The sequence below is a fragment of the Oncorhynchus nerka genome, linkage group LG28 (genome assembly GCF_034236695.1).
Source record: "Oncorhynchus nerka isolate Pitt River linkage group LG28, Oner_Uvic_2.0, whole genome shotgun sequence".
In the NCBI taxonomy this organism is placed as follows: Eukaryota; Metazoa; Chordata; class Actinopteri; order Salmoniformes; family Salmonidae; genus Oncorhynchus; species Oncorhynchus nerka.
Window position 1 is genome coordinate 39039014 of NC_088423.1, and position 104802 is coordinate 39143815.

The 104802-nt window shown below is 40.8% G+C and overlaps 1 protein-coding gene and 1 long non-coding RNA gene across 2 annotated transcripts; both read left to right on the forward strand.

Moving 5' to 3' along the window:
* The first annotated feature begins 5666 nt into the window (after positions 1-5666).
* On the forward strand, positions 5667-95825 carry LOC115113865 (VPS10 domain-containing receptor SorCS1-like). The gene is made up of 27 exons (XM_065012582.1): positions 5667-6434; positions 35289-35356; positions 40996-41095; positions 42526-42684; positions 45284-45357; positions 49443-49507; positions 51787-51905; positions 52124-52213; positions 52879-53058; positions 56107-56253; positions 56351-56453; positions 58352-58428; positions 58810-58901; positions 59108-59215; positions 59531-59648; positions 60406-60539; positions 72723-72836; positions 73026-73197; positions 74895-75081; positions 75250-75383; positions 75571-75694; positions 75932-76044; positions 77661-77795; positions 92845-92944; positions 93509-93617; positions 94763-94914; positions 95767-95825. The coding sequence occupies exons 1-27, from the start codon at positions 5667-5669 to the stop codon at positions 95823-95825; spliced, it is 3801 nt and encodes a 1266-aa protein (XP_064868654.1).
* Positions 62693-64404, forward strand: LOC135565525 (uncharacterized). The gene is made up of 3 exons (XR_010461639.1): positions 62693-63610; positions 63765-63837; positions 64034-64404. It is a non-coding gene; the product is annotated as an uncharacterized LOC135565525 (long non-coding RNA).
* Positions 95826-104802: the final 8977 nt, after the last annotated feature.

Genomic DNA, 104802 nt, shown 5'->3' on the forward strand with positions numbered 1-104802 from the left:
GATCTATTGATTCTGTTGCTTTGAGTCTGCACAGGGATGATCATTCAATGCCCCATATATTGAGCATTATTTTTGTCTAGAACATTTGATAAAATAGTTTAAATTGAAAATAATGGATTGATGCATCAAATATATATTTTTAAATATCAGTTCATAAACCCGACGGTATTGGGAAATCAAAAATCTGTTCCCAACTAACTTGAATATTCTGTTGTCAATAGTTGTCAAACCTCTCAAACTTAAGTGGAACTGATACATTTTACGATTAATACTACTCATTTTAAGCCGTGCATGTTATAATTGGCGGCAGACGAATTAATTCCTTTCTCTTCTAAGTAATTACATCTTCCATTTTTGTGACAGGGCCTCGATGAGTTGATTATACTTTTGTATTGAGCATACATTGACATACACCTTTATTAAAACCTCTTAAGGATCCGCCCCTTTTTTCAACTTTCGCCTAAAATGACATACCCAAATTTAACTGCCTGTAGCTCAAGATGCGAAGAAAGGATTTTCATATTCTTGATACCATTTTATTATTTTTTTATTTAACCTTTTATTTAACCAGGTAAGCCAGCTGAGAACAAGTTCACATATACAACTGCGACCTGGCCAATATAGAGCAAAGCAGTGCGACACAAACAACACAAAGTTACACATGGGATAAACAAACGTACAGTCAGTAACACAATAGAAAAGTCTATATACAGTGTGTGCAAATGTAATAAGATTAGGGAGGTAAGGCAATAAATAGGCCATAGTGGCGAAATAATTACAATTCAGCAATTAAACACTGGAGTGATAGATGTGCAGAAGATGAATGTACAAGTAGAGATACTGGGGTGCAAAGGAGAAAAAAAAATAACAACATGAGGATGAGGTAGTTGGGTGGGTATTTACAGATGGGCTATGTACAGGTGCAATGATCGGTAAGCTGTTCTGACAGCTGATGCTTAAAGTTCATTCAATGCAATTCATTCCAGTCATTGACAACAGAGAACTGGAAGGAAAGGCAAACAAAGGAGGAGTTGACTTTGGGGGTGACCAGTGAAATATACCTGCTGGAACGCGTGCTACGGGTGGGTGCTGCTATGGTGACCAGTGAGCTGAGATAAGGCAGGGCTTTACCTAGCAAGACTTATAGATGACCTGGAGCCAGTGGGTTTGGTGACGTATTTGAAGCGAGGGCCAGCCTACGAGAGCATTCAGGTCGCAGTGGTGGGTAGTATATGGGGCTTTGGTGACAAAACGGATGGCACTGTGATAGACTACATCCAATTTGCTGAGTAGAGTGTTGGAGGCTATTTTGTAAATGACATCGCCGAAGTCTAGGTTCGGCAGGATAGTCAGTTTTATGAGGGTATGTTTGGCAGCATGAGTGAAGGATGCTTTGTTGTGAAATAGGAAGCCAATTCTAGATTTAATTTTGGATTGGAGATGCTTAATGTGAGTCTGGAAGGAGAGTTTACAGTCTAACCAGACACCTAGGTATTTGGTGTTGTCCACGAATTCTAAGTCAGAACCGTACAGAGTAATGATGCTAGACGGGAGGGCGGGTGGGGGCAGCGATGGGTTGAAGAGCATGCATTTGGTTTTGCTTGCGTTTAAGAGCAGTTGGAGGCCACGGAAGGAGTGTTGTATGGCATTGAAGCTCGTCTGGAGGTTTGTTAATACCGTGTCCAAAGATGTCTATTCAAACAATAGAATGGTATTATTTCACTGTAATAGCTACTGTAAATTGGACAGTGCAGTTAAATTAACAAGATTGTAAGGTTTGTCCTGGGAAATGTTCTTGTTACTTACAACCTCATGCTAATCACATTAGCACACATTAGCTCAACCATCCCGTGGGTGGGATACCGATCTGTAGAGATCCTTAAGAAGGTTTAACCCCATTGAAACCCTATTATCTAAAAGTTTGAGGAGCTAACACAAAAGCATGCTTATTGTGTTCATTTTCAAAATTGGCCCATGACCTGTTGTCATCTTTGGAAATTACCATTTGCCAATCTGACTGAGTGTCCAGCACAGCTAACATAATGAGTAGGTCAAACTCTAAGATACTATTCTGTAAAAGTAATACAACAATCATTCACTTTATTAGCATAATAGTTGTGCATGAAGTTGCTGAAAATATGCAGAATTATGGCAATACATTGGCCAGAGAATATAATATATGAAATCCTTCATACTGTGCAATGACTACTTGGACTGAATCAAACATTGGGGCTCTATTAGATGTGGAAGCCATCCTCACCATGCCAACTCTTTCATTCTAGTCCTGAGTAACAGTTAATCAATAGGATGAGGTTGGACTTGACTGATGCTTTAGAGCGTCTCTATATTGAACTGTCCTCCCCATCTCTTTGCTTGAGCTGGGACATGTTCCTGTTACATGGAGGGGTCAGCAGCACAGAGACATATTTCATTTGCAGCCATTAGCAATGCAGTGTGCACTAGATGTCTCAATCTGTTTTGGTTATGCTGCATCAGACATCAGCCTAATGCAGATGGATGGGTGATTGGGAATTTCAATCATGATTATAGGCCTATGTGTGTAGACCAGCATTTTCCAAACTCGGTCCTCACATTTTGCTTTCTTCCCTAACACTACACAGCTAATTCAAATTAGCAAAGCTTGGTGATTAGTTGATCATTTTAATCAGATGTGTAGTGCTAGGGCAAAAACACAATTGAATAAATATGGGTTTTGACACTCTTATGTTGGTGTCATAATGTGTTATGACGTTGGGTGTCACGTGTTACCGAAAACAAACATAAGATCCCTGTTGCATAAAGAAGTATTGTATTGGCATCCCAAGTGGCACAGCGGTCTAAGGCAATTCCCGGGTTAGGGGATGGTTTGGCCAGGGGGGCTTTACTTGGCTCATCGTGCTCTAGTGACTTCTTGTGGCGGTCCGGGCGCCTGCAGGCTGACCTCGGTCGTCAGTTGAACAATGTTTCTTCCGGCACATTTGTGCGACTGGGCGGGTGTTAAAACGTCTTATGGCTAGGGGAACCCCTCGAAAACATTCAGCTGAAAAGGCAGAGCGCGAAATTCAAAAATATTTTTTTGAAATATGTAACTTTCATACATTCACAAGTGCAAAACACCAAATTAAAGCTTAACTTCTTGTTAATCTACCCATCGTGTCCGATTTCGAAAATACTTTACAGCAAAAGCACACAATATGATTATGTAAGGTCAGAGCCAAGTCACAAAAACACACAGCCATTTTCCAGCCAAAGAGAGGAGTCACAAAAAGCAGAAATAGAGATAAAATGAATCACTAACCTTTGATGATCTTCATCAGATGTCACTCATAGGACTTCATGTTACACAATACATGTATGTTTCGTTCGATAAAGTTAATATTTATATCCAAAAATCTCAGTTTACATTGACGCTTTATGGTCAGTAATGTTGTGCCTCGAAAACATCAGGCAAATTTTCAGAGAGCCACATCAATTTACAGAAATACTCATAATAAACATTGATAAAAGATACAACTATTATGCACAGAATTATAGATATACTTCTCATTAATGCAGCCGCTGTCATATTTCAAAAATGCTTTACGGAAAAAGCAAACCATGTAATAATCTGAGTACGGCTCTCAGACACAAAAACAAGCCATGCATATACCCGCCATGTTGTGGAGTCAGTAAAAGTCAGAAATAACGTTATAAATATTCACTTACCTTCGATGATCTTCATCAGAATGCACTCCCAGGAATCCCAGATCCACAATAAATGTTTGTTTTGTTCGATAAAGTCCATCATTTATGTCCAAATACCTCCTTTTGTTAGCGTGTTTGGTAAACAAATCCAAACTCACGAGTCGCGGGCAAGTCCAGGCGAAAGTTCAGACGAAAAGTTCAAAAAGTCATATTACAGTTCGTAGAAACATGTCAAACGATGTATAGAATCAATCTATAGGATGTTTTTAACATAAATCTTCAATAATGTTCCAACCGGAGAATTCCATTGTCTTTAGAATTGCAATGGAATGCAGGTCACTCTCACATGTGCACGCGTGATCAGCTCATGCCACTCTGGCAAACCCCTGACTCAATCAGCTCTCATTCCCCCCTCCTTCACAGTAGACGCCTCAAACAACGTTCTAAAGACTGTTTACATCCAGTGGAAGCCTTAGGACACTTCATAGTGTATATAGTGTATACACACTGTATATTCGATAGGCGATGAGTTGAAAAACTACAAACCTCAGGTTTTTGCCTGCCATATGAGTTATGTTATACTCACAGACATCATTCAAACAGTTTTAGAAACATCCGAGTGTTTTCTATCCAATACTACTAATAATATGCATATATTAGCTTCTGGGCCAGAGTAGCAGGAAGTTTACTCGTGGCACGCTTTTCATCCAAACGTGAAAATGCTGCCCCCTATCCCAAACAGGTTTTATTGGGCTGTCTCCTTAGGAACACCATTTTTGCTTGCAGATAGAAACGTTTTTGGTTCCAGGTAGAACCCTTTTGGGTTCCATGTGGAAAGGGTTCTACATTGAACACAATATTGTTTTACCCGGAACCAAAAACGGTTATTTAAATGGGACAGCTGAAGAACCCAGTTAGGTTCTAGATAACTCTTTTTTTTTACAAGAGTGCACTGTATTTCACATTATTATTTCAACACTTGTAATTCCATGGCATTAACTAAGGTGAAAGTCCGGAGCAAATGACACGGTGATGGGCAGGATAATATCCTTGAGTCACTACATATTGCTGTCTGAAGGAATGTTACTGCTGAATATCTGATGCTCTTTGCTCAGTTAACCGTCCATTCTGATAGAAAATGAAAAGATATCAAGGGAGGGTTATTTTTTAGTAATGATTTATAAATGAGTTTGTAAGAATGACATTGACAAGATAAATTATTTTGAACAGGGGTATTAAAATGTTATATGAATATAATTATGATTTATTGATTTACTATTCATTAAGAAATGCCTTATAAGTGATCTATCATAACTCTTACCCATGTTACTTGCGTTTGAAAATGTAATATACTAATAAGGAATTGCAAATTATGAACACATGTCTTATAATTGGTCTATTAATGACATATTAATGACAATACAAAGTGTGGACATAGTTAAGGTCCCCAAAGACTGCTCTGAGCAAAAATAAATACATAGGCTAAGTTGATTTGAAAGTGTACCCAAAATATCTTGACAAAAATTAAACAGCCTATATGCATCAATTGGTCCAATGGAGTACATCATTAACAATGCATCAGTATGTTTTAAGGGTTGTTCCTTGTTAAAATATGACTAAAATCATTTCTAATTTTCTATGTTATCCAGAGACTAAATTCCACTAAACAGTAAGTCACCTCAAATGGAAATGTAATCATGGTAAATATGTTCCAATCATTATTTTTCTATCGTGGTTGAGATCATGTGGAAGAAAGCACATGGGAAATATAGCCCCTCTCTTTTCTCTCCTATCATGACTGAATCTAACCGCCAGCTCCTCCTCAGTGCATCGTTCGCATCACTACTTGTTTGAGCACTTCTTCGCGCACCGTATCAACCTACGTTCCCGAAACGAACGATTCAACAGATAATAAATCAAACCCTCAAAAGTATTATATTATCTACAAGACACAATTCAAAGCGGACTAACTTTAACCAAGGATGGAGGCAACCGTACCCGGCTGCTGCTCTTATTGTTACATTGCTATGTGGATGTGGCTCTTTACCTTAACTTCCACCCTGGACTTGATCAAAACGGAGATAAGGTGCATTCCATCATGCCAACTCCCCGTTATCAAGCCGGCTCCCCGTGAACTCTCTGAAGTGGTATTTGACCCATTTGGAAAAGTATCAGAGGATGAAATTGTGGGGTTAGCAGAGAAGTCACCACGTTGTCACCCGTTCAATGGCAGATGTAAAGAAGTCAAAGTTGCGGAATATTTAGCGCGCGTCTCCGGTGATGGGGAGGTCATTTCGGTGCGTAAATCCGAGCAGCACTTTGCAAATAAATCATACAGCCGTGGATTTAAAACACGTCAGAGCAGGGAGAAACTTTCCAGTTCTGAGGAGCTTTATCAGCATCAAAGTGGCTCGGGCATTTATATTCCATCTGCCACCCTCAATAAAGTATCCGTCAAAATCACTAGACATAATAAGATTAATTGTTTTGGAAGAGAAAATATACTTAAACTACGTGAATTATCAAAAAACAAGGTTGGAGCAAGTTTTAGGAGCCGTGGAAGGAGACGAAAGCGTAGCTTCCAGACGGCGGAGAGCAGAGCAACTTGGTCCGGATTCGGATGGAACGGTGAAGATGCCTCAACCCCGGGGCAACATGATGAGTTGAAACTCATTAGTTCTACGTTCGCACTCACCGGGGATTCAGCTCATAACCAAGCCATGGTGCATTCGTCCGGACAAAATAGCAGTGTAAGTCAAACTTGGCAATGATGATTGCACCCTTGCATTAGCCTATAGCACATTGCATAATCGTTTTGAACGTATAACAAATAGCCTATATGTTCTGTATTTAAAATTACAATTTAGGTGGTGGACTTGGTCTTCTGAAGGGTCTATAATATGTAGTTAAGTTGTATTGTGTAGGCATCTAGTTAAAATCCTGGAGCTTGGTTTAAATTGTGAGGCATTGGAAGACCATGGGCACTGATAATGCCCTGGCAGTGCAGACCAGTGCAGCAGGCCGTTTAATGAGAGGATGCTGAAGAGCTGGATTGTGGAAATTGGAAACACACAAAAACACAGGACTGCCCTGTTCAATTAAAACCACATGCTTTCAATGGGTTTCAAGTCCACAGACTCAAATGGCCTAAAAACATGTTGATTTTGTGGCCAATATTTTCTTTGTTTACAAAAAGAGATTGCAATTTTGTAACTGCAGTAAAAGTGCAGTAACTGCAGCGGTGAGTGAAGGAGGCTTTGTTGTGAAATAGGAAGCCGATTCTAGATTTGCTTTCGGATTGGAGATGTTTGATGTGAGTCCGGAAGGAGAGTTTACAGTTTCACCAGACACCTAGGTATTTGTAGTAATTTGTAATAATACTAGATCAGAACCGTCCAGAGTAGTGATCCTTGTCGGGTGGGCGGGTGGGGGCAGCGGACGGTTGAAAAGCATGCATTTGGTTTTACTAGCATTTAAGAGCAGTTGGAGGCCAAAGAAGGAGTGTTGTATGGAAGCTTGTCTGGAGGTTAGTTAACACAGTGTCCAAAGAAGGGCCAAATGTATACAGAATGGTGTCTTCTGCGTAGAGGTGGATCAGGGAATCACCAGCAGCAAGAGCGACATCGTTGATATATACAGAGAAAAGAGTCCGCCCGAGAATTTAACCCTGTGGTACCCCCATAGAGACTGCCAAAGGTCCGGACAACAGGCCCTCCGATTTGACACACTGAACTCTGTCTGCGAAGTAGTTGGTGAACCAGGCGAGGCAGTCATTTGAGAAACCAAGGCTATTGAGTCTGCCCATAAGAATACGTTGATTGACAGAGTCGACAGCCTAGGCCACGATGAAGACGGCTGCACAGTATTGTCTTTTATCGATGGTGGTTATGATATCGTTTAGTACCTTGAGCGTGGCAATCCAGATCGGAAACCGGATTGCATTAGGGAGAAGGTACTGTGGGATTCGAAATGGTAGGTGATCTGTTTATTAAATTGGCTTTTGAAGACTTTAGAAAGGCAGGGCAGGATGGATATAGGTCTATAACAGTTTGGATCTAGAGTTTTTCCCCCTTTGAAGAGGGGGATGACCGCTGCAGCTTTCCAATCTTTAGGGATCTCGGACGATACGAAAGAAAGGTTGAACAGACTGGTAATAGGGGTTGCAACAATGGTGGCAGTTTTAGTTTTAGAAAGAGAGAGTCCAGATTGTCTAGCCCAGCTGATTTGTACGGGTCCAGGTTTTGCAGCTCTTTCAGAACATCTGCTATCTGGATTTGGGTGAAGGAGAAGCTGGTGAGGCTCGGGCGAGTAGCTGCGGGGGGTGCGGAGCTGTTGGCCGGGGTTGAGGTAGCCAGGTGGAAAGCATGGCTAGCCGTAGAGAAATGCTTATTGAAATTTTCGATTATCATGGATTTATCGGTGGTGACTGTGTTACTAAGTCTCAGTGCAGTGGGCAGCTGGGAGGAGGTGCTCTTGTTCTCCATGGACTTTACAGTGTCCCAAAACCTTTGGGAGTTAGAGCTACAGGATGCAAATTCCTGTTTGAAAAAGCTAGCCTTTGCTTTCCTGGCTGACTGCGTGTATTGGTTCCTGAATTCCTTGAACAGTTGCATATCGCGGGGACTATTCGATGCTATTGCAGTCCGCCACAGGATGTTTTTGTGCTGGTCAAGGGCAGTCAGGTCTGAAGTGAACCAAGGGCTATATCTGTTCTTAGTTCTACATTTCTTTGAAAGGGGCATGCTTATTTAAGATGGTGAGGAAATTACTTTTAAAGAACGACCAGGCATCCTTGACTGACGGGATGAGGTCAATATCCATCCAGGATACCCGGGCCAGGTCGATTAGAAAGGCCTGCTCACAGAAGTGTTTTAGTGAGCGTTTGACAGTGATGATGGGTGGCCGTTTGACCCCGGACCCATAGCGGATGCAAGCAATGAGGCAGTGATCGCTGAGATCCTGATTGAAAACAGCAGAGGTGTATTTAGAGGGCAAGTTGGTCAGGATAATATCTATGAGGGTGCCCATGTTTACGGATTTAGGGTTGTACCTGGTGGTTTCCTTGATCATTTGTGTGAGATTGAGGGAATCTAGCTTAAATTGTAGGACTGCTGGAGAGTTAAGCATATCCCAGTTTAGGTCACCTAACAGAACAAACTCTGAAGATAGACGGGGGGGCAATCAATTCACATATGGTGTCCAGGGCACAGCTGGGAGCTGAGGGGGGTCTATAACAGGCGGCAACAGTGAGAGACTTATTTCTGGAGAGATTCATTTTTTTTTATAAGAAGCACGAACTGTTTGGGCATAGACCTGGAAAGTATGACATAACTTTGCAAGCTATCTCTGCAGTAGATTGCAACTCCTCCCCGTTTGGCAGTTCCATCTTGACGGAAAATGTTTAGACATAGCAAGGACATCAGGGTTGGCGGAGTGTGCTAAAGCAGTGAGGAAAACAAACTTAGCGAGGATGCTTCTGATGTTAACATGCGTGAAATCAAGTTTTTTTTTAATTAGAGAAGTCAACAAATGAGAGTGTCTGGGGACACGCAGGGCCTGGGTTAACCTCCACATCACCCGGGGAACAGAGGTGGAGTAGGATGAGGGTAAGGCTAAAGGCTAGCAAAACTGGCTAGTGCGTTGGGGACAGAGAATAAAAGGAACAGATTTCTGGGCGTGGTAGAAAAAATTCAGGGAATAATGTGCAGACAGGGGTATGGTGGGGTGCAGGTACAGTGGAGGTAAGCCCAGGCACTGAGTGATGATAAGAGAGGTCGCATCTCTGGACATGCTGGTTATACTGGGTGAGGTCACCGCATATGTGGAAGGTGGGACTAAAGAGGTATCTGAGGCATATAGAGTGGGACTAGGGGCTCCGCAGTAAACTAAAACAATGATAACTATCTTAAACAACAGTATACAAGCCATATTGACATTTGAGAGAAACATAACGCGAGGCATAAAGCAATCACAGGTGTTGAATGGGAGAGCTAGCTAACAACAGCTAATCAACAGCTAATCAGCTAAGACAACAACAACAGGTAAAATGGTGATGAATGGGCAGAGAGGGTCGTTTAACTACCCACAGGGCCTGAGTTCGGGGCCTGAGTTCGGGGCTAGGGCTGACAGATAAACATAAGTAAACAAAGTGGAGTACCGTGATAAATGAACAGTCCAGCAGGCATCAGCTATGTAGTCAAGTGATCGTAAGGTCCAGTGAACAGCAATAGCTGGAACAGGGAAGCCGTGGGGTAGTCGTTGCTACTCTAGCAAGCGGGAGACACGCCGTTTAAAGTTAACAGGCCGGGGCTAGTAGAAGCGTCTGCTCCGACGTCGGATGGAATTACGTCTGCGGACCAGTCGTGGTGGTCTGGCAGGTCGTCGTGTCGACAAAGGGACCGGGCCAGATGGTGAAAGAGGTATTGTAGTTGTAGTAATTTTGTTTGATAGCCGGGAGATCAGCCTGGTTCAGGGCTAGCTTCGGGGCTGGATCACTAGGTGGTCGTTAGCTAGCTGTGATAATCAGGAGTAATGGTCCAGGGTTTACGGCAGGAATCCGGCGTTGTATTGGAGAAAAACAGTCCGAGGCTGGTAGGTATTATCCAGGCTAAAAAACAGCTGGTGCCTGTGCAGAGGGTAAAGGCCGCTAGCAGTGGCTAACAATGACTAAATAGCTAGTAGCTATTCAAGGTCAGTTTTTGACCATCTTGGTGCTTCTGGGCAGTGGCAGACATCTTGGCACAGATGCCATGCTGGGTCGTGGCAGAAGGAGCAGACCTTGCAACCCTAGCAGAAGGCCCTGCTCCCTATTAATTTACTGTGGCAACAGTGCTCCTAAATGGCTTGATCAATACTGTTGCTGAAGTCCCCAAACCCGGGTATCAGAATGGCGGTACCAAGGTTCCTCTGTGTTCAGGGGTATTGAAAGTGTGGTATTGTCCAGGTTTGAGCATAATAAACATAATTCCTTCCTCACATTCAGACACACAATTGTCAAGAGTGGTGGATATTAAAAAGAGCATGACACCCAATTTTCTTTTGCACAGTCCTCAAGGTGGTGCACTGTCCCTTCAGGAGATAATGTATGGTCATTCACCATGGGTGATGAGGATGGTGACAAGGGGGTACAGTCTGCAGTTCGCTCTGCATCCTCCTCCTTGTCAAATCAAATATCAGTAACATCTCACAAGTAGTCTAACAATTCCCCAACAACTACCTAATACACACAAATCTAAAGGGGTGCATGAGAATATGTACATGTAAGTATATGGATGAGCGATGGCCGAGCGGCATAGGCAAGGTGCAATAGATGGTATAAAATACAGTATATACATGTGATATGAGTAATGTAAGATATGTAAACAATATTAAAGTGGCATTATTTAGAGTGCATTGTATAAAGTGATTAGTGATCCATTTATTAACTTCTCTGGGATATGCTAGCGTCCCACCTCAACAACAGCCAGTGAAATTGCAGGGCGCCAAATTCAAAACAACAGAAATCTCATAATTAAAATTTCTCAAAGATACAAGTATTATACACTATTTTAAAGATAAACTTCTCGTTAATCAAGCCACAGTGTCTGATTTCAAAAAGGCTTTACAACGAAAGCATACCTTGCGATTATGTTAGGTCAGCACCAATTCACAGAAAAACATACAGTGGGGAGAACAAGTTTTTGATACACTGCAGATTTAGCAGGTTTTCCTACTTATAAAGCATGTAGAGGTCTGTAATTTTTATCATATGTACACTTCAACTGTGAGAGACGGAATGTAAAACAAAAATCCAGAAAATCACATTGTATGATTAAGTAATTAATTTGCATGAAAAGGAACAGGGCCGCGCGCCTGACTGAGCTCATGGCATTCTGCCAGACCCCTGACTCAAACAGCTCATATCTGCTCCCCCTTCACAGTAGAAGCCTGAAACAAGGTTCTAAAGACTGTTGACATCTAGTGGAAGCCTAATGAAGTGCAATATAAACTCATAGACACTGTATATTGGATAGGCAATGACTTGAAAAACTACAAACCTGTCAATCGACCCCCCTTCACATTAGTCATCAGACAAGGTTCTATTGATTGCTGACATCTAGTGGAAGGCGTAGGAAGTGAAAACTCATCCACATCTCGTTGTAATTTCAATGAGACCTTGGTTGAAAATCTGCCACCTCCAGAAAAAAGAAAACAGGAAGTGGATTTTTTTTCTCAGATATTTGCCTGCCATATGAGTTCTGTTATACTCACAGACATCATTCAAACAGTTTTAGAAACTTCTGGGCCTGAGTAGCAGGCAGTTTACTCTCGGCACCTTATTCATCCAAGCTACTCAATACTGCCCTCCAGTCCCAAAGAGGTTTTAAAGTGGCCAGTGATTGGGTCTAAATGTAGACAGCAGCCTCTCTGAGTTAGGGATTGCTGTTTAGTAGTGAGAAACATGAGATAGAAGCTGTTTTTCAGTCTCTAGAAGCTGTTTTTCTAGAAGCTGTCTCTCGGTCCTGCTTTGATGCACCTGTACTGACTTCGCCTTCTGGATGGTAACGGTGTGAACAGGCAGTGGCTCGGGTGGTTGATGTCCTTGATGATCTTTTTGGCCTTCCTGTGACATCGGGTGCTGTAGGTGTCATGGAGGGCAGGTAGTTTGCCCCCGGTGATGCATTGTGCAGACCGCAACACCCTCTGGAGAGCCTTGCGGTTGAGGGCAGTGCATTTGCTGTACCAGGCGGTGATAGGATGCTCTCGATTGTGCATCCGTAAAAGTTTGTCAGGGTTTTGGGTGACAAGCCAAACTTCTTCAGCCTCCTGAGGTTGAAGAGGCACTATTGCGCCTTCTTCACCACACTGTCTGTGTGAGTGGACCGTTTCAGTTTGTCTGTGATGTGTACGCCGAGGAACTTAAAACTTTCCACCTTCTCCAGTGCTGTCCCTTCGATGTGGATAGGGGGTTCTCCCTCTGCATTTTCCTGAAGTCCACGATCATCTCTTTTGTTTTGTTGACGTTGAGTGAGAGGTTGTTTTCCTGACAGCACACTCCGAGTGCTGTCACCTCCTCCCTGTAGGCTGTCTCGTCGCTGTTGGTAATCAAGCCCACTACTGTTGTGTCGACTGCAAACTTGATAATTGAGTTGGAGGCGTGCATGGCCACACAGTCGTGGGTGAATAGGGAGTACGGGAGGGGGCTGAGCACGCACCCTTGTGGGGCCCCAGTGTTGAGGATCAGCGAAGTGGAGATGTTTCCTACCTTCAAAACCTGGGGGCGGCCTGTCAGAAAGCCCAGGACCCAATTGCACAGTTGATACCCAGGAACTCCAGCTTTATGAGGAGCTTGGAGGGTACTATGGTGTTGAATGCTGAGCTATAGTCAATGAACACCATTTCACTTGTTTGATTACCTTGCGGATGGAAAAGCTACTCTGTTTATAGGGTAGCCTAGTGGTTAGAGTGTTGGACTAGTAACCAAAAGTTGCAAGTTCAAATCCCTGAGCGGACAAGGTACAAATCTGTCATTCTTCCCCTAAACAGGCAGTTAACCCACTGTTCCTAGGCTGTCATTGAAAATAAGAATTTGTTTCTTAACTGTCTTGTCTAGTAAAATAAAGGTAAAAAAAAAAATATTCAGACATTTTCCCAGACCTCTTTCCATGGTTAAACGCGGTGGATCGCGTTTTCAGTTTTGCGCGAATGCCACCGTCCAGCCACGGTTTCTGGTTAGGGTAGGTTTTAATAGTCACAGTGGGTACAACGTCTCCAATGCACCTCTTTATAAATGCACTCACGAGTCAGCGTATAGGTCAATGTTGTTCTCGGAGGCTGTCCGCGAGATCAAAACAATCTTGAAGCGTGGCTTCTGATTGGTCGGACCAGCGTTGACTGTTTCTCGTCACTAGTACATCCTGTTTGAGTTTTTGCCTATAAGTCGGAAGGAGCAGGATGGCGTCATGGCCGGATTTGCCGATGCGATAGCGGGTGAGGGCTTTGTATGTGTCACGGAAGTTAGAGTAGCAGTGGTCGAGTGTGTTGCATGTGGGTGTAGCGCAATCAATATGCTGTAGGAATTTAGGTAGACTTGTTCTCAAATTTGCTTTGTTAAAATCCCCAGCTTCAATAAATTCAACCTCAGGATGTATGGTTTCCAGTTTGCATATGGTTTCAAGTGAAGTTCCTTGATGGCCGTCTTGGTGTCTGCTTGAGGGGGAATGTTCACAGCTGTGACTATAACTGACGAGAATTCTCCAGGTAGTTAAAATGGCTGGCACTTGATTGTAATGAATTCTAGATCCGGTGAGCAGAAGGACTTGAGTTCCTGGATGTTGTTATGATTACACCATGAGTCGTTAATCATAAAGCATACACCCACGCCCTTCCTTTTCCTTTTTGTTTATCTCTGTCGGCGTGATGCATGGAGAAGCGCGGTGGCTGAACCGTTTCCGAAAACATATTCCGAGAGAGCCATCTTTCTGAGAAACAGAGAATGTTACAATCTCTGATGTCTCTCTGGAAGTCAACCCTTGCTCAAATGTAATCTACCTTGATGTCAAGCGACTGAACATTGGCTAGTAGTGTACTCGGGAGTGGTGTGCAATGTGTAAGTCTACGGAGCCTGGCCAGGTGGCAGCTTTGTCTGCCCCTTCTGCGGCGTCATTGTTTTGGATTGCCTACTGGAATTAGCTCCATTATCCTGGGTGGTGGTCCAAACAGAGGATCCGCTTCGGGAAAGTCATATTCCTGATCGTAATGTTGGTAAGTTGACGTTGCTCTTATATCCAATAGTTCTTCCCGGCATATGTAATAAGACTTAAGATTTCCAGAGGTAACGATGTGGGAAATAATACATAAAAAACTAAAAACGGCATAGTTTCCTAAGAATTCGAAGTGAGTCGACCATCTTTGTTGACGCCATACTGATTGTTGTGGTGTCATTATGTCAATATTCCCCGAGGTCCTAATGCCTGTCTGCTTCAAAAGCTGGCTATTTGTGTGGTCCCGCCTTAACCCGGAAGCCAGCCGCGCCAATGTGTCAGAGGAAACACTAATGACCAAGGTCAGCTTGCAGGGGCCCGGCCCACCACAGGGAGTCACTAGAGCGCGATGAGTTAAGTAAAGCCCCCCCGGCCAATCCCTCCCTTAAACCTGGCCCGTTATCTGCTCATATGGAGCTGTGTGCAATTCCTGTCACTCAGGTTAAAGTATCTTGGTAGATATTTCCAGGGGAGATCCTATCTCTACAGAGTGGAGACTGCACCCTTCGGTGTTAACCCAGATATAGGATCGGTTCGGCAGGGCTAACGTAGATCTTTGTTCTTCTCAATGAGGGATCTGGGCACTCCGCTGGGAACGGATTCTTTGGTGTATTAGTTCCCAGAGATCATCCGCCTGTTGGAATCTGTTGTTCTAGGCTCACGTGAGTGTAAATAACGATTGTCAGAATGGCCAAACACATTATTTAAATTAGTTTATTATGATCAAGTTTGATCCACGTGGTGAATTATTTTGAAGTTCGCTACAAATCGAGATATTTAATGAAATAGTGATGTCACACCCTGATTGGTTTCACCTGTGCTTGCCTTCACCCCCTCCAGGTGTCACCCATCTTCCCCATTATCCCCAGAGTTTTCAGTCTGTCTGTGCCAGTTTGTCTTGTATGTTCCAAGTCAACCAGTGTGTTTTTCCCGTGCGCCTGCCTTTTCTATTCTCTTTTGCTAGTCCTCCCGGTTTTGACCCTTTTCTGGACTCTGTACCCATCGGCCTCACCATTCTGCCTGCCCTGACCTCGAGCCATCCTACCACACTGTACCTCCTGGACTGTGAACCGGTTTTTACCTTTTGTCTGTCCACGACCATTCTCTTGCCTACCCCTTTTGGATGATTAATAAATATAAAATCAAATCAAATTTATTTATATAGCCCTTCGTACATCAGCTGATATCTCAAAGTGCTGTACAGAAACCAAGCCTAAAACCCCAAACAGCAAGCAATGCAGGTGTAGAAGCACGGTGGCTAGGAAAAACTCCCTAGAAAGGCCAAAACCTAGGAAGAAACCTAGAGAGGAACCAGGCTATGAGTGGTGGCCAGGCCTCTTCTGCCTGTGCCGGGTGGAGATTATAACAGAACATGGCCAAGATGTTCAAATGTTCATAAATGACCAGCATGGTCCAATAATAATAAGGCAGAACAGTTGAAACTGGAGCAGCAGCACTGCCAGGTGGACTGGGGACAGCAAGGAGTCATCATGTCAGGTAGTCCTGAGGCATGGTCCTAGGGCTCAGGTCCTCCGAGAGAGAGAAAGAAAGAGAGAAAGAGAGAATTAGAGAGAGACCACTTAAATTCACACAGGACACCGAATAGGACAGGAGAAGTACTCCAGTTATAACAAACTGACCCTAGCCCCCCGACACATAAACTACTGCAGCATAAATACTGGAGGCTGAGACAGGAGGGGTCAGGAGACACTGTGGCCCCATCCGAGGACACCCCCGGACAGGGCCAAACAGGAAGGATATAACCCCACCCACTTTGCCAAAGCACAGCCCCCACACCACTAGAGGGATATCTTCAACCACCAACTTACTATCCTGAGACAAGGCTGAGTATAGCCCACAAAGATCTCCGCCACGGCACAACCCAAGGAGGGGGGGGGGGGGCAACCCAGACAGGATGATCACGTCAGTGACTCAACCCACTCAGGTGACGCACCCCTCCCAGGGACGGTATGAGAGAGCCCCAGTAAGCCAGTGACTCAGCCCCTGTAATAGGGTTAGAGGCAGAGAATCCCAGTGGAAAAAGGGGAACCGGCCAGGCAGAGACAGCAAGGGCGGTTCGTTGCTCCAGAGCCTTTCCGTTCACCTTCCCACTCCTGGGCCAGACTACACTCAATCATATGACCCACTGAAGAGATGAGTCTTCAGTAAAGACTTAAAGGTTGAGACCGAGTTTGCGTCTCTGACATGGGTAGGCAGACCGTTCCATAAAAATGGAGCTCTATAGGAGAAAGCCCTGCCTCCAGCTGTTTGTTTAGAAATTCTCGGGACAATTAGGAGGCCTGCGTCTTGTGACCGTAGCGTACGTGTAGGTATGTACGGCAGGACCAAATCAGAGAGATAGGTAGGAGCAAGCCCATGTAATGCTTTGTAGGTTAGCAGTAAAACCTTGAAATCAGCCCTTGCTTTGACAGGAAGCCAGTGTAGGGAGGCTAGCACTGGAGTAATATGATCAATTTTTTTGGTTCTAGTCAGGATTCTAGCAGCCGTATTTAGCACCAACTGAAGTTTATTTGGTGCTTTATCCGGGTAGCCGGAAAGTAGAGCATTGCAGTAGTCTAACCTAGAAGGGACAAAAGCATGGATTAATTTTTCTGCATCATTTTTGGACAGAAAGTTTCTGATTTTTGCAATGCTACGTAGATGGAAAAAAGCTGTCCTTGAAATGGTCTTGATATGTTCTTCAAAAGAGAGATCAGGGTCCAGAGTAACGCCGAGGTCCTTCGCAGTTTTATTTGAGACGACTGTACAACCATTAAGATTGTCAGATTCAATAGCAGATATCAAAGACTCAAACCATCTGCCTTCTGTGTCTGCATCTGGGTCTCAACTTGTGCCCTTATAAGTGATCCATTCTGACTACTTCATTTGTCATCACACCAATCACAGTCCCTGTGGCTGAAAAACATCCCCACATCATGATGCTGCCACCACCATGCTTCACCGTAGGGATGGAGCCAGGTTTCCTCCAGACGTGACACTTGGTATTCAGGCCAATGAGTTCAATCTTGGTTTCATCAGACCAGAGAAACTTGTTTCTCATGGTCTGAGAGTCTTTAGGTGCCTTTTGGCAAACTCCAAGCAGGCTGTATTTTACTGAGGAGTGGCTTCCATCTGGCCACTCTACCATAAAGGCCTGGTTGATGGAGTGCTTGCAGAGATGGTTGTCCTTCTAGAAGGTTCTCCAATCTCCACAGAGGAGCTCTGTCAGAGTGACCATCAGGTTCTTGGTCACCTACCTGACCAAGGCCCTTCTCCCCAGATTGCTCAGTTTGGTCAGGCGGCCATCTCTAGGAAGAGTCTTGGTGGTTCCAAACTTCTTTGCATTTAAGAATGATGGAGCCCACTGTGTTCTTGGGGACCTTCAATGCTGCAGAAATGTTTTGGTACCCTTCCCCAGATCTGTGCCTAGACAATTCCTTCGACCTCATGGCTTGGTTTTTGCTCTGACATGGGCTGTCAACTGTGGGGCCTTATATAGACAGGTGTGTACCTTTCCAAATCATGTCCAGTGAATTGAATTTACCACAGGTGGACTCGGATCAAGTTGTAGAAACATCTCAAGGATGATCAATGGAAACAGAATGAGATGTTTGTTTATTTAATCAATTTTAGAATAATGCTGTGAGTTAACAAAATGTGGAAAAAGTCAAGGGGTCTGAATACTTTCCAAAGGCACAGTATTTTCATAACTGTACATTATATTGACAGTAGCGAGAGCAACATCAGCACAATGATTTTGATTTTGCCTTTGCATTACATAAATCAGACCCTCATACTTAACATTAGCTATAATAAATCATTATTATTATTATTATTATTATTATTATTATTACTCTTATGGTTAGCTCCGTCAACTTGCATCAGCACTCATTCTTGCCTTGACTCTTGCAGCATCAATCTACCTTTCACATCTTTACAGTAGCAGCACCAGCGTTTGTCATTTACCTTTACAACCATGACATAGTGGCTTGGTACTCATGGCTCTATTGTCCCTCTAACCACTCCGACATCAATGCAAATTCAATCAGAAATTACTTCAAAAAAGTAGGTGCTTTTAAAACTCACCTCGCTGTGATTGATCAATTTGATGAAAGAAGTTGAACAACAGGTTGAAACTGAGTGAAAAACATGGCCATTGTGGATGTTGTTTCAAAGACTAACACAACAAAATTGACTGCACTTTCTAAGGTGATGATTAATTAAAAACTCCATATGCATCTTAGAGCCTAGTGGTTAGAGCGTTGGACTAGTAACCGGAAGGTTGCGAGTTCAAACCCCCGAGCTGACAAGGTACAAATCTGTCGTTCTGCCCCTGAACAGGCAGTTAACCCACTGTTCCCAGGCCGTCATTGAAAATAAGAATGTGTTCTTAACTGACTTGCCTGGTTAAATAAAGGTAAAAAATATATATATATATATATATATATATGACCCCCCCCAAAAATAACTGAATTAAAATAAAGTTTGCGCCATTGTACAATATATAGCCTACTGCATATTATGTGCAGCAGGAAACATAAAGAAAAACTGATTTAAGATGTCTTTAAGTAATCACCTTTGAGTGTGGACTGTATTGTTATGCATACTGGATGGACTGTTTACCTACTTTATGCAACTGCTCCAAACTTTCTATCCACGAGTCTGGGAGGGAACGTATAGGCCTAGGCGATGCTTGTTGGTTCATTGATTGTTTATTGATTGTGCAGGGAGGTTTACAGTGAATTTGTATTTGATTTTTAATAACCTAGTAATAGGGAATGTTTTCAATTTTCATAATTATTAGGCAAACATATTTCCTTTAGCTACAGAATATCTCCCCACCATGCGTTTCCATCTCCTCCCCTCTCTCCTTCATTCCTTTCTTGAGAGTGCAGAGTTTAGTGAAATATGTTTCGTTGCTCTCGATGTTCCCGAAAAGATTTCACTTGGTTTCTCAAATTGGATGGAGAGCCCATGGCATACAGAGTTTGGGCAGAATGCTCCTCAAACAGTGGTTGATGTGTGGAGTGAAATAACCGGAGTAGCCTACCCTGCATGAGTGAAAAACGAAACAGCAGGGAAGTAGCATCCTTTCACTATTCCAGTGCATACAGATGACATGTATTTCTCCCCTACCCCTCCTCCTGCCCATTTGACAATGGGACATTCTAAATTTAAGAAAAGTTATTATTAAATTGAGAATAGTATGATGAGTGAAAATATGATCATATGATGTTGAGAGAACAGCCTTATGCAAGGAACAGAGCAAAATCTTTTTTGATATCTTTTTCAAATAATCAATAGCCTATAGTGGCATCATGCAGCCCATATACAGTAAGTTTAGATTTCTAAGACATATTCTGTTCTTCTGAAATACATTTTCTTCATATCATAATGTTTCTTTAGACCAACCTAAAATAAATAATGGATGGATTGTGATGGTGTATATTAAATTGATGCATTCTACTTTTTAAAATGTAGATGTTCCAAAAGCGTGCATCAGCAGCTTGTATGCGTGCAGGTCTGGAGAATCTAAACGTGTTTATTTTAATCTACGGTGAATTACCATGAGACCGGCAGTCTTTTGCATGTTTATAACTGGCTGACAAAATGTCATGACCACCACAGCCTTAACTGTGACTCAAAGTTTGGATACTTCTGTTGGACCTCAGCCCCCCACTGAGTGTGCTGCAAGGGCAAGAGAGGGCAAGCAGGATTTTAGACCAAGGACATTGTACAAGGGTCATGACGTATGCCAACCCCAAAGCAAATTACAGAAGTAGATTAACTAGTGAAACCCCATCCCGGATCCGGGAGCGTAATCATCGACTGACACTAATTAGCATAACGCAACGGACATAAATATTACTAGAAAATATTCCTATTCATGAAAATCACAAGTGAAATATCTTGAGACACAGCTTAGCCTTTTGTTAATCACCCTGTCATCTCAGATTTTCAAAGTATGCTTTACAGCCAAAGCAAGACAAGCATTTGTGTAAGTTTATCGATAGCCTAGCATAGCATTATGTCCAGCTAGCAGCAAAGCAATCAAATTAAATCGTTTACCTTTGATGAGCTTTGGATGTTTTCACTCACGAGACTCCCAGTTAGATAGCCAATGTTCCTTTTTTCCCCAAAAATTATTTTTATAGGCGAAATAGCTCCGTTTGTTCTTCACGTTTGGCTGAGAAATCGACCGGAAATTGCGATCACGAAAACGCCGAAAAATATTCAAAATTAGCTCCATAATATCGACAGAAACATGGCAAACGTTGTTTATAATCAATCCTCAAGGTGTTTTTCAAATATCTATTCGATAATATATCCACCGGGACAATTGGTTTTTCGGTAGGCCCGATTGGAAAAATGGCTACCTCTGTATTTTACGCGAGAATCACTCTGAGAGCCATCAGGTGACCACTTACACAATGTAGCTGCTTCGGGTATTCTTCAACATAAATGCTTAAAACTACGTCACAATGCTGTAGACACCTTGGGGAATACGTAGAAAAAGTAATCTGGTTGATAGCCCATTCACTGCTCAATAGGGACGCATTGGAACGCAGAGCTTTCAAAACATGAGGCACTTCCGGATTGGATTTTTCTCAGGCTTTCACCTGCAATATCAGTTCTGTTATACTCACAGACAATATTTTTACAGTTGTAGAAACTTTAGTGTTTTCTATCCTAAGCTGTCAATTATATGCATATTCTAGCATCTTGTTGCTGTGGGAATTAAATTCCTCTATGTTTTAACACCCAATTAAAATTAAACACTCTGTCAATTCATAAGGATTTGTATGACCCTTATTTTATAGAAATGGACAGAGTCCAGTCTTAAAGTCAAACAGCAGCTTTTATTCACGAGAGTACTGCTCCTTACACATTTTACCACAGGTTATAAACTTAAAATGACGTCATTAGTTTCAGTACCCACCCGTGCCATCTCCGCTCTAATACAAGGCTGTATGGTTCTCACATCGTCTTTCCCTATTAAGATGATATATGACTTGAGCTAGGACAGCTGGTGTAGATAAGCTTTCTAGCCAGTTCATTCATTTCTACCATGGTACAGACAGTCATTGTTCTAATTCTTGATTATATTTGCACACATTATATTCAGTACTAAGATTAAAAAGAAAAGTCATACATATACAGTAACATAATAGTATTCTGATTAGTCAGTCCTGATTGAAATGTATACATAATTAGTCATAATTGATAAAAATTCCCTTAACACTCGTCCTGACAAAATATCCCGTTTACTTTGGGTACGTTATTTTTCCAAAAATGAAAGTAATGCCCCCTAGTCACAACAGGTTTTAACACTTGCTTTGGTTCCAGTTCTTACAATATGTGCATTCATGTATCATCCATTGTATCAGATTTAGACAAATCTCATTGCAGGTAAGGTACATTAGCTTTGAGTTTGTCAACAGAACACACAACCCTGCACCTTTATCTCTGAGCACCCACATTTCAGAAGGCAAATCAATGAGTTGAAAGTGTTTTTTGAAAGCATCCTCAGCTCAGCAGGTGCTACTTTTGGGTGGGTAGGAAACAAACCCACTCGATTTACTTATCTTGCCAGCATTGATCAGACCCCCCTCATGCACGATGAAGCTTCGAGGCTCAGCAAGCTGCCATTGTCTGGCTGGAGACAGTCGTTAGAGAAAAAGCATACATGCAAAGAAGAAGGGGCTTCTGATGATTTCTCACTTCAACAATTGAAAACAGAGAAATGTCTGCCACAGGGGTGTCTGTAATGCATCTTACATTTCATATTTTCCTAATAGTATGATAGCATCAGGATATCCCTAGCCAGAGTCCTTTCTGCATGTTGGATAGCTACTGTACATTCTCTGGTTAACCAGTTAAAAGCATATGGTTCAGAGGTTCAGGGAAACATAGATCAAAATGGATATTCAATTAGGGGTTGAAAATGTGATGACATGCCAAGATATAGGCTTTTGTGGATTTTGGTTGTGCAACATTTTGTTACATGTAATAAATGCTTTAGGATGGATGTTTTATTTTTGAACTTAAGGCTAGTTTGAGGAGTTTGTGCTGAATAAATATGTTAATGACAGAGATCTAGAGAGTCATAATGCACTGTAAAACATTTCCTGTAGAATTACAGTAGTGATTTATTTTACGGTAATCCAATTTACATTATATTACTGGAATTACCCACGCAGCGAAATATTACCCCCAGTGTTCTTTGCGATTTTTATATTTACATTTTGGCCATTTAGCGGGCACTCTTATCCTTAGCAGTTTACAGTCAAACAAGGTTCAAACAAGGTTGATAAAAAAAACATCACAGTCAAAGCAAGTAAAATGTTTATTTAAGTGTTACTGAAAATGTTGTAGGTAAGGATACATTGGTCTTCAAAATAATAGCAATTACAACAAGATATCTTATGATATACAGTGCCTTCGGAAAATATTCAGACCTCTTGACTTGTTCCAAATTTTGTTACATTACAGCCTTATTGTAAAATATTTAAATTAAATGTTTTCTTCATCAATCTACACACAATACCCCATAATGACAAAGCGAAAACAGGTTTTTAGACAGTTTTGTCAATTTAAAAATAAATGAAAATAAATACCTTATTTACATAAGTATTCACACCGTTTGCTATGCGACTCAAAATTGAGTTCAGGTGTTTCCTGTTTCCATTGATCATCCTTGAGATGTTTCTATAACTTGGAGACCACTTGTGGTAAATTCATTTGATTCGACATGATTTGGAAAGTCACACAACTGTTTATATAAGGTCCCACAGTTGACATTGCATGTCAGAGCAAAAACCAAGCCATGAAGTCAAAGGAATTATCCGTAGAGTTCAGAGACAGGATTGTGTCGAGGCACAGATCTGGGGAAGGGTACCAAAAAATGTCTGCAGCATTGAAGGTCCCCAAGAACACAGTGGCCATCATTCTTAAATGGAAGAAGTTTGAAACCACCAAGAATCTTCCTAGAGCTGGCCGCCCGGCCAAACTGAGCAATCGAGGGAGAAGGGCCTTGGTCAGGGAGATGACCAAAAACCTGATGGTCACTCTGACAGAGCTCCAGAGTTCCTCTGTGGAGATGGGAGAACCTTCTAGAAGGACAACCATCTCTGCAGCACTCCATCAACCGGCCTTTATGGTAGAGTGGCCAGATTTACATTTACATTTACATTTAAGTCATTTAGCAGACGCTCTTATCCAGAGCGACTTACAAATTGGTGCGTTCACCTTAAGACATCCAGTGGAACAGCCACTTTACAATAGTGCATCTAAATCTTTTAAGGGGGGTGAGAAGGATTACTTTATCCTATCCTAGGTATTCCTGAAAGAGGTGGGGTTTCAGGTGTCTCCGGAAGGTGGTGATTGACTCCGCTGTCCTGGCGTCGTGAGGGAGTTTGTTCCACCATTGGGGGGCCAGAGCAGCGAACAGTTTTGACTGGGCTGCGCGGGAACTGTACTTCCTTAGTGCTAGGGAGGCGAGCAGGCCAGAGGTGGATGAACGCAGTGCCCTTGTTTGGGTGTAGGGCCTGATCAGAGCCTGGAGGTACTGAGGTGCCGTTCCCCTCACAGCTCCGTAGGCAAGCACCATGGTCTTGTAGCGGATGCGAGCTTCAACTGGAAGCCAGTGGAGAGAGCGGAGGAGCGGGGTGACGTGAGAGAACTTGGGAAGGTTGAACACCAGACGGGCTGCGGCGTTCTGGATGAGTTGTAGGGGTTTAATGGCACAGGCAGGCAGCCCAGCCAACAGCGAGTTGCAGTAATCCAGACGGGAGATGACAAGTGCCTGGATTAGGACCTGCGCTGCTTCCTGTGTGAGGCAGGGTCGTACTCTGTGGATGTTGTAGAGCATGAACCTACAAGAACGGGCCACCGCCTTGATGTTAGTTAGATGTCAGATGTAAGCCACTCCTCAGTAAAAGACACATGACAGCCTGCTTGGAGTTTGCCAAAAGGCACCTACATACTCTGCCCATGAGAAACAAGTTTCTCTGGTCTGATGAAACCAAGATTGAACTCATTGGCCTGAATACCAAGCGTCACGTCTGGAGGAAACCTGGCTCCATCCCTACGGTGAAGCATGGTGGTGGCAGCATCATGATGTGGGGATGTTTTTCAGAGGCAGGGACTGGGAGACAGGATGGACGGATCGAGGGAAAGATGAACGGAGCAAAGTACAGAGCGATCTTTGATGAAGTCCTGAGCGCTCTGGAGTAGGTTGTCAGACTGGGGATAAGGTTCACCTTCCAACAGGACACACAGACAAGACAATGCAGGACTGGCTTTGGGACACGTCTCTGAATGTCCTTGAGTGACCCAGCCAGTACCTGGATTTTACCCTGATCGAATAACTCTGGAGGGTCCTGCAAATAGCTGTGCAGCAACGCTACCCATTCAACCTGACAGAGCTTGAGAAACTCCCCAAATACATGTGCCAAGCTTGTAGCGTCATGTTCCAACGAAGTACTGAGTAAATGGTCTGAATACTTATGTAAATGGTCATTGAAGTTTATTTTTTATATATTTGCCCAAAAAATCTAAAAAACTGTTTTTGCTTTGTCATTATGGGGTATTGTGTGTAGATTGAAGAGAAAAAAAACATTTGAATCAATTTTAGAATAAGGCTGTAATGTAACAAAATGTGGAAAATTTCTAAGACTCTGAATAATTTCCAAATGCACTGTATCTCTGACTATCTCTGTATAGTGTCAATACAATACTGAGATATTCACGGTATCTTGATGCCAGAGCAATGAAACACAGTACAATACAGTAAAATGTACTATTGAACTGTAAGAAAAACAATTCTACAGTATTGTACTGTAATTACAAGTGATTACAGCAAGCAGGCTGGCTGTAGGAATTTGTTTATTGATGAATAATAGGTGTTTTATATCACTTGTTTTATATCACAGGCCTAAACAAAGGCTTCCAAACTGTCTGTGATTACAAATAGGCATTGTTAAATATTCACCCATTAAAAGATTTTAAGAACTGCTATCACTCTGATATGTTCCCTATATACATTTGATTGTTGCGGAACTACTACCACTACCACATATCACTTAAATTGCACCCACTATATTTACAGATATTCAGACATCCTTTTGTTCAAGATAAAACTCTCAGTTGTTAGTAGTGAAAGTCAGAAGATACTGACATGGCTGGAGGAGGCATACATTTCAGTGATCTGGAGTATTCTGTTGTTGTCAAGCAATCCTACCTTAAGCTCTCATGGTGTGGGATGCTTCGGAATCTTGACGGTTAGGAGAGTTGTGTGAGGACATTACTCATTTATCTTTGCAATAATCTACCGTGAAGTCACTTAATAATTCATGATCCAGTTGACATGTTATTCATATGAGACCAAATAGCTCTGACTTCAAAAAACACTGTCTGTGTGAATAAAGAGATACAAATTGATGTGGTAGACAAAAGAAAGCCAATAATACAGGTTGAGGTTGTATGGTTGAGAGCTCTGAGCTTGTGTTTGTACCAACAGATAAAGCCTGAAACAGAAAGGTAAAGGTTGTGTAAAGGATGATAGTTTATGCATTTTATTCAGTGTGTATTCTTTTAAAAGGACATCCATCCAGTAAAAGATGGGTAAATTAGTCCAAATGTAACATATAGATGGATGATAAGATAATATGAAAGCCTCTACTTTCAAAATGCATAACTTTTGATGATAATATCATTATGAATCAACAGAAACATCTCTTTGAAAGTAAACACTGGCTCCGCTCGCAGTGAATATGTCACAATTCTTAGACTCATGGTGTTAGACTGCAAATTCTAATTTGAATCTCATTAATTTGCCATAATGTACTTACAGTTTCTAAGAATGGGGTGTCTCTATTCCATTGCTAATAAGAACTTAAAAAGTATAACAATTCACATCTGTACAATAAGGGTTACCGTTAGGGAGCTGGCTTGTTATTTTTCATCAGCGTCATTAGTGTTGTAGTAGTGGAAATAGATTGAGAAACTCTTAAAAAACAAAAATGGTAATGTGTTAGTGCTTTTCCATGTATAGGGTAAAGATAGAAAACCACCATATATTATTGATATTCAGAGCAGTAACTTGGTAACAATTGATTTTATGGAATCATCTGTCTATTTAATTGCAGCGGGTAAATATGTTGACAGTTTTATTGATGAGGTAACTTAATTCCTGAAGCTGATAAGGCCGGATCAGGGAGTCGCTGAGTCTGGGAATGAATCTTAATTTGTAGTCTGTCTAGCCTTTAAATGTCTCTTTCAGAGGCTCCTCATCCTTCACTAATAGGGTGCCTCCCTCCACCCTCTATCCCACATTCCTCCATCCCTCTTAATACAGCGCCTTCATTCTACTGTAGTAATCTTCTCAAAGTAAGCCCTTTAAAAATCACTATAACACCTCTTTCATGCCTCAAGAATGATAAGATTCATACCAATGTATTCACACAGGGTTGAGATTCACACAGGATCTTTATAGCTACAGTTAGATAGCAAGTAAGTACCCAGCCCCAACCCCCTGTTTAACACAGACAAATCTACACATTTAAGAATCACTGTATATTGATGCCTGGCACATTAAATATTTACAACATTAAGAGAGCTTCACCTTGCACTTTCAACACTCGCCTAACAATTTTCCAGCTGGCACTTGAGGATGCAAATGATTTGAGTCTTCCACTGGACCTTCTCCAAGTAAATAGATAAGGTAATGGCCATCCAGAAGACAGGAAGTAATTGGCTCTACTTTCCAAACTGCTCGAGTTCATTTTATTGTGTATGACAATGTCCAGCAGATTGGGACTTTTGGAAGCTATAAAGGTCATGTAATTGGTAGACCATTCATCTCTACAATGGCTTGCGAAAGTATTCACCCCCTGGGCATTTTTCCTAGTTTGTTGCCTTTCAACCTGGACTTAAAATAGATTTTTGGGGGGTTTGTATCATTTGATTTACACAACATACCTACCACTTTGCAGAAGCAAAATCATTTTTATTTTGAAACAAATTAGACAAAGACAAAAAAACTGAAAACTTGAGCGTGCAGAACTATCCCCCCCAAAGTCAATCATTTTTAGAGCCACCTTTTGCAGAAATGACAGCTGCAAGTATCTTGGGGTCTCAAAAGCTTGGCACATCTAGCCACTGGGATATTTGCCCATTCTTCAAGGCAAAACTGCTCCAGCTCCTTCAAGGTGGATGCGTTCCGCTGGTGTACAGCAACCTTTAAGTCATAGCACATATTCTCAATTGGATTGAGGTCTGGGCTTTGATTAGGCCATTCTAATAGATTGAAATGTTTCCCCTTAAATCACTTGAGTGTTGCTTTAGCAGTATGCTTAGGGTCATTGTCCTGCTGGAAGGTGAACCTCCATCCCAGTCTCTAATCTCTGGAAGACTGAAACAGGTTTTTCCCTGTATTTAGCGCCACCATCATGCTTCACTGTGGGGATGGTGTTCTTGGGGTGATGAGAGGTGTTGGGTTTGCACCAGACATAGTGTTTTCCTTGATGGCCAAAAATAAAAATTTTAGTCTCATCTGACCAGAGTACCTTCTTCCATATGTTTGGAGAGTCTCCCACATGCCTTTTGGCGAACACCAAACATGCTTATTTTTTTCTTTAACCTCTCTGGGATATGTGGGACGCTAGCATCCAAAAGCCAGAGAAAATGCAGAGCGCCAAATTCAAATAAATTACTATAGAAATCAAACTTTCATGAAATCACACATGTAAGATACCAAATTAAAGCTACACGTGTTGTGAATCCAGCCAACATGTCAGATTACAAAAAGGCTTTTTGGCGAAAGCAAACAATGCTATTATCTGAGGATAGCACCATAGTAAACAAAAGAGAAAACATTTCAACCCTGCAGGCGTGACACAAAACACAGAAATAAAAAAATATAAATGCCTTACCTTTGATGAGCTTCTTCTGTTGGCACTCCAATATGTCCCATAAACATCACAAATGGTCCTTTTTGTTCGATTAATTCTGTCCATATATATCCAAAATGTCCATTTATTTGGCGCGTTTGATCCAGAAAACACCGGTTCCAACTTGACTACAAAATATCTCAGAAGTTACCTGTAAACTTAGCCAAAACATTTCAAACTACTTTTGTAATACAACTTTAGTTATTTTTTAAAGTTAAATAATCAATCAAATTGAAGACGGATGGTCTGTGTTCAATACAGGAAGACAACAAACTGACGCTAGTTTTCTGGTCATGCGCCTCTATCAAACAGTACACATGAAGTGACCCTCGATCAAGATGGCCGTACTTCCTCATTACACAAAGGAATAACCTCAACCAATTTCTAAAGACTGGTGACATCCAGTGGAAGCGGTAGGAACCGCAAGCAAGTCCCATAGAAATCTGGATTCCCAATGAAAATCCATTGAAAAGAGAGTGACCTCAAAAAAAAAATCTGAATGGTTTGTCCTTGGGGTTTCGCCTGCTACATAAGTACTGTTTTAGTCACAGACATGATTCAAACCGTTTTAGAAACCTCAGAGTGTTTTCTATCCAAATCTACTAATAATCTGCTAATCTTATCTTCTGGGGATGAGTAGCAGGCAGTTGAATTTGGGCATGCTTTTTATCCAAAATTCCAAATACTGCCCCCTATCCTAGAGAAGTTAAGCAATGGCTTTTTTCTGGCCACTCCTCCGTAAAGCCCAACTCTGTGGAGTGTACGGTTTAAAATAGTCCAATGGACATATACTCCCATCTCCACTCTGGAGCTTTGCAGCTCCTTCAGGGTTATCTTTGGTCTCTTTGTTGCCTCTCTGATTAATGCCCTCCTTGCCTGGTCTGTAAGTTTTGGTGGGTGGCCCTCTATTGGCAGGTTTGTTGTGGTGCCATATTCTTCCCATTTTTTAATAATGGATTTAATGGCGCTCTGTGGGATGTTTAAAGTTTCTGATATTTTTTTATAAACCAAACCTGATCTGTACTTCTCCACAACTTTGTCCCTGACCTGTTTGGAGAACTCCTTTGCCTCATGGTGCCGCTTGCTTGGTAGTGCCCATTGCTTAGTGGTGTTGCGGACTCTGGGGCCTTTCAGAACAGGTGTAAATATACACTGAGATCACGAGGCAGATGATGTTACCCTTAGAATCGCATCTCTGCATGTCTGGCAGACATATCAGTGTGGATGACGGATCATCACCTCAAGCTGAACCTCGGCAAGACGGAGCTGCTCTTCCTCCCGGGGAAGGACTGCCCGTTCCATGATCTCGCCATCACGGTTGACAACTCCATTGTGTCCTCGTCCCAGAGCGCTAAGAACCTTGGCGTGATCCTGGACAACACCCTGTCGTTCTCAAATAACATCAAGGCGGTGGCCCGTTCCTGTAGGTTCATGCTCTACAACATCCGCAGAGTACGACCCTGCCTCACACAGGAAGCGGCGCAGGTCCTAATCCAGGCACTTGTCATCTCCCGTCTGGATTACTGCAACTCGCTGTTGGCTGGGCTCCCTGCCTGTGCCATTAAACCCCTACAACTCATCCAGAACGCCGCAGCCCGTCTGGTGTTCAACCTTCCCAAGTTCTCTCACGTCACCCCGCTCCTCCGCTCTCTCCACTGGCTTCCAGTTGAAGCTCGCATCCGCTACAAGACCATGGTGCTTGCCTACGGAGCTGTGAGGGGAACGGCACCTCACTACCTCCAGGCTCTGATCAGGCCCTACACCCAAACAAGGGCACTGCGTTCATCCACCTCTGGCCTGCTCGCCTCCCTACCACTGAGGAAGTACAGTTCCCGCTCAGCCCAGTCAAAACTGTTCGCTGCTCTGGCCCCCCAATGGTGGAACAAACTCCCTCACGACGCCAGGACAGCGGAGTCAATCACCACCTTCCGGAGACACCTGAAACCCCACCTCTTTAAGGAATACCTAGGATAGGATAAAGTAATCCTTCTCCCCCCCCCCCCCCCTTAAAAGACCTAGATGCACTATTGTAAAGTGGCTGTTCCACTGGATGTCATAAGGTGAAAGCACCAATTTGTAAGTCGCTCTGGATAAGAGCGTCTGCTAAATGACTTAAATGTAAATGTAAATGTTAGATTGCACATACAGTTGAAGTCGGAAGATAGAAAATACACTTAGTTTGGAGTCATTAAAACTCTTTTTTCAACCACTACAAATGTCTTGTTAACAAATTATAGTTTTGGCAAGTTGTTTAGGACATCTACTTTGTGCATGACACAAGTAATATTTCCAACAATTGTTTACTGACAGATTATTTCACTGTATCACAATTCCAGTGGGTCAGAAGTTTACATACACTAAGTTGACTGTGCCTAAAAAAATAAAAAAATTCCCAAAAATGATGTCTTGGCTTTAGAAGCTTCTGATAGGCTAATTGACATAATTTTAGTCAATTGGAAGTGTACTTGTGGATATATTTCAAGGCCTACCTTCAAACTCAGTGCCTCTTTGCTTGACATCGTGGGAAAATCTAAATAAATCAGCCAAGACATCAGAAAAATAATTGTAGACCTCCACAAGTCTGGTTCATCCTTGGGAGCAATTTCCAAACGCCTGAAGGTACCACGTTCATCTGTACAAACAACAGTACGCAACCATAAACACCATGGGACCATGCAACCATCATACCACTCAGGACGGAGACTCGTTCGGTCTCCTAGAGATGAATGTACTTCAGTGCAAAAAGTGAAAATCAATCCCAGAACAGCAAATGACCTTGTGAAGATGTTGGAGGAAACGGGTACAAAAGTATCTATATCCACAGTTAAACGAGTCCTATATCGACATAGCCCGAAAGGCCGCTCAGCAAGAAAGAAGCCACTGCTCCAAAACCGCCATAAGAAAGCCAGACTATGGTTTGCAACTGCACATGGGGACAAAGATTGTACTTTTTGGAGAAATGTCCTCTGGTCTAATGAAACAAAAATAGAACTGTTTGGCCATAATGACTATCCTCATTTGGGGGAAAAAGGGGGAGGCTTGCAAGCCAAAGAACACCATACCAACTGTGAAGCTTGGGGTGGCAGCATCATGTTGTGGTGGTGCTTTGCTGCAGGAGGGACTGGTGCATTTCACCAACAGATGGCATCATGAGGAAGGGAAATTATGTGGATATGTTGAAGCAACATCTCAAGACAAAAGTTAAAGCTGTCACAACTGGGTCTTCCAAATGGACAATGACCCCAAGCATACTTTCAAAGTTGTGGCAAAATGGCTTAAGGACAACAAAATCAAGGTATTGGAGAGGCCATGACAAGCCCTGACCTCAATCCTATAGACAATTTGGGGCAGAACTGAAAAAGTGTGTGCGAGCATAGAGGCCTACAAACATGACTTAGTTACACGAGCTCTGTCAAGAGGAACTGGCCAGAATTCACCCAATTTATTGTGGGAAGCTTGTGGAAGGCTACCTGAAACGTTTGACCCAAGTTAAACAATTTAAAGGCAATGCTAGCAAATACTAATTGAGTGTATGTGAACTTCTGACACTGGGAATGTGATGAAAGAAATTACATCTGAAATAATTCTCTATTATTCTGACATTACACATTCTTAAAATAAAGTGGTGATTCTAACTGGCCTAAGACAGGGAATTTTTGCTAGGATTAAATGTCAGGAATTGTGAAAAACTGAGTTTAAATGTATTTGTCTAAGGTGTATGTAAACTTCCAACTTCAAGTGTAGGTGGACTTTATTTAACTAACTATTTGACTGAAGGTTATTGGTTGCACCAGATCTTATTTAGGGGCTTCATTGCAAATGGAGTGAATACAGACACTCACCACTTTTCCCTTTGATATTTTTTTAGAAACAAGTTCCTTATTTAATTTCACCTCACCAATTTCAACTTTTTTTTGTATGTCCATTACATGGAGTCCAAATAAAAATCTATTTAAGTTACAGGTTGTAATGCAACAGAACAGGAAATACGCCAAGGGGGATGAATACATTTGCAAGGCACTGTATTTCCCAATGTGTGGGTTTCTAGATTACTGCTGTGTTAAAATACTCCTATTATTATTATTATTATTATTATATTATTCCTCACCACACTTTGGCCAACCACAATATATATATATACAACTGGAAAGACCAATGGTCCCAGGAGAGTTTTGTCTCCAAGGTGTAGAAGACCTTCACACTGGTTTATTATGCAGTAAACCATTGAGAGAGTTGTGTACTTAAATGGTAATTCTTCCACATTGTCTTCAAGTATTTAGAGCTGAGGGAATGGGAAAAATCTATCTGTAAACATTGACTGTATGTAATAATAATGTAGTGATACAAAGACTTCAATTTAGGTTCCAAACAAACGCTGAGTAGGAAAGAAGTTTCTCCTTTCAAATTAAAACAGAAAATAGAGCTGTCCATAGAGCCATTCATTAACATGTAGAATAATTTACATGACACCTCGCAATTTATTTGTCTACATACCTATTAAGTATGAGCTTGTATAACCGCCATATAACAATGGTGTTCTTTACAATCTCCTCAAAAAAGATGTCCATGATATTTACGAGGAGAGCCTTGCTGTACCTGGGATGCTTGTAATGGAAGAAACGCGCTGAGCCCTAACAAAAAAAAAACACAACCTGTCACATTGTATAATGATCGGAGACAGGCGCAGGAATAAGTAATAGGGTTTTTTATTACTCCACCCAAAAATACAACATGTCATGAAAAAGGAACAGGGACGAAGCCCAAAACAAAACACGTATATAAGGTACACAGGGATGTAACCCAAACAAAAGAGTGCGGGTTAACCTTTAATATTCTGTATACTTCTGGCCCTTCTTTGGACACTGTGCTAACAACCCTCCAGGCAAGCTTCAATGCCATACAACTCTCCTTCCGTGGCCTCCAATTGCTCTTAAATACAAGTAAAACTAAATGCATGCTCTTCAACCGATCGCTACCTGTACCTGCCCGCCTGTCCAACATCACTACTCTGGACGGCTCTGACTTAGAATACGTGGACAACTACAAATACTTAGGTGTCTGGTTAGAATGTAAACTCTCCTTCCAGACCCATATGAAACATCTCCAATCCAAAGTTAAATCTAGAATTGGCTTCCTTTTTCGCAACAAAGCATCCTTCACTCATGCTGCCAAACATACCCTAGTAAAACTGACCATCCTACCAATCCTCGACTTCGGCGATGTAATTTACAAAATAGCCTCCAATACCATACTCAACAAATTGGATGCAGTCTATCACAGTGCAATCCGTTTTGTCACCAAAGCCCCATATGCTACCCACCATTGCGACCTGTACGCTCTCGTTGGCTGGCCCTCGCTTCATACTCGTCGCCAAACCCACTGGCTCCATGTCATCTACAAGACCCTTCTAGGTAAAGTCCCCCCTTATCTCAGCTCGCTGGTCACCATAGCATCTCCCACCTGTAGCACACGCTCCAGCAGGTATATCTCTCTAGTCACCCCCAAAACCAATTCTTCCTTTGGCCGCCTCTCCTTCCAGTTCTCTGCTGCCAATGACTGGAACGAACTACAAAAATCTCTGAAATTGGAAACACTTATCTCCCTCACTAGCTTTAAGCACCAACTGTCAGAGCAGCTCAAAGATTACTGCACCTGTACATAGCCCACCTATAATTTAGCCCAAACAACTACATCTTTCCCTACTGTATTTAATTAATTTATTTATTTATTTATTTTGCTCCTTTGCACCCCATTATTTTTATTTCTACTTTGCACATTCTTCCACTGCAAATCTACAATTCCAGTGTTTTACTTGCTATTTTGTATTTACTTTGCCACCATGGCCTTTTTTGCCTTTACCTCCCTTATCTCACCTTATTTGCTCACATCGTATATTGACTTGTTTGTACTGTATTATTGACTGTATGTTTGTTTTACTCCATGTGTAACTGTGTCGTTGTTTGTGTCGAACTGCTTTGCTTTATCTTGGCCAGGTCGCAATTGTAAATGAGAACTTGTTCTCAACTTGCCTACCTGGTTAAATAAAGGTTTAATAAAAAAAATAAAAAAATAATTACATGGGATGTGACCCCAAATAACAAGTGCACGTAGCATGAAAGCCGAAACAACAAAGCACAGGTACTCACAAGACCAACCGACATGGGAACAATGATTGACAAGGACAAGGGGGAACAGAGGGCACATATATACACATCCTAATCAGGGGGAATGGGAACCAGGTGTGCGTAATGAGACAAGACAGTCCGGGGTTGGTGGTGATGATCCAGTTCAGTGACACCTAGAAGTCCAGTGACACCTAGAAGTCCAGTGACACCTAGAAGTCCAGTGACACCTAGAAGTCCAGTGACACCTAGAAGTCCAGTGACACCTAGAAGTCCAGTGACGTAGACCTCTGGAGCTGGTGAATAGAATGAGCAGAAGTACTGGGGGAATCCGTGACACAACCTTTACCTTCACACAGAAGATGCAACATTCTCATGCAGAATGAAGCCTTGACAAGGCCTCATAAATTGGTTTGGGATTAGTTTATGTGTGTGGAGGTTTGACAAGCATCCATATTAAGCTGAGTATCCATATTAAGGCTGCTGTTGTAAAGTTGATGATGCACTCCTAAGGCCATCCTGCTCAAACCACTTCCAATGATAAAATAGCAACAGGTGCAAGTTTGAAAATGAGGTAGTCAAAAATAAAAAAATAAAAAAACATTTTTGAACTTTAGGCTTATTTACCACAATTGTGAAATACTGCATAATATGCAGCTCATTACTTCAAGTCCCACCAAAATGTCAGATGATATGATGCATGGAAGTGTTACATTATCAAAGGGTTGTATATTACTCGTATTTTCTAAAGATGCGTGCTGAGATGGGAACTGTGTTCTCTTTTGAAGGTGATTCTAATGCTGACTAAGTACTTTGACTTCAGCCTTGGCAGTGTCACAGAGAGCTCTCTATGGAGGTAAGGAGGGGTTAAATTCAACTCAGTTGATTTCTCTCTGGCTTTGGTGTTCATGTTTAGGGCCACAAGTCTTTCTTGAGCATGTGACCATGGGCCTGAGTGATTGCCTATCACATTGTGTAATGGTTTTCTTCTGGTGAAAGAGAGGCAGACCAAAATGCAGCGTGGTTAGTTTTGTACATCTTTAATAAAGATGAAAGTACAACAATCTACAAAACAAGAAACGTGAAACCTCAAACCATCTGGTGCAAACCCAGAGACAGGAACAATCACTCACAAGAGACCTAAAGAATATGGCTGCCTAAATATGGTTCCCAATCAGAGACATTGATAAACACCTGCCTCTGATTGAGAACCACTCTAGGCAACCATAGACTTACCTAGAGTACTACTCTAACCACAATCCCATTACTACAAACAACCCCAGACAAAACAAACCACATAAATCCCCATGTCACACCCTGGCCTCACCAAAATACTAACGAAAACACAGAATACTAAGGCCAGGGCGTGACACATTGTTAGGAATACTAATGCCACTTCTCATATTGAATGTTGGTTATATTTACATTTACATTTAAGTCATTTAGCAGACGCTCTTATCCAGAGCGACTTACAAATTGGTGCATTCACCTTATGACATCCAGTGGAGCAGCCACTTTACAATAGTGCATCTAAATCTTTTAAGGGGGGGGGTGAGAAGGATTACTTTATCCTATATATAGGTAACTGCCAAAATAAAGACAGAAACGGTCTCTCTGTTTCTAGCTCCTAGCCAACTTTATTTTTTGTTATTTCTTACATTATTTGCTCAGAACGTCTCTTGTATTATTACCTACAGCTGAAAATAACTTTTGGATATTAAATCGGCGGTCACCCACCAGTATTTCGACCAGAAATTTGACTTCCCTGAAATGGATGCTGTTTGTTTGAACTGCCCAAGGCAGCTCCATTCATCCCGGGGTCTGCACCAAAACGCTGACGAGTAAGAGGAAGAAGAAGTGGGGCCCTCGTCAGACTCAGACTCATGCATTACCATCCACCGGTTCCAAGTATATTACCCGCTAACGTTCAGTCCCTGGACATTAAAGTAGACGATCTCAGGGCGAGGATCTGTAACATACTCTGTTTTACGGAATCATAGCTCTCTCCGATTATATAGTCCCCATCCATTCAGTCAGTTGGGTTCTCCGTCCATCATGCAGACAGGAAGTAAGAACTTTCAGGGAAAAATAATGGTGGAGGAGTATGTTTTATGATTTACAACTTGTGTAAACATATAGGAACTAAAGTCCTTTTGGTATCCCGATCTGGAATATCTCACCATCACATTACTGCATAAACTCCCGAGATAACTTTCTTCATCATCACTGCCATGTATGTTCTCCCCCAAGCCGACATGGCAATGGCTTTCAGGGAACTACACTGGACTTTGTGCAAACTGGAAACCACATATTCTGAGGCTTCTGAGAATAGTATCTACATATACACTGACTCAGAGACTGGGTTCATCAGGAAATACATAGAGGATGTTGTTCCCACTGTGATAACTTATCCAAACCAAAAACCAAGGATAGATGGCAGCATTTGCGCAAAACTGAAAGTGCAAACCACTGCATCTAACCACATCAAGGTGACTGGGAACATGGACGTACATAAGCAGACCAGCTATGACCTCCATGAGGCAATCAAAGAGGCAAAACGACAGTACAAGGACAAAGTGGAGTCGCAATTCAATGGCTTAGACACAAGACGTATGTGGCAGGGACTCCAGGCAATCAATGATTATAAAGGGAAAGCCAGTAAAGTCGCAGACATTGACACCTCACTGCCCGCTTCAGAGAAAACAGCACCGAGCTGCCACTGTGGGCCACCGCAGCTCACGAGGACTGTTAGCTCTCATTCTCCTTGTCTGACGTGTTAACCCTCGCAAGGCTGCCAGTCCAGGAGGTATCCCAAGCTGCATCCACAGAGCATGTGCAGACCAGCTGGCTGGAGTGTTTACAGACATATTCAATCTCTCCCTATCCCAGTATATTGTCCCCACTTCCTTCAAGATGGCCACCATTGTTTCTGTACCCAAGAAAGCAAAGGTAACTGAAGTAAATGAGTTTTGCCCAATAGCCAATTTCTGTCATCATGAAGTGCTTTGAGAGGCTAGTTAAGGATCATATCACCACCTTAGCCAACACCCTAGACCCACTACAATTTGCCTACCGGCCCAACAGATCCACTGACAACACAATCGCCATTGCACTACACAATGCCTTATCCCACCTGGACAAGAGAAATACCTATGAATGCTGTTCATTGACTACAGCTCAGCCTTCATTGCTATAGTGCCCTCCAAGCTCATCACTAAACTCCACCCTGTGAAGCTGGCCCTACACTTCCTGAGGTCGATCCCAGGTGGGGAAGGTAGGCAACAACACCTCCACAAATCTGATCATCAACACTGGGACCCACAGGTGTGTGTTCTCAGCCCCCTCCTGTGCTCCTTGTTCACCCATGACTGCATGGCCGCGTTTGTCTCCAACTCAATCATCAAGTTTGCTGGCGGCACAACAGTGGTAGGCCTGATTATCAACAACAGCGAGAGAGCCTACAGGGAGGAGGCGAGAGCCCTGGCAGAGTAGTACCTGGAAAATAACCTGATCACTGAACACAGGAGACAGCATAGAAAGCACGCCCCCATCCACAGATATGGGGCCGCAATGGAGTGGGTCAAAAGCTTCAAGTTCCTCATCGTGCACATCACTAAAGACCTGAAATAGTCTCTCCATGCTGACAGCGAGGTGAAAGCGCAACAGCACCTCTTCAACCTCATTGGACTGAAGAAATTTGACTTGGCCCTTAAGACCCTCACTAACTTTTACGGATGCACCATAGAGAGCATTCTGTCGGGCTGGCAAATGCAACGTTTGCAACCAAAGGGCTCTCCATAGGGTGATGCAGTCAGCCAAACGCACACTGCCTGTCCTTCAGTACATTTACAGCACCTTGTGTCACAGGAAGGCCAAGAAGATCGTAAAGGACCTCAGCCACCTGAGCCACGGCCTATTCACCCCGCTAACATCTAAAAGATGAAGACAGTACAGGTGCCCCAAAGCTTGGGACAGAGAGATTGTGAAACAGCTTCTATCTCCAGACCGTCAGGCTGCTAAACAGTCATCACTAGCCGGTCCCCGCCCGGTACTCTGCCCTGAACCTTAGACACTGTCACTAGCTGGCTACCATCCGCTACTCTACCCTGTTCCTTAGAGACTGCTGCTCTATAGAGTAATTTAACAGAAATGTGTACATACAGTTTTACCCACTTTATATGTACACTATTTATACAAAATAACTGTATATTGTTTTACTTTTTGGATTATTTGTTTATTGTTTTGTATTGCTAGATATTACTGCCCTGATAGAAAACAAAAGCATTTCACTGCGATAACATCTGCAAATGGATGTACGCAACCAATAAACTCGATTTTTATAAGAGACTAGGAAGCAGAGAGCTAAGAAACAGAGACTGTACAGCTGGAATGTTTTGTTCAAATATTGCAAACTAGTACAGTATTGTATGTTACTGAATGTAGCATATTACACTAGAAGTATTTCTGACAACCAGAAAATGCACATTAGAAATGTGAAATATACAGTGAGGGAAAAAAGTATTTGATCCCCTGCTGATTTTGTACATTTTCCCACTGATAAAGAAATGATCAGTCTATAATTTTAATGGTAGGTTTATTTGAACAATGAGAGACAAAATCCAGAAAAATGCAAAAATGTTATAAATTGATTTGCATTTTAATGAGGGAAATAAGTATTTGACCCCTCTGCATAATATAACTTAGTACTTGGTGGCAAAACTCTTGTTGGCAATCACAGAGGTCAGACTTTTCTTGTAGTTGGCCACCAGGTTTGCACACATCTCAGGACGGATTTTGTCCCACTCCTCTTTGCAGATCTTCTCCAAGTCATTAAGGTTTCGAGGCTGACGTTTGGCAACTCGAACCTTCAGCTCCCTCCACAGATTTTCTCTGGGATTAAGGTATGGAGATGATAAGGTATGGCTAGGCCACTCCAGGATCTTAATGTGCTTCTTCTTGAGCCACTCCTTTGTTGCCCTGGCCATGTGTTTTGGGTCATTGTCATGCTGGAATACCCATCCATGACCCATTTTCAATGCCCTGTCTGAGGGAAGGAGGTTATCACCCAAGATTTGACGGTACATGTCCCCTTCCATCGTCCCTTTAATGCGGTGAAGTTGTCCTTTCCTCTTAGCAGAAAAACACCCCCAAAGCATAATGTTTCCACCTCCATGTGTGATGTTGGGGATGGTGTTCTTGGGGTCATAGGCAGCATTCCTCCTCCTCCAAACACGGCGAGTTGAGTTGATGCCAAAGAGCTCCATTTTGGTCTCATCTGACCACAACACTTTCACCCAGTTGTCCTCTGAATCATTCAGATGTTCATTGGAAAAATTCTGATGGGCATGTATATGTGCTTTCTTGAGCGGGGGGACCTTGCGGGCACTGCAGGATTTCAGTCCTTCACGGCATAGTGTGTTAGCAATTGTTTTCTTGGTGACTATGGTCCCAGCTGCCTTGAAATCATTGACAAGAACCTCCCGTGTAGTTCTGGGCTGATTCCTCACCGTTCTCATGATCATTTCAACTCCACGAGATCTTGCATGGAGCCCCAGGCCGAGGGAGATTGACAGTTCTTTTGTGTTTCTTCCATTTGCGAATAATCGCACCAACTGTTGTCACCTTCTCACCAAGCTGCTTGGCGATGGTCTTGTAGCCCATTCCAGCCTTGTGTAGGTCTACAATCTTGTCCCTGACATCCTTGGAGAGCTCTTTGGTCTTGGCCATGGTGGAGAGTTTGGAATCTGATTGATTGATTGCTTCGGTGGACAGGTGTCTTTTATACAGTTAACAAACTGAGATTAGGTTAAGAGTGCGCTCCTAATCTCAGCCCGTTACCTGTATAAGACACATGGGAGCCAGAAATCTTTCTGATTGAGAGGAGGTCAAATACTTATTTCCCTCATTAAAATGCAAATCAATTTATAACATTTTTGACATGCGTTTTCTGGATTTTTTTGTTGTTGTTATTCTGTCTATCACTGTTCAAATAAATCTACCATTAAAAATATAGACTGATCATTTCTTTATCAGTGGGCAAACGTACAAAATCAGCAGGGGATCAAATACTTTTTTCCCTCACTGTAGATACTTCTGTAAATGGTTTATTACTCCATACATCTCATTTTTCTAATACGATTATGTAACTGTATCCAACTCCACCACAGTTGTTAGCAAACTAGTTGTTTATGATAGTACTGAGATACAGGGTTGGTATTTATAATGGTCATTATGGTGTCAACATTTTAGGAGACTTGAATACTGAATGTTTTACTTTGACGACAAATCATATAATTCTCTTGCATATATCCATGTTTATTCTGATAATGAAACAGTTCTCTATTCAACTGGCAAATTGTGTTGTATTATTTCCTGTTTTAATTTTCTGCTTGCCCGCATAGCCATAGGTATTATCATTGATATTGCTCCGTGCTCTCATTCTCACCATTAACAGCAGAATAACACATTTTTGTTAATCCCATAATTGAATTCTAGGTCAATAGACTATGGAACCACATATGAGAAACTTAATGAAAAGGTGGGACCAAAAACATTACTAAGCTACTTGTACGTGAGTCCAAATAACAAACAAAAGGTATGTCCTCGTACATGTATCTGCTCTTACCATGTACCATACCATTACCATATCTGTTTGCTGTCCTTAACCCTTACAAAAAAACACATGTCAAATTTGCTGTTTCTTATATGAAAGCATATTTTCAAATAGCATACTAAATGTAAATCCGGGACACTCAAATCAGATTCATATGTTACATACTGTATGGGAAGGTTACATAAGATAGAAGGTTACCTCAGGCAAAAAACTAAAGTATGGTGGTTGGTCAGGGTGGATGGCTAGGCGTATAACGCGAATGTCTAACAACACAATCTGTTCCAATCTCATCACGGACAGCTTTAGCATTTTAGCTAATTAGCAACTTTGAAACTATTTACTACTTTTTAGCTACTTTGCAAATACTTAGCATGTTAGCTAACCTTTCCCCTAACCTTAACCCTTTAACCTAACCCTAACCTTAATCCCTAACCCTAAACCCTAGCCTAGCTAACGTTAGCCACCTAGCTAACAGCATTGGAATTCATAACATATCATATGTTTTGCAATTTTGTGACATATCATATTTACATTTACATTTAAGTCATTTAGCAGACGCTCTTATCCAGAGCGACTTACAAATATATGAATTGTAATTCGTAACATATGATACAAAATGGATGATGGACATCCACAAATGAATACATAGCACACGAAACGTGACATATCATGCTATTTTGAGTGTCCCGGATTTACATTTACTATGTTACATCTACCTCTATATATACATTTCACATGTGACACTACCTGTATTAAATTTAGAGTTCACATGTTAAACAACTTTTTCACGTGAGAAAAAAAAACATGTTTTCACCTCACGTGAATTACAGTTGCACATTGTAAATTTGTGGTTTCACAAGTAGAATTACAAGTACATGTGAAAATCGATCACATGTGAATACCAAATTTGCAGTTTCACATGTAGGAAAACTACACACGTGAAAATCTAACTTTCACATGTGAAATTGAAAAATCCGAATGTATAATAAATATCACGTGAAATATTGGTTAACCACATGTATCTGAGTCATGTGAAACTTCAAGTGTCTGAAAACCACGTGTCTGTTTTTCCCACATTACATTTTTCACGTGATTTCTTCACGTGTAAAATGTATGTGAAATGTCACACACGGCCAAAAACCGTACGTGTCTTATCAGTCAAAATTTCACGTAGCATTACATTTTTTCAAGTGATTTGTTCACACATGTCCGAAAACCTTACGTGTTCTTTTGCATGTATTCTATTCACGTGATTTTTTTTATGTGTTTCTTTTTAAAGGGAAAACTCATAACTATAGTATAATTAGCAAGTTTAATCATTACAGACTTGAATGGATAATGATAATTATTGCTAAATGTTGTGATTTATAAATCTCTCCTTTCGTCTCCTGACCCGTCCTCTCTCATCTCAGATCATGTTACTGACCGACCCAGAGGTGGAGAGCAGCCTGCTCATTAGTCTTGATGAGGGCGCATCCTATCAGAGGTACCACTTAGCCTTCGACATCCTCAGCCTCCTCTTCCACCCCGAGCAGGAGGACTGGATCCTGGCTTACGGCCATGACCAGAAGGTAAAGAGAATCCGGTCAATTATAACTGAGGAGTGAGGAGGGGGGAGAAAACACACACAACTTGATTGAGGTAAGGGTCTTGTTAATTCCAGTGAGTCTATTGACCTTATTGGCTTTAACAAGATGTTTACTTCAACCATAGCTGTGTGCTCCACACTTCTGCCTGTTCTTTTATTAGCATCATTGTCTTCCAGTGGGGAAAGCACCTCCCACCTCTTAGTAGCCGACACATCAATGTGCTCTCTTCAGAGTAGTGGACTTAGTTAATGTCCCAAACAGGAGACTGAGACCACGCTTATTATTCTCAAGGAGAACCCAACTGTTTTATTTAACTCAACATAACAGAGATCAAACTCTCCCCTCCCATCCTGCTACTGAAAGACTTGATTATGAGAGAGAGTGCAGTCAAAGGCTGAGAAGTAAGATAAATGGTGAGGGGGAGAGATGAGATGCTTTATTGAGAGCCATCAATATGGTCGACGTGAAGAAGCTGGGGAGAAGTTATCCCTGAGTTTACTCCATATCTTTATGTTAATATAAATGTGTGATTGTTTTCCTCTCTGTATGGTTTCCTTCTTCTGTTTCTGCTTTTATATTAATTAATTTATTTGCTGTCTTTTACTATGCAATAGTATTGTACAGAACAAAGGTATTGTACAACAGTTCCCTATGTGTGATGTGCTCTAAGATGAAGTAAAACAGCCCTAATCTGCTGAAAGAGGGAGGTCAATAGCATAATACAAAGGGAATTTATCCTGTCTAGGACAAACGTTCCGCTAACGGAATCCCCCCCCAACATTCCGCTGAAAAGGCAGCGCGGGAAATTAAAAAATATTTTTTAGAAATATTTAACTTTCACACATTAACAAGTACAATACAGCAAATGAAAGATAAACATTGTGTCCCATTTTTAAAAATGTTTTACAGCGAAAACACAACATATATTTATGTTAGATCACCACTAAAATCCCCCAAAACACACAGCCATTTTTCCCAGCCAAAGATAGAGTCACAAAAGCAGAATTAGAGATAAAATTAATCACTAACCTTTGATAATCTTCATCAGATGACACTCATAGGACATCATGTTACACAATGCATTTATGTTTTGTTTGATAATATGCATATTTATATCCACAAATCTCGGTTTACATTGGCGCCATGTTCAGAAATGCCTCCAAAATATCCGGAGTAATTACAGAGAGCTACGTCATATAACAGAAATACTCATCATAAACTTTGACGAAAGATACATGTTTTATATATAATTAAAGATACACTGGTTCTTAATGCAACCGTTGTGTCAGATTTTTTTTTGAACTCTACGAAAAAAGCATACCATGCAATAATCTGAGACGGCACTCAGAGGTACACAACATTTCTCCGCCATGTTGGAGTCAACAGAAATACGAAATTACATCATAAATATTCCCTTACCTTTGATGATCTTTCATCAGAATGCAGTGCAAGGATTCCTAGTTCCGCAATAAATCGTTGTTTTGTTCGATAATGTCCATTACTAGTGTCCAATTAGCTACTTTTGCTAGCACGTTTAGCTCACATGTCCAAAAGCTGGCACCGGTCCAGGCGAACTCGGATGAAAACTTCAAAAAGTTATATTCCAGGTCGAATAAACTGGTTTATACTAAGTAGAGAATCAATCTTCAGGATGTTATTATCATATATATCCAATAACGTTCCAACCGGAGCATTCGTTTTTGTCTACAGAGTAATGGAACGCAAGGCGATATCATAAGTACTGCGCGTAAACCAGGAACTGGCAATCTGCCAGACCAGTCACTCAAATAGCTGCCATCCAGTCCCACATCACACTAGAGGCTTCATTCCACATTCTACTGACTGTTGACATCTAGTGGAAGGCGTAGGAAGTGCGAACAGATCCATATCTTATTTGCACGTGAAAAGGCGATGAGTTGAAAATCAACCTGCCCCAAAATTTCCACTTCCTGTTTGGAAATTTGCCTGCCTTATGAGTTCTGTTATACTCACAGACATAATTCAAACAGTTTTAGAAACTTCAGAGTGTTTTCTATCCAATAATAATAATAATATGCATATATTAGCATCTGGGACAGAGTAGGAGGCAGTTCACTATGGGCACGCAATTAATCCAAAGTGAAAATGCTGCCCCTATACTGATGGTTAAGTGTGTCGTTTTATAATGTCAATTAGGGACACATCCTATGGCCATAGACAGGTACCACTGGGAGCCAAAACGAGCATGGCATTTAAAAAATCTGTCTCTCGCTATCTCTCTCTCTCTCTCTCTCAATAGTCACAAGGCATTAAATCATGAACTACTATTTTCAAGCCTGCTTTAAAGATTCAGCTGTACAGCACTCATAACAAAAACAATCAAAGTGCTCTGAAGTGCAGTGCAAAAAGTGAAAAAACAAAGCAATATAATTGAAGTGTTGAATGACCCTCCATGAGACATAGATGACAGTCCCTAAAATGGAGGGAGAGAATTCTCCAGGTCTAGTGTTTCCTTCATTTTAACTCTTAGTTTTAACTCTGGAATAAAATGTTATTCTTTCTCTTCTGATTTTTTAAGCTATAGGATGTTCTTTTATTGCAGCTGTACGTCTCTGTTGAATTTGGAAGAAGATGGCAGCTCGTGCATGACAGGGTAGTCCCCAACAGATTTTACTGGTGAGAGTAAAAATCTCTTTCTATCATCATTGGACACATACTTCAAGTCTCTGTAATACAATATTCATAGAAAACAAAGTACCACTCTTTCCTCTACTGACAGCATTTTGAACTGATAGCCCATCAGAATTGACACAATTAATTTAATCTCAAGAAGTACCTGCTAGTACCGGAGTTGAACTCAATAGATGGCATATACAGTGGCTTGTGAAAATATTCACCCCCCTTGGCATTTTTCCTATTTTGTTGCCTTACAACCTGGCATTAAAAATGATTTTGGGGGGGGGTGGTTGTATCATTTGATATACACAACATGCCTACCACTTTGAAGATGCAAAATATGTTTAATTATGAAACAAACAAGAAATAAGACAAAAACTGTTTAACATGAGCGTGCATAACTATTCATTCACCCCTCCCCCCCCAAAGTCAATACTTTGTAGAGTCACCTTTTGCAGCAATTACAGCTGCAAGTCTCTTGGGGCATGGCTCTATAAGCTTGGCACATCTAGCCACAGGGATTTTTGCCCAGTCTTCAAGGCAAAACTGCTCCAGCTCCTTCACGTTGGATGGGTTCCGCTGGTGTACAGCGATATTTAAGTCATACCACAGATTCTCAATTGGATTGAGAAGTACATTTAAATGTTTCCCCTTAAACCATTCGAGTGTTGCTTTAGCAGTATGCTTAGGGTCATTGTCGTGCTGGAAGGTGAACCTCCGTGCCAGTCTCAAACCTCTGGAAGACTGAAACAGGTTTCCCTCAAGAATTTTCCTGTATTTAGTGCAATCCATCATTCCTTCAATTCTGACCAGTTTCCCAGTCCCTGCCGATGGAAAACATCCCCACAGCATGATGCTGCCACCACCATAGCGTTTTCCTTGTTGGCCAAAAATATCTGGCCACTCGTCCATAAAGCCCAGCTCTGTGGAGTGTACGGCTTAAAATCGTCTTATGGACAGATACTCCAATCTCCGCTGTGGAGCTTTGCAGCTCCTTCAGGGTTATCTTTGGTCTCTTTGTTGCCTCTCTGGTTAATGCCCTCCTTGCCTGGACTGTGAGTTCTGTTGGGCGGCCCTCTCTTGGCAGGTTTGTTGTGGTGCCATATTCTTTCCATTTTTTAATAATGGACTTAATGGTGCTCCGTGGGATGTTCAAAGTTTCAAATATTTTTTTATAATCCAACCCTGATCTGTACTTCTCCACAACTTTGTCCCTGATCTGTTTGGAGAGGTCCTTGGTCTTCAGGGTGCCGCTTGCTTGGTGGTGCCCCTTGCTTAGTGGTGTTGCGGACTCTGGCGCCTTTCAGAACAGGTGTACAAAATACATTTTAACTCAGTTTTTCACAATACCTGACATTTAATCCAAGTAATAATACCCTGTTTTAGGTCAGTTAGGATCAACACTTTATTTACGAATTTGAAAGGTCAGAATAATAGTTGAGATAATTATTTATTTTTTATTTATTTCCCAGTGGGTCAGAAGTTTACATACACTCAATTAGTATTTGGTAGCATTGCCTTTAAATTGTTTAACTTGGGTCAAACATTTTGGGTAGCCTTCTACAAGCTTCCCACAATAAATTGGGTGAAATTCGACCCATTCCTCCTTACAGAGCTGGTGTAACTGAGTCAGGTTTGTAGGCCTCCTTGCACGCGCACACTTTTTCAGTTCTGCCCACAAATGTTCTATAGGATTGAGGTCAGGCCTTGGGATGGCCACTCCAATAACTTGACTTTGATGTCCTTACGCTATTTTGCCACAACTTTGGAAGTATGCTTGGGGTCATTGTCCATTTGGAAGACCCATTTGCGACCAAGCTTTAACTTCCTGACTGATGTCTTGAGATTTTGCTTCAATAAATCCACATAATTTCCCCTCCTCGTGATGCCATCTATTTTGTGAAGTGCACCAGTCCCTCTTGCAGCAAAGCACCCCCATAACATGATGCTGCCACCCCCGTGCTTCACGGTTGGGATGGTGTTCTTCAGCTTGCAAGCCTCCCCCTTTTTCCTCAAAATGAGGATAGTCATTATGGCCAAACAGTTCTATTTTTGTTTCATCAGACCGGTGGACATTTCTCCAAAAGGTATTATCTTTGTCCCCATGTGCAGTTGCAAACCATAGTCTGCCTTTTTTTGTGGCGGTTTTGGAGCAGTGGCTTCTTCCTTGCTGAGCGGCCTTTCAGGTTATGTCGTTAAAGGACTCGTTTTACTGTGGATATAGATACTTTTGTACCTGTTTCCTCCAGCATCTTCACAAGGTCATTTGCTGTTGTTCTGGGATTGATTTTCACTTTTCGCACCAAAGTACATTCTTCTCTAGGAAACAGAACGTGTCTCCTTCCTGAGCGGTATGACGGCTGCGTGATCCAAGGGTGTTCATACTTGCGTACTGTTGTTTGTACAGATGAACGTGATACCTTCGTGATACCTTCGATACCTTCGGGTGTTTGAAAATTACTGGATGAACCAGACTTGCGGAGGTCTACAATTTTTTTTCTGGGGTCTTGGCTGATTTCCTTTGATTTTCCCATGATGTCAAGCAAAGAAGCACTGAGTTTGAAGGTAGGCCTGGAAATACATCCACAGGAACACCTCCAATTATCTCAAATTATGTCAATTAAACTATCAGAAGCTTCTAAAGCCATGACTTCATTTTCTGGAATTTTCCAAGCTTTTTAAAGGCACAGTCATGTGAACTTCTGACCCACTGGAATTGTGATACAGTGAATTATAAGTGAAATAATCTGTCTGTAAACAATTGTTGGACAAATGACTTGTGCCATGCACAAAGTCCTAACCGACTTGCCAGAACTGTAGTTTGTTAAAAAGAAGATTGTGGATTGGTTGAAAAACAAATTTTAATGACTCCAACCTAATTGTATGCAAACTTCCGACTTCAACTCTATATATGCTGAAATCATGTGACACTTGGATTGCACACAGGTGGACTTTATTTAACTAATTATGTGACATCTTAAGGTAATTGGTTGCACCAGATCTTATTTATTGTCTTCATAGCAATGGGGGTGAATACATATTGCTGCTTCACATACTGCAGTTTATGTTACAATAGCCTCAATTTGGCAGAGTTACACCATCAACCTGATAACGAGCAGCATAGCTGTGCAGGCATGTAGTCCATACATTCCGGAGTGATAGAAGAACATAGAAGCAGCCTATCTAAGAACATGTGGCTGCTGTTCTCCAATAGAAGATTATGAAGTATTTGACAGAAAGACCATTAGAAAAAGATGGAGCAGAAAGACAATTACGGAGTGCTGAGGGAAGCAAGATGGGCCCTTTTTTTTATTATGTCTCAGACACTGACACACTATGGAATGTGAGGAGAAACCCATCTTCTTCCACACTTAGCTGCTATTAATGCAACAAGTGGTCACACTTGTCCCTCCACACTTAACCGCTGCTTCCCAGCCGTGGCTCTTTTGAAATAGCATGAAATGGCTCCGAAGTACCTTCCCCCTGAATTACCACACAGGCCCAGTGATTGATGGGGTCATGTTTGTGGGAAATGTTTGTTGTCATTGTTATATTTTCAAAGAGAAAGGGATCAGCGTTTCATGCAGCTAGGTTCCCTATTATAATTTAATTGAATCAAAATGGAAATCACAAACATTGTTTTCCTTCAAATTTTTTCCAACATGACTTTGTCCTCTCTAGAAAGCTGATGTTTTAATAGCGCAATTGAACAAAAGGGTTGACATTTGTAAATGAGTATCTCTGGTCACTCACTTGTTTTATGACTTTGCGAAGGATCCTTTTGGAATAGATGACAACAAACAGAATGATTATTCATATTTCCCATACAGTTTGACCTCAGCGTGCCTTTCTTCATCTTGTTAACCAGATGATTTATTTAATCACAAGGCACACCTACAGCATACTCTTCAATTAAGACATCATATCTGGATCATGAGATAAATTCACACATCATTGACGAAAATGTTCAAATCATGAATTAACTGATACTACTACAAATCCACAAATACTTACCATATGATGCACATATCATAATTGGATAGATGTTTTGCTATGTTCCTCAGTTGCCTCTCCTGTCCCCACAGGTCAAAACTGGGTTTGGACCAAGAGCCAGGAATGATTCACTTGGAGACCAGTGTTTCTGATAGACGTGAGTCATCGTCACATCTAGGACATCTTATTTGAGGACTTTATTATAGGGATTCTTGGGCTCATTTTCACACACAAGTGACATTTTCTATCTGCTAAACAGCCTTTACAGCAGGGTTCCCCAACTGCCAGCCAACGGGGCAGACTTGCAGTCTACAAATTATTTGTTATTTTATTCCAGCCCCCGACTATCCGCTCAAGAAAAAAAACTGCCTGAGGCTTAATCTAGTTGATGATCCCTGCTTTACAGGGTGCTGGCCTATGAATACTCCAATGCTTCCCACAGTTGTGACAAGTTGGCTGGATGTCCTTTGGGTGGTGTACCATTCTTGATTAACACGGGAAACTGTTGAGCATGGAAAACTCAGCAGTGTTGCAGTTCTTGACACACTCAAACCGGTGCGCCTGGCACATACTGCCATACCCGTTCAAAGGCACTTTTGTCTTGCCTATTCACCCTCTGAATGGCACACATAAACAATCCATGACTCAAATGTCTCAAGACTTAACCCGTCTCCTCCCCTTCATCTACACTGATTGAAGTGGATTGAACAAGTGACATCAATAAGGGATAATAGCTTTCGCTTGGATTCACCTGGTCAGTTTATGTCATAGTAAGAGCAGGTGTTATTCTAGTACGGTACATTAGAACGCAGAAGGTGCCATTTCAAAATTGGGTAGTGCATCATCAGTTCCTCTCGTTATGTTAGTCATTGCATACCATAGAGAGTTATCCCATGTCAGCTAATGCTTTTTTATTTCGTTTTTTTTGCCCATAGATATTGTTGTAACATTTTTCTTACTCAAATATCACCTGAATAAACATTAAACATAGCAAAATGTATATAATTGCAAGAATATTTGCTTTTCAATGACAATGTTCTTTGCACCCCATAACAAAATGTGTAGAATTGCAGGAAATAAGCTTTAAACTGCTAAATTCTCCCCACCAACAAGAGGGGTGTGAACAGTTTGTGTCATGAACAGGGGTTGTGCCCATAGAGATAGACATGGCCCGTGCGCACGCATGGGAAGGGGGTTGCGGGATGTCCCCCACTCATGCTGCCAAACATACCCTCCTAAAACTGACCATCCTACCGATCCTCGACTTCGGTAATGTCATCTATAAAATAGCCTCCAACACTCTACTCAACAAACTGGATGAAGTCTATCGCAGTGCCATCCGTTTTGTCACCAAAGCCCCATACACTACCCACCATTGCGACCTGTACGCTCTCGTTGGTTGGCCCTCGCTTCATACTCGTCGCCAAACCCACTGGCTACAGGTTATCTACAAGTCTCTGCTAGGTAAAGCCCCGCCTTATCTCAGCTCACTGGTCACCATAGCAGCACCCACTCGTAGCACACGCTCCAGCAGGTATATCTCACTGGTCACCCCCAAAGCCAATTCCTCCTTTGGTCGTCTTTCCTTCCAGTTCTCTGCTGCCCATGACTGGAACGAATTGCAAAAATCTCTGAAGCTGGAGACTCACATCTCCCTCACTAGCTTTAAGCACCAGCTGTCAGAGCAGCTTACAGATCACTGCACCTGTACATAGCCCATCTATAAACAGCCCATCTATCTACCTACCTCATCCCCATACTGGTATTTATTTATTTATTTATTTTGCTCCTCTGCACCCCAGTATCTCTACCTGCACATTCATCTTCTGCCGATCTACCATTCCAGTGTTTAATTGCTATATTGCAATTACTTCGCCACCATGGCCTATTTATTTCCGTAACTTACCTCATTTGCACTCACTGTATTTTGTTTTCTTTTGTTCTACTGTATTATTGACTGTATGTTTTGTTTATTCCATGTGTAACTCTGTGTTGTTATATGTGTCGAATTGCTACGCTTTATCTTGGCCAGGTCGCAGTTGCAAATTAGAACTTGTTCTCAACTAGCCTACCTGGTTAAATAAAGGTGAAATAAATAAAAATACAAATTAAATGCTGGAATGGGGGGAGGCCCGAGTGAAAAGGTTTGTGAACTCCTGATGTAAGGGGTCGGACTGGACTCTTAAGTTGGACGGAGTGTTGAGAGCGTCTGTTCCTTAAGGGCTCCAGTGTTACTATCTTGTCCCTGAGGAGAATGGCTCATTTGGCTGTAGCTAACACGCAGGGACACTCATTCCATCTCTGTTAATAGTGGAAATAGAAATGGGCTTTTCTGCTTTCTACTATCAATGCAATTAATGCTAGACTCAATGAAATAGTCCCGAAGCACTTATTTTCTCCTGTTACATTGTGTCAATTATTTACCGTCTGTTATAGGGTCCCAGTATATAACGTGTAAGCTGCAGAACTGCTCAGAGGCCAACAAAGGCAGGCCTTTCCCTGGATTTATCAGCCCTGATTCCCTGGTCGTTCAGGACCAGTATGTTTTCATTCAGGTGGGAATTTTGAATGTTTCTGTTATAATAAAAATTCTCTAAAACGGTTAATCTTAATGTACAGTAAACTTGTAGGTATTAATGACCATAAACCAAGAGAGAATGGTATAAAAACATACAACTAAGACTATTGCATAATTACTCCGTTAGCCCAATTTACAGTGATTCGTTGTAATAATTTTGCTCTAAATGAAATAGAAATTGCTTGGTTTCTCTAGGTACCAATGGGTGGCCGGCCTGTCCATTATGTGTCTTACAAAAGAAATGCTTTCTTCCCAATGAAGCTACCTAAGTACATATTACCAAAGGTGGGTTGGAAATATTACGTTGAGTATTACTTGTATCCTGTTATGAATCCAGTAAAAAACTGTTTTGATATTATAACACTTCTAAAAAATATATGTTCTTGCTTTTTCTGCTTTTCCAAGGCCAACTTTAATCAAATGAACATACAAATATTGAATAGAAAGTATATATAGACAGTATATTTAAATAAATATTTCAATAATGTTTTAAAGCTTTCACAGAGGGATCCCAACACAGAACAGATGTACAAACACCATACTAACAGTAGAATAGTTGTACAGCTTCGTACAGAATTACCCCACTGGGTACAGACATCGGTTCAACGTCTAGTTGTGACTAACATTTTATTGACTTGTCAGTTAACATGACTTCAATGTGTCATCAAAAGAAATGTGAAGCATGTCATTAGATTGAGGTTAAAAGTTAGGTAAAAAAATAAATAAAGACGAACATTCCCCAAATGTATTTACTTAAATTACTTTTTGAAAATCCAGTCAGTTTTCCACATTGATTCAACACCGTCACATTGATTTATTTTTTAGGACATGGAAACGTTGATTCAACCAGTTTGTGCCCAGTGGTACCACTGCAGCCCTGAAACTAAATAAAGTTTTGTATTGGATTATATTGTGTGACATAGTGTCCTAACTCATAATTCCTTAACCAGGACTTGCAGATAATCAGCACAGATGATAACCAGGTGGTAGCAGCAGTGCAGGACTGGCACCAGAATGACTCCTACAACTTGTACATGTCAGAGGCCCGAGGACTCTTCTTCACTCTGGCCCTGGAGAACGTAGTGAGCAGTGGGGGACCAGAGGGCAACATCATGATAGACCTCTATGAGGTATGTAGCAATGGCTTAGTTAGACTGCCATCCCTGTTTGTATGCACACTACCACTTCTGCCAAGAGGTCTCAACCTTTATGGCACAGATGGTATTGGAGTGTACTTACCCTGTAAGAGCTGGAGGTATTGTTGAAGCCTTGATCCTGGCTGTTCCCCCTCATTTCCTACGTTCCTACGTTATGAACTTAAGCAAACACATACAGTACATTAGTCAGAAACCTGGATTAGCATCTATTCACTCATACAGTATCAGATCCGTATGATCTGTATTTATGAAGTATAGAGGTTTGTTAGCCATTAACTAGCACGTCCATGTGTAACAATGATGATATAACTTTATAAGTTACTGTATGTAGCATTCATAAATGAGCAAAGTTGGCAGGTCTACACACATTAATTCATTATTCACTTCTATTATATCAATCTTAATGACTGTAGAACATGCACCAGAGGTGGCTCCACAGGTCCCAGAATGGTGTGAGGAAAAAATATTATAGGGCCCATAGTTTGTCCTTATCTGATAACCAAACCAATTGAAATTCCAGACTTTATACTTTATGACGTGATTAATCTGTTGTTAAAAGTGTTAATATGAGCTATGATGGGACCAGAGTTTTTCTAATCAAGTCACATGGTTTAAAAAAAAATTGGAAAAACTCCTGGCCTTGGGGAGGATTAAAGCCTGTCAAACTGCAGAAACCTTGTACTTGTTCAAATTAATTATATTTAAAAAAGGACTAGGGGGGTTTCCTATACACAGAGACAGAGAAAGAAACAATTGGATAAAACTCGTAGTGCTGATGTTTGCATTGTGTAGTCCTGCCCTATGTAACTGTATTAGGACTAATACAAAAGTCTATGTCAGCGATTGTGTTTATTGAATATTTTGGATTGAAAAAGTATCGGTAGCCTACTCAGCACAAGTTCGGATATCAACACATTTTTTCTCCATTCACATTTTTTTCACAGACAAATGGTATTTCTTTACTATTTAAAGTACTATATAGATACAGAATAGCGTTGCGATGAATATCTGCTGTTTTACGGGCCCCTGAACATTTCTGCTATTTTTTGCACTGAAACACATTTTACATGATGTTTCCACTATGACCAAAAAGAGGTTCTGGACATCAGAACAGCAATCACTAACCTCAATTTGGAGGAAGATTTCTACTTCAACGAGTCGCCGGCACGGGACCTACTGCTCACCCCAGACCAGGTCCTAATCCCAGAGACTCAGAAAAGGAAGAGACGATGTAAGAGTGGCTGACGTGCGGGCACCCTGATGAAACTATGACGGAGAATAAATAATTTGCCTCTACCCTCTGTTCTATTGGCGAACGTACAATCACTGGAGAAAAAATTGGACGAGCTCTGTTCAAGACTAGCCTGTTAACGGGACCTGAAGAACTGTAATATCCTATGTTCCTCTGAGTCGTGGCTGAACAAGAGCATGGATAATATACATCTAGCTGGTTTTTCCATACATTGGCAGGATCGAACGGCAGCCCCGGGTAAGTTCAATTGGGGAGCTGGGTGTTTCTTTGTTAACATCATCTGGTGTGAGATCTCTAATATTAAGTCTCGCGGTTCTGCTCGCCTGTGTGAAAATGCCTCATGATAAACTTTAGGTTAATAAATAATACTATTTACCAAGAGAGTTTTCATCTATATATTTCATTGCTGTCTATTTACCACCGCAATCACCGGGCTGATTACCAACAACAAGGATATGCCCTACAGGGAGAAGATATGAATTCTGATGACGTGGTGAGAGGTAAACAACCTCTGCCTCAATGCCAGCAAAACAAAGAAGCTGATTGTGGACTTGAGGAAACAGGCATCAATGGTCAAAAGCTTCAAGTTCCTCTTCATTCACGTTTCCGAGGAGCTGAAATGGTCAAACCACACAGACACCGTGGTGAAGAAGGCACAACAGCAACTCTTTAACTTTAGGATGCTGAAGAAATCCGGCCTGTCCCTGAGGGCCCTCACAGTGTTCCACAGGAGCATCATTGAGATTATACACTACTGGTCAAAAGTTTTAGAACACCTACTCATTCAAGGGTTTTTAATAGTTTTTTTACTATTTTCTACGTTGTAAAATAGTAGTGAAGACATCAAAACTATGAAATAGCACATATGGAATCATGTAGTAACCAAAGAAAGAGTTAAACAAATCAAAACTGTGTAAGGGCTATTTAACCAAGAAGGAGAGAGATAGAGTGCTGCATCAGATCATCTGGCCTCCACAATCCCCTGACCTAAATCAAATAGAGATGCCTTGGGATGAGTCGGACTGTAGGGTGAAGGAAAGTAGCCAACAAGTGCTCAGCATATGTGGGAACATTCCAGGTGAAGCTGGTTGAGAGAATGCCAAGAGTGTACAAAGCTGTCATCAAGGCAAAGGGTGGCTATTTGAAGGGTCTCAAATATAAAATGTATTTTGATTTGTTACACTTTTTTAGTTACTACATGATTCCATATGTGTTATTTCATAGTTTTGATGTCTTCACTATTATTCTACATTGTCGAAAATAGTAAAAATAAAGAAAAACCCTTGAATGAGTTGGTATTCTAAAACCTTTGACCGGTAGTGTACGTTTGGGCTGCATCCCAGCCTGATACGGCAACTCCACTGTCGCAGACCGCAAGACGCTACAGAGGGTGGTACTCTCAGCCGAACCCACGATTAGGTGCACATTGCTTACCCCCCAGGACACTTACAGCACCAGGTGTCACAGGAAGTCCAAAAAGATCATCAGGGACACCAGCCCCCAAGCCATGGCTTGTTCTCCCCGTTTCCATCACTCAAATGCAGACAGTATAGGGGCATCATGTCAAAAACGGGCCAAATGCTTCTACCAGACCACCACTAGTCTGCAACGTTCTCCAAAATAATGTTCCCTGTCATAAATGCTATTATGTACAGAATAGTTCACTTTCACCTCAAAACTAGGGCTTCAGCTTTACTTATGTTTGAATAATTTACAGTTGTAGCTTTTGCCCCTAATTTTTTTTCATGTCTCTTTCTCAATGTTCCTAGGTAGCAGGGATAAAAGGGGTGTTCTTGTCAAATAAAGTTGTTGAGGGCCAAGTGAAAACGTTTATCACTTACAATAAGGGACGAGACTGGCATCTTCTACAGGCTCCAACCACTGATCTGAAGGGAACCAGACTCTACTGTGTACAGGTGAGTCTGCTATTGAAAGTGGCCAATATCTGAAAACCTATAACTGTTTTTGTCTATAAACCACATTATGTTTTTTTTTTCTTTTGTTGATTTTCAGCCCTACTGTTCATTACACCTGCATCTCCATGTGTCTGACAACCCGTACACGTCTGGAAACATAGTCAGTAAGGAATCAGCTCCAGGAATTATAGTAGCATCAGGTAGGCACTATTTGAAATGTTTAGCTGTGTCTTTTGTTTATTTTCACCCTCATTAGCAATTACCACAGGGACCTCCACTCTCCTTAATTATGGCTGCAGGGGAAGTATTGAGTAGCTTGGATGAAAGATGCCCATAGTAAACGGCCTGCTCCTCAGTCATGGTTGCTAATATTTGCCTATTATTATTATTATTGGATAGAAAACACTCTGGAGTTTCTAAAACTGTTTGAATTATGTCTGTGAGTATAACAGAACTCATATAGCAGGCAAAAACCTGAGAAATTCCACTTCCTGTTTGGATTTTGTCTGGGGGTGGCAGATTTTCAACCAAGCTCTCATTGAAATTACAGCAAGATATGGATGAGTTTTCACTTCCTACGCCTTCCACTAGATGTCAACAGTCAATAGAACTTTGTCTGATGACTCTAATGTGAAGGGGAGTCGAATGAGACAGGAAATAGTCACCACTGCCACGAGTTGACCATGCATTCACCATGCACGTTCACAGGGGAAGCACCTGCGTTCCACCGCTCATCTGAAGTCATTCTAATTCTCCGGTTGGAATGTTATTCAGGATATATGTAAACAACATTCTAAAGATTGATTCAGTACATCGTTTGACATGTTTCTACTGACTGTTACGGAACTTCTGGACATTTTGTCACGTTATATTGGACGCGCTTTGTGACTTTGGAATTGTTTACCAAATGCGCTAACCAAAGTAGCAAATTGGACATAAATAACGGACATTTTCGAACAAATCAAACATTTATTGTGGACCTGGGATTCCTAGGACTGCATTTTGATGAAGTTCATCAAAGGTAAGGAAACATTTATCATGTATTTTCTGGTTTCTGTTGACTCCAACATGGCGGCTAATTTGGCTATTGTTCTCAGCTCCGTCTCAGATTATTGCATGGGTTGCTTTTTCTGTAATGTTTTTTTAAAATCTGACACAGCGGTTGCATTAAGGAGAGGTATATCTATAATTCCATGTGTATAACTTGTATTATCATCTACATTTATGATGAGCATTTCTGTTGAAACGATGAGGCTATGCAAAATCACTAGTGAAGGAACTGGTGAATGTAATGTGCCAATGTAAACTCAGATTTTTTTATATAAATATGAACTTTATCAAACAAAGCATGCATGCATTGTGTAACATGAAGTCCTATGAGTATCATCTGATGAAGATAATTAAAGGTGAGTGATTAATTGTATCTCTATTTCTGCTTTTTGTGACAGCTATATTTCGCTGGAAAATGGCTGTGCTTATTGTGGTTTGGTGGAGAACTAACATAATCGTTTGTTGTGCTTTCACTGAAAAGCCTATTTGAAATCGGAGACTTTGGTGGGATTAGCAACATGATTAACTTTAAAATTATATAAGACACATGTATGTTTGAGGAATTGTAATTATGATATTTCTGTGGTTTGAATTTGGCGCCCTCTATTTTCACTGGTAGTTGTCATATCGATCCCGGTAGCGGGATTGCAGCCATAAAAGGTTTTAAGGTTCACAATTTGCAGTGGTTGCTCAACTCTTACACTGCTCGTTTTCCAACTTTAAAGACCCCTTTCATCTTTAACTCTGTTCCCCAAGTAAATGGTGGGATTCTGGCTTAAAACATTTTAGTCAGCCCCCCGTTTGATCTGTAAATTTGATCTATGAATCTGCCAGATGGCAAAAGCAGATACAGAAGGAAGAGTTTGAATTTCTGAATCTCTGTTTTTGGCTGAGTAAATACTCCCTTTATAGGAGAGCTGTAGCCTGTGGCAGAATATTTTCATCTGTATTTTTATTTCATTGTGCATGAAATATATTTTAATGTGGGTTAAGAAGGCATATAATGAAAGTGTTTACACTATAACTATGCTCTGCTTTTTACATCTAGGTACCATTGGGCCCGAGCTTACCGCCTATAATGTCAGCATTTTCATCACCTCAGATGCTGGCAACACTTGGAGAGAGGTACTGTGACTGAAAGAGACAGGTGCCACTGAAATGTGACACAAATTCAAAACAACACGTAGAAGAAAAGATCAATCTGCTTATAATTTGGAAACTCTGGATGCATAATGCATGATATTGTTTGCATTACCCTTGATCACATGCCATGTATACTGGTTTAAAGAAGATGTTATTATTTTTTCCATAGAACTTCTTAGGAGCTGATAATATTTGATGTTTTCTCACTTAAAAATGAAATGTAATATGTGGCTGTGTTACATGATATAGAAGAATAGCAGTAGCCTACAGTGATTACAAATCCATCACTCATCAAAAGTATACGTAAACGGTATGCACATCTCTGACCTTTGAAAATGTGATGAAATCCTGTCCTGTTTGTAGGTATTTGAGGAGGAGTATAGTGTCTTCTTTCTTAACCAGGGTGGTGCCCTAGTGGCCATTCGACACACACCTCTCCCCATCAGACATATCTGGTATTTTTTCCTTTAACATTCAACTTCCGTGCATACTGTTACAGTATCAACATTGAATTACATTTGTCTATAAATGTTTTATGGACTGTATTATGTAAGCACTGAACGTCCACCTAATGTTAGCGTTACAGTACAATCTATTCTATGCATGGTGAGGGTTCCACATGAGCCATGCATGAGAGCCAACATGTTGTTTCTCCATCCAGGCTGAGTTTTGATGAGGGAAAACGCTGGAACAAATACAGCTTCACCCCCTCTCCTCTCTATGTAGACGGGGTCTTAGGAGAGCCAGGGGAAGACACCCTCATCATGACGTAAGAATCTAAACAAATACTCTATGGTTAATAGTATGCATTTTGCAATGCGTTGAAAGTTTAATGGACGTTTTGAAAAGAAAGAGTTTGTTTCGAACGCAGTGAAAAACATGTACTCGCTGTCAGAAGTTAGACACTTTTTTATTTATTTTCCCTTTTTACTCTTCTGAGTCATTGTACAAATCCCTTGTGGTTAGCTCAGGCAGCCTTTCATCTCCCACTTGTATGATTAAAAGGTATTTTACTTAATACATTTTAGCTAGCGACCCTTTTTTTCAGACATTTTTCACCATCCTTTACTTTTTGTGTTTGCAGAATATTTGGCCATTTCAGCCATCGTTCTGAGTGGCAGCTTGTCAAAATAGACTTCAAGGCCATCTTTAACAGAAGGTGTAACACAGACGACTATCAGACCTGGCAGTTACACAATGATGTAAGAGCAGCCACTTTGATACATTTGTAAAGGATTTGGGCACTTTATTTCAATGGAATACAGTATGATGAGAGATGTCCTACAACACCCATTTTCTGTCTCAAATTTGTCTCAAAATTATGGATACTTTCTATGTATTCACTTTCAGAACAAATGAGCAATTATACACATTTTCATGTACTTTAAAAAACTATATATTAAAAGAACTTCATCACTCAGAGGCTTTTCTTTGAAAGTGTTACATCGTATCACGCCTCGGGATAGGACCCAGATGCAGACACAGGAGACGGATAGTACAGTTCTCAGATATTTATTGTAAACACGGGGCAGGCAAAGAGCAGGTCAAGGACAGACAGGGGTTCATAATCAGGCCAGAGTCAGGCAGGTACAGGACGGCAGGCAGGCTCGGGGTCAGGGCAGGCAACGGTTCGTAATTAGGTCAGAGTCAGGCAGGTGCAGGACGGCAGGCTCGGGGTCAGGGCAGGCAGAATAGTCATAACCGGAAAACCTAGGAAACTAAACTTGAGAAAAAGGAAGACGGGAAAGCACGCTGGTAAGACCTGACAGACAAGACAAACTGGCATCAGACAAACAGAGAACAAAGGTATAAATACACAGGGGATAATGGGAACACCTGTAGGGGATGGAGACATGCACAAAGACAGGTGAAACAGATCAGGGTGTGACACATCCAAAAATAAAGTAAATTCTGAAATGTTCTAGTTAATTATTTCAAATAATACATTATTTCTCACAGGGTAAAGTCTGCATTATGGGAGTGAAGAGAATCTTTCATAATCTGAAGCCCGACACCAGATGTATCAAAACCAGAGATCAGTACATCTCCCAGATGTCAGACTCCTGTCCATGCACCGAGGCTGACTTTGAGTGGTGAGGAGACTACTGGCTGCAACTGTCGATAATATATAACATTCAATTAAATTCCATACAGTCTATATTAATCCTTTCAGTGGCAATTTAAGAAGGCATCATTGGAGCACAATAACACGATGACATGCTGTTTATAATTGTATTCATATAATTATTGACACTAACTACCCTAGACACAGTTAAAAGTAGTTTTGGGGATAAGATCAAGAAGGCAGTTAGACATCTCTATCTCCATTGTGAAGTAGAAGTTTCACAACCTTCAGCATACATTTCTGTGATCGGTTGGGTCTGTCCAGGTACATCTTTAACCATTATACCTGGTTCTAACATGCACCCTGATTTTGTCAACATTTTGATTCCAACACCGTTGTTCATCCTTTATCCGCTCAATGATCTGTCTTGTGTTCAACTTCTTTAACTCTGGACAAGTTAAGATAGTGTTATTTGTCATCACAGTGATGAAAGTATGGCTAGGGTTTGGAAGGGGCCTTAGATTGAGCAGGCTCCTAGGAGCTTACATATTCACTGGTGTTGAGGATTGAAGTGGACTTCTCCTTTAGTCTAGTGGAGGCACATATGTGACATTGCTAGAAGGCCACATATATGCTTGATAAGCATTTCGCTACACCACAAGCATTTCGCTACCCTCGCATTAACATCTGCTAACTATGTGTATGTGACAAGCTAGGCTGTCAAGTCAGGTAAGGTCAAAACAGTACTCCACAAATGTATCGCAGTAGTCCTGTGCCATCTTGCTCAAGAGCCAGTCGGCATTGGAATCTACAGTGGTTCCTCCTTTAATTAAAAGTTGTGTCATACTGCAGCTCACCTTTCGTGCTGCCGCAGCATTCTGTGGCACGTCATTTCATTCTCAGCCATTTTTTCTGTTACTGCAAGTTACTGCTAGTTTGATCACCAGAGGGCATCTTTGAAAAGCATTTGATAGTATTTCATATTGGCATTACCAGAGCATTTAAAACCTTTTTTGTAATAACATAGTATATGGGATTGATTTTAAGAAATTTGGTTTAATTCATTTGATTAATATTATGGTGCTTCTATTCAAAGAAAAATGAAAAACCAAATCCTTTGTAGCAAAGATACACCCCTCTCAACTTACATGACGAACCACAGATCTTAGGAACTCTTCACAAAGGGCCTTTTACCCCAACTTATATATGATCCCCAATCAGAGACAACATGCTTTTGGTGCACTGTCAGTAGCTTTGTAACGCTCGTTGTCGGTGGAAGGAAGAGTGGACCAAAGCACAGTATGGAAAGTGTTCATGATATTTATTTTCAAGATACAGTCAAACAATAATAACAAATAAAAAAATCCGAAAGCGAACAGTTCCGTCAGGCACAGACACTAAACAGAAATGAACACCCCACACAACCCAAACGGAAAATCACAACTTATAATATGATCCCCAATCAGAGACAACATGCTTTTGGTGCACTGTCAGTAGCGTTGTAACGCTCGTTGTTGGTGGAAGGAAGAGTGGACCAAAGTGCAGCGTGGAAAGTGTTCATGATATTTATTTTCAAGATACACTCAAACAAAAATAACAAATAAAAGAAAACGACAGCTGCCTCTGATTGGGAACCATACTCAGCCAAAAACACTCCCTGCTTGTTTCATTTGAACTCGTGCACAATTATCAGTTTATTATTTGGTTTATATTGCCCATTCATTGTCAGTTAGAGACAGTAGTGCATTGGGACCCAAAAGCATTATCAGTGCTCAATCTCCCGCTTGGTTATTGTCAAATCAAAATGTTTTTTTTCTGAAAGCAACTTTTTTTTTATTTTCAATCAAAAATAATTGTTATGAAAGCAAAAACAAGGCTTGAAAGGAAAAAAAAATGTTTTGCAATCAAATATTTTGTAATAGAGCTCAGAACTTGATGCATTTATTCCCCAAAAATATTTAGAGAACAAAACATGTATTGTAAAACAAAATTTAATTTCGTTATCAACCACCCTACATTTTGGCCATTTTTTGAGAGTCAGTTTGGCTACAACCAATACTGTTCAGCCTTATATAGCAGACACCTACGAAGAAGGACTGTGTAATGATGGTATCTCAGGTAAGCAGCACTGGGCGTTCTTCTGTCCAACTTTTACATAGCACAATGGCGAAGAGTTAAGAAGTCTCTGCAGCATGTAGGTGGTGCAGGTATCATTGCCAGAATGATCCAGCTTTGTTGCATTGCTCGGCAAAAATACTCTGTTTCTGCACACCTGTCTCTCGTCCACATTGATACAAATCAAAAATTGGGTACTAAGGTACTAAGATGTATAATGTCTCCATCAAATCTAAGAAGTTATTTTAACTTTTTTATTCTTACTTATTCCTTGACAAATGTTCAATGATGTATGAAATTGGAGTTGTTCTTCATCAACTGGTAATTCATAAATAATGAAGCAGGTTAATAGGGTAAACATTTGACTTTTAATTCCAATGCTTTTTTTCAAGATATAACAGGTAAGTATATTATTTTTTATACATATTGCATATTTCCCATCACCGAATGAACAACCACAATACCAGTCTGGTGTTAAGCTTTCTGTGCTGTGTTGACATATCCTGAATATGACATCTGCTGCTTTAGATTGAACAGTCATACTGTATCTCAGTTATTGTTTTCATATCTACATAGAAGAAGCTATTTTCTTTACTTTTAGAGTGTGAGCTGATCAAGAGGTCAAAAATGTAGATATTGCCAGATGTTCACTGTCCGAGGAACAGGCTGTGGAACCTTTATTGCTGGCAAAAGTGTCCATAACCAGAGGTAATTAAACTGTTCTGTGTTCTTTTTCTCTCTTCCTCGCTGCCTGTCTTGTTGTACATGGAACCTGTTTCACATGCACAGTTTGGAGGAAGAAGGATACACTGCCTCATCTGTGGGCAGATCTGCAGCATTTTACAGAGATCTGGAATAATCACCCTTTAAGTGCAGAGCTGAACTTGACACCTCACCAGCTGCATATCAGAATGCACATTTTTGTTTTTGCCTTATCACTACACAGCTGATTCAAATGATCAAGTCATCATCAAGCTTCAAGTGGTATGTATGTCTAATAATGACATTATCTTCTATTTTTCAGCATAAAGTACTCTTTGGCCACTTATAGTGTGGACACCAGATGAGACCACACACACACGATAACAGTCTCTCTCCTTCACTTCCTCCCTCTCCCCCTTCTCCCTAAATCCTCTAGGTTATATTAGCTGTGTTGGTTAACCCCTCCCGCATCTGAACTGGCTGACACAGAGGGCACAGAATGATCATAGGTGAGAGGTCAGGTCAACAGGAAGTATTATTATTACATTGAAATACAGAGATAGAGATGTAGTAGTCCCAGAGTTATTGATCCAAGGTCAGTTTTGCATTTCACCTCCTGATGATTATGATGACGGACTATGGTAGAATAAAAAAAAACAAGGCTTAATCAAGTTCTCTCTCTATCAATCTGTCTCTCGTCTGCAGGTATGTTTTGATGTGAGAGAGGAAGCCAGTCCTGTCATCGCCACCTCACCTGCTCTTAAGATAACCTTCAGGTCAACTGGGGGCCCAAGGCTGGTTAGGAGACACCGCTAGAGACACTGTAATTGTGATGAACTGGGAGAATATTAGGGTAGCAATGTAATTTGTTAATCATATGCTGTCTGCCTCTGTTCTTACCTCTTTCCCTTTCTGTCTTCTACACCTCTCCACACCTCGTCTTTCTCCTCATTTTATAATGCACACCATATGTGCATTGAAGTACAGATTGAACTTGTATTTATAATATAACATTACAATGATCATAATTATAACACCTGTATAATGAACTTTTTTCAATAAAGTGTTTCACATTCTCCACTGGTTGAAATTAAGTATCTCATTGAAATGCTATCCTGCGTCTTCAGATTAATGCAGATGAAGGGAGTTAGATATGCATTGTTTATTTTCTGTATATATGAATTACAAATCAGCCTTTACTTAAATCATGTTTCTAGTCTGTTGCATAGTTACAATGTGTAATCATTGATTTCCCAGGAGCAGGAGTAGTAAACACTGTTGAAGTGTATAATTGTAATACATACTGTACATCCAGACACCGCATGATTCAAAGAATGGAGATTGATACACCTGGTATTATGACTGAAAAAGAATGCCTCATAGAGTCATATCTGAACCACACTTTTATTTGCCAAGGAAGAGTACATGATCAGTGAATATATTCAATGTACAGGCTACAATGTGGGGGGGATCTCATACATGGTAATAACTACAGTACATGTTTATAGGACTTGCATCCTTGGCACAATAAAGTTATTATAGTCTACTCAATACATAGGCTTCATTAATGCCATTCAGACTTGAAGTTGATACAACAGCTATGATAGCTGAGTTTCATAGATTGGTATGAATATTCATTCAGAACCTAACATTTTAGGGTCCATACACAGATCGGCTACATAATGTAGCTAGCTACACATCCATAGGCATACAGTTATTTGTATCCTCCACTACACAATAAGCAAGTAAATAGTTAGCTAGCTATGTTACTTCAGCTGCATTGCACGGCAAGGCAAGCATACACAATTGTACATTCAATTTGCAGTAAATGCTTAATCTAGCTAGATTCTTTACATCCACGGTTTCCCAAGACGGCAGCCTGGTTTTGTCAGGAGTCCCTAAAACATTAAACAACACGAATTACAATGTCATACTGTACTCAAATCATAACACCAGCTAGCTAGCTGGCTAATGTTAGCTAGTCAGTTAACTTGCTAAATTGCGATTTTCGTAAATGAACGTTATGACAAAAAAATTGGCACAATCCACATTAACATATTCCTCTCAATTGTACATTTTTAGCTTGACTCGTTATGACGTTATAACTACTTACATCTGCTTCGCCGTAATGTTTTGTCAGCCATCTTTGTTGAAGAAAGCTCCAGGGACGGGTGGCACGCGTCATTGGAACCACTCTATATGATTGGTTATATAAAAACCTTTGGACCCAAATGCATAATGAGAGCTCTAACTCCCCCTTGTGGTGATCTGGAGTAATGATGCCGTGACGCTAGGTATCTCTAACTTCCACGGTGTACGCTCAACTTTTAAAGGAGGAACCACAGTACACCTGTACCTGTAGCCGTTCTGCCCCTCAAGAGTTCTAAGCATGTTTACCAGTGTGTAGATAGACAGTGCGAAGGCATCGGAGGCTTCTGTGTCTCCAAACTCGACAGTGGGTTCAGAATGGTGCCTATCTCACATTGGACGAGTTGGTTTACATAAATGTGAGTGGTTACAGGATTAGGCGTTTGACACTAATTCCTACTTCACAGTAGGGAATTATTTTTTATTAGAAAGGCTTTCTTGAACGTGAACGTTCATGTGCCTTAAACAGTGACTGCCCTTAAAAAGCAGCTAATCCTTTTGAAAATGGCCTATGATATAAGTCAAAAACACGTATTTGAGTGTCAAAATGTACTACAAAGTTTTAAATAGGATCATTTTGGTCATAAACTCAGTCTGGTCTAAAAAAGAGATTGGAACCTCAGTACATCACAATGAGTAAAGGAAGGTTGGGAATGGATTACAATTATGTAAACAAATCATGCCCCCTTTTGCCAATTCCACATGCAAATCGCCCCTCCCACTTCGCCTCCCTTCATTGAGGGGGTTTGATTCATCTGTCCCTGGCACCCTGTTAGGCATGTTTTGCTTGCATTTGGTTTGGAACTGGGCTGCCTTCCAAGCGTGAGCCAGATGCCCCGTTCAAAGCCAATGACGGAGTCGGCTCAAATCAAAAGTAATGTAATTAGCACGTGTTGTAATGAGTGGGATTGTGTTTTCACATGCAAATGTGATTGCTTTTGATAACAACACTTTATCTGCCTTCCAAATGAAAACTAGTTCAAACATATGCACTGAAGAAAAATATAAACGCAACATGCAGAAGTGTCAAAGATTTGACTGAGTTACAGTTCAGGATATCAGTTCATTTCTATGAATTCATTTGGCCCAAGTCTATGGAATTCACATGACTGGGAATACAGGCAAGCATCGGTTACAGATACCTTTAAAACAAGTAGGGGCGTGGATCAGAAAACCAGTCAGTATCTGGTGTGACCACCACTTGCCTCATGCAGCGCGACACATCTCCTTCGCATAGAGTTGATCCGGCTGTTGATTGTGGCCTGTGGAATGTTGTCCCACTCCTCTTCAATGGCTGTGTGAAGTTGCTGGATATTGGCGGGAACTGGAACACTCGATCCAGAGCATCCCAAACATGTATGCAGACCATGGAAGAACTGGGACATTATCAGCTTCCAGGAACTGTGTACAGATCCTTGCGACATAGGACCGTGCATTAACATGAGTTGATTGCGGCAGAATAATGGAATGACAGTGGGCCTCAGGATCTCATCACGGTATCTCTGTGCATTCAAATTGCCATCGATAAAATGCAATTGTACTCTTTGTCTGTAGCTTAACGCCTGCCCATACCATAACCCAATCGCCACCATGGGGTACTCTGTCCACAATGTTGAAATCAGCAAACCGCACACCCACAAAAAGCCATACACCGCTGTCTGCCATCTAACCGGTACAGTTGAAACCGGGATACATCTGTTAAGAGCACACTTCTCCAGCGTGCCAGTGACCATCGAAGTTGAGCATTTGCCCATTTTACTCGGTTATGATGATGAACTGCAGTCAGGCCAAGACCCTGTTGAGGAGATGAGCATGCGCAGATGAGCTTCCTGAGGGGGTTTCGGACAGTTTGTGCAGAATTTCTTCAGTTGTGCAAACCCACAGTTTCGAAGCTTGACTTCATCCACATTTTGTTACGTTACAGCCTTATTCTAAAATGGATTCAATTGTTTTCTTTCCTCCATCACTCTACACATAAAACCCCATGATGACAAAGCAAAAACTGATTTTTAGACAATTTTGCAAATGTATAACATTTTTAAAACTGAAATATCACATTTACATACACTGTAAGTAAAGTATTCAGCCCCTTTACTCAGTACTTTGTTGAAGCACCTTTGGCAGCGATTACAGCCTTGAGTCTTCTTGGATATGACACTACAAGCTTGGTAGACCTGTATTTGGGGAGTTTCTCCCATTCTTCTCTGCAGAGCCTCTCATGCTCTGTCAGGTTGGATGGGTAGCGTAGCTGCACAGCTATTTTCAGGTCTCTCCAGAGATGTTCGATCAGGTTCAAGTCCAGGCTCTGGCTGGGCAACTCAAAGACATTCAGAGACTTGTCCCGAAGACACTCCTGCAATGTCTTGGCTGTGTGATTTGGAGGCCACTGTGTTTTTGGGGACCTTCAACACTGCAGAAATGTTTTGGTACCCTTCCCCAGATCTGTGCCTCAACACAATCCTGTCTCAGAGCTCAACAGACAATTCCTTTGACCTCATGGCTTGGTTTTTGCTCTGACATGCACTGTCAACTTTGGGATCTTACATAGACAGGTGTGTCTTTCCAAGTCATGTTCAATCAATTGAATTTAACACAGGTGGACTCCAATCAAGTTGTAAAAACATCTCAAGGATGATCAATGCAACCAGGATGCACCTGAGTTAAATTTCGAGTCTCATAGCAAAGGGTCTGAATACTTATGTAAATAAGGTATTGAGTATAACTTTTTTTGTACATGTTCAAACATTTTTTTTAAATGTTGCTTTGTCATTATTGGATGTTGTGTGTAGATTGATGAAGATGTAATGTAACAAAATGTGAACAAAGCGAAGTGGTCTGTATGTACATACAGTGCGGCAAAAAAGTATTTAGTCAGCCACCAATTGTGCACGTTCTCCCACCTAAAAAGATGAGAGAGGCCTGTAATTGTAGGATTTGCAAATTATGGTGGGAAATAAGTCTTTGGTCAATAACAAAAGTTTATCTCAATACTTTGTTATATACCCTTTGTTGGCAATGACAGAGGTCAAACGTTTTCTGTAAGTCTTCACAAGGTTTTCACACACTGTTGCTGGTATTTTGGCCCATTCCTCCATGCAGATCTCTTCTAGAGCAGTGATGTTTTGGGGCTGTTGCTGGGCAAGACGGACTTTCAACTCCCTCCAAAGATTTTCTATGGGGTTGAGATCTGGAGACTGGCTAGGCCACTCCAGGACCTTGAAATGCTTCTTACGAAGCCACTCCTTTGTGATCATTGTCATGCTGAAAGACCCAGCCACATTTCATCTTCAATGCTCTTGCTGATGGAAGGAGGTTTTCACTCAAACTCTCACGATACATGGCCCCATTCATTCTTTCCTTTACACGGATCAGTCATCCTGGTCCCTTTGCAGAAAAACATCCCCAAAGCATGATGTTTCATCCTGACCATATGACATTCTCCCAATCTTCTTCTGGATCATCCAAATGCTCTCTAGCAAACTTTAGACGGGCCTGGACATGTACTGGCTTAAGCAGGGGGACACATCTGGCACTGCAGGATTTGAGTCCCTGGCAGTGTAGTGTGTTACTGATGGTAGGCTTTGTTACTTTGGTCCCAGCTCTCTGCAGGTCATTCACTAGGTCCCCCCGTGTGGTTCTGGGATTTTTGCTCACCGTTCTTGTGATCATTTTGACCCCACGGGGTGAGATCTTGCTTGGAGCCCCAGATCGAGGGAGATTATCAGTGGTCTTGTATGTCTTCCATTTCCTAATAATTGCTCCCACAGTTGATTTCTTCAAACCAAGCTGCTTACCTATTGCATATTCAGTCTTCCCAGCCTGGTACAGGTCTACAATTTTGTTTCTGGTGTCCTTTGACAACTCTTTGGTCTTGGCCATAGTGGAGTTTGGAGTGTGACTGTTTGAGGTTGTGGACAAGTGTACTTTATACTGATAACAAGTTCAAACATGTGCCATTAATACAGGTAACGAGTGGAGGACAGAGGAGCCTCTTAAAGAAGAAGTTACAGGTCTGTGAGAGCCAGAAATCTTGCTTGTTTGTAGGTGACCAAATACTTATTTTCCACCATAATTTGCACATAAATTCATAAAAAATCCTACAATGTGATTTTCTGGATTTTTTTTCTCATTTTGTCTGTGATAGTTGAAGTGTACCAATGTTGAGAATTACAGGCCTCTCTCATCTTTTTAAGTGGGAGAACTTTCACAATTGGTGGCTGACTAAATACTTTTTTGCCCCACTGTATGTACATATTTACCTCAATTACCTCGTGCCCCTGCATATCGACTGGTACTCTGTTTAAATAGCGAAGTTGTCGTTATGCATTGTGTATTTATTACTTGTGTTACTATTTTTCTATTATCTCTGCATTGTAAGTAAACATTCCACTGGTAGTCTACACCTGTTGTTTATGAAGCATGTGACAAATAACATTTGATTTGATTGGATACATTTTATATTACTGGTATATTTACTAGTAAACTACCAGAATTTTGGTGACTTTATTATTTTGTTGTTCAATTTTATCACATGACATCTAATGGCCTTTTTGGGTACTTCAGATTATCTCTTTGTGGCTTAATCACATGTAAAATATATAAACTAATTAAATAAGATTTTTTAAACCTGTAAAACACTATCCTTAATATTAAACCATCAACTTAGTGAATTCAATTGGTGTTTAATATTAGGGTTTCATCATGAAATATATATATTTATATTTTACACACTTGTTTATTTTACAATGTATTTGTTGTAAAAGTGTTGGGGCCAAACTGGTGGCAGTTGTGAAAAAAGTCAATGGAAAATAATGTCATTGTCATTGTAAATGCCATTGTTGATTAGATGCCTTCATAATTAAGCCTATTTTCTCTTGAACCATATGGTCTATCCACTAAAACACATAAAACATTTATACTATATATGACTAATATATATATTTTTAAATATTCAAGTATGAATTACCAAATTTACCATAGATTGCCATCGACGGAACATAGGCGGAATACGTTTTGCAAACCTACGTTTGCTTGAATGTGAGTATTTGAATATGTATTTGGTTTTTGTGAGTGTGTGTGTGTCACCGATGCTGTAATTTGTTTACTGGAACCAAACTTTTGATTCCAGCTAACATACATCCAGCAAACATAAAAATGGCCTTTTTGCCTTTGTGCAGATTGCCATGTCTCATTTTCGATTTATTGAAAATGATACTTTTTTCAAAGTATCTATATTTTTCAAACAAGCCTTGCAGAGCTGGCTACAATTTCAATTTCATCCCCCTGAAAAGATAGAACAAATATTACAACAAAAATTATGGCTGAACTCAAATGTGCTGGTTGATAAAATACCTGTATTTATGGGAAAGATGTTTGAAAAGGGTATTTTGTTCTTAAATTACATTGTAAATTGTAATGGTAGAGTTATGTCCTTCGTGGTGTTATCAGAATTGTCTGGGAAGGTCTGCTCAATCCAAGAGCACAACCAATTGACAGCATTAACCCAAAAATGGAGGAGGTGGGTGGCAGCGGGAGGAGGTATGGAACTGGTCTGTCTGCCCAATATAAAGGATCAAAACTGGCGGAGGAATAAAAATAGCATAAATAGGAAAATATACCAGTTTCATTTGAGGACCAGGATGTTGACAACTGTGCCATACTGATTGCAAAATAGTTGGGAAGATAATGTTGATGTACTGATTCCATGGTACAGGGTGTATGAGTTGGTATATAAAACTTCGTGCTTTTCAGCTAAAATTATTATATAGAATTCTTGCCACCAACAACATGTTGAATATTTGGAGCATAAAATCATCGAAGCTCTGCAGATTTTGTTGTGAGGATACAGAATCAATAGACCATTTGTTTTGGTATTGCCCCCAGGTAGCCTGTTTCTGGTCTCAGGTTCAGGAATGGCTGAAAATGCATAGCATTGATCTAAAATTGACCCTAGAAATAGTACTGTTAGGAGATCTAACAGTCTTAGTAAAAGTATTTATCTTCAACTCGCAATCTGTAGATTCTATTCGATTAGATAGATTGAAATTGTACTTTAAATATCATAGCATAGTTGAAAGATGTGTGTTGCATAGAAACACGAAGTGGGTGGCCAGCAGAGATAGATGGGATGGGCTGGGGAGGCCGAGGGTTGGTATGTGGAATTGGAGACAAGTGGGAGTGGAGTTGCTGTGTGAGAGAGAGAATGGATGGTAAAAAAAAGTCAACATGAAACAATAAAAGTACATTTGAATGACACTAAGTGCCAGTGTTTTTACAACTAATGCAGGTTTTCCTGAGGCTGATGCCATGCAGGTGTTTGTATACATACATATACACACACTCTCATTCAAATAAACACATACAAGAACACACACATACATGTAATCGTGCCAGACATGCGCACAAACATATAAAGTAGGCACTGCTGTTATGATTTCAGTCGTCCTTGATGTCCTTTGTTTTAAATGTATTGTTATTATTTTTTTAATTTAGCATTGTTGTTTGCTGTTTTCTTCTGTCTTTTCCTTTTTTCTCTTTAGTTCATTATCTTGGATGTTGGTGCATTGGGGGGTTATTTTATTTTTTATTCCGGGGGGGGGGGGGTGGGGGGGAGACTGTGGGAGGGGTCTCGAATGGTTGAGGGACAGCTATTGGGGAACTGTGGAGGGTTCGGGTTTCACAAGATTGTGATCATGAAAAAGGAAACTACGACATATATTTTATATCACTATCATGCACACGTTCCCTCACACATAAGTATGGCTCTGTTGCGGAAAGACTGATACATGTTTGATAGTGTCTTGATGCTGTATTGTTTGTCCTTCATGTTCTAATACTTTAATGTTACCCCTTCCTTGTGTTTCTTGTAATAAATAATAATACAAAAATAATAAAACGTTTTTTTTTAAATACTTTGAAAGGTTCACTGACATCTGTCAATCAATCAATTAATCAAGTTTATATGATATCTGTTTACATAACATTTTCTTACAGAGCTCCAATGCCAGTAAACAATATTGAACATATTTAGATGTTTTTTGTCTTCTTATGGTTATTTTGATGTCGAACACACCAAACATAATACTATCAAACTATGTAATGATTGGTATTAAAAATCAAGTATTATATTACAGTCTTAAAATGTTACCAATAAACCTTAAAAACAGACATCCACTTTCTATACTTAATGCTTATTACTGATCTCAAGACTTGTAGCCTATTGATTTCTCTCTCCCACCCCAAATAGTGATTATGGCTTTGAGAGGCAGAGTGGTGGAGGATGCACCCCAGTCTTTTGGTTTGTTCCATCCTCCGTGTCCACAGACTGCACCACTGGGGACAGCTTCCTCAACACTACTGGGTATGGCAAATCTTCATTTAAACATTATGTACTGCTTAACTAGTCAGAAATGCACTCAGAATAACGTACAGTATTAGAGATCCCTTCAGCAAATTTGACAGTATATTTTCTTGTTTTATTTCTTCATATGTATTTAAGATAGAGTATGGGCTGTCTAGATATTTATGTCTGTATGTGTGTATGTTGCAGATACCGTAAGGCTCTATCCAATAACTGCACTGCGGAAACCCTGGGGAAGTATAGCCCTAGGAGCCAGAGGTGTCCCCGCCAGGCCCCGAGAGGTCTGCAGCTGGTCACCAGTGAGGGGACACTTACAGCCACCATGGGGGACAACATCACCTTCCTGGTGTTTCTGGAAGAGGTAATGTCTGGAATATTTCTTTAGACATCTTATTGAAAGCATGTGCTGGGTCGTTCACCAATTGGGTGCCTTTTGAGTAGCGTAACTTGGTGATACATTTTTTAAATAATAATCATAAAGAGCACATATTCAACTTAGATAACAAACATGTTTTGCCATTTCAAGAGGTTAATAAAAAAAGACAATAGCAAGTGCCTATTAAGTGCCAAGTAAAGTAACAGGGTTGACGATTTGGTCTTATCAGCCATAAATCCTCTTTTAACAGGGGTACAGAAGCTTGTTGTGTGCAACAGGGAGGGAAATTGAATGCAAGCTTCACCCCCAAAAAATTGCTAAACATTTCTAGTCTGTCAATCTATGTGCACAGACAAACATACACATGACAAGACACGCATGTACACATGGATTTTGTATTGTAGATACAGTATGTGATAGTAGAGTTGTCGCCTGAGGAAGCACGCTTAATGTGTTGTGAAAAGTGATAAGAAATGTAATGCCATGTAATATTTTTTATTTTATATAACCGCCTTAGTGTTGCTGGACATCCTTAATAAATACAAATGGGTAACAGGGTTGATGTGTTATGCTCGACCCACTCAGTTTTCCACCACAAAACATGAGAAAATGGCAAAAAAGAGTAGGACCAGCTCACCTGCTTGGACTTTAAAATGTTCCGTCTTTGTTTTTTGTTTTATATTTAAAAAATGAATTATTTAAATAATTCCATATTAAAACGAGAGTTCAGTTCACGTAACAGGGTCGACCTTAAAATTATGAACAGGTAGTTTTTTTTTACGTTAAAAGTAATCACCAATCACATTAAATGAACTAGGGGTTTACAATTATGGAGACAACTTTGAGAAATGTTGGGGTAAGTGGGTTAAATCTTAAAAGAAGTCACTGTTACGCTCGTCGAAAGATGAATTAGACCAAAGTGCAGCGTGGTAGGCAAACATCTTACTTTTATTTAAAATGAACACTAAAAAAATACAAAAATACACCACGAACATAAAGTTATGCAGGCTATACAGCAACTAACAAAAATCAAGATCCCACAAACTAAGGTGGAAAACAGGCTGCGTAAGTATGATCCCCAATCAGAGCCTCTGATTGGGAACCATACCTGGCCAACAAAGAAATATGACACATAGATTTCCCACCCTGGTCACACCCTGACCTAACCAAAATAGAGAATAAAACAGATCTCTAAGGTCAGGGCGTGACATGTCAAAATGCTGAATAAATCAGATTGATTAAATTTTCCATGAGGTCTATTTTAAAAGGCACTTCATTTAATATAACAGGCTGTTAAAATTCAATATTTGTACTTGAAATATCAAAGGGATCCAAAAGGCACACATTTCGTGGTATGAATGGGCATGTTATGTATTTGTCGCCCTATAGCATACATTTACATATACATTGGTTTACTCTCAATCGTTAACCAATGGATTGAGATGAGCTGCAGTGCATCATGTTGTACATATTGTTGATTCGTAGAGCCTAGATTGTTGTTGTCAAACACTTGTAGCCATTGTCATATAACAGTTGTCACATATAACAATGTATTTCTACATGCAGAATATGTGTAGGATATATAAATAAATACATGAATATATGTATTTTAAATTGTGTTAAACATGCAGACTGTGGCCATTTTTTCCAAAATCTAATCATAAACATGTTTCCATTGGTAGAGTGATGGCTCCACAACAAGTATAACATTGGACTTTGGAGACGGGACGGCCATATCCTACGCTAACATCAGCTCCATAGAGGATGGAATCAAACATATATACAGTAAAGTGGGCATTTACCGAGTGGCTGCCACGGCACTCAACAGCCTTGGCTCTGAGAGAGTCTTACTATACCTACATGTTACCTGTAAGTGAAGCAGTACATGAATGACTGATATAATTCATTTACTTTAGAATTACAGGTACTCTTTGGAACATTTCTACCTGTAAAAAAAAACTCTGTTAATGATGTATCTGCAGTAGGAAAGGAATACACTTCCGTGAAAGGAAACACATCCATTTTATTTTATTGTAGGTCTACTTGAGCAAGTGCAGCTTTCAGCTCCCTCGGTGGTTGTTAGGAATGAAGCAGTGAATCTATCAACAGTCCTGAAGCCACGTTACGTTGGATCAGTCACCTACTACTGGTGGATCAACAACCACACTGAGGTCAGTGAAGTATTCCACTATATCTTAAAACTTTACAGATTTACAGAACTTTACTTAACTCATTTACTATATTAATTGCAATATTGGGAATTGTACGGACAAACCCACCTTTAGTTTGTGACATTCTCTCTCTCTCTCTCTCTCTCTCTGTCAAACTCTATCACTCTGTCTTTTGTACGTGTGTTAGCCTGTTATGACTTTAGTGGGAGGAATGTCCTTCACCTTCTCAAAGGAGGGAACCCATACTGTCACCGTGCAAGTGTCAGTTGGTAACACCGTCCTTCAAGACAAAATAACTGTTGCTGTCTATGGTAAAGTATTTGAAATGACTCATCTCTAAATTACAGAGGTGTTATATGTTTCTAACATTCAGGTGGTAAATGTTCTGTGATATAAAATACTGACTGTGATGCGACCAATAGAAGGTGATTTGATCATTTAGATGTTTAACGTTTAATCATTTATAACCTCTTCTGATCTATTAACAGTTTCTCTCTTATTATCTAGCATCTATCGCCATTAAATATGTGTCTTGTATTTTCCTGTAGAACATTTCAAGTCACACGTTTTAGCCTTCTCCTCTAATCTGGAGGCCTTCAATCCTGGTGTGCCTGAATGGAGGCAGGACATCAGTAGAGTGATCAAGGACTCCATGGTCCAAGTGAGTTCTCCTGTACCAGCACAGCCTCAGATCCAATTCGCACATATATGTACAAAATGTATTTCAGCAGATTTCGTGCGTTTTTGTGCATTTTTGTGTGGTTCAATTCGTTCGAAAATGCACAAATTTATGTGCTACTTAATTTGTGCGAAAAGACACGAATTTAACCAGTAGGCACACAAGCCTTTGCAACAACCATATACGCAACTATACCTTACCCTAACCTTAACCCTAACCTTAACCATTCTACTAACTATACCTAACCCTAACTCCAACTGGACCTAACCCTAACCCCCACCCTATGGACAGACGACTCTTTAACCCAACCAATGGGTCAATCTACAAGTGGGCAACCATGGGGCCCACAACTTTGGCCGGCCGCGCCCGGACCCCTCCGGCCTACGCGCATATGTGTGGAGTGCACCCCTGCCCTTCCCCCCTCCGGTTTCCACATGTCAGAGATGGAAGTGGATCAACCGACTCAAAACTAGAAACCAAACTCCTAGGTTGCACTATGCTTTCCACATCAGTTGACAAGCGGACCTAGACATCATGACCACACCACTCGATATCTACACATGGCAACCAACCGAAGACCAAACCTGCATAAGGTGCGCAACTCAAGGGGTTTTGCCTGATCCTACATCGAGTTTAAGAACAAAAATTAAATATAAACTATCGCGTCTATATGGTTGTTGAAAAGGCTTGTGTGTAGCCTACTGGTTAAATTTGTGTCTTTTCGCATGAATTAAGAAGCACATAAATTCGTGTCAATTTGTGTCTTTTCGCAGGAATTAAGAAGCACATAAATTCGTGTCTTTTCTCACAAATTAAGCCAGAACAACGCACAAAAATGCACAAAATTAGCTGAAATGCATTTTGTACATATATGCACGAATTGAATGTGAGACTGTGTTGCCTGTACAGTACTACTACAGAACTTCTTACCAGTAAATTACTGCGATTACAGTAACTAATTGGTGCACTCTGATGATTATTTAATGTCATTCTAACAGCATTGCAAACAACTTGGTAGCAAATTGTATGTCATGATGCTTCCCTCACTGAATTCACTGAAGTTAGCTGGTAAACATTACTAGCAGTATACGATTTCTAAGTGCCACAAATCAGGTTATGTCCCTATAAGTATTTGGCTTAATGTAAATAGCAGGTAGAGTGTACCATATAAGGTAAAGTGTTTCCAGTCTCCTCCATTGTCTCTTTCAGGATGTTAAGAAGCACATTGGGTTACATAAAAGGCCTGGCTGCTGAGCTATATATACACCACACACTGGCTTTCTGTCTTGTCAGCTATGACCATGTTTTATACCAGGAAACTGACAGGGTTGTTACAGCACAAATGCACTTAAAAAGGCCTGCTTTTTACTAAAGACTGTCAAAATGAACTTGCATGTTTGGGCTGATTTGTGCATTATCTCTTGCCAGTGACTGGTACTTAGTCAAATGACATCTTTAAAAAAACAAAAAAAGCTGGTGCATTTAGCCTTTTCCATAGTTAAGTCCAGTGTAGTGCTATATGACATAACATAATGAAAATATAGGGGAAACTGAGATGTCAGATGTATTTTTTATTTTTCAATACTTTTTAATTGAAGGTCACAGGGATCAGTGGAGAGCAGCTTCTAGTGTCAGTGCTCCCAGGGTTGCCAACGGCAGCAGAGTTTTGCATCGTCCCTGAAAAAAGGTCAACCGAGGGGAGAATGGATGGAAAAGTGACACATTTAGAGCAGGTAATGTATCACCAGACTATAAAGTCTTAAACAATTTTGTATTATTATTATAGTCCTACCCATTTACTTCCATTTATATAGATCCATTACATGAATCATGCTGTAGTTAGGCCTACAGTACCTCAATGTTAAATTAAGCAAGTAATAACAGCATCACTAAATAGCAGCACAATGTGAAAACACATTTCCCCTTGATTATATTCTTCATATCATGGTGGGTTCATCATTTGCTCATAATTAGTTTTTCTCTTTTCGCTGCTTTAATCAGACATGCATATGGAATCTACTGATCCTTTATTAGATATTCAAGCGCAACAAAATGGCATTTATTCACACACTGCCACCACTAGAGGGCAATGTCTTCCCATCAAAATAACAGAACTTCGCTCTTGAAAAGCTGCATTCATCTCAGTACATCATTGCAACCTAAACTGTAGATCACAATTTATTTCACATTACTCATGTCTAACCATTATAAGTTAATAGCTCTAAGACATACTATACTTATCATTCACTCCATCATAAAGGGTTGGCTTCGAATATAATATCTAAGATGCTGGACCTGGGCTCTAATGGTTTTTACAGCTCTATAATTCTTGACATTCTATAGAGTTGATAAAACACACCACGTTTTCATCTGCCTTTCAGCAGCTCAATCGTATAGTAAAATTGATATCCATTTCAGTCCACCATCAGACATTTTTATTCTGCATGATCTGTTACACTTATTGCATATATATGCGATATACGATACACTTATTTGCATATATTTGCATATGTTGCAACATGTAACATGTAAACGTAATTCCAGTCGCTCGTAGTTAGTCTTGAACTGAGTTAATAGGTATTTAATTACAATGATGCATCATGTAATTGGACACATCAGAGGAGACTAGTGGCGGGGCAGCCTGAGTTGGGAATTATGCGGATGTGTTTATCTATAGCCTGTCTGAATACCTGGCAAGACATCACAGACAATAGGTTGATATATCTTAGTTCACTATTGCACATCTTATTGTGTCGTGTGTGTGGTATGGCGTGTGTGTGCACGTTGGGTTTGTGTGTGTCTGTGGTGGGGGGGGGTGGTGATGTCTGGCACAGCTTATTAAAATGTGTTATAGATTTACTGACCCTGATATGCCACTAGAATAAAAAGTAATTATTCATACAGTGTAGAGCAGTCTAATTTTAACCAGTGGAAAGATTTTAGAAAGAGCGAGATGGAATTAGTGAGCCATGGCTAAGGAGTCGAATGGGTTTTGGGAAGGCTTTCTGGTCTCTTGTTAAATGGTTTCTGGTAAATTGTTAAACCACTGCTTTTTCTAGCTGTGAACCCTTAATGAAAAAAACAGGCTTCTGGCAAACAGTTGTGGCAAATCTTTGGCCAATTTCCCTAACATTGCTCATATTTTCATATGCAAATAAAAAAAATTGTCACTGGTCTACACACAATACCCCATAACGTCAAAGTGGAATTATGTTTTTAGAAATTTTTACTAAAATAATTAAAAGCCGAAATGTCTTGGGTTAATAAGCATTCAACCCCTTTGTCATTGCAAGGCTAAGTAAGTTCAGGAGTACAGATTTGCTTAACAAGTCAAATATAAAATGTTGCATGGTCTCATTCTGTGTGCAATAATAGTGTTCACATTTTTTTATTCTCTACCTCATCTCTGTACTCCACACATAGAATTATCTGCAAGGTCCCTCAGTCGAGGAGTGAATTTCAAACACAGATTCAACCACAGAGACCAGGGAGGTTTTCCAATGACTTGCAAAGAAGGGCACCTATTGGTAGATAGGGGAAGCAGACATTGAATATCCCGTTGAATATGGTTATTAAGTACACTTTGGATGGTGTCTCAATACACCCAGTCACTAGAAAGATACAGGCGTCCTTCCTAACTCAGTTGCTGGAGAGGAAATAAAACGCTCAGGAATTTCACCAATGGTGACTTTAAAACAGTTACAGAGTATAATGGCTGTGATAGGGGGAAATTGATGATGGGTCAACAACATTGGAGTTACTCCACAATACAGAGTGAAAAGAAGGAAGCCTGTACAGAATAAACATTTCCAAAACATGCATCCTGTTTGCAACAAGGCATTATGGAAAGTGGTACTCAGTAATGTGTTGTATTGGATTTTCCCCAAGCATATTTGCTTTGCCACATTTTTTGCAGTATGAGTTTATTTTCAAACATAGTGGTGGCTGCATCATGTTATGGGTATGCTTGTAATGTTTCAGGAGTGATGAGTTTGTCAGGATAAAAAAAGAAACGTAATGGAGCTAAGCACAGGCAAAATCCTAGAGGATAACCTGGATAAGTCTGCTTATACACCAGACATTGGGATATGAATTCACCTTTCAGCACGACAATAACCTAAAACAGAAGGCCAAATCTACCCTGGAGTTGCGTCCCAAGAAGACAGTGAATGTTCCTGAGTGGACGAAATACAGTTTTGACTTAAATCTACTTGAAAATCTATGACAACATTTGAAAAAGGTTGTCTAGCAATGATCAACAACCAATTTGACTTGGATAAATTTTTAAACAATAACAATGGGCAAATATTGTACAATCCAGGTGTGCAATACTGTAATCGCTGCCAAAGATGATTCTAAGATGTATTGACTCAGGGGTGTGAATGCCTAGGTGAATGAGATATTTCTGTATTTCATTTTCAATAAATAAGCAACAATTCTGAAAAACATGATTTCACTTTGTCATTATGGGATATTATGTGTAGATGGGTGAGACAAAAAGGCACTCTACCTACAACATTTAGAAATGTGAACACGACAGGGATGTTGACCTTGATAACTGAGCAATGAGCTTTCAACCAATGGATGTTTAAAAGAAAAATAACCAAATTAAAATTATTAAAACAACAGAAAAATATTAAACCCAGTTCAGAACTGTTGCCTTTTTGAGTGAAAAAAAGCAATATTATTAGATGAAAAATTGTATTTGGCCTTACGGCTATTAGCCCATAAAAATGCATTGAAAAACAGATTCACTACATGGAACAACAAAAACTCTTAAGGATGTTTGTTCTGAAGTGTCTGTTCTATATCTAAGAGATACAGTTGAAGTCGGAAGTTTACGTACACCTTAGCCAACTACATTTAAACTCAGATTTCACAATTCCTGACAATTAATCCTCGTAAAAAATCCCTGTCTTAGGTCAGTAAGGATCACCACTATATTTGAAGAATGTGACATGTCAGAATAATAGTAGAGATAATGATTTATTTAATATTGTATTTATTTTGTCACATTCCCAGTGGGTCAGAAGTTTACATACACTCAATTAGTATTTGTTTGCATTGCCTTTAAATTGTTTAACTTGGGTCAAATGTTTTGGGTAGCCTTCCACAAGCTTCCCACAATACGTTGGGTGAATTTTGGCCCATTCCTCCTGACAGAGCTGATGTAACTAAGTCAGGTTTGTAGGCCTACTTGCTCGCACATGCTTTTTCAGTTCTGCCCAAAAATTCTCTATAGGATTGAGGTCAGGGCTTTGTGATGGCCACTCCAATACCTTGACTTTGTTGTTCTTATGCCATTTTGCCACAACTTTGGAAGTATGCTTGGGGTCATTGTCCATTTGGAAGACCCATTTGTGACCAAGCTTTATCTTCCTTACTGATGTCTTGAGATGTTGCTTCAATATATCCACATCATTTTCCTCCCTCATGATGCCATCTATTTTGTGAAATGCACCAGTCCCTCCTGCAGCAAAGCACCCCCACAACATGATGCTGCCACCCCCGTGCTTCACGGTTGGGATGGTGTTCTTAGGCTTGCAAGCCTCCCCCTTTCTCGTCCAAACATAATGATGGTCATTATGGCCAACCAGTTCCATTTTTTATTTCATCAGACCGGAGGACATTTCTCTAAAAAGTATGATCTTTGTCCCCCATGTGCAGTTGCAAACCATAGTCTGGCTTTTTCATGGCAGTTTTGGAACAGTGGCTGCTTCCTTGCTGAGTGGCCTTTCAGGTTATGTCGATATAGGACTCATTTTACTGTGGCTATAGATATTTTTGTACCTGTTTCCTCCAGCAGCTTCACAAGGTTCTTTGATGTTGTTCTGGGATTGATTTGCACTTTTCGCACCAAAGTATGTTCATCTCTAGGAGACAGAACGCGTCTCCTTCCTGAGCGGTATGATGGCTGCGTGGTCCCATGGTGTTAATACTTGCGTACTATTGTTTGTACAGATGAAAGTGGTACCTTCAGGCATTTGGAAATTCCTCCCCATGATGTCAATTAGCCTATCAGAAGCTTCTAAAGCCATGACATCATTTTCTGGAATTTTCCAAGCTGTTTAAAGGCACAGTTAACTTAGTGTATGTAAACTTCTGACCCACTGGAATTGTGGTATAGTGAATAATAAGTGAAATAATCTGTGTGTAAACAATTGTTGGAAAAAATACTTGTGTCATGCAAAAAGTAGATGTCCTAACCGACTTGCCAAAACTATAGTTTGTTAGCAAGACATTTGTGGACTGGTTGATACGTTTGTTTTAATTACTCCAACCTAAGTGCATGTAAACTTCCGACTTCAACTGTATGAGAAAGATCAGAAATTATTTGTAAAAAAATTGACACGTATTATCCCCCTGATTTTTGGCACTAAACAGTCTCTATACACAGTTTACTTCAATACATTTTTCCAACTGGTACCAGGGGAGCTTCAGACAAGTTTTGTGAGACCTGTGGGCTTCCTAGAGCAAAACTACAGACATGTATGTGTCTGTGAGAGTCTCACCTTTCCACAGAGGGTCATATTAGTGTATAGCCCTAAAACAGGGTTTCTTTTTCAGCCTGGGACCCAAATTCGAAATGTTGTGTTTTCCTGGGACCCAAGCTTAGGAAAATACGCAACTATACCTAAATATCGGTACATTTCATTGCCCTTATGCCTAAAACAAATGCAATATAGACAAAAAAAAATAACAATGAAATTAAATATTCATAAACAGTAAATATATATTCATGTTTATTTTCCCCCATTTAACATCTACTGCTTTCTCAGTCAGGCAGTAGACTGATTCCTGCTGTAGAACCCAGAACTGTGTGAGTGTTTGCCTCAAAAAGCATCTTGCTTCAGTCAATTTATTCCAGTTCAGAATACTAATTATTACTTGTATTTTAACAGAAACAGTTCCAACCTAGACTTGTTTCCAACAATCATTTCCGACAATCAACAATCATTACAGATGTAGGAGGATTGTTTGAAAGAGAAACTCAAATCTACTACTATGAGAGTTACTACTGCCTTATCTCTGCTTATCATCGCCTATTCTAAAATTACAACAATGCCTTGCTAGCTGACTTACTTTTCAAATGTCAAAGCACTGTTTCCTGAAGCAGTCTTCCCTGTTCTGAAAGAACTCCCTGGGTTTACCATAATGCTGTGGAGTTTTGGTCAGGATGTGTCATTTTATTCATTTGTTTGTTTACTAACGTTAAGCACTTCTCCGCGCAAAACACGTTGTGTTTCTCCTTATTTCTCAAAGTAAGAGAGAGAAACTCATCCCTGTATTTGCGTTTCACGACAGTTGAGCTCAGTCAGAACTTGTGGCTAGCATGAGTCCATTTGATGACAGCGGTGAGTGATGGCGAGTGGGAATGACAAGTCATTGGCTGTCAGGGCATCATCTGCTGCTGAACGACAGCGCTGCCTTGTGTGTCGCGGAGTGATCTTCAAGAAAACTGCAGAAAATGATCTGGCATCTCCCTCTCCCACTTGCGCAGGTGCCAAACTGAGCAGAGACCGCTGCTAAGCAGAGAGTGCACTGAACAGATAGCACAGACGCACTTGGCCAAATCAATTCCAGTAATTCATTAAATAATAAAACATTTACTCTGACACGTTGCAACCCACCATTAACAGGTCGGTGGGTTGCGACCCATAGGAAAGGCTGCCCTAAACTGTTCGGACGCTACAGACGGACGTTGGCAGATTGTCTGTGCCGACTTCAGATCCCAGATCCCAAGAGTCCCAAGACGCAGATGCGGAAGTGCGACATCAGCGGATGCGGTGGACAGATATCTTACACTGACAGGTTTTTATGGGGATTTTTGTATTATGCTAATTAGATTTTTGCGGGGCAGCAGAAAATCCACTCTAGGGGTTATTAAGGGCCAGTTGTCTTCAAGTTGTTTCTTCTTACTGATTCAGGTGTATAATCCTTGGGTGGAAGAAAAGCGACATACCATTTAGTTATGCCGACTATGTAGTTGGTGAGCGATGGATTGGCAATGTAGAAGACAAGCTCCCGGTCGGTTGTAAATAATTCACCCCCAAATTCATATTTTTAAAATGTTTATATATTAAGCTTCAGTATAAATGAGTGGGGGAAGTTGAACGAGATGTCAGAATAAGTGTAAAACACAAGTTATAGAGTCAGATAAAGCAGAAATGGATGAAGATATACACAGCCCTCAACAAGCCAGGCAAGACGGCAATGTCGAAAGTGAGATGGAGAGGAACCCAGCGAAGGAAATGCTGATAAGTATTAGCAGAGAAATCTGCAAACTTAGAACCGAAGTGAGAGGGAACCTGACTACATTCAAGGACGAAGTTAAGAAGGAAATAAAGAAGGAGAGAGGAATTCAAACATGAAGTTACAGCGAGGCTCCAGGAAATGTAATGGGAACTTCAAAGTAAAGTAAAGTTTTTAAAGGGGCAGAGACACGGATCGAATGGCTGGAAGGACAAAACATGGAAATTGGCAAAGCTCTACTTCTTCCATTGAAACAACAACAGTGAATACAGGAGAAACTGAGGGACCTTGAGAGGGAAGGTCCAGGCACAACAATATCCATATTTACGATATTGCTGTGGATGCAGAGGGAAGAGATATGCCCCAATTCATAGAAGGTCTACTCAAAAATGAACGTTCTCTGCCGACAGACACAGATCTTCAGATCCAGAAAGCATACAGGGCACTTGCTCAAAAACCAATACAATACCAAGGAAATGATTTTGAGGAAAGTCTGGCAGAAGAAGATTAAACATGGAACACACATACTGTCATTCGACCACGATTACCCTCATGAGGGGATTCAGAGATGAAAATCCCCCATGGACAACGGTCTACAGCAGTGTGGCTGAGGCAGTATAGGACATGAGGAAGATGGGATTCAGTATCGAGGTAGAGGAGAGGACGGGCTCAACAGCATCACCAGTGAGAGACAACTACAACAAGTGTTGACGTAGAGGCATGTGGGGGGGGGAGCGGAATTCAGCCAGAGCCGAAGGATAAGAGACGGTACAATGAGTACAATGATTGCAGGAATTCAAACGGAGACCTAATTCTATGGATATATATGTGATTTGTAATAACGGGTATGGGGAATTTGCTAGGGCTGAAATATGATGTAGGTGGATAACACCGATAGATGTCGGTTTAGCTAGTTAGGGTAGATGGATAGCAACTATGGCTGTCTGGTTAGGTAGCATATTGCTGGGCTGGGTTGACCAAGCAATTTATAGCTAGCCAAATAGCCTGCAACCTCAGCTCTGCTAATTTGTTTTGGGGCTAAAACTGTCATTGTTTATAGGCTATAACCCAGCCTTGGATAGGGTCACTTGAGGATTAAGGCCAATCGGTTAACATACTGACGTAACGTTATTTCCGACTGTTTACTTTAGCTGCAACAACATCTTATTCGGAAACTCACAAACGAAGTGAATCTTTCAAACGGAACACTGACTCTTTTGAATAGGAACCAAGACCGGCTGGTGTGTATCATAAACTGGTCATAGCTAGAATGTGTAGAGGGAGAATTTTATACTATCTCTGCACTGCTAGAGAGGGGCCTCCACATAGCATGGATTTTTCTCCTCGGACCACACAGGGGGTGTGTGTGGAGGACTGCATTGGGCAACCCATTTTTTTGAAGGTCTACTTTTTGTTATCTTATTGAGGTTTTGTATCCAGATGTTCAGAGTTTGAATATTTTTTGTTTTTCGGGGTTCCAATACCATCTTGATGTATAAAAATAATGCAACATATGACTAATTCATCCACTGGGAGTTCGGCCCGTGAATGGTTTGGACAATCCTATTAAGAGAAGTAAGGTTTTTGCCAAAATAAAAAAGGAGAACGCACAAGCCATTTATCACAATTGGAACATGAAAAACTGAAAAACACATTCTAAAATACTTTTAAATAGAAACACAGTAGGGGTCTGGCAATCATTATTATTAACTCTGTTCATTTTGAAAGTATTAAGTAAATTAATGACAAAAAGGAGAGATTAACGGTGGTAATGGGGAAAATATAACATAAAGAGGTAACTAACGTTCATATTTATGTCCCTCCAGAGAGGGAAAAGTAATTTTTTACACATTTATTTTTATTTGTACGGGCAATTTGAAACTGGTGTTAAATCATCTGGACACGACCAGTACTAAGAGAAATACAATGCACCTCACAAAGTTGATTAATACCTCATTGATAGAACTGGGACTGATAGATATCTGGAAGGACCTCCACACATTGGAAAGGGATTATACCCGTTACTCTGTACTTCACTCAGTCTATTCTAGGAAGAGGTAGGGAGTGCAGTTGAGAACAACAATCCTCCAGGGAGCGACGGCTTCCCATCAGAGTGGTACAAAACCTTTGAAGAGGAATTGACCCCTTTGCTTATACTGTATCATCCTTCAATTAGACCTTGAAGGAGGAAGGCCTTACTCCCCCATCGTGGAAGGAAGCTATTATCTCAATTTAGTTATGAATTACATTTAACTATGGTTCCCTGAAAGCTTTCCTGGGAGGTTTTATTGAGAATAGACATTTTAGGTCATTTGAAGGTAATTAAATAACATTCTGAGAACATGTTTTAATAAGGCTTTTAATAACACTGCTAGCTTAGGTGTTAAGGGGATAGGATGCATGGAAATTAATTTTCTTAGGCATTAATCATGCAAACACATTTATTTTGTATTGTGGAAGGGAAGGGGAAGGGAAAGGGGGAAACCTTGTACAACTGAAAGCATTCAACTGAAATGTGTCTTCCACATTTAACCCAACCCCTCGGAATCAGAGAGGAGCGGAGGGCTGCCTTAATCGACATCCACGTCTTCTGTGCCGGGGAACAGTGGGTTAACTGTCTTCTTCAGGGGCAGAACGACAGGGCACGGGTCAGTGAGATTCGTACCTATGATATTCTGTTCTATTTCCATGGAAATAGTCCACTGTGGAACCAGAATGGAGCTACATTAGCATGGCATGTTGATTCTTTTGTACTTATACAAAGCTGTTCATTTTTGTCTATTCAAACAGACTCCACCTCAAACAAAACAAGCACTCCTTAAGATCAGGTGTGGTCAATTAGTCGAACACACTTAATTAACAAGATAGAAGATAGTGAGACCCAAAGTGGGTCGTGACATGTCTGAGTAAATGTATAGTTATTTAGTTAATTACTGGAATTGATTTGGCCAAGTGCAACTGCGTTCACTGTTTAGCAGCGGTATCTCAGCTCAGTTTGGCAGTCGCATGATTGGGAGGAATATGCCTGTGTGCTTCGTCGTGTTCCAGATCCTTTTTCTGCAGTTTTCTAGATCACGCCGCGACCCACACGCTGAAGCGCTGTCGTTCAGCAGCAGATGATGTGCTGTCAGCCACTGACTTGTCATTCCCACTTGCCATCACTTACCGCTGTCATCAAATGGACTCAAGCTAGCCACAAGTTCTGACTGAGCTCAATCATCATGAAATGCATATACAACGAGGAGTTTCTCTCTCTTTGATTTGTACAAACTTTGAGAAATAACGAGGATCGACCGCAATGTGTTTTGTGTGGGGAAGTGCTTAGTAATGAGTCTCTCAAAACTAACAAATTAAAATGACATGTCCTGAACAAACATTCACAGCATGACAGTAAACCAAGGGAGTTCTTTCAGAACAGGGCAGGATGCTTCAGGAAACAGTGCTTTGACAGTGGAAGAGTAAGTCAGCTAGCAAGGCATTGTTGTAATTTTATAACAGGTGATGATAAGTAGAAATAAGGGAGCACCATCTCTCGTAGTAGTCGTCGTGAGTTTCTCTTTCAAACAATCCCCTCGTACTCAGCTAATAGCTAACGTTAGCCAAAGCAAGCTAGCTAGATAGTAGGGTTGCCAACTGTCCCGTATTACCCGGGATGTCCCTTATATAGGGCTAAATTGGTTTGTCCCGTACGGGACACTCCCTTGTCCCGTATATTCATCCAATCACAGTATAACGTAAACGCACCAATTCCTGCAAAGTAATTTCTGTTGTTGTTTGGTCGATTTGGCATATCAAGGAAATATGGATAAACCTGCAAAAAAAAGAAAAGGCTTTGCAGCTACAACAAACAATAAGAAGCGGGAAAAAAGACGTGGGTTAAGCCCATCAGTGGTGACTCGACGAAAGCTTTCTGTACTTTATGCCGTCGGGAATTCTCAATAGGCCATGGAGGGGAGAATGACCTAACTCAGCATGCATCCACAGAAATGCACAAGAAGACCAAGCTAGCTTAAAGGTGCTAGCAATATCGGTGCATTCTTCATGACATCTACTGCGGAAAATAACAATATCACGGAAAGCGAAGCCTCGTATGTGTACCATACGGTTAAACACGGACTCCGGCTACAACAGCACCGACTGTCTTGTTAAGCTCAAAGGTGCTTTGTTTCATGACTCAAATGATGTGAAGAAGATGCACTTGGGAAGAACAAAGGTTAGATTATTACAATGAATGTTTTAGGACCAAATACTGTGCCGGATATTTTAGATGATCTGTCCCCGACCTAAGGTGAGCCCGTGTATTTCTCAGTTGCTAGTGATGCCTCAAACAAGGGAAATAGAAACATGTTTCCAGTGTCCGTGAGATACTGTATTTCTCTGTGTCTGATGGAGAGCAGTGCAAGTTACTTGACTTTTACGAAGACAATGATGAAACTGCAAATGGCATCCATCAAGCTCTGATGAGCTGTCTGGAAAAGCGTGAACTGGATATTAGACACATCACAGCCCTATGCAGCAGATAATACCAATGTCAACTTTGGAAAACACCTCTCCGTTTACCAGTTATTGAGCAGTGCCAACAATCACTTTCTGAAAGATAATTGCCCAGCACACATAGCTCCTAATGCCTGCAAGAAGGCCTGCGATCAGCTGTCAGTGGATATTTGAGACAGCTGTTTTAAAGATCTACAGCCACGTCTCAGTATCTGCTTCCCGAAGAGAGGAACCGCTTGCATTTGTTTTGCCTTTGTTGACATCGAATGGAGAGAAATTCTGCGACATGTTTGCACACGATGGCTCGCTCTTCATCCAGCTGTCGATCGTCTCCTGCAAAGCTGGCCAGCTCTTACTTCCTACTTCAGGTCCCTTGGGGAGACTTGCCCTGTGGCACTGAAGAGTGCTTTTGAGTATGAAGAAAAAACGGAAGCTGCTGAGATTTATCTGATTTAACTGATGTCAGTTAGCCTATCCGAAGTTTCTAAAGCCATGACATCATTTTCGGGAATTTTCCAAGCTGTTTAAAGGCACAGTCAACTTAGTGAATGTAAACTTCTGATCCACTGGATTTATGATACAGTGAGTTATAAGTGAAATAATCTGTCTGTAAACAATTGTTGGAAAAATGTCTTGTGTCATGCACAAAGTAGGCGTCCTGACGGATTTGCCAAAACTATAGTTTGTTAACAAGATTTTTGTGGAGTGGTTGAAAAAATTGTTTTAATGACTCCAACCTAAGTGTACGTAAACTTCCGACTTCAACTGTAAATCAAGAGAAGGTCATATTTAGATAAAAATATTTTTACATGATAGTTCATTGTTATTGGTTTTTGACAAAAGGCTTTCTCTGCTTCTCTAACAGACCTTCAAAGGGAACAGAGCTATCCTCAAAGCTTCATACTAGGTGAGCCTAAATATAGCCAAATCAAAGAAGCCACACACTATAGGAGAGGAGCTCATCAAACCCTGCCTGAGGGATGTCTGTGTATCTCTTTTGGGTGAGGAGGCAGTAAAAAAAGTGGACTCAGTAGGCAAAAGAATGACACAGTAGGCAAAAGAATAAGATATGTCAGATGACATAGAAGCATCCGTGATAGTAAAGATGACTCTCTTCAATTAGATGAGTCAGCAGATGTGGCTGGAATTCCGCAATAGATGGTATATGCATGATACGTATTTGATGACGATATCCAGGAGGAATTTATTTTCTGTGACCATCTACAAACAACAACAAGGAGAGAGGACATTTTTAGGGTGGTAGACACTCATTTGAAAGACTTACAAATTGACTGGCCAAATTGTATTGGGATTTGCACTGATTGTGCAAGATGCATGACTGGGTGCAACTCCGGATTCATAGCTCATGTCCGCAGAGTGGTGCCCAACGTGACACATTGTATTCTGCACAGACAGTCGTTGGCCAGCAAAGCATTACAACCTAACCTATGGGCTGTTTTTGACTCAGTCGTAAAGATGGTGAATCTGACCAAGAAGAGACCTCTTCAAACAAGATTGTTCAGAGAGCTTTGCAAGGAGATGGGAGCAGACCGTAAGCACCTGCTCTTTCTTTGTGAGGTTAGGGGAGGGTCCTGGAGAGGCTGTGGGAACTGAGAGAGGAGGCTCTGGCCTATCTGAAGAAAGAGGACAGCGACCTTGCAGTCCTATTCCGTGACAAACTGTGGTTGGCTAGGCTGGCTTACCTGGTTGACATTTTCAGAAAACTCAATGAGCTGAACACAAGCCTCCAGGGCAAGGAATCAACCATTTTGGAGCTTGAAGATGGCATCAGAGGATTCACTGCACGCCTGGGATCGTGGCAGTCACAGCTGAAGGCTGGAGCATATGGCATGTTCCCTGTTCTGTCAGCTCACATGCAGCTGATAGATTCCCCCCTATGTGAAGCTGTGAAGAAGGACATGGCTGAGCACATGGCCAGCCTGCAGCAGAACTTTGACCGGTACTTTCCTAACCCACAGAAATCTAAAAAAACTTCAATGGGTGAGGTATCCTTTTCAAGCAGTGTCCTCATCAGACCTAGGACTAGTCTGCCAGAGATGGAGGCCTTAGTGACGCTACAAGCAAGCAATGGAAGCAAGATGCTTTTTGAGGCAAACACACTCACACAGTTATGGGTTGCTCATCTACAGCAGGAAGCGGTCTCCTGCCTGGCTGTGGAAGCAGTAGATGTTCTGATCTAGTTTGGCACCACATAGCTATGTGAGTCAGATGATCAATTCTGGCATACTTAAAAAACAGGTACAGAAACAGACTCCATGCATGACCTCAGGGTTGCACTGTCAAAACCTAAGCCCAGAATAGACCTGGTTGTTGAAAACTTCAACCAGCCACACACTTCTCATTAGGACTGTGTGTGTGTGTGTGTGTGTGCTCGTCTACATCTGTGTGATGTGATCAATCAGTTTATTCCAGTTCAGAATACACATTATATATTGTATTTTATCAGCAACAGTTCCAACCTATACTTTCTACAGTAAGATTTTATTTTTTTACCAGGTAAGTTGACTGAGAACACATTATCATTTACAGCAACAACCTGGGGAATAGTTATAGGAGGGGGATGAATGAGCCAATTGTAAGCTGGAGATGATTAGGTGACCATGATGGTATGAGGGACAGCTTGGGAATTTAGCCAGGACACCAGGGTTAACACCCCTACTCTACAATAAGTGCCATGGGATATTTAATGACCTCAGAGAGTCAGGACACCTGCTTAACATCCCATTTGAAATACAGCACCCTACACAATGCCCTGGGGCATTGCAATATTTTTTAGATCAAAGGAAAGAGAGCCTCCTACTGGCCCTCCAACACCGCTTCCAGCAGCATATGGTCTCCCACCCAGGGACTGACCAGGACCAAACCTGCTTAGCTACAGAAGCAAGCCATTTTTATTTTTTATCTGTACTGTTACTTAGGGTTGCATTATCAAAAACTGAGCCTGTGTGTGTGTGTGTGTGTGTGTGTGTGTGTGTGTGTGTGTGTGTGTGTGTGTGTGTGTGTGTGTGTGTGTGTGTGTGTGTGTGTGTGTGTGTGTGTGCTTTGTTCACAGGAGGTTGGTGGCACCTTAATTGGGGAGGACAGGCTCATCGTAATGGCTGGAGCAGAATTAGCGGAATGGTATCAAATACATCAAACACATGGTTTGCAGGTGTTTGGTGCCATTACAGTCGCTCTGTTCCAGCCATTATTATGGATCTCCCTCCCCTCAGCAGCCTCCCGTGGTTCTGTTATACGTCTGTGTGATGCAATCAGTCAGTTTATTTAAATTCAGAATGAAAATTATTTATTGTATTTTAACAGCTGCAGTCTCACCTAGACAGATATGTAAGACTGTTTTTAATGGGGAAAATAAACATGAATAGCTATCTATACGGGTATTTCATTATTTGTTTTTGTCTATATTGCATTTGTTTGAGGCATAAAGGCAATGAAGGCTTGCTACAGATTCAAATAGAAACTTGAGGGAACTGTTTGCTGCGGGTTCACCACTAGTGGCAAAAATCTGCAAACGTCTGGCTTCATTATGTGGCACACTATTTATTTTGCATCAAATTTATCATAAACTTGCAGGCAGTTTACTGCAACAAAAAAACTAGTAAGGGTAAAACAGGGGAAATCATAGAGCATTGGGAGAAAAATGTGGGGAAAAGGCAGATTTGTAGAATTTAAATGTTTTGTTTTTATAATTTTTTGAACTACTTCATTATTATTAATAAGCAAAAAACATCCAAAACAAAAAATCACCAGTGAAGGAAAAAGTATTGGAAAAGCGACATACATTTTTCAAATGTCAGTAACTCTTGCCTTTCATAACCAAGGCAATTTTTCCTGATAGGATTTATATTGCTATGATTGGTATGTTAGCCTTTCGACAGAAATGTTATTACAGTAGATCTTTACATGTCATATCAACACTTGCCCCTCTTTAAAAAAAAAGCTATATTTACTGATCATGATTGAGGTTGAAATATTGATGAGTGTGAAACCAGAGCTGTGTTTATTTCTCCACAGCTCTCTCTAGTTCTGCTAAGTGCCCTGAATCAAGACCTCATCCAGTTTACTCTGCAGCCTGGGGTTCAGATTAACGTCTATGCCACACAACTGTCTCCAGGTCAGCCAGTCTGCTGTGTTCACAGTATAGTCTGATGTCTGGCTATAGGATAGTTAAAGATATAAGGTCCTGCCTACTACTATGCAATTACAATCAATTCATAGGGTTTTGCATGTTGGCCATTTTGGAATGATGTTATTATGAAATGGAACAATAACAGTCTCTAAACCCACGCACACTTGAGAGGTTGTTAGCACAGGGTCAGCCACAGAGCAATGCACCGGGAGCAACACGTTTTATTAGGTCACTTGCTTATGGCCAAAACAGCAGGAGATTGCTCCAGAGATTTGAACCAGCAACCTTCCAGGTTGCATAGCATTGTGCTACTCTACCCTCTAGGCTAACTGCTGTTGAGAAGTCTAGTACCACAACAGCTTGATGAGAACGGTATAAGAAAGACATAACGCATGTTGTTTTGATCATTGAGGACAAATTCAGTTACACTTTGGTGTTGAAAATCCTCACAGCACTTGGGAGTTTGACTCCAGAAGAAAAGACAGCCCTCTATTTCCCTCTTTGTCTTATGTCTAAATACTTTTTCCCCCCTCTATTTTTTTTCCCAAGCTCCTATCATGGACACCAGTGAGAGTGGTCACAATGGTGCTACAGTCATTATGCTAGTGTCAGTCGTATTTGTGGGTTTGGCAGTTTTCGTTATCTACAAGTTCAAAAGGTAAAGTATCCCCGACTTCATTTGAACTAAGCCGATTCTAATGAGAGTGATAGTGTCAATTTGGGCCATTCTCACACGCCAATCCTTAAGCAAATTAATATGTACATCTTGTTTCTTGAATCCAATAGCTTAAACTAGTCCAAATATCATGAACTATCTTTAGAGACATCCTAACAATTGGACATCATCAAAGACACTCTTCTCTTTCCTATACTCTTGAATATTCCCAGGAATGACAGTCGAATCAATGTTTTAAGTGCTGAATGAGTGTAAGTATTCTGCAGTCAGTATTCTGCAGTATTCATCTGTCTAAAAATGTGAATGTTAACATTTCTGAAATGCTAAATAGAGTCATTCAGGGAGAGGCATTCAACAGAATGGCAGCAATGGTTGAAAAGATGAGACCCGAGACAACATACAATGCCATATAAAATGTATAGTATCCTCTATTATTTAACTAGGCAAGTCAGTTAAGAACAAATTCTTATTTCCAGTGACGGCCTAAGAACAGTGGGTTAACTGCCTTGTTCAGGGGCAGAACAATTTTTTTTTACCTTGTCAGGTTGGGGATTTGATCTAGCAACCTTTCAGTTACTAGCCCAATGCTCTAACCTCAAGGGTACTTGCCACCCCTGCATCCATTGCATTGCAAAAGAAAACACTCTTTCACAAGTTTAAATTATTACTATACTCAAAGTATTAAAGTGTGTGAATCTGTCACTTTTAAAGATAATGAGGGTTGTTCATAGTTCAACATTTATCACAACAGTGAAAAAGTACTGTGAATACCCCATGAAACCCAGAATTATCAGAAAATTAAATAGGGAATTTTACTCCATTCTTCCCTCATCGGTGGTAAATATATTTTATGAAATATATTTCACAAGTGATTAAGCAGAGAACCAAGCTAGCACATACACTTCTGAGAACCATATGTTTCTTAGAGCTTGGTCACTAATGTTGTCACAACATTTAACGTTTATCACATTTGCTTCGTTCCCACAACCAATGTGAAACCAAAAACATACCTTCCAACAACTTCCAAAGAACCAAATGTGCTAGCTGGGAGCAAACAATGTATTTACTATTCATTTGACTTGCTGTTAATCCTCTTAACTATATTGTACAATGTATATTTCCTATAGGAAGATCCCTGGCATCAACATCCACACAAATGAGCGAGAGAAACAACAGGAAGTGATCCCTTCGGTGGTGTCTATAGCTGTCCCAAACCCTGAGGGGGACATGGTGAGCACTTTGGAGCACTTGGACACAGGACCAGATGCACGTGGCATAGGTAAGGTATCCTTCATAAAGAGGACAGTTACTGATAAGTAGTCAAGAATAAGTCATGGGCCTATTGATGAGACAGCTATAAATGCACATATTTTACCTTTATATAGTGGTGTACTGCTCTATTAAAGGGATAGTTCTACATTTTGGCAATACTTACCCAGAGTCAGATGAACTCATGGATACAATTTGTGTCTTTACTTGCAGTTTGAAGTCAGTTGAAGGTCGTTTCTGGACCCTTTGCTAACTAACGTTAGCACAATGACTGGAAGTCTACAGGAACAGCTAGCATGCTACCAGAAATGACTTTTCTTCCCAGAAACTACCTTCAACTTCCTTCAAACTGCACGCAGAGACATAAAAATGGTATCCATGAGTTCATCTGACTCTGGTTAAGTAGAAACATGGCCATAATTGCCAACCTTTTGCACAATTGTTTTAATGAATTACTTATTATTTTGAAACGTGTTCACAGGTAGATCAAAACAATACATTGAAATTGCAATGTCCTTACTCTCCTCGTTAAGTTGATACGTTCCTATATGTTTGCTTTGGTAATGTGAGATAGTGTCCTATCATGCCAATAAACCTAAATGAATTCAATTGCATGCTGAAGTTATTTTTGAATTTATTAATTAATTAGTGTCCTAAGAATGTAGCAGTGTAGTGAGAATGCTATATTATAATTGTGATAAATGACTCTGTAGAGCTGTAGTTGATGTAATCCTTCCAAATGTCAAGCAAGATTTGTTAGCATGGAAGATGGATATGCTTGCATGGAAAAATAGATATGCTAGTGTGCTAATGCTGATACATAATTTATTATCTGTCTCTTGTGTCACCTGTCTCTGGCTAGGATACCTACCATCTCACACAGATGTCAAACTCTCAGATGAAACTCCCCATATGTTTTAATGCTGAGTCTACAGCCAACTTGTAAGCAATACATCTTTTTGGCAGGTGCTTCCAGCATTCTCTGAAACCACAGAACAAATGGAAGGTCTCCAGTGTTTTCTACCCATGCATGGACAGACCATCTTACACTGTGCTGCCTGGACTATAGGAGGAGACTACAGATTTTACTGGCGTCTTGAAAAGGGTAATTTTTAACCGAAATACATGTATTTTTGCAAGAACATTGCACGTTTGTGAAAATAGGGTAATTACAGAACTGCTGAACTAAAGATAATTTGACTCAGCTGGTTACAGTCGTGTGTATGACTTCAAGACAAGCAACAGTAAAGCAACAGTAATGTACAGCAATCTATTTCTCTTGAGTGTTCCATTCCTAGTACGTCTCTGGTGGTAGGTGTGTGGAGGATGTGTAAGTTAAGTGTACTTAGGTCCCGATTCCGACCCGAGTTAAGCACATGTAAATGGAACGTTATTCCACTTTTCTCTCTTTCTCTCTATTATGACCTTGAACATAACCATTGTGTAGTCTTAACATTCTGTATACTCCCCTTTTCACTAAAACCCAAAAATAAAGCAGCTTCATTTTAAACCCCAAATCTATTTTGCATGAAGAAACAATCAGTCATTCATCACAAACTTTGTGAATATCTGGGTTTTCCCTCTTCACAATGCAGAAAGACTGCATTTAATCAGTGGGCACTACTCATTTTTATATTACAACACACCTGTCGTAATTGTTGTCTTTACTAAAGTAGAGCTTTATTATTATTATTATTATTGCTAAAGGTACTGCATAGGTGTAAACATAAAACATTTAGCAAGAGATAGCACTTGTATAGCCTAAGAAAGTAGCAGAAATGTGCAGAAAGTAGTTTTGAATGCATTTTATTGAAAGGAAACTACCTTTTGGCAACGTGGTGATGTATTATTATATACTGTACAATGAGGATTTCAACTACAAAATACAAGTCTTCTCCCATTTTTTTTAACCATTGCACCCACCAACAAGGTGTATAAACAACAACAATAAATAATAATAAAATAAGATAATAGATACAAAACAAAAATGTGAAGAACATAAATCAATCAACTCTAATTAGCACATGTAGGACAGTGTGCAAGTATGTGTGCATGGATGTATTTCTCACATGTGCAGCACATAGTGTTTGTTTTACAGTCCTTCTTTGGGAGGCAGAATTGGAATCTCCTCCTCTTGCCTGCCCCAGCTGCAGCCTCAGGTGGATCAGGACAAGATTCAGCACCCTTAAACTGCTTTCACAAGTGCTGCAGAGGCTGCTGTGCAGGGGAGGCGCTCCCTTTTTTGAATGTGTGGGGTTAAAGTGCCTTTCCCAGCTGCTCCAGGAACAACCTCTGCTTATCAGGCATCCAGGTTGGGTTGATCTTGTTCCATATCACAAAGGCATTGTATGAGGACACATCAATTATGTTATGGAAGATGGCCAGGGGCCAGCAGGCAGTCATCCTCCTGCAGATGTAAGTTCCGAACACCTTGTTCAGATTGTCCACGCCTCCTTTCTTGTGGTTGTAGTCCAAGATGATGGCTGGATTCCTGTCCTTACAATCACTGATCTTGATCACTGATCTGTTTGACTTCTTTGGGGTAGGGGGCAGTATTGAGTAGCTTGAATGAAAAACGTGCCCAAATTAAGCTGCCTGCAACTCAGCCGTAAAACTAGAATATGCATATAATAAATAAATAAATAATAAATAAATGCATGTATTAAATCTGGATGAAAATCACTCTGACGTTTCTAAAACTGTTTGAATGATGTCTGTGAGTATAACAGAACTCATATGGCAGGCAAATATATGAGAAAAAAATCTAACCAGAAAGTGGGAAATCTGAGGTTTGTAGTTTTCAACTCAGCCCCCATTGAAGATACAGTGGGATATTAGTTATGTTTCACTTCCCAAGGCTTCCACTAGATGTCAACAGTATTTACAAACTATTTTTAGGATTCTACTCTAAAGGAGGGGCTCATAAGAGCTCATTGAGTTAGTGGTCTGGCAGAGTGCCACAGCCTCTGTCTGGCACGCTCACGTGAAAGGTAGCTACGTTCCACTTCATTTGTACAGACAAAGGAATTGTCCGGTTGGAACATTAATTAAGTTTTATGTTAAGAACATCCTAAAGATTGATTCCATACTTAGTTTGGCATGTTTCTACGGGCTGTAACGGAAATTTTTGAACTTTTCGTCCGATGTTCGGAGCGACCTGAACGCGCTTTTGGATTTGTTTACCAAACGCCCTAACAAAAGAAGATATTTGGACATAACTGATGGACATTATCGAGCAAATCAAACATTTATGGTGGAACTGGGATTCATGGGAGTGCATTCTGGTGAAGATCATCAAAGGTAAGTGAATATTTAAAATGCTATTTCTGAGTAATGTTGTCTACCCAATATGGCGGTTGGCGGGTATCTTTTTGGCTGCTTTGTTGTCTAAAGACTGTACTCAGATTATTGCATGGTGAGCTTTCTCCGTAAAGTTTTTTTGAAATCTGACACAGCGGTTGCATTAAGGAGAAGTGTATCTAAAGTTCCATGTATAAAAGTTGTATCTTTATCAATGTTTATTATGAGTATTTCTGTCATTTGATGTTGTTCTCTGCACAATCACCGCATGTTTTAGAACTACTGAACGTAACGCGCCAATGTAAACCCAGATTTTTTAATATAAATATGAACTTTATCAAACGAAACATACATGTATTGTGTAACATGAAGTCCTATGAGTGTCATCTGATGAAGATCATCAAAGGTTAGTGATTAATCTTATCTCTATTTCTGCTTTTTGTGACTCCTCTCTTTGGCTGGAAAAATGGCTGTGTTTTTCTGTGGCTTGGTGGTGACCTAACATAATCGTTTGTGGTGCTTTCGCTATAAATCCTTTTAAAAATCAGCCACTGTGGCTGGATAACCGAGAATGTATCTTTACAAATGTGTAAAGTACTTGTTTGCTTGAGGAATTTTAATTATGAATTTTTTGTTGTTTTGAATTTGGCGCCCTGCACTTTCACTGGCTGTTGACCATTCTGCCTGCCCTGACCTCGAGCCTGCCTGCCCCTCTGTACCTTCTGGACTCCGACCTGGTTTTGCCTGTCCATGACCATTCTCTTGCCTACCACTTGGATTATAATAAATATCAGAGACTCAAACCATCGGCCTCCCGTGTCTGCATCTGGGTCTCTCCTTGTGCCCTTGTAGATCTCAGCTGTTTTGTGCAGTGTGCTCGGGAGGACCACATTCTTGTTCCTCTCTGGGAGGTAAGAAACTAGGGTGGGGGTGAAGGCAACTTTGATGAGAAGGCCTCTCTCCCTCTTGTTGCAAGGGGTGCAGGGGGAGCTCAGGCTTGTTCTTTCTAACTGTGCCAACCATGGTGATCTTCCTCTTCGGGAGCTGCTGCCTGAGTTCGTAAGAGGTGAAGACATTTTCACACGTGACATTGTGCCCCCTCAGTCCATCTGTCACATCAAGCACAACCCGCATCCCCTGGTTCTTCTCCGGGCCTCCACCTGTTAGCTTCCCTGTGTATACTTGCATCTTCCAAGCGTTACTGGATTGTGCATTACAAGCCACCCATGTCTTGGTGCCATACTTTGCTGGCTTTCTGGGCATATACTGCTGGAAAGGACAGCGACCTTTTGACCAAAGAGATTACTATCAGTAACTAGTATCAGTGTCACAGAAAATGATCACAGAAGTCAATGATGTTACAGCAATACATAATATGATTAACATTGAAAATCACTTACAGTTGAAGTCTTGCCACAAGTAATTTTTCCAACAATTGTTTACAGACAGATTATTTCACTGTATCACAAATCCATTGGGTCAGAAGTTCACATACACTAAGTTGACTGTGCCTTTAAACAGCTTGGAAAATTCTAGAAAATTATGTCATAGCTTTAGAAACTTCGGATAGGCTAATTGACATAATTTTAGTCAATTGGAAGTGTACCTGTAGATGTATTTCAAGGCCTACCTTCAAACTCACTGCCTCTTTGCTTGATATCATGGGAAAATCAAAAGAAATCAGCCAAGACCTCAGAAAAATAATTGTAGTCCTCCACAAGTCTGGTTCATCCTTGGGAGCAATTTACAAATGCCTGAGGGTACCACGTTCATCTGTACAAACAGTAATACACAAGTATAAACACCATGGGACCACGCAGCCATCATACCGCTCAGGAAGGAGATGCGTTCTATCTCCTAGAGATGAACGTACTTTGGTGCGAAAAGTGCAAATCAATCCCTGAACAACAGCAAAGGACCTTGTGAAGATGCTGGAGGAAGCAGGTACAAAAGTATCTATATCCACAGTAAAACGAGTCCTTTTTTGAGATAACCTGAAAGGCCGCTGAGCAAGGAAGCAGCCACTGCTCCAAAACCACCATAAAAAAGCCAAACTACGGTTTGCAACTTCACATGGGGACATCGTACTTTTTGGAGAAATGTCCTCTGGTCTTATGAAACAAAAATAGAACTGTTTGGCCATAATGACCATCGTTACGTTTGGAGGAGAAAGGGGAGGCTTGCAAGCTGAAGAACACCATCCCAACCGTGAAGCACGGGAGTGGTAGCATCATGTTGTGGGGGTGCTTTTCTGCAGGAGAGACTGGTGCACTTCACAAAATAGATGGCATCACGAGGGAGGATAATTATGTAGATATATTGAAGCAACATCTCAAGACATCAGTCAGGAAGTTAAGGCTTGGTCGCAAATGGGTCTTCCAAATGGACAATGACCCCAAGCAATCTTTCAAAGTGGTGGCAAAATGGCTTAAGGACAACAAAGTCAAGGTATTGGAGTGGCCATCACAAATCCCTGATCTCAATCCTGCAGAAAGTTTATGGGCAGAACTGAAAAATACGTGTGCGAGCAAGGAAGCCTACAAACCTGACTCAGTTACACCAGCTCTGTCAGGAGGAATGGGCCAAAATTCACCTAACTATTGTGGGAAGCTTGTGGAAGGCTACCCGAAAAGTTTGACCCAAGTTAAACAATTTAAAGGCAATGCTACCAAATACTAATTGAGTGTATGTAAACTTCTGACCAACTGGGAATGTGATGAAAGAAATCAAAGCTGAAATAAATCATTCTCTCTGCTATTATTCTGACATTTCACATTCTTCAAATATAGTGGTGATCCTAACTGACCTAAGACAGGGAATTTTTATTTGGATTAAATGTCAGAAATGGTGAAAAACTGAGTTTAAATGTATTTGGCTAAGGTGTATGTTAACCTCCGACTTCAACTGTACATAACATATATGAAAATAAAAATGTACCTCTGAATGGAATCAGTTGCTCATCCATTGTTACTTCAGGCCCAGGGTTGTAGAGGTATGGCATATGCTCCACCCACTTCTCCCAGACCTCCCTTATGGCATCCAGTTTGTCTCTCACACGTCTTGCAGGTCTTGTCTCACGGTTATTAAACCGTAGCATTCTTGAGAAAGTGTTAAAGACTTTCAGTGGCATCGTGGCACGGACAATTGCATGTCTACTCTCTGCATCCCAGAGTCTACATGTAGCCTCACCTCGGGACCTATACACACCCGCTAAGATTAGCAGCCCTATGTAGGCACACAGGTCAATCTCATCCATCCTTTTCCAGTTGTCTCCATATTTAGGAAACCCTTCAAATGTGTCATCTCCAGGATGATATTTTTGATGGCTGGTGTGATGAACGCGTAGAATATTGAGGCGATGTCCTGAGCATGGGCAACTGCATGTCTTGTGGGCCCCGGGGTAATCCTTATGACATTTGTGCTGCCCTGGTTGTCATATGGTGACAAGGATCCTGCTAATTTGCTGTTCTTTGACAAAAATGTCTCTCTTTCAGCTTGAGGGATTTCTTCGATGATACATCGTGCTCTGGGTTGTATTCTTCCCCATCTTCTTCTTCAGTTACCTCCTCCTCCTCTAAATCATTGTTCCCTTGTTCCTCCTGGACATCTGAAAAATGTCAGATCTACGACATGTTGGGCACTGAAACGTGCAGTCGTGGCTTCAGCAAAGAGAGAACTTGAGGGGACTGTCATCTGTAGCGCATTTATAGCCACTGACTGCATTCCCCATTAGTAAACAATGCTTTCAAGCAATGTTTATTTTGTCTGAAACATTGTTTATTTTGTCTGTGAACTGTGAGTCATGTGTGGGGTCGTGGAGGGGAGAAGCACAAGAACGTTTTAGTTTTGTCTAAGTTCAATCAGTAGCACATATAATCTCAATTTCTCATTGTGTGTGTGTGTATGTGTCTTGGTGGTTTTTCTGGTGTGTAAATTATTTGATAATTGTCGTGTCAACAATGAACCTAAGACAATCTTTGTACCTTGGTGGTGTACAGCTTTCATGGAACTATGAACGAAGTCGATGTTTCACTTTTTCTAATGTTGGTGTCACTCTAGGAAAAGTGATAACATTTCAAGTTGAAAAAATATAATTTAGTGTCTGCTGTTAAACATAAGACAACACAAGGGTTAATCATGAGAATAGCATGATATTCACCCGCTTTTCGTTGGGAGGATCTAAGAAATGAAGGTGTGGTGGAGTTTGGTCTACAGATAAGCCTTTTTATGACCTTGACTTTATAATTCCACCACTTTTCGTTTTTTTCCCATATAAATAACAGCATTCTCCATGCACTGCAATTTATAAAATGGATAAGAGCTATTGATAAATGCTAGGTAAATGAGTAATCCATTTGGAGATGGGAATTGTAAATACACATAGCAATTGTTTAATTTGGATTATTTTCCTTATGATCCCTGGATACGAATGTAAAACCAGCCATATTGAAGCAAGCAGAAAATCATATCAATATGACATGTATTGCGGCCCGTTATCCACAGTGAAATAGGCTATAAATAAATAGCTGTCCCGTTATTCAGAATTTTAAGTGTGTACCCTCATAATTTGCGTGGATGAAATTTGGACACCAAAGGTATAGGCTTCTGTAGGACTGAACCTACTGAGTTGATGTCCCAGAACTGCTGTTTTCAACTCTCTAGAGACAGCAGGAGCGGTAGAGAAACTCTGAATGATCGGCTATGAAAAGCCAACTGACATTTACTCCTGAGGTGCTGACCTGTTGCACCCTCGACAACCACTGTGATTATTATTTTGACCATGCTGGTCATCTATGAACATATGAACATCTTGGCCATGTTCTGTTATAATCTCCACCCGGCACAGCCAGAAGTGGCCACCCCACATAGCCTGGTTCCTCTCTAGGTTTCTTCCTAGGTTCTGGCCTTTCTAGGGAGTTTTTCCTAGCCACCGTGCTTCAACACCTGCATTGATTGCTATTTGGGGTTTTAGACTGTGTGTCTGTACAACACTTTGAGATATCAGCTGATGTAAGAAGGGCTTTATAAATCAATTTGATGTATGCCTATGCCAGTGCTTTTCTCTATTTATTTTATAATTTGTATCATATTAGACACTATGGGGAGCCACCATCAGTAATACCCACATACATTTACAACTATCACTTTAGTGTTAGTTTTCTTCAAGTTGTAACTTACATTTTGCATCATTCCATTCCGTTGACCTTTCTTTCCTCTGTCACGTGAAGTTGTTCCTGAAGGTCGCTAGCATTAGTGGATCATATTAGGCTAACGTTGTGCAATCATTTGGGACATTAATCATTATGGAACTCAGACCACACGTAGCAGGTTAAACCTGCTAATCAATATATTTTGTTCGTAAAGGCTCTCTAAAACATTTTTTTTTAATGATTGATACATACTTATATTTGCCTAAATAATCTAAAAGATCAAGAGTATTTTTTAAATCTACCAGTTGGAGCTGAAACAGAGACGAAGATGCATAGATGGCATTCATTCATTGATCCCTATTTTCTGAACCCATTCTAACGATGTATTGTAGTCTGTCAACAAAATTGTAATTAAAGGTACACTGTATTTAAAGTGTTGGCTTAAGTTACATGTACTGAAAACCCTATTGAATGAAAACTCCACGAGATCATCTGTTGGCTAGGAAGTGGGAGGGTTTTCAGCAGCTGAATTACATTTATTCAGTACGGACAAGGGAACCAAGCTTGCAAAGCCTGTTATGAATTTTCGTAAGGTAAGTCTGAACACCAACTACTGAGAAGTGCATAGGAAAGGCATGTATAAGAAAGATGCAATTCCCTATGTCGGAATCGGGCCCTTAGTGACTAACTACATGGAAATTATATTTAAACAAAACAATAAGAGAAATGTCTTAACGTGTGGTTTATACAATCAGTCAATGTTGTTGTTGGGCATTAATACAATATTTAAAGCTCGTGGTATTCAGATGCTAACTTGAGATTCATGCAAAAAACTCTCCACTTTTTTCTCATGTTTGGATGCAGACCATAATGCATACGTAAGGTCTATGACTGTGTTATGTAATTATTATGACAGTATCTATGTTAGATGTGGTGGTTGTAGGAGGATGGAAGTTTCCACATAGCACATACCAATACCAGACAATACCTTTTTTTTGGCTCTGCTGGATTTTGCCCTTTAAGCTTTGAATCAGAAGTTGAGGGCACACTCAAATTGGAGACTGGTAGACCCCAAGACCTCCATGAGAATGGCATAGTTCAGGATGTACCATGCAGGCTTTATCTATGTCAAATCGTCGAGTTTCTGAAGAGTTTTTTTTTCGGATGAGACAGGGACAGAGAATTTCTGCATGCTCTATTTTTCTCGCACACTGGATATATGCCATGATGTCAACACTTGGATGCTACCACTCAACTTACGGTATTGTTGCAGACATTGCCATCGAAACTTCTTTCCTTGGGCAAAGGACTACTGGGTAAAAGATTCACCTCCAATCTCCTTGTGTTCCACATGGGACTGAAAGACTAAAGAATATCCCTCCTTGTCAACAGGAGTTTCTCTCTTGTCGACAGGAGTTTCCTAGCCAGAGATGACTGACTGTTTTCAG

Bases quoted from the DNA above. Each gene is read 5' to 3' on its own strand.
- LOC115113865 (XM_065012582.1), top strand. From the start codon at position 5,667: ATGGAGGCAACCGTACCCGGCTGCTGCTCTTATTGTTACATTGCTATG. The intron at 59,216-59,530 runs GTAAGAATCTAA...TTGTGTTTGCAG, and splicing joins GAAGACACCCTCATCATGAC to AATATTTGGCCATTTCAGCC. The intron at 75,384-75,570 runs GTCAGTGAAGTA...TACGTGTGTTAG, and splicing joins GGATCAACAACCACACTGAG to CCTGTTATGACTTTAGTGGG.